This window comes from Aquarana catesbeiana, linkage group LG08 (genome assembly GCF_042186555.1).
Source record: "Aquarana catesbeiana isolate 2022-GZ linkage group LG08, ASM4218655v1, whole genome shotgun sequence".
NCBI lineage: Eukaryota > Metazoa > Chordata > Amphibia > Anura > Ranidae > Aquarana > Aquarana catesbeiana.
Genome location: NC_133331.1, coordinates 279387924 through 279495453, shown reverse-complemented (window position 1 = coordinate 279495453; position 107530 = coordinate 279387924). Strand labels below are relative to the sequence as shown.

General features: G+C 43.7%; 3 protein-coding genes across 3 annotated transcripts; 1 reads left to right on the top strand and 2 right to left on the bottom strand.

Annotated features, from left to right (window-relative positions):
- The first annotated feature begins 6724 nt into the window (after positions 1 to 6724).
- On the top strand, positions 6725 to 102689 carry LOC141104567 (uncharacterized). Its single transcript, XM_073594174.1, has 9 exons — positions 6725 to 6860; positions 10894 to 10970; positions 20535 to 20632; positions 20713 to 20818; positions 21927 to 22031; positions 25761 to 25858; positions 26887 to 26998; positions 32122 to 33123; positions 101276 to 102689. Exons 2-9 carry the CDS (start codon positions 10940 to 10942, stop codon positions 102247 to 102249), a joined length of 2526 nt encoding a protein of 841 aa, XP_073450275.1. The 5' UTR covers positions 6725 to 6860; positions 10894 to 10939; the 3' UTR covers positions 102250 to 102689.
- Positions 56201 to 58184, bottom strand: LOC141105433 (uncharacterized). The gene has a single exon (XM_073595288.1). It carries the CDS (start codon positions 58182 to 58184, stop codon positions 57522 to 57524), a length of 663 nt encoding a protein of 220 aa, XP_073451389.1. The 3' UTR covers positions 56201 to 57521.
- Positions 58251 to 84294, bottom strand: LOC141104538 (uncharacterized). The gene is made up of 6 exons (XM_073594140.1): positions 84043 to 84294; positions 81771 to 81829; positions 78739 to 78818; positions 73705 to 73819; positions 64422 to 64526; positions 58251 to 58952 (listed from the first exon to the last, which is right to left on the bottom strand). Exons 1-6 carry the CDS (start codon positions 84048 to 84050, stop codon positions 58633 to 58635), a joined length of 687 nt encoding a protein of 228 aa, XP_073450241.1. The 5' UTR covers positions 84051 to 84294; the 3' UTR covers positions 58251 to 58632.
- Positions 102690 to 107530: the final 4841 nt, after the last annotated feature.

Genomic DNA, 107530 nt, shown 5'->3' with positions numbered 1-107530 from the left:
TGATGTAGGGGAGGACACTGGTGGGGGCCCTGACATAAGGGAGGACACTGATAGCATAAATTGTGCTCAGAACTCATCCTAGAGGCAAAGGAAAATGTTCAATTTGGATAATCAACTGCTACTAACATTGTTAAACGGTATATGGATAGTGTATTCTTTAATTGTCCCATCCTCTTCATTTTTTCTTTGTATGATAAGCAGATAGTGTGTGCTCTCTTTTGGAGATGGTACACTGAAGTCGGTGCAAAAAGCTTGCAGTGGATCTGCACAGGTTCGCTACGGCACAATTTTATTGGACTTTTTTACATTAAATTTATGTTTTTTGTACATTATTTATTACACTAGCATGTTGGAATGTAGATATATAAATTGTTTTTGAGAATTATCACATTGCACTTTATTTCAGATGCACATCTATCAAACTTATGTTTTCTTTTTTTATGTTTATGTGAGATATTTTAGCTTTTTTGCATTTTTGCACAGCTGAATGAATTTTGATAGCATTGATCATTCTATAAAATGGATAGCGCACCTAATTTCCATATAGTGAAAGATTTTGGTGTTGATGTATTCTGACACTTTTTAGTGTGCTGCTTTGCCTATGCTGATGTTGGTTTTATATACACATTTATATTTTTATCTTTATTCTTTATTTTTATATGCACTGAGCGCAGGGGCACACACATATACTGTATTATAAATACACCAGTGAATGAAGACTTTTTTTTTATTTTTGCTTGGGTCACATTAATGCGTTTTTTCATGCTTTTTGCAGAAACACATATTTTTAACATGGGTTCCTATGGAACACATTCACATCAATGCATTTTGTGCCTCTGCATTTTTGGAAAGGGTCGGGGACTTGTTTAAACACAAAATGCTGCTTTTTTTGTTTCAATAGATTTCAATGGAGAAGCAGCAGAAAAGCATGTACTGTGTTTTTAGCGTCTTATTTACGTTTTTTGCATTATTTATCTGTCCGACAACAAATTGGCCAAATAAAAAGAATCAAAAACGTGTCAAAAGCACGTGTCCAAAAACACAGAAAAGCACAGCAAAAAGCACTGCTGAAATGCTCAAAAGCAACATGCGTAGGTGTGAATCGAGTCTTAGGCCGCATACACATGGGCGGACTTTTCAACCGGACTGGTCCGACGGACTTTCCGGCGGACTTTCGACTGACTTTTTAACAAACGGACTTGCCTACACACGATCACACCAAAGTCCGACGGATTTGTACGTGATGACGTACACCGGACTAAAATAAGGAAGTTCATAGCCAATAGCTGCCCTACCGTCGGTTTTCGTCCGTCGGACTAGCATACAGACGAGCAGATTTCTGGGTCCGGCGGAGTTACGACGTAAAGATTTGAAGCGTGTTCCAAATCTAAAGTCCGTCAGATTTTCGACTGGAAAAGTCCGCTGAAGGTCCGGTGAAGCCCACACACGATCGGATTGTCGCCGGACTCAGTCCGTCGGACCAGTCCAATAGAAAAGTCCGCTCGTGTGTACACTGCATGAGTGCATGATCTGGCCACAGGTTCACTTTAACCACTTGACCTCCGGAAGGTTTCACCCCCTTCGTGACCAGGACATTTTTTGCTATTCAGCACTGTGCTACTTTAAATTGGTAATAAAGGCTTATATTAGGGCTGAAATAACTAATCGATTAATCGACAACTAATCGATTATGAAATTAATCGATTACTATTTTCATAATCGATTAATCGGCCAGTAACATAATGGGGTTAAATAAAACCCTAAAATGAGCCCTTTATAGAAGAGCAAATAATCGCTACTGCAAATATTACTTTCACAGTTCTACACTAAAAAAATGAACCCCTTACAGTAGTGATTAGCTGCTTTTTTTGTACTATAAAGGGCTAGTTTTAGTTGTTTGAACCCCATTGTGTTACTAAATGTCTTAGACCTGGTTCACATCTGTGTGTTTTTTTTGGTGCTTTTTGCAGAAACGCACTACAGTTCATTTACATGTTTTCCTATGGGACATGTTCACACAAAACGGTGCTTTTTTGGTTCAATATACTTCAATTGAATAGCTGCAGAAAAGCATGTAAAGCGTTTTTGCAGCAATTTGTGTTTTTTAATCTGCCCAACAACAAATTGGCAAAAAAAAAAATGCAAAAATGCAAATCGCAGCAAAATCACGTGCGCAGAATTGAAAACGCACAGCAAAAAGCACTGCAGAAACAGATCAAAAGCAAACAGCATAGGTGTGTACCGAGCCTTATGCTGGCCACACGGATCAATTTCAGACGAGAATATTCAGACAAAAAATCTTTGTACATTCGCTGAATGAAAGAACGAACGTTCTTAAAATTACATTATTTTTGAAGGAAGACATTGTTTTTGTTTTTAATAAAAAAATTTGATCACTGAGTCTGATGATATTTACCAGATTCACCCTTTAATAGTATATACAGTATATATCCTCTAATAGTATATACAGTGTATATCCCCTCTAATAGTTTATACAGTATATCTCTTCTAATAGTATATCCAGTATATCTCTTCTGTCTGTTATGCTCAGAGTGGATTCAATGTTTTGCTCCCTAACCATATAGTTGGTTATTTATATTTACCACTGCATAGAGATATTTAAGAACAAATTACCTTTTTTTAAAAACTTTACACATTAACTAAATTATACACCACGCTTTTTTTTTTTAAGGTTATTAACCGAATAATCGATTAATCGAAACAATAATCGGCCAACTAATCGATTATGAAAATAATCGTTAGTTGCAGCCCTAGCTTATATATATATATATATATATATATACCTACAGGTAAGCCCATAATAAGGTACAGTAAATATCTCCTAAATGTGCATCTTTTAGGCGATATTTACTTTAGGTGATGTTATCGGCGCATATGCACTGCGTTCTCAGTGGACGGTGTGCTGTCCATAGGGAGCCATGCCGTGGCCATGACTCCCGCACGCTTGCTCCGCCAATCAAACGGTGGCTTTCCACGCACTCGGAAGGAAGACTGGGTGAAGATGGAAGTCCCGTCAGCGGTGGAGGACTTCATTTTCAGGTGAGTCTTTCATAATGTGCTAGTATGTGATGTATACTACCACAATATGATATTCATTTTCAGGGAGAAGATTTTTTTTTTTTTTTTTTTTAACTGGCAATTGCACAGCTGGTCATGCAACGTTGTACCAAAATAAAATTGATATCATTTTTTTCCCACATAAATAGAGCTTTCTTTTGCTGGTATTTGATCACCACTGGGTTTTGTATTATTTGAACGAAAAAAGACCAAAAAAAAAAAAAGCAATATTTTCTACTTTCTGTTATACAACATATCCAACAAAAAAAATTAATAAAAAAATTGAATTTCTTGATAAATTTAAGCCAACATGTATTCTGCTACATGTCTTTGGTAAAAAAAAAAAAAAAAATTCCAATAAGTGTATATTAATATTGGTTTGTGTGAAAGTTACAGCGTTTACAAACTATGTTGTATATACTTGAATTTGTGCAGCTATAGGCGCTATACTGTAATGGCGGAGATCAGTGACCTATAGTGGGACTGTGATAGGGTGGTGGGCAATCTGGTGCTAACAGACACTATCTGGGAGGGTCATTGACTGACATCGCTAGTGACACTAATATAGTGACCAGTTGTAATACTGTACACTGACACTGTACTAATGTCTGTGACTGGGAGAGGGTTACATCTAGTAGCAATCAAGGGGTTAACTGTGTGCCGAACAATTGTAATGTTTGTAATAAATGCTGCTTTTTCTTACTAATCTAGCTGTTTTTTTTCTCCCTGCTTTTCAGGGAGAAGAAACAGCCAGATCACTGTTCACCCTACAGAGAGTTTTCTGTGTGTTTGTAAACACAGAACTCTGTGTGTGATTGGACACAGCCTATCAGCCGGTTTCAGCCAAAATAATTGGCTGAAATCTGCTGCCAAACTTGTGCTGTGTCCAATCACAGCATAGGTCGGCAGGGAGGCACGTCGACATGCGTGCCTCAAACCCAGAAGAAGGACTGTGATGTATATATGTCCATGATTGTGCCTGTACCTGCCGTCCACTTGCAGTATATTTACTGTGAGTGGTCGGCAGGTGAGTAAATGAATCCCAGGACAATCCCACAAGATCTGGGATGGGGGTGTAAAGGAATGTTGAATGGCTGGCATGTGCTGAGACCCTTACTGCATCAGCCCTGTCAGCATTCAGGCAACATACACTATATTGTCAAAAGTATTGAGACACCTGCCTTTACACGCACATGAACTTTAATGACATCCCAGTCTTAGTCTGTGGGGTTCAATATTGAGTTGGCCCACCCTTTGCAGCTATAACAGCTTCAACTCTTCTGGGAAGGCTGTCCACAAGGTTTAGGAGTGTGTCTATGGGAATTTTTGACCATTCTTCCAGAAGCGCATTTGTGAGGTCAGGCACTGATGTGGACGAGAAGGCCTGACTCGCAGTCTCCGCTCTAATTTATCCCAAAGGTGTCCCATTAAAGTTCATGTGTGTGTAAAGGCGGGTGTCCCAATACTTTTGACAATATATTGTATACAGTGCATTTGGAAACTATTCACAGAGCTTCACTTTTTTGTTATGTTACAGCTTTTCCAAAATGAATTCTTTTCCTCAAAATTCTACAAACAATACCTCATAATAACAACGTGAAAGAAGTTTGTTTGAAATCTTTGCAAATTTATTAAAGATTTAAAAACGAAAAAATCCCATGTACATAAGTATTCACAGCCTTTGCCATGACACTCAAAATTGAGCTCAGGTGCATTCTGTTTCCACTGATCATCCTTGAGATGTTTCTACAAGTTGCTTGGAGTCCACCTGTGGTAATTTCAGTTGATTGGACATCATTTAGAAAGGCACACACCTGTCTATATAAGGTCCCACAGTTAACAGTGCATGTCAGAGCACAAACCTAGTCCAAGGAATTGTCTGTAGACCTCCGAGACAGGATTGTATGGAGGCACAGATCTGAGGAAGGGAACACAAAAATGTCTGCAGCATTGAAGGTCCCAATGAGCACAGTGGCCACCATCATCTGTAAATAAAAGAAGTTTGGAACCACCAAGACTCTTCCTAGAGCGGGCTGCCCGGCCAAACTGAGCGATCGGGGGAGAAGGGCCTTAGTCAGGAAGGTGACCAAGAACTCGATGTTCACTCTGACAGAGCTCCAGTGTTTCTCTGTGGAGAGAGGAGAACCTTCCAGAAGAACAACCATCTCTGCAGCACTCCACCAATCAGGCCTGTATTGTAGAGTGGCCAGACTGAAGCCACTTCTCAGTAAAAGGGACATGACAGCCCGCCCGGTGTTTGCCAAAAGGCATCTGAAGGACTCTCAGACCATGAGAAACAAAATTCTCTTTTCTGATGAAACAAAGATTGAACTCTTTGGCCTGCATAGCAAGTCTCATGTGTGGAGGAAACCAGGCACCGCTCATCACCTGGCCAATACCATCCCTACAGTGAAGCATGGTGGTGGCATCATCATGCTGTGGGGATGTTTTTCAGCGGCAGGAACTGGGAGACTAGTCAGGATTGAGGGAAAGATGACTGCAGCAATGTACAGAGACATCCTTGATGAATACCTGCTCCAGAGCCCTCTGGACCTCAGACTCGGGGGGAAGGATCATTTTCCAGCAGGACAACAACCCTAAGCACACAGCCAGGATAACAATGGAGTGGCTTCGGGACAACTCTGTGAATGTCCTTGAGTGGCCCAGCCAGAGCCCAGACTTGAACCCGATTGATCATCTCCTGGAGAGATCTGCAAATGACTGTGCATCCAACCTGATAGAGCTTGAGAGGTCCTGCAAAAAAGAATGGAAGAAACTGGCCAAAAATAGGCGTGCCAAGCTTGTAGCATCATACTCAAAAAGACTCGAGGCTGTAATTAGTGCCAAAGGGGCTCCAACAAAGTTTTGAGCAAAGTCTGTGAATACTTATGTACATGGGATTTTTTTTCGTTTTTTATTTTTTAATAAATTTGCAAAGATTTCAAACTTCTTTCACGTTGTCATTATGGGGTATTGTTTGTAGAAGTTTGAGGAAAATAATGCATGTACTCCATTTTGGAATAAGGCTGTAATATTAAATGTGGAAAAAGTGAAGCGCTGTGAATACTTTCCGGATACACTTTATGTACAACCTGGTGACCCTTCCCGTGCTGAACACATAATTATCAGAAACCTGATTTATACCAGGGACCAAAAGCAACCCCTCCCCCATTCAGTCCTTCTGATATCAATGGAGACTCTACATTCATGGGGGTGTCATTTTCTTGGTACTTCTTGTCTGGTCTGTGATGTGCCAAACTCCCACCCCATTCTATTTGTGGTCCCTTCCTGCGGGAAGAACGTGTCTAACTATTCACCATGTTTTGCGAAAGAAAAACAAAAAAAAAACAGGACTGCAAAAAAATGGCCATCAGCCCCCCCTGTTCTAGGAACAACAATATTGCTCCAATTGTAAATCAATGACAACATGAATAATATCATTTGGAATAAAGATATTATTCTGAAATAAGGTTATGTATACCACAAATGATTACTATTCTAATACTGTTGTGTTTTTTGTTTTCTTTTCTTTTAAATCTGCAACTATAGATATTTTGCACTACAAGAAAATGGCTGCTGAAAGGAAAAGGATTTGTCCTCTAGCGTATGAAGGCAGAAGTGGACGGGGTATTTACTATTGAAGAAGGGATTGTGCTCTAGAGCTTGGTGCCATTTTCTTGTGGCCTAACTGAGGACACCCAGAACAGTAGCTGGGATTGTCCTCTATTTATAGCAGCTGGTGGAGGTGTGAATGTGGACAATGTGTGCCCAGTGAGGAGGAGGTAATAATGTTTTCTTATTATGAGAGAAGGGGGTCCTGTCACTTCCACCAATCCTCATCTTCCTCCAGGTCCTTGGCTCCCTATATATATGTCAGGCTGTGATTTCTGTATGCTTTGTAAAATTAGCATTTTGGAAAGGAAAGCTGACTTTGCCAATAAACCCTATATGCATCTGACTGTGAATACACAGGGCGATCGATTAATTGCTGTAGATGGATCAGTGTGCAAATGTTACACTCTGCAGGTGAATCAGGATTGGCCAGCTATCTGCAAAATGTGCATCTGAATTAGGGTTGCACCGATACTAGTATCGGTGCCGATACCAAGTATTTGCACAAGTATCGGTACTCGTGCACATGCACCGATACTTTCAGGCTCGGTTCTTTGAGCTGTCAGAGGGTCTCCCCTGTTGACAGCTGAAATTTTAAAGAAGCCCGGTAATTGGAGCTGTCAAAAAAAAAAGCAGCTGGTAATGTTTACAGTGGAACCTCGGATTGCGAGTAACGCGGTTAACAAGCGTTTTCGCAATACGAGCACTGTTTTTTAAAAATCGTAACTCGGTTTGCGAGTGTTGTCTCGCAAAACGAGCACGATTCAGGCCAAAGCGGTGTGCAGTACCGCATTTGACCTGAGGTGGGGGGGGGGCGCCGGAGCCAAGTGGCGCCAATCGCAGCCGATCTGCGCTGTTCGGAAATGCACGGAAAGGCCCAAGGACAGCTCGGCAAACCTCAGGAACGGAGTCTTTCCGAGGTCAGCCGAGGTGTCCTCGGGCCTTTTCGGCCATTTCCGAGGCTTTCTGGTGCCCCACCCCCACCTCTGGCCGCATGCGGTATTGCATGCTATTGAAGTCAATGCGGAACAAATTATTTTCGTTTCCATTGACTTCAATGGGGAAACTGGCTTTGATATGCGAGTACTTTGGATTACGAGCATACTTCTGGAACGGATTATGCTCGTAATCCGAGGTTCCACTGTATTAACAACATTGCTCAGCCACTGAAACACTACAATTAAAAGAAACATTGTTTCTTTTTGTATCTTTCTGTTTCTTCATCTGCAGATCAAAGGGATGAACAAATGTTCCTCTGTTTAACCCCTTATTAACCCTTAATTTACTCTAATCAGCCTTAAACTCCCTATTCTCCTCCATTTAATTATTATTTTCCTGCTTTTTTTTTTTTTTTTTTTTTTTTTTTTTTTTTTTCACGTCTATTTTATAAACGATAAACAATGAAAACTTTTTTTTTTGTTTGCTTTGTTAGTGAATATTTTTACACATATTTATTAACATATTTTTACACATTTCACATTGAAAAAGCGCAAAATTAAAAAAAAAAAAAAAAAAAAAACGATTTAATTTGTAAATAACTTTTCAATGCTTTGTACCATTGCTAACAGCTGAAGTGAAAGCAAAACAGTTGCGGTAGGTATCGGTAATATATATCGGCGAGTACAAAAAAAAGTATCGGTATTCGTACTCTAAGGAATATGGTATCGGTGCATCCCTAATCTGAATCATCAGATTTTCTTGATTTACACTGAGAACCTCATACACCCATAACAAGCAAGGACCTTGTATTTTAGAGCACAAAAAAAAAAACAACTGTTATTTAAATATATTTCTTAACCACCAAAGATATAAATCCACCTTGTGTGCACCAACTGCCTTTGCAAACCCAGATATTGCCTTGTAAAAGTAGCAGTGACATCATTACTGTGCTGTACATGGTCTGTGCAGAGAGCAGAGCTGTAGGAGGGACACAGCACACTCCACCCACTATAGGAGGGGGGTGGAGACAAGACAAGTCACCCTACACAAGGAGAGAGAGAACAGCCGTGACCAGTCTTTATTACAGGAAGTCTAGCACTAGATTACTGCACAGATCTGGAAGAAATAAAGAAAGTACGCCAAGCTTTAGGGAAGAAAACACGTGATTCTTTAGATTGATAATTGCTTATCCTGGAGTTCAGCTTTAACAAATAATATAAGCCTTGGTGGACTTGTCCTTCACACTTTCCAATCCACCACTTGAATGCCATGAAACTTCTCGTTCTTCCTAAGATGGAGTACATAAGACCATTCATTGTTCTCCCTCCCATCTCCCACCATGCCAGGTGACATGATCCCCCGTTCCCCACTTCTTGAAGAAGCGAGTAGAAGATAAGACTTGATGCCTTATGGTGCCTACTGCACAAGGGTCTTGAGGGAGGGAGTAGAAGATAAGACTCAACATCTTATAGTGCCTGCTGCACAAGGGTCTTGAGGGAGCAAGTAGAAGATAAGAGTTGACGCCTTCTGGTGCCTTTTGCACAAGGGTCTTGAGGGAGCGAGTGGAAGATAAGATCGGATGTCATATGGTGCCAGCTGAACATGGGTCTTGAGGGAGCGAGTAGAAAATAAGACTCAATGCCTTATGGTGCTTGGTGCAAGAGGGTCTTGAGGGAGCGAGTAGAAGATAAAACTCAATGCCTTATGGTGCCTGGTGCAAGAGGGTCTTGAGGGAGCGAGTAGAAGATAAAACTCAATGCCTTATGGTGCCTGGTGCAAGAGGGTCTTGAGGGAGCGAGTAGAAGATAAGACTCAATGCCTTATGGTGCCTGGTGCAAGAGGGTCTTGAGGGAGCAAATAGAAGATAAAACTGAAATGAATAAAAAACCTAAAGAAACAAAGAATTTTTAAATTCTTTGCGAGCCACATACGGGTTAATGCCTTATAAAATCAAAATATAAAATCAATCATAGGCCAACATCAGCAGCAAACACTAAATCACGTTCCATAATCGTGTAAGTGAGATATAAAGACAAAAATGTGTCTGCGCTAGATGGAAAATAATAATAATGAAAACTAATAATATTAAAAATATATATAAACATACAATAGTAAGTGCTAAGTGCAAAAAGTGAACATACATATAAATCAACGTGCTACAATAAATCAGAGATGACTGATGGTGCATACATCCAAGGTGCAAGGTGCTATATTGAACACACAAACTAAGTGCCCAATCAGAAGAAAAACAATAACGTTCCTCATATGAATCTTTGGGGTTCAACCAGTGTAAATCCAAAATTGCATAAAGTGCCCAAAAATAGTGTCCATAATCAGTGAAGCTCATCCATCACGTTCTTCAAAAGTGCAGCACCATAAAACATGCCTTAGTGCCCTCCAGTGATCCCCATAAGCATATACGCTCACCTTCCAGCGTGTGACACAGTGTTTAAACTCTGTCAAAATGTGCTTTGGAGCCACTCCTGTGCTCAAATGGAATCAGCTGTAAGGTCTCCAATGCTCCCAATTATGATTTTATGCAAGAGAAAAGAAACTCCATAGCGCAATATAGTTTAACAATAAAGAATATTTATTAAAATGTATATAAAACTCACCCCTTGCTGGGGTACTCACATGCTACAGGTGCGTCAGTGCACCCTTCTATATAAGCATAGACCAGCCGATCGTAACGGTATGGCGTGCGGTGCGGTGTGTGCCTCCAAATCTCCTGCTCTCTCTCTCTGCTGACAGCTCCGTCCAGGCCCCTCCCCTACGCGTGTTCGGCACCGGGATCACGTGCCTTCATCAGGGGGATATGCAATATATGTTTATATTTATTTTTAATATTATTAGTTTTCATTATTATTATTTTCCATCTAGCGCAGACACATTTTTGTCTTTATATCTCACTTAGAAGATAAAACTGGATGCCTTATAGCGACTACTGCACAAGGCTCTGGAGGGAGCGAGTAGAAGATAAGACTGGATGCCTTATGGTGCCTGCAGCACAAGATCAACATGACATCCATTACATTGGCCAGCTGTGGGCAAACCATAGCTAGGGGGATAGTGATTAGAGATGAAGGCTTTCTCCTCACTACCATCACAAAACTTGCCTGGGTCACCAAGACTTTTTCACCTGAGTGTTTGCTGCCTCTCATTATTTTGATTTTACATTTTTTTTTGTTTTTAAATGTTTAATATTTTATTTAATGCAGCTTGATCTTTCTAAACCAGAAGCATTCTTTTACTATTCTAACCTAGACATTCAGAGGAGTGAGCATCATAAAGAGAGCATGAGGACGTTGTGATGGAGAACTGGGCGCCCCTCATATCATCAGGTAAGAGGAGACTTTTAATTCTTGCAAGAGCTCATTCACATGTGCAACCTTCATTGCCACCCCTCCAAAAAGTGATCTGGGGTATATCGCTTTTCAGATGGTATTGAACAGGTGGTGAGAAGGTGATATGTTTTAACCCTCAAAATGTGTCCCATTGCGGCGTGGCCCCATTCACTTGAATAGGCTGCGTTCGGCGGTGGTAACGCCCCACAAACTTGTTATGTCATGGAACTTTAACAACAAAGAATCACAGCCATGGTATGTGTACAGCCTTAAAACTGACCCAAACCCATTGATTTAACAGTTTAAAAAAAAACAGTTACATTTCACGTGACGGGAATGTAACTGTCTACTTGGTTTTGCTCTCAATCAAACTGTCAAACCATTAAATGGCTGGTGTCATAACTGATCGTGATGGCAGTTGCAGATCAAACAGAAGCCAAGATGGCAGCTTCCTTGGCTGAAAATGATAGGAGGATTTAGTTCCACTTTAGGTGGCTGCACTTCTGTGTTTCGGTGGACTCTTAAGGCTCTTTCACGCCTTACCTGTATGAAAACTGATGGGAAAACCACACAGATTTCACTCGCAGAGACAGAGTTTACATCAGTTTTCATGCACGTCAGTTATGTGTCCTATTCACACCAATGTTGATGTGATGTCGTGTTTTTTTTCTTTTTTCTGTGCAGAAAACTGCATACATGTTGCAGATTTCTTTGCAGAAAAAATATGCATGCTGTAGTGTGAACAGAGCACATAAAGAACCATTGTTATTTTGTGCCCTTGCAGAACGCGTGCATAAAAACTGACATCTCAGGGATGCGCAATTTGTATCGCCCAACGCCCCGGACGTGAGGTTAAAGGTAGTTTTTCTACATTTAGCCCTGCTGCGGGCAAGCAGCAGGGCTCTCTTGTCAGGTGGAAGCATTCAGGCGGCTCCCCTGCCAAATGATTGCTTCAACACACGCTGGCATCTGCCCCCTTCTAGCACTATGTATTCCTGGCTTCGCTTGCCCATTTGCAGGGCCCGGGACTGACCTTGCGGGTGCCGGCCGGTGGAGGGGAGGAGAGCGGACACACAACTGCTCTCCTCCCCTTCTTGTCCCTGACTTGGAAGTAGCGCATGACATCACTTCCGGATCCCCGTTGTCAATGTCCCCGGTGATCGAGTAAATCATAAAACTACTAGCAAACAAATGGGAGAAAACTCGCGATACAAATAGTCTCCAAATGACAGCAATTGGTCTAAAAAACGACAGACTCCAGATGGTAACAGAGAAGGTTTCAGGGGCTACTGACGGCTGACGTGTTTCGAACGATTACCTTCTTCCTCAGAGCCCAGCCTTAGAGGAGGTTTCAGGGGCCACTGCCGGCTGACGCGTTTTCAAAGGATTACCTTCTTCCTCAGCCTGGCTGGGCTCTGAGAAAGAAAATAATCCTTTGAAACGCGTCAGCCAGCAGTGGCCCCTGAAACCTCCTCTAAGGCTGGGCTCTGAGGAAGAAGGTAATCGTTCGAAACCCGTCAGTAGCCCCTGAAACCTCCTCTGTTACCATCTGGAGTCTGTCGTTTTTAGACCAATTGCTGTCATCTGGAGACTATTTGTATCGCACGTTTTCTCCCATTTGTTTGAGTATTTTTTTGATTTACTTTAAATAAAATATATCTGAGGATAATGCACAAGGCTGGTACGCCCCTTTTTTCTTTTTCGCTCTGACAGGAGAGTGGGCCTGGCTCTCAATGTAGCCGGTTAACACGGCTCCAGGGCGACCACGGTCCACATTTGGAAAGGGTCCTGTACATCTTTGGTTCCGATTCATGTGTGAATTCAGCCAGAAATTTGGACCTTATTTGCACCTGAACCGATGAAGAGGGACGCACCGGACCCCATGCTGTGAGCCGCGGCCGCATCATGTGTGAACCCAGTCTGAAAGTTTAAGTTGCCATAAAGCCCCTTTGGTTTTTAAAACTAAAACATTCCTAAAAGCACCTCAGATTTAAATACGAATACGATTTAAATACTTTTTTTTTTTTTAAAGGACAAGTAGATTGGGACCCCGATTTAGTCGGAAAAGTAGCTTTTTAAAAGAAAAAAAAATCCACACCCCTGCATCTCTGCACCATGGTGTGAATAAAGCCTTAGAGGACAGTAAAACCATGGCTCAACTGCCTGCTTTTACGGGCCCCTCACCGCCTGTGTGAATGAGTCCAAAGATGGAGAAGAGTATTGAGGATCCAATTAGGTCAGCCTGTCTCAACTTTTTTAACACGGATGAGCCCTTGAATAACATTCTGGTCTCAAGGAACCTCTCCTAATATCTATATCTACAGCTCCCAGTATACACTGTATTCCCAAAAGTATTAGGACACCTGCCTTTACACGCACATTAACTTTAATGACATCCCAGTCTTAGTCTGTAGGGTTCAATATTGAGTTGGCCCACCCTTTGCAGCTATAACAGCTTCAACTCTTCTGGGAATTCTGTCCACAAGGTTTAGGAGTGTGTCTATGGGAATGTTTGACCATTCTTCCAGAAGTGTATTTGTGAGGTCAGGCACTGATGTTGGATGAGAAGGCCTGGCTCACAGTCTCCACTTTAATTTATCCCAAGGGTGTTCTGTCAGGAGGAGGTTCGTCAAGTTCCTCCATCAAATTCACTGATCCATGTCTTTATGGACCTTGCTTTGTGCACTGGTCCAAATCATTTGGTGCAGGGGGGATTATGGTGTGGGGTCGTTTTTCAGGGGTTGGGCTTGGCCCCCCATAGTTCCAGTGAAGGGAACTCTTAAGACTTCAGAATACCAAGACATTTTGGACAATTTCATACTCCAAAATTTGTGGGAACAGTTTGGGGACGGCCCCTTCCTGTTCCAACATGACTGCGCACCAGTGCACAAAGCAAGGTCCATAAAGACATGAATGAGTGAGTTTGAGGTGGAGGAACTTGACTGGCCTACAAAGTCCTGACCCCCAACCCGATAAAACACCTTTGGGATGAATTAGAGTGGAGACTGCGAGCCAGGCCTTCTCGTCCAACATCAGTGCCTGACTTCACAAATGTGCTTCTTGAAGAATGGTCAAACATTCCCATAGACACACTCCTAAACCTTGTGGACGGTCATCCCAGAAGAGTTGAAGCTGTTATAGCTGCAAAGGGTGGGCCAAGTCAATATTGAACCCTACGGACTAAGCTTGGGATGCCATTAAAGTTCATGTGCATGTAAAGGCGGGTGTCCCAATACTTTTGGTAATATAGTGTATATTATTGCATAACTCCCAACTTTTGAACTTGAGAATGAGGGACACTTAAAGAAGGGGAAAATGTGGGCGTGGCCTATCAGTGGACGGGACTTAAGGTGTGTGGTTAAACAAAACCCTGACATCAGTGTCCACCACCATTAGTGTCCCCTTATCTGTCCTCCGCCATCAGTCAAAATATAGCACAAAGGTTGCACCGCTCCTGGTGAAAACTGGGATCTCCCATTGCTGTGACAAAAAGCCGGTGCCAGCCTTGGTCCGCAACAAAGACATGTACAGCAAAAAAGAAAGAAAAGTGGCAGCACCACCGGCATAGAAAATAGTAGTTTATTGAAGTTTCATAAAATCAGGACCATGATAAGCACACACTACTCCTGTGGCTTCAGCAGACGTGTTTCATACACCTGTGCTTAGTCATTGTGATTGATTGTTTAGCAATGACTAAGCACAGGTGTGTGAAATGTACCACCAGTCTCCCCCTCATCTGTCCCCTGCCATCAGTCATCCCCTCATCTGTCCCCTGCCATCAGTCATCCCCTCATCTGTCCCCTGCCATCAGTCATCCCCTTCATCTGTCCCCTGCCTTCAGTCTCCCCCTCATCTGTCCCCTGCTATCAGTCTCCCCCTCATCTGTCCCCTGCCGTCAGTCATCCCCCTCATCTGTCCCCTGCCTTCAGTCTCCCCCTCATCTGTCCCCTGCCGTCAGTCATCCCCCTCATCTGTCCCCTGCCTTCAGTCTCCCCCTCATCTGTCCCCTGCCGTCAGTCATCCCCCTCATCTGTCCCCTGCCTTCAGTCTCCCCCTCATCTGTCCCCTGCCATCAGTCTCCCCCTCATCTGTCCCCTGCCGTCAGTCATCTCCCTCATCTGTCCCCTGCTGTCAGTCATCCCCCTCATCTGTCCCCTGCCGTCAGTCATCCCCCTCATCTGTCCCCTGCCGTCAGTCATCCCCCTCATCTGTCCCCTGCCGTCAGTCATCCCCCTCATCTGTCCCCTGCCGTCAGTCATCCCCCTCATCTGTCCCCTGCCGTCAGTCATCCCCCTCATCTGTCCCCTGCCGTCATTCATCCTCCTCATCTGTCCCCTGCCGTCAGTCATCCCCCTCATCTGTCCCCTGAAATCAGTAATCCCCCTCATCTGTCCCCTTCCATCAGTCATCCCCCTCATCTGTCCCCTGCCATCAGTCATCCCCCTCATCTGTCCCCTGCCATCAGTCATCCCCTCATCTGTCCCCTGCCATCAGTCATCCCCTCATCTGTCCCCTGCCATCAGTCATCCCCCTCATCTGTCCCCTGCCATCAGTCATCCCCCTCATCTGTCTCCTGCCATCAGTCATCCCCCTCATCTGTCCCCTGCCATCAGTCATCCCCTCATCTGTCCCCTGCCATCAGTCATCCCCCTCATCTGTCCCCTGCCATCAGTCATCCCCTCATCTGTCCCCTGCCATCAGTCATCCCCTCATCTGTCCCCTGCCATCAGTCATCCCCCTCATCTGTCCCCTGCCATCAGTCATCCCCCTCATCTGTCTCCTGCCATCAGTCATCCCCCTCATCTGTCCCCTGCCATCAGTCATCCCCCTCATCTGTCTCCTGCCATCAGTCATCCCCCTCATCTGTCCCCTGCCATCAGTCATCCCCCTCATCAGTCCCCCGCCATCAGTCATCCCCCTCATCTGTCCCCTGCCATCAGTCATCCCCTTCATCTGTCCCCTGCCATCAGTCATCCCCTTCATCTGTCCCCTGCCTTCAGTCTCCCCCTCATCTGTCCCCTGCCATCAGTCATCCCCCTTATCTGTCCCCTGCTATCAGTCTCCCCCTCATCTGTCCCCTGCCGTCAGTCATCCCCCTCATCTGTCCCCTGCCTTCAGTCTCCCCCTCATCTGTCCCCTGCCGTCAGTCATCCCCCTCATCTGTCCCCTGCCTTCAGTCTCCCCCTCATCTGTCCCCTGCCATCAGTCATCCCCCTCATCTGTCCCCTGCCATCAGTCATCCCCTTCATCTGTCCCCTGCCATCAGTCATCCCCTTCATCTGTCCCCTGCCTTCAGTCTCCCCCTCATCTGTCCCCTGCCATCAGTCATCCCCCTTATCTGTCCCCTGCTATCAGTCTCCCCCTCATCTGTCCCCTGCCGTCAGTCATCCCCCTCATCTGTCCCCTGCCTTCAGTCTCCCCCTCATCTGTCCCCTGCCGTCAGTCATCCCCCTCATCTGTCCCCTGCCTTCAGTCTCCCCCTCATCTGTCCCCTGCCGTCAGTCATCCCCCTCATCTGTCCCCTGCCTTCAGTCTCCCCCTCATCTGTCCCCTGCCGTCAGTCATCCCCCTCATCTGTCCCCTGCCTTCAGTCTCCCCCTCATCTGTCCCCTGCCATCAGTCTCCCCCTCATCTGTCCCCTGCCGTCAGTCATCTCCCTCATCTGTCCCCTGCTGTCAGTCATCCCCCTCATCTGTCCCCTGCCGTCAGTCATCCCCCTCATCTGTCCCCTGCCGTCAGTCATCCCCCTCATCTGTCCCCTGCCGTCAGTCATCCCCCTCATCTGTCCCCTGCCGTCAGTCATCCCCCTCATCTGTCCCCTGCCGTCAGTCATCCCCCTCATCTGTCCCCTGCCGTCAGTCATCCTCCTCATCTGTCCCCTGCCGTCAGTCATCCCCCTCATCTGTCCCCTGAAATCAGTAATCCCCCTCATCTGTCCCCTTCCATCAGTCATCCCCCTCATCTGTCCCCTGCCATCAGTCATCCCCCTCATCTGTCCCCTGCCATCAGTCATCCCCCTCATCTGTCCCCTGCCATCAGTCATCCCCCTCATCTGTCCCCTGCCATCAGTCATCCCCTCATCTGTCCCCTGCCATCAGTCATCCCCTCATCTGCCCCCCCGCCCCCAATGCCCCCTTATCACATACCTTCATTCTGTTCCCTTCCCGCGAGGGGCCCTCTTACAGGCGCCGTGTACAGCTGATTTTCAGCTGTTCTGCTTCGGCTATTTCCGCCGATACCTACTGCGCAGGCGCAGTAGAGGGGGGAACTTATACGCCGAGCGGAACTTTCTCGGCAGAACACCGGCATCTCTCAGCGCCGGCTGCCTGTCACATTTACATAGCTGTGTTTGCGATGTGCAGAACACCAGACACCCCGCACAAGCTGCAGGGCGGGTGACACTGGTGCCTGCGGTAGTGCGTGTTTGCGGGAAAGCCACTGGAGCCAAGTGCTGGGACTTTTTCCAGCACTTGGCTCCACTCCAGGACAAAGTCTTCATTCGCCGGGATGGGCATCAATTCCCGGGACAGTCCCAGCAAATCCGGGACAGTTGGGAGGTATGCTATTGTGATGGTCATTGGGAAGAATGCTCCTTACATTTGTGGTCAGAAAGAATCCCTACCTAAAGATCATTGCTTTCAGTGGTATACTTTATTTGGTGCCAAAGATCCCTGCTTGCGAAAGGCTGACCTAGACACACACGTCCTCTGATATACAGACATGAAAACAATGGGTGGAATTCATAAAAAAATGTTGTATACACCAATAGGACAACTGTCTCCCGTTCATGTGTCAAATATTGCTGCATAGTGATGAGTGGAAGTGAGGGCAGTGTGTGCATACCAGACACGTCATCCTCCGCAGCTCGGTAACACCAAGCCTTTAGAAAAAATGGGCCAGGAGCAGCAAAGAGGGACCTGAGAAGAGGAGGATCTGGGCTGCCCTGTGCAAAACCAACTGCACAGAGGAGGTAAGTATAATAATATGTTTGTTATTTAAAAAAAAAAAAAACGAGACTGTACAATTAATCAACCCCTCCAATCCTTTACTGCCAACGAAGCTGCCATCTTGGCCTCTGTTTAATCTAAAGTTGCCAAGGTGCTGCACATGTGATCAGTTATGACACCAGCTATTCGATGGCTTGACAGATCGGTTGAGAGCACAACAGTGTGACAGTTATCACTCATGGAATGCCCTCAATGTAACTGTTTTGGGAAACTGTTAAATCACTTAGGTTTAGTTCTGCTTTAAAAGACCAGCATACCATCAGGTCCACCTCCCCTTAGAATCATAGCGGGTGAGGCCTGATGGGGAATTCTAGTTCCCCATCAGGTCCGCCTTCCCGCCTATGCACTTTTTTGGGAAAAAATAAACTTTTTTTTAAATTTTAATATATTTGCCTTTGCGTGGGGGAACAGGGTACCTGACTTAATAAAGTGCAGTGTGTGCACTAACTTGATTCATAAAATATCTATATACAGTATATATCCATAAAGATGTAAAATAATATAAATAAAGTGCAATATTCATATGATCAATAACACAAATCAATGGTGTAAAAAGTGCTGATGTAAATAAACAGATGAGCTTATTAATTAGTATATACAGTTAAGTAATAAAGTGCTTTCAGTGCCGCTGAAAAAAAATCCCTGGTGGATATTCCAATGAATAAACATTCAGTGCGTGCCTTAATCCGTGCTCTTATAGTGACTGCACTCACCAAATCCTTCACCCCCTCTTGGGGTCTCACACATCCACAGTATATGCCACTGTGTAGCAACGCAGGATAACACAGGGTAACACTGTCATTCGGTAAAAGGTAAAAAAGCCTATATTGCTGACATAAGACTCTGGAGCAGGAAGTGATTCAAGGACGTATGCTGACTCCGCCCTATGCGTTTCGTCACTCTGACGTCATCTGGAGCGTCATCTGAAGACACTCACTGAATAGGCAACATCTTCATATTTCCCGACTTCATACCTTCCTCCCACAATGGGAGTAGCACACACCTGAATCCATCAGGTCTGGAACAGCGCCATATCTACTTCTTTTCCTTTTCTCATATCATACTCCACCTAGTGGAAGTAATCGGTAGTGGCAGCAGTTCCAACAATACTATATTCCATTGCATGTATCCCATTGCGCGGGTGTTTTTTCCTTTTTTCTTTGAACAGGGGCAATTGAATTATATTTTTTTTTTTTACACTGTTGCTTTACACATTTTTTTTTCCTTTTATCGCTGTCACAAGGAATGTAAACATCCTTGTGACAGCAATAGGCAGTGACAGGTACACCTTATGAAGGAATCTGGGGTCTATAAGACCCCAAATCCCTCCTCTGCCCTTAAAAGCATTAAAAAAAAACAAGATCGGTATTTTTATATGCTTTTGATTGTTTTTTTAAATGGCTCCGTTGACATCCCAGTTAACCAGAAGTGGTGTCATGTCATCGCTTCTGGGTTGCTACAGTAGCGAAAAGCCGAGCTTGGCTTTGCTCGGCTATTCGACCAGCCGCTGGACGCGCAGTCTAGTCATTCAGGTCTTCCGGTGAGACGGGAGAGTCTGAGCAAGCTGCAGAAGGCGGCGAGAGAGGAGATATCCCCTCCCACTGCTTGTAAAAAGAATCCTGCATCTAGTTAGCCGCTAGAATTGCTTGTACAAGAGAGCCCATCACTGGCTCTAAAAAACGGTACCGGGGTAATGCCTGCGGCTGCAGGCATCATCCCGGTATGACCACTGAACGTGTAGCGACGTTGGGTACATCGATGATCGGGAAGTGGTTAAGTCCTGTGGATAATGCACCAGGCCTGGGGTCTCCAAACTTTCTAAACCCAGGGCCAGTTTACTATCCTTCAGACTTTAGGCGGGCCAGACTATGGCCAATAGGAGTAAAAATTGTCCTACGTCAGTGGGAGTAAACTGCCCATGTTTGATATTAGGGGAAGGAAATGTGCCCTGTCTTTGGAGTCATTGGAAGGGACAGTGTCCCATCATTGGTGTCAGTGGAAAGAACAGTGCCCCATTTTGGTGTTGGTGGAAGGAATCGAGCCCCATCATTGGTGTCAATGGGAGGAATTACTCCCCATTGTTGGTGTCAGTGGGAGTAATCAAGCAAATGCCACATGTTGGCCACAGTTTGGAGACCACTTCATTAGGTATTTGTGCCAGTTTTTATATGTTCTTTTAGCACAGTATATGAAGTTCAGTGGTAAAGTACCTACAGAGCATGTAAAACTCACTGCAGAGATGTGAACCAGCCCTAAGAAAATGTGGTTCTATGATGTTGTATGTTCAGCCCCACGCCATTGGTTTCTTGGGGTTGTTTGGTGATAGTAAAAAGGATCACTATGATATATTGGTCTTATTTACCTCCAGTTTTCTTAATACTGTTTTGGTGATATTTTTTAATAAATTTGTCAAAGCCAAAGTAAATATCAGAAGTGTTGCAAATATGAACCTTGTGAATTACCAGTGGGTGTTAACTGTAGTACCACCAGAAATCTGCTGCAAACGCTGTATTGAATCACCCCAATGATCAGTCAGTGTGTGTGTTTCCTACAGATGGATCCAGTAACAGAAATCCCCCAGAGAGATGTCCCCGTCCTCTGTATTCCCGGGACTCCACACAAGAACATCAGGAGATCCCTCAGGAAGATCAGGTAGATGAAGTTAAGAATAATGTTTCATTTCAGAGGTCTACTAAATCTACGAGTATGCATTATTTAAATTTGTTCTTCAGGGTGAACATGTGCTTAAAGTGGAAGTTAAAGATGATCTAGAAGGGTCTTATGTGATGGATGAGCGGTCATATAAGGAGAAGGCAATCCCTCCAGAGATCAGCACAGGTGAGTAATAAACACTAAATCCAGTGAAGAGTCCCAGATTCTCCTTGTTCAGTCACTACAACAATCTCTTCTTCTCCCCCCTCCTCTGTCAGTAGACAGTAAGGCCCCTTTCACACTGGGGCGGTTTGCAGGCGTTATTGCGCTAAAAATACCGCCTGCAGACCGTGCCAAAACAGCCTCCGCTGTTTGTTCAGTGTGAAAGCCCGAGAAGAAAAAAACTCCTGTCAGCCGCATCTTTGGAGCGGTGAAGGAGCGGTGTATTCACCGCTCCTAAACCGCTCCTGCCCATTGAAATCAATGGGACAGCGCGGCTACACCGCGGCAATACCGCGGCTATAGCCGCGCTATACGAGTGGTTTTAACCCTTTTTCGGCCGCCAGCGGGGGGTTAAAACTGCACCGCTAGAAGCTGAATACCGCGGTAAAACAGCGCTAAAAATAGCGCTGTTTTACCGTCTACGCCCCCTACCACCCCAGTGTGAAAGGGGCCTAATGGGGAGACAGTATGTGCCCAGTGGGGGAGTCAGGAGCCTTCAGACTCTATTAGGCCCCTTTCACACTGGGGCAGTTTGCAGGCGTTATTGCGCTAAAAATACCGCCTGCAAACCGCCCCAAAACAGCCTCTGCTGTTTGTTCAGTGTGAAAGCCCAAGGGCTTTCACACTGAAGCGGTGCGCTGGCAGGAGAAGAAAAAATCTCCTGTCAGCCGCATCTTTGGAGCGGTGAAGGAGCGGTGTATTCACCGCTCCTAAACCGCTCCGGCCCATTGAAATCAATGGGACAGCGCGGCTATACCGCGGCAATACCGCGGCCATAGCCGCGCTATACGAGTGGATTTAACCCTTTTTCGGCCGCCAGCGGGGGGTTAAAACTGCACCGCTAGCGGCCGAATACCGCGGTAAAACAGCGCTAAAAATAGCGCTGTTTTACCGCCGACGCCCCCTACCGCCCCAGTGTGAAAGGGGCCTTAGACTCCGGCTCTCCTCCTCACATCATGTCATTGTGTGTTACCAGCCAAGAGACGTGACCAGTCTCCCCCCCCCACACACACTCTCTGGGGTCTCTCATACATCTCAGTACAGGGGGCTTCACTACCATCTTTATTCACAGACCCCGGAGACACCAGAGACACTCAGAGAGACGTCAAAGATGAAGAGGAGGAAGAAGGACATGAAAGGATTAAAGAGGAGGAAATCCCTATAGAGAGCCACACAGGTGAGGAATAAACCAGCCCATAGGCTGCTGCTGCTGTTGATCAATGTACAGTATTCTTCTGACAGCGGAGAGTTCCTGCTCTCAGAATGCAATGTCTCATAGGCTTCCCCTATCCATCTTGATTGTGTGGATTGAGGAATCCGTTTCCTTTCTTTTGATCAGCGCACTGGCTGTCGAAAAAAAAAAAAGGAGTCCTCAATGGCAAGCCCCAAGCAGCCCATAGATTATGCAAATTCCTTTCCTTCCAGCATGTTTGGATGGAAAAAAAACTGCTTGATTCCCTCACAGCACAGTCAGCGTTGATGGGGGAATCCCTCTTGCTGCACTATTGTGTTCTGCCAGCAGGGAGCACGGAGAGACTTCCCTGCCGGCAGAACACAATGGCCACTGTTAGCAGCTTAAGACACCAGCAGTGATTGCATGCATTTGTGTCCCATTGGAGAGCTTTCCCTTCACTATTTGTCCCAAAGCCAAAGCAAGAATCGAGAGGAAATCACTCTTGTCACCAGAATTAGTGTCCCCATTGGAAGATTTCCCCTTCATTACTGTTCTGGGGTCAACTTCATACTTTCAACCAATTTTAACATTTCTCTCATACATGTAAAAATACATTATGTTTTGCTAGGAAACTACTTAGAATGACCAACATAAAAATAATAATACATATCTATCTATCTATCTATCTATCTATCTATCTATCTATCTATCTATCTATCTATCTATCTATCTATCTATCTATCTATCTATCTATCTATCTATCTATCTATCTATCTATATCTATCTATAGATAGATAGATATCTAGACCTACATATAGATCTAGATATATATATATATCTATATCTATATAGATAGATATAGATATATATATATCTATATCTATCTATATAGATATATATATATATACATTTTTTTATTTATTCATTTATTATTTCTAGCAGAAGTCCTAGAAAATAAAATGGTGGGTATTGGTCACACAATCTTTGCACAACAGTTTTTCAAATGCAAATTAATGCACAAAAATACAATATATAACCCAAGTAAATAGATACCTAACACTTCACGCTTTAAAATTGCATACATGGAATGGTACCAACTTACAGTACCCAAAAATCTCCGTAGACGACACTTTAAAAACCTTTACAGGTTACCAGTTTAGAGTTACACAGGAAGACTAGTGTTAGAATTATTGCTCTCGCTCTGACATTTCTCACGTGTGGTGCGATCGCCATTTACACATGCATGTGGGGCCTACGTGCACGAGGGAACGGGGGCGCATTAAAATAAATGTCAATTGTTATTATATTGTTCACATTTATTGTTATTTATTTTTTTACACTGTATCTTTACATTTTTTTTTGTTTTTTGTTTTTTTATGACTTTTATTGCTTGTGATAGCATGGGCAATGACCGGTCCACTTTATAGAGAGATTTGGAGTCTATTAGACCCCAGATCTCTCCTCTGGCCTCCAAAGCATCTGATTAAACCAAGATCGGTTTGATCAGATGCTCTTACAAGCCAGTAATTGCCTGTTTACATGAGAACAAAGCCGGAAGTGCCGAAATTCTCGCCACTGACGTCACACAGTGGGAGAAACAACATCAATTCCTCTCACTGTGTCCCAGGAACCGGATGCCGCCAGTCGCATCTTTACCGGGCTTTCTGATCGCATGGCAGGGCCCGGTAAAGGTGGAGGCGAGAGAGGGGTGGGAACCCACTTCCACTGCCTGTAAAAGTAATCTAGTGGCTATATTGCCGCTCGGATCACTTTTACTTTAAAGAGAATCGCTGGGAGAAAAACATGATACTTTGATCATGACTGTAGCTGCAGTCATGATCCCCTTATAACCACTTTTATAAATGGTGATGGGAAGTGGTTAACGCATTCATAACGAGCCATTAAACATTGTCCGGTACATAATTTGCTCAGTATGTGTATAAAACCACTTACAAAGCTAACTGTACACCATTGCCAGCTCCAGGTCTCAGAGCGCCACTTCCCTGAACCTCCGAATAAGGGAGCACATGCTCTGAGTATCATGCATTGTTCAGAAATGCCAGCACAGGGAGTAAGGGGAGAAGGAAGGTGGCTTACTGCCTGGATATTTCATTCTCAAACCAGCGCTTGGGAGACCATCCAATTCAGACAGATAGGAAAACTTGACCAGATCAATGTACAGTAAACTCTGTAAAGTACAGATCACAGTCCAAAAACCTCCAATGGATGAGACTTCCATATTGAAGGCATGTCTCTGCTCTCCAGCCCCAGCTCCAATTCCAAGGAGCAGGCTGTAGAAAGAGCAGCAAGTCTCTCTATAGCGCTCCAACACCAACCCCCTCCCCCCTTTCTCATCAGTTTTACGGTGCTGCAGCTGAAAGGGGTTGATTTACTAAAACCGGAGTGTGCAAAATCTGGTGCAGCTGTGCATAGAAACCAATCAGCTTCCAGGTTTTTTCAAAGCTTAACCACTTAAGGACCGGAAGGCTTTACCCCCTTAATGACCAGGCCATTTTTTGCGATACGGCACTGCGTCACTTTAACTGACAATTGTGCGGTCGTGCGACGTTGCACCCAAACAAAATTGACGTCCTTTTTTTCCACAAATAGAGCTTTCTTTTGGTGGTATTTGATCACCTCTGCGGTTTTTATTTTTTGCGCTATAAACAAAAAAAGAACGACAATTTTTTTAAAAAAAAAACAATATTTTTTACTTTTTGCTATAATAAATATCCCAAAAAAATGTATTTAAAAAAACTAATTTTTTCATCAGTTTAGGCCAATAAATTCTTCTACATATTTTTGGTAAAAAAATCGCAATAAGCGTATATTGATTGGTTTGCACAAAAGTCATAGAGTCCACAAGATAGGGGATAGATTTATAGCATTTTTTTTTACTAGTAATGGCGGTGATCTGCATTTTTTTTTTTTGTGGCGGACAGATTGGACACTTTTAACACATTTTTGGGACCATTGACATTTATACAGCGATCAGTGCTATAAAAAAGGACTGATTACTGTGTAAATGTCACTGGAAGGGAAGGGGTTAACACTAGGGGGCGATCAAGGGGTTAAATGTGTTCCCTGGGAGGTGGTTCTGTGAGGGGATAGGACTGACTAGAAGAGGAGCCAGATCGCTGTTCCTACTTAATAGGAACATATGATCTGTCTCTCCTCTCCTGAGAGAATGGGGATTTGTGTGTTTAACACACAAATCCCCGTTCTGGCTCTCGTGCCCACGATCGCGGGTGGCCGGCGCCAATCACGGGCATTGGGTCCCCCCGCTGTGCAGTGGGCAGGCGCGTGTGCCTGCTATGGCCCTTAAAGGAGCCGCCGTACGGTTACGGCATTTCGGGGGAACGAGCCACTTTGCCGATGTATATGTGCATGAAACGGTCGGCAAGTGGTTAGTTGAACAAATTGAAGTTAGAAGCTGATTGGCTACCATGCACAGCTGCACCAGATTTTGCACTCTCCAGTTTTAGTAGATCAGCCCCTGATTGCAGCGTTGTATTTGTGATGAGGACATGAGGATGTGTCTGACCTCTGGATAGAGACTGATGTTCTCATGCAGAGAGCAGCAAGTCCTTCTCTGCAAACCTGGTGCCTGTTCCTTGGGGTTTGGGCTGGTGCAGCAAATAAATACATTTCTGGATTTTGCACTCTATTAAAGGTTTCTACGTAATGTTTTTTTTAACCTCAAGTGAGCTTTAAAATGTGTGTTTCCTACAGATGGATCCAGTAACAGAAATCCCCCAGAGAGATGTCCCCGTCCTCTGTATTCCCGGGACTCCACACAGGAACATCAGGAGATCCCTCAGGAGGATCAGGTAGATGGGACTTAAAGTGATTCTAAACATTAAAGTAGAACTACAGGCAGAACTTTTTTCTTTTTTGATAGTGAGGGTTATAACTTTTGTCAGATTTCTTTTCCCCATCTGTGTCCCATTTGGGAGATTTCCCTTTATTTTCTGTCTTATAGCCAAACAGGAAGTGAGAAAATCTCTGCAAATTGAGGGAATTCTATGGGGACCCCCAGGTCACCAGAACTAGTGTCCCCATTGGAAGATTTCCCCTCTTTTACTTTTCTGGGGACAACCCAAAATTTGGGATTTTCTTTCATTGCTAATGGTAAACAGGACATATAGAGAGGATGAATCTCCTTACCAGGGGACACAGACAGCAATAAAAACTGAGAGCGGTTCTAATCCCTCTCCACTCTATCCAAAACTAAAAAAAAAAAAAAGATTTGCTTTTAGTTATACTCTAAATTATTTTTTTCTTTAAAATAACAAACATGTTATACTTACCTATAAACTATTGCACAGAGCAGCCCTGATCCTCCTCTTCTCGAGTCCCCCTGCAGTGGCTCCTCCTCCTCCCCCACGGAGTCCCCCTGCAGCAAGCCGCTTGCAATGAGGGCATTTGGGGGCACTTGTGCAGACTCACTCATGAGCCTACAGTCTGTGTCTATTGACACAGAGAGCGGGACCCGCCCTTCACTCATTCTTCACCAGCTGTGATTGATAAGTAGGAGCCAGTGCAGCTCTCGTGCACATCACTGGATCGAGATCAGGCTCAAGTAGGTATAAGGGGAGGCGGGGGTGGGGGGGGAGCTACACTCAGAATGCATTAAGGTAAAAAAAAAACTTCTGCCTTTAGAACCACTTTAAAGTCATGTACAATATCAGGGGAATTGGTGTACCTTAAACTGATCCTGTGCTTTGTTCAAACATACCCTATTCTATGTATATATTTATGTTCAATGAGTGTAACAGATTGCTGACCATCTATGTAGTCCGAACATTTATTAGTTTACTCCTTTATTAATAATTGACTGTCATTTTGCATTATTCAGGATGAAAATTTGATTGTTGTGAAAGTTGAAGTTAAAGAGGAAGCAGAAGAGGCATATATGAGGGATGACATGCTCTGTAAGAAGGAGGAAATCCCTCCAGAGATCAGCACAGGTGAGTAATAAACACTAAATCCATAAAGGGCCCCAGATTTGAATCAAAGCACACACAGACAGGAGGACCCAAAGATAAGACTCCAAATCACATAATTACATTAAATATCTAACATGTTTAAAAATTTAAATCACTAAGGGCTTAAAGAAATTGTAAAGGCAGAAGGTTTTTGTTTCTTAATGCATTCTATGCATTAAGATAAAAAGCCTTCTGTGTGTAGCAGCCCCCCTAATACTTACTTGAGCCCCATCTCTGTCCAGCGATGTCTACGAGTCTTCCTGGCCGTCCTAGACTCTCCCTACTGATTGGCTAAGACACAGCAGTGGCGCCATTGGCTCCCGTGGCTGTCGATCAAAGGAGAGAGAGGGGGTGGGGCCAAATGGCAGCTCCATGTCTGAATGGACACACGGGGCTGCAGCTCGGCTCGGGTGCCCCCATAGCAAGCTACTTGCTGTGGGGGCACTTGACAGGAGAGAGGGGCCAGGAGCTCAGAAGAGGGACCCGAGAAGAGGAAGATCCAGGCTGCTCATGTTTATTTTTTTTTTATTTTTTTAAATAAGACTTTACAATCACTTTAATTCTTTACCAATAAACGACCGCCCTATTGTAGCTTTACTGGTACAGGGCAGCCACTATGCGCAGAATCACGTATATATATATACATGATTTTGCTCTGCCAGGTAGCAGGCGCGCACCGCCGGCACGCCACTTCTACTGTGATTAGTCACAGCAGAAGCTGATCAGCGGGTGGTGGACAGTGGATGACCACCAGCACCCACTGATCAGTGAGGAGAGACACTGGACGGAACTCTGCGTGTAAACAAGGCAGAGCTCCGTTCTGTCAGCGGGGATGTGCTGGATTTTGTTTCCCTGCAAAGCAGAGAATAAAATCCATCACATCCCTTAGTAAAAGCACTCCAGAGTAAACACAAAAACACTAGCTAGGCACACATTTTAACCCTTTGATCGCCCTATATATTTAACCCTTTCCCAGCCAGCGTCATTAGTACAGTGACAATGCATATTTTTAGCATTGACTATTGTATTAATGTCACTAATAAAGTGTCAAAAGCATCAGTTAGTGTCAGATTGTCTGCTGCAATATCGCAGTCCCATTATAAAGCCTGGTACACACCCAGCAGGTTCAACAAAAAAAACTGACCGCTCCGGTTGGAGCCACTGTACTATCGATCCAACATTAGTGCAGCAATCCCCCCTGCTGTTTTATTGTGTTCTGACAGGGTGACGGCCCCCCTGCCAGAACACTCCAGTAAGTGCTCTGAGCCATTGTCTGAGATCGCTGATCGGGAGCCAGTTGGTTGCTGGTTTTCCAGCATGCTCGTCCGACAGAAGCTGGCCAAACGGCTGGCTTCTGTCAGACCAGCTGCCATACACATGGGCTGAATGTTGTTTTTTATTGTACTGTCCAATGTCGGCCGACGATTGGCCTGTGTGTACTAGGCTTTAAGTCGCTGATTGCCGCTATTACTAGTATAAAAAAAGAAATAAATAAAAATTCCACTATACAGTATATCCCATAGTTTGTAGACACTATATCTTTTGTGTAAACCAATCAATATACGCTTATTGGGATTTTGGTTAACAAAAATATATAGCAGAATACATATTAGCCTAAATTTATGAAGCATTTTTTTCCCTTTTTTAATTGGATATGTTTTATAGCAGTAAGTAAAAAAAGTTTGTTTATTTTTTAGCGCAAAAAAATAAAAACTGCAGAGGTGATCAAAAACCACCAAAAGAAAGCTTTATTTGTGGGAAAAAAATGACATAAATTTCATTTATATACAGCGTTGCATGACCGCGCAATTGTCAGTTAAAGTAACGCACAATGGCCTGGTCATTAAGTGGGGTAAATCTTCCGGAGGTCAAGTGGCTAAAGTGATTGTAAAGGTTTATTTATTTATTTATTTATTTTTTTATAAAACAACAAACATGTTATACTTACCTGCTCTGTGTAATGGCTCAGCCCAGATTCTCGTCTTCTGGAGTCCTCCGTTGACTCTTCATTTTCCATGAGTGCCCCATAGCAAGCTGCTTGCTTTGGGAGCACTTGTGGGCTTGATCTAGAGCCAGGCTTTGTGTGTCCATTGACACACACAGTGCGGCTCTGCCCTGCTCTCTGCTCATAGGATGTAAGGGTTACAAGGAATGTTAGTTTCTAGGTGACAAGTGACATGGGCTCATCCAGGGCTTGGAGTCTTAAGTACCAGTTTATCTGCAACCCACAAGGGATGATGGCCAGGAACCCCTACTGACTCCATGTTTTCAGACAAGAGAGTCGTCAGGTTCAAACAAGGATCAATACAGGAGGCAAGCAGGGTAGTCAGGCAGTCCAGGTCGACAACAAATAGGCAGTAGACAGGGCAAAAGCTGAGAGAGGAGTCAGACCATCCAGGCCAGCAAAAATCCATCAATAGCAGGTTTCAGTATTATAGCTCTCAGATAGCTGGTAAGAAGATATAGCATCAGTCTGTTTAAAGGCTGGTACTGAAACATTCTCCAGGCCGCTTCCAGGGCTTAAAGTTTTTTTACCTGTGTGCTGCCTCCTCTGCCCCCCCCCTTCAGCCCCCCTAGTACTCACCTGTGCCCCCTCTCGATCCAGCGATGTGCACAGGAGCCTCAGCTGTACCAGGTCTCTCTCACCTCATTGGCTGAGACACAGCTCCCACTGCAGTCAATCACAGCCAGTCAGCCAATGAGGAGAGAGCAGGGGGTGGGGCTGAGCTGCAACTCTATGTGTTTTATGGACACAGAGCGGGCTCAAGATTAAGCACACACCACTGCCCCCCCTAGCAAGTGACTTCCTATTGGGGACACTGGTCAAGGGGGAGGAGCCAGGAGTGCTAGCAGGGCTCTGTGCAAAACCATTGCACAGGGCAGGTAAATATGACATGTTTGTTTTTTTGTTTTTTAAACCAAACCTTTAATATCACTTTAACTTGTGCTGACCTACATTGGAAATCCAGGACTCAACTGTGAGAAGTGTCACACGGAAATATGGGGCTGTAGCAGGGCAGAGAGAGCTGGAACAAGGCTGGAAGAGAGTAATGCCTGGATAGAGTTGTAAGAAGTAAGTGCCCTAGAAATCCAGGACTCAACTGTAAGAAGAGTAACAAGGAAATCCTGAGCTCTAGCAGGGAGAGCTGGAAGTAGGCTGGAGATGAGCAATGCATGAACAGAGCTTTAAAGCAGTAGTAAAAGTCAAAACTTGGCCCCACGGGTTTATCCCTTACATTATGAAAGACTTACCTACATGCGGAGCCCTCCAGTGCAGCGCTGTCACGGCTCCCCCGGCGCTTCCATCTTCCTCCTGGGTTCGCAGGTTCCAACCGTTTAAATGGCCAGGGCTGCGATGACATCACTCCTGTGCATGCACGCAGGAGCCGCAGCACAGCAATCTGCATTCCACGGCATTCTGTGTACCTTGAATGCAGAGTGTCACTGTGAATGCGCTGGTGATGTCATCAGCTATTACCAATGTGAATATCTCCTAAACGGTGCAAGTTATGAGATATTCATTGTATGGACATGTAAGCCTGATTGCAAGCTTAACCTGTAGGTACAAGTTCAGATAGGGACTTTACCACCACTTTAACAGAGAGTTAGTGTTTGGGTTATAGGGAGGGTTAGTGTGAAGGTTACAGGGAGTGTTGGTGTTGAGGTTACATGGAGGGTTATGCTGGCCAAACACCATCCGAAAAATCGTCCGAAATTCGGTCATTTAGACAGTTTGTTCGTTTTTCAGCAAGTTAATGAGCACAAAATCGATAATCGTGAGGACGTTTTTGAGCCGAAGGAACGATAAATTGAAAGGTTAATGTGTTTCCCGTCCGAACTGTCTGCACTAGGTATATGTAAAAAAATTCACGAAAAATTGATTAACTTATGTCCACTGAACGATTTATCGGTCATTACATGATGGCACTATCGTTTGCTCTAACGGCCGAATGTTCGTTTTCCCTAAATAGGTTCGGCCGATTTTTTGTATAGTGTATGGCCAGCATTATGCCCCGTACACACGGTCCGATTTTCCGACGGAAAATGTGTGATAGGACCTTGTTGTCGGAAATTCCGACCGTGTGTAGGCTCCATCACACATTTTCCATCGGATTTTCTGACACACAAAGTTTGAGAGCAGGCTATAAAATTTTCCGACAACAAAATCCGTTGTCGGAATTTCCGATCGTGTGTACACAAATCCGACGCACAAAGTGCCACGCATGCTCAGAATAAATAAAGAGATGAAAGCTATTGGCTACTGCCCCGTTTATAGTCCCGACATACGTTTTTTACGTCACCGCGTTCAGAATGATCGGATTTTCCGACAACTTTGTGTGACCGTGTGTATGCAAGACAAGTTTGAGCCAACATCCGTCGGAAAAAATTCTAGGATTTTGTTGTCGGAATGTCCGATCAATGTCCGACCTTGTGTACGGGGCATTAGAGTTATGCCGCATACACACGACTGCATTTTACGGCATACTTGGTCCGGCGAACCGGAGTCCGTCGGACAATTCGATCGTGTGTGGGCTCCAGCAGACTTTTTTTCCCCAAAAGTTGGACGGACCTAGAAATGAAACATGTTTCAAATCTTTTTGACGGACTCGAGTCCGGTCGAAAAGTCCGCTCGTCTGTATGCTAGTCCGACGGACAAAAAAAACGACGCTAGGGCAGCTACTGGCTACTGGCCAACTTCCTTGTTTTAGTCTGGTCGTACGTCATCACATACGAATACGTCGAACTTTGGTTGATCGTGTGTAGGCAAGTCCGTTCATTCGGAAAGTCTGTCGTAAAGTCCGTCGAAAAGTCCGCAGGACAAAGTATGCCGTAAAGTCCGCTCGTGTGTACGCGGCATTAGGGTTACAGGGAATGTTGGTGTGAAATAGCCGAAAGATAGGGCAACACTCTCTGCATTGAAAACGTCAGCTTCCATTGCCTGGCTCTAATTGTCTATGAATGACAAAATTCTACGTGGTGATCGAGAACAAAGTCCATAAGAATTAAATCAAACCATTTTAAATTGATTTGCTACATATTATACAGATTGTTCCTATACATTACTTTAACCAGCTCTCTCCCCATCGGTTTGTAATTTCTTCCAGATGAGCGATACAGAATGTACAACACAAAGAAACAGATCATTATCTCTCCAGATGATGAGATAGAAGACAATGACTTCACATCCGATGATTCAGCAAACGCCCGGATAACCCCAACTCTCCATCCAGTCCTCCCCAATGCAGATCTGTCACCTGACCCCTCCACACATGGAGAGACTTTTCTTGATCGATCCCCTCCCATCACTCATCCTGCAGCTACTAGAGGTGGTGAGAACTTCCTGTGCTCTGTGTGTGGGAAATGTTTTCCCAGGAAAGCAAAACTCATAGCGCACCAGAGGACTCACACAGGGGAGAAGCCATATTCCTGTTCTGAGTGTGGGAAATGTTTCACTGAAAAATCCAACCTTGCTACGCACCAGAGGACTCACACGGCCGAGAAGCCGTTTTCCTGTCCGGAATGTGGAAAGTCCTTCAACCAGAGAGTGCACCTTATATCACACCAGAGGACTCACTCGGGAGAGAAGCCATTTTCTTGCTCTGAGTGCGGAGAATGTTTTTCGCGTAAATACACTCTCATCCGACACGAAAAAGTTCACACGGGGGAAAAGCCTTATTCCTGTTCGGAATGTGGGAAATGTTTTTCCTTGAGAGCCACTCTTCTTGCCCATGAAAGGACTCACACCGGAGAGAAGCCTTTTTCATGTTCAGAGTGCGGAAAATGTTACTCTTGGAAGGAGCTCCTTATCAAACACCAGCGAAGCCACACCGGGGAGAAGCCATATTCCTGTTCAGAATGTGGGAAGAGTTTTTCTGAAAAATCACTTCTTGCCAAACACGAAAGACTTCACACAGGAGAGAAGCCATTTTCCTGCCCCGAATGTGGGGAAAGTTTTACGCAGAGAGCCCATCTTATTCCACATCAAAGAACGCACACGGGCGATCGACCATATTTGTGTTCGGAATGCGGGAAACGGTTTTCAAAAAAATCTTCTCTCATCTCACATCTAAGTTCCCACAAGAGACAAGGGGCTCTGGGTTTAGGAGGTGACAGTTGAGTAAGCCTACACACAAACGTGGGCTGTATAATTTTGGATCCCATATCATCATTGACCTTTAGTGATGGCAGTTTACAGTTTTCCTGCGTGCAGAGGGAGCCAGGGTCGTATCTTGGAGCATGCTCATTGTTTTCATGGGTTTGCTGCTACTTAGCGGAAATAGACCTTTTACAGCTCCACAGAGCAATAATCAATGTGCGGTACAGGAGTGATTTTAAAGGAAGCATTAAGTGTTTTTGCAACTTTTTTTTTTTGTACTTTATATTGGGGACTGAAATCCACCATGTTTGAAAATATTTACGTATCTTTAGTTGGGGAATTTTTAGCACTTGCAGTAGGGATGCACCGATATACCGGCTGCTGAAAATTATCGGCTAAAAATTAGGGTTATCAGCGTTTTGCCGTTAGGAAAAGTGCCGATAATGGGATGCTGCATCCCATTGACTTCAGTGCAAAATCGCGTTTTATTGACTGCAATGCAAAAATTGCCCCCTGTTGACTGCAATACAAACACACCCCCTAATGACTTCAGTGCAAAATTGCGTCCTATTGACTAAAATACAGAATCACATCCCATTGACTTCAATGCAAAACGCACCCAAGGGAGTTCAATGCAAAATTGCGTCCCATTGACTATAATGTTAAATTGGGTCCCATTGACTTCAATGCAAAAACGCCCCCTAGTGACTTCAATGCAAAATCGCATCCTGTTGACTACAATGCAAAATCACATCCCACTGACCTCAAAGCAAAGCACCCCCTAGGGACTTAAGTGCAAAATTGCGTCCCATTGATTATAATGTAAAATCACATCCCATTGACTTCAATGCAAAAACGCCCCCTAGGGACTTCGAAGCAAAACTGCGTCCCATTGACTTGCATGCAAAATCTTGTCCCGTTGACTGCAATGCAAAAACACCCCCTATTGACTTTAATGCAAAATTGTGTCCCATTCATTTCAATGCAAAATCACATCCCATGGATTTCAAGCAAAATCGCCCCCTATTGACTTCAATGCAAAAGTGCCAACCACATTAACCACTTCAGCCCCGGAAGGATTTACACACTTCCTGACCGAGCCAATTTTTGCAATACGTCACTGCGTCGCTTTAACTGACAATTGCGCAGTCATGCGACGTTGTACACAAATAACTTTTAATGTCCTTCTTTTTCCCCAAAATCACATCCCATTGACTTCAATGCAAAATGCATCCTAGGGTCTTCAGTGCAAAATTGCGTCCCATTTACTATAATGTTAAATTGGGTCCCATTGACTTCAGTGCAAAAACACCCCCTAGTGACTCAATGCAAAATCGCGTCCCATTGACTACAATGCAAAAGCACATTCCATTGATCTCAATGCAAAGCACCCCCTAGGGACTTCAATGCAAAATTGCATCCCATTGATTTTAATGTAAAATTGCGTCCCATTGACTTCAATGCAAAAATGCCCCCTAGTGACTTCAATGCAAAATTGCATCCCATTGACTTCAAGGCAAAATTGCATTCCATTGGCTGTAATGCCAAATGCCCCCTAGGGACTTCGAAGCAAAACCGTGTCCCATTGACTTGCATGCAAAATCTTGTCCCGTTGACTGCAATGCAAAAACACCTCCTATTGACTTCAATGCAAAATTGTGTCCCATTCATTTCAATGCAAAATCACGTCCCATGGATTTCAAGCAAAATCTCCCCCTATTGACTTCAATGCAAAAGCGCCAACCACATTAACCACTTCAGCCCCGGAAGGATTTACACACTTCCTGACCAGGCCATTTTTTGCGATACGGCACTGCGTCGCTTTAACTGACAATTGTGCAGTCATGTGATGTTGTACACAAATAACATTTTATGTCCTTTTTTTCCCACAAATAGAGCTTTCTTTTAGTGGTATTTGATCATCTCTGCGGTTTTAATTTTTTGCGCTATAAACAAAAAAAGAGCGACAATTTTGAAAATAAAAACTTTTTTTTTACTTTTTGCTTTAATAAATATCCCAAATTTAAAAAAAAAAAAATCAGTTTAGGCCAATACATATTCTTCTACATAATTTTGGTTAAAAAAATCGCAATAAACGTATATTGATTGGTTTGCGCAAAAGTTATAGCATCTACAAAATAGGGGATATATTTATGGCATTTTTATTATGATTTTTTTTTACTAGTAATGGCGGTGATCAGCGATTTTTAGAGGGACTGCAACATTTCGGTGGACATATCGGACACTTTTTTGGGACCATTGACATTTATACAGCGATCAGTGTTATAAAAATGCACTGATTACTGTATAAAAGTCACTGGCAGGGAAGGGGTTAACACTAGGGGGCAATCAGGGGGTTAAATGTGTTCCCTGGGAGGTGTTTTTAACTGTGGGGGGGATGGGACTGACTGGAGGAGGAGAGAGATCTTTGTTCCTAATCACCAGAAAACAGCAGATCTCTCTCTCTCTCTCTCTCTCTCCTCCCCTGTCAGATCTGTCTGTTCACATTGACAGATCCACGTTCTGGCTCTCTGTGGAGCGATCGCGGGTGGCCGGCGGACATCGCAATCAGCTCCCACAGCTCTTGAAGCGGCCGACGTGCAGCTACGGCTTTTCACAGCGGTGCCGACGTATAACCATGGTGGCTGGTCAGCAACAGGTTAATTAAATTTTTAAAAAAACACTCTTTTTCTGTTTTTGGCCAAATGCTTCTTAAATGTTCGGTTTCAGTATCGGCACCGTAATTTTCATTTCAGTGCATCACTAATTTGAAGCCATCAGGTGGTGAGTACAAGTCAATAGAGCCATCTGATGTCTAGGCTGACTTGTATGTACTGAATAGCAAAATAAAAAGATTTTCAATAAAGGAGCATACAATGATACTCTAACCTCCAAGAATTGATTAAATGAATGCACTGGACGCCTTTGCTGCCATTGTGCTTTTGCTGGGCGTCACGTGCGTCCCTGTGCTAAAGGTGCTTTCCTGTACACCTTGCTGCAAAGTCTAGTTATAGGTTGGAGTGTTTGCCACTTTTTTTGTATATTTGATTAAATGATCCCTACATCAGGCTGCAATATATTCAAACCATCCTCTGTTGTTAAGAATGAAGAAATACTGGTAGCTGGTTGAGTCAACGACTGAAACTTCTTTGCCAGTTTTATGTCACATGACCTGAGGAAGGAACCACACCCCGAAACGCGTTGTCAGGACAACCAGCTATATCCATTCCCCTGTGAGTGCCCAACCTGTTTCTAGTCATTGCGGCAGTTTTCTTTGGTATCCCACGACGTCACTTCCTGTGACTCGGGAGCGGCCGGAACCCAGTGTCAGAAACCATGAAATCAGACCGAGACAGAAGTACAGTTAAATCACACTTGTTTAATAATAAAAGTAAAAAGAACAAACGTAGTCAAAACATAGCCAAAGTTCAGTAACCGGAACAGATAGTCAGCCAAGCCAGAAGTCAGGGATCAATGTAGTGGAACAGCAAGCAGGATCTGGAGCCAGAAGGGATGTCAGCAAAGCAAGTCTTGAACAGGATCGCAGGTGATTTTTGTGTGATGTTGACCAAGGCGAAGGCTGAACAGCTTAAGTAGGCAGGACTGACGAGCAGGATATTATCAACAGGTGAGTCACTGTGGAGAGATATGAGCTGGAAATTAGCTGACAGCTGAGCGGCCAGCTCAGAGAAGGAAGGGCCGAGCCCAGCCCTGACACCCAGATCTCTATATAGGCATTTCTCCTCCTGGAGACACAATTCCGAGTGCCCCCTTTACACCATCTGGACGGGGAGCTCGGCCACTTGAAAGCTTCAGGTTGTGGTGTTTTTACACTTGCCACCAGTGGATCCGTAGGACACGGGAGCGATGCAAGCTGATACTTTATATACAGTGTATGTTATTGTGCAAACCTACTGACTGTGCTTCATACGCGGCCTCTCAGTGGGTGGGCTTTAATTTAGAGAGGCCACTTATATGCATCTCAAATGTAAACATTTCTTTGCTGAGATCAAGCACCCTGTGAGCTCCCAGCATGGTTACCGGTGGGTACCAGAAATCTCCCGATGCCTACTTGCAATCAGCAGCTTTGCGATCATGTCAGTCACAGTGGTCACATGATCAGAATACCCGCCTCCCGGCATTTAGGACCTCATAAAGGGCCGGGAGGGGGGCGGCAGGGGTTAATAAAGTGACTTAGAGAGGAGTGGGGAATACCGCGCCAATCAGAAACATAAAATAGCAGCCAACACTCCAATACGACCAAATTGTGCAAATTACATAAACATAAATAGTGTAGCGCTAAATATAAACGACTGTGCAAAAAATTTGTGTACGAAGAAAAAGAAAAAAAGAAATAATTTTTCCACAGTGAAGTGAAAGATAATCCTATCTTATCTCCAGGTTACATATTTATGAAAAATATCAAAATGTGTGGTGTACCAACATATAAGAAAACGTTCATATATTAATGAAGATAAAAAAATTTTTTTTAAAATGAAAAAACACAAAAATAACGTGATAAACTTAAAGTGTCCACCTTCTAAAGAAATATAAATTCAATCTTAGGGGATATGAAAATGTCCCAAATTTCAGAGATGTGGCCGCAAAGTAGATCTGAAAATATTCTATTCCCAATGATCTATCATGCAAACAAGGCGGATTCCATGCAATGCAAATATTCCATAAATGTGTCCTCCATAATGATATGATCAACACAAAAGATAAGGTACTCTTACCAACTTTGGTGGACTCACGGGCCGTTGGCGGTGAGTCAAAAAGGCTTACACTGTCTCAGAATGAAGGACAGTATGGAAGCAGGTTATGTGCTGGTGAACTTCCTCCTCCAAATGGAATGCCCGGATCCTGTCCAGATGGTCTGCACGATCTCAGTTTAAGTCAGGAGTGGTAACCATGTATAAAGAAAGAAAAAAGGAGCCTCCACATGGTGTAAATCCAACAATTCAATTGGCATTTATTCGATCAATCACGACCATTAACAGTCCATAGAAAATATATAATAAAAATATAGAATCGATTCCAGTATTAAAAGACAAGCGTGGTACGGGTGGCTGGATACAGCAAGGAGACCCGACGCGTTTCGTCTGAAGAGACTTCTGCTGGGGTGTATGCCATCCTGCCACCACCACGCTTTTATACACATAATGAATTAGTAAAACATAAACAGCTGATTACAGCATCGCGCGCTCTAACTTCCTGGATACCTAGCGTGCGTTCCAATTCCAGTCATGTGTTTTACATATTAGCCAATAGAAAGGCGCATCCGCCTCTACCACTCAAGCCTCGGTCTGGATATCCTATCCGGGTACGCTCTCAGTCAACGGAAGTGTGAACTTATGTATCAGCCCATAATAAATCGTCATCGCGTATGACGCACACGTGACCGGCGTCACATGATAACGTCTGACGTATCATTGGATAAACCCAATTACGTCAATCCGGAAGTAGGGACACATTGCTAAGGCTGTTGGAGCGCGCTTGCGTTCCAAGTGGATCATCGAGAACGGAAGTAGTTTAGAAAGATAATGAATACTGCATGTTGAACCATAAGCAATATTAATAAAACTTTTAGGCCAAAAAGTCAATTACTGTATTAAAACAGTTAGAATTTATAATCGGATCAGGAAGTTAGTATGCACAGCGAGAAAACATTTTCTTTAAAAATATAAAACCTGAACCTAGTATATCTATGTTCCTAGACATAAATAAAAGATAGGAATAGATATCTAAACCCATAACCTATCATAAGGCATATCAAATCACAATAGTATTAACTAGATAATGAAGCGTGTCAGAGCACATTCAATGAAAGTATAAAACTCAAAAAAATTAATCAAAAATAGAATAAAGCAAGAAAAAGTAATGAATAAAATATACCAGGACCTAAATAGTTCTGACCAAAGTAAAAATTGTACATAGCCTGATGAAAACCACGCACTCTGTATTTACTCACAATAAAACTTGAGGTGGTTATCTATCCAAAGAAGGGGGAGGGGGAGGGGAGGGGAGACTTAGGACATTTTTAATCTAAGGCTGAAAAGGACCAATATAAGATGAGGAAGGGGGAGGGACATTTATCACGATTGATTAATAAATGAGTTAATGTCCCACTCCACATTAAGCCCATGTGGGGTAAAACATCTTAATTGGTGTATCCAGAAAGTTTCAAGCCTTGATACTCCTCTTACACATGACTCACCCCTCCAATGAGGGGTGAACTTGTCAATTATTTGGAACCTAGTACCAGTAGGGTCTCGATTATGGCATGATAGATAGTGATTGGGCACACTATGATTGGTGCGTCCTTTTTTGATGGATTTAATATGTTCATTGACCCTTATGGCAAACGTACGAATAGTCCGCCCTATGTACTGCTTCCCGCAAGGACATGTGATAAGGTATACTATGTACCTAGTCGAACATGTAACGAAATGTTTAACGGAATATTCCCTCCCGGTAACGGTTGATCTAAACGTCTCAATCTTACGGGATGTATATGTGTTATGTTTACACACCCTACAACGTCGGCAAGGAAAAAAGCCCTTCATATTCTGAAAGAATGAGGGGACGGAAGGGGGGTCAGTTATATTGGGAGCAATCTGCCCTCTCAAGGACCTAGCCCCTCTATAAATCACCCCTGCCTGTTCCGGCAGGACTGGTCCCAACACAGTGTCATTTTTTAGGACTTTCCAATGCCTATGAAAAATGTCCTTGACCTGTTTATGCTGGATCGAAAAGTTAGTAAGAAAAGACCACTTATGTTTGTTTTCTGAATTACGTTTAGGTTGTTCTGAAATAAGTATATTCCTGTCCACTAGGGAAACATTATGAATCACTTCATCAATCTCGGATGCATTATAACCCTTGTCAGTAAATCTAGATTTTAAGATATTCGCTTGATCAAAATAGTCAGTGAGTTGCGAACAGTTGCGTCTTATTCGCAACAACTGACTGCGGGGAATGGATCTCAGCCACGCTGCATGGTGGCAGCTGTCGATCGGAATGTATCCATTCCGATCGGTGGCCTTGAAGAAGGTCTTCGTGGTAAGGTGACCATCAACAACTGCAATCTCAAGGTCCAGAAAATGAATAGTCGACCGACTAGCTTCGTAGGTCAATTCTATCCCAATCTGGTTATTATTCAAAGTACCCATAAATTCATCCAGAGATTCCATATTTCCTCTCCATAGGAGGAGGATGTCGTCAATATACCTGGCCCACAAAACCAATTGTGGTGGCACCCAGTTTAAATTCTAACCCTGTTCCTTTGGGCTCACAACAACCATTTAATAGGATTGAACCCAATACACAGGAAGCACATTACCCGTCTAACAGACCCCATACACCCTTACCTCAACGGAGGAATTCATCCTCCCTTAATGGGGGAAGGGGTAGAAATAACAGAGGTAGGGCTAGAGGAAATAAAAACCAGAGACCGTACTATGACCATCAGAGACAGGATTCATCCCCTTGGAGAAGAAATAATGACTACTATGAACATTATTCAGATTACCAATATCCCCAGAGAACTCCGGTTCGTACGCAAAATAGGTTCTCTCCACTTAGAGAAAGAAGATTTAACGATGATCATGGTTCTAGATACCCCTATTCGGATGGAGATGAGGGGTATCATACCAGATCACCATTCAATTATAACCAGAATTTACCAGGCCCTTCTACACGGGGGGATTTTTACAAAGAAGGAGAAAGTTACCCCAGAAATCCAAATCCCGGCGCGGCACCAGAGGGGGGTGGCGTGCCAGTAAAAAGAAAACGTGTATAAGGGATAGTGGTATTTTTAACTTAAGTAATGTTGAACTATCCAAAGCTGAGAAATCGGTTTTGGAAAAAGGCTTAAAATTTGTACCCCCAAAAAAATTAAATAAATTTTCAACTTTCATAGATGTGCACAAATACATCAGGAAGTTGAACATCCAGAGATATATTATGTCTAATCCCATTAGACCTCAAACCACCGAAATAACATCACACGCCGTACATTCAGGGCTTGCTAACCCATCACTGTTTAACCCTCCTGGGCCGGTGGCACCATCGATTAAAGTCTTCAGAGATCTAGTTCTTAAAGACCTAGATAAGCTACCAGATAGGAGAATATACAATGACCCTAATTTAAAAACCGGACTCAAATCCCTTTGTGAGCGGAAAAATCTTGTCATCCGTCCCGCTGATAAGGGGGGCGGTATTGTCATTCTTGACAAAGCAGATTACCATACGGAGATGACTAAAATTCTCGGTGATACTGAGACATATTTAAAATTAACTAAAAATCCTACATCTGAGTTTAAGAAACGTTTGGTTGATCTGGTAGATACTGGTTCCCATCTTGGAATTCTTGATAAGAAGGAGAGACATTTTTTAGTTCCAGTTGCTCCGCGTATTCCCATAATTTATTATTTACCGAAGATTCATAAGAATGTCACACACCCTCCAGGCCGCCCAATTATCAGCGGCATCAACTCCATAACGTCCCGTATCGGAAAATATATTGATTTTTTTCTCCAACCGTTGGTGAAATCTATGCCATCTTACTTAAAGGACACTAAAGACACCATTGCCAAACTTGAATGTGTCACCTGTAGCGATGACCTCATTCTCGCTACAGCTGATGTTAAAGCGCTGTATACTTGTATACCCCACGATTTGGGATTTAAAGCAGTTAACTCTTTTCTTTCCAGAAATGGTACGATCCCAGGTACTCAGAAGAGGTTCATAATGGATCTATTGTGTTTTGCCACTAAACACAACTACTTCTGGTACAATGGAGAGTTTTATCTTCAGAAAAAAGGGGTGGCTATGGGGGCGAAGTTCGCCCCTAGCCTGGCCAATATATTTATGGCCAAATGGGAGGAGGATGTCGTCTACACCTTGGACCCACCACAATTGGTTTTGTGGGCCAGGTATATTGACGACATCCTCCTCCTATGGAGAGGAAATATGGAATCTCTGGATGAATTTATGGGTACTTTGAATAATAACCAGATTGGGATAGAATTGACCTACGAAGCTAGTCGGTCGACTATTCATTTTCTGGACCTTGAGATTGCAGTTGTTGATGGTCACCTTACCACGAAGACCTTCTTCAAGGCCACCGATCGGAATGGATACATTCCGATCGACAGCTGCCACCATGCAGCGTGGCTGAGATCCATTCCCCGCAGTCAGTTGTTGCGAATAAGACGCAACTGTTCGCAACTCACTGACTATTTTGATCAAGCGAATATCTTAAAATCTAGATTTACTGACAAGGGTTATAATGCATCCGAGATTGATGAAGTGATTCATAATGTTTCCCTAGTGGACAGGAATATACTTATTTCAGAACAACCTAAACGTAATTCAGAAAACAAACATAAGTGGTCTTTTCTTACTAACTTTTCGATCCAGCATAAACAGGTCAAGGACATTTTTCATAGGCATTGGAAAGTCCTAAAAAATGACACTGTGTTGGGACCAGTCCTGCCGGAACAGGCAGGGGTGATTTATAGAGGGGCTAGGTCCTTGAGAGGGCAGATTGCTCCCAATATAACTGACCCCCCTTCCGTCCCCTCATTCTTTCAGAATATGAAGGGCTTTTTTCCTTGCCGACGTTGTAGGGTGTGTAAACATAACACATATACATCCCGTAAGATTGAGACGTTTAGATCAACCGTTACCGGGAGGGAATATTCCGTTAAACATTTCGTTACATGTTCGACTAGGTACATAGTATACCTTATCACATGTCCTTGCGGGAAGCAGTACATAGGGCGGACTATTCGTACGTTTGCCATAAGGGTCAATGAACATATTAAATCCATCAAAAAAGGACGCACCAATCATAGTGTGCCCAATCACTATCTATCATGCCATAATCGAGACCCTACTGGTACTAGGTTCCAAATAATTGACAAGTTCACCCCTCATTGGAGGGGTGAGTCATGTGTAAGAGGAGTATCAAGGCTTGAAACTTTCTGGATACACCAATTAAGATGTTTTACCCCACATGGGCTTAATGTGGAGTGGGACATTAACTCATTTATTAATCAATCGTGATAAATGTCCCTCCCCCTTCCTCATCTTATATTGGTCCTTTTCAGCCTTAGATTAAAAATGTCCTAAGTCTCCCCTCCCCTCCCCCTCCCCCTTCTTTGGATAGATAACCACCTCAAGTTTTATTGTGAGTAAATACAGAGTGCGTGGTTTTCATCAGGCTATGTACAATTTTTACTTTGGTCAGAACTATTTAGGTCCTGGTATATTTTATTCATTACTTTTTCTTGCTTTATTCTATTTTTGATTAATTTTTTTGAGTTTTATACTTTCATTGAATGTGCTCTGACACGCTTCATTATCTAGTTAATACTATTGTGATTTGATATGCCTTATGATAGGTTATGGGTTTAGATATCTATTCCTATCTTTTATTTATGTCTAGGAACATAGATATACTAGGTTCAGGTTTTATATTTTTAAAGAAAATGTTTTCTCGCTATGCATACTAACTTCCTGATCCGATTATAAATTCTAACTGTTTTAATACAGTAATTGACTTTTTGGCCTAAAAGTTTTATTAATATTGCTTATGGTTCAACATGCAGTATTCATTATCTTTCTAAACTACTTCCGTTCTCGATGATCCACTTGGAACGCAAGCGCGCTCCAACAGCCTTAGCAATGTGTCCCTACTTCCGGATTGACGTAATTGGGTTTATCCAATGATACGTCAGACGTTATCATGTGACGCCGGTCACGTGTGCGTCATACGCGATGACGATTTATTATGGGCTGATACATAAGTTCACACTTCCGTTGACTGAATGCGTACCCGGATAGGATATCCAGACCGAGGCTTGAGTGGTAGAGGCGGATGCACCTTTCTATTGGCTAATATGTAAAACACATGACTGGAATTGGAACGCACGCTAGGTATCCAGGAAGTTAGAGCGCGCGATGCTGTAATCAGCTGTTTATGTTTTACTAATTCATTATGTGTATAAAAGCGTGGTGGTGGCAGGATGGCATACACCCCAGCAGAAGTCTCTTCAGACGAAACGCGTCGGGTCTCCTTGCTGTATCCAGCCACCCATACCACGCTTGTCTTTTAATACTGGAATCGATTCTATATTTTTATTATATATTTTCTATGGACTGTTAATGGTCGTGATTGATCGAATAAATGCCAATTGAATTGTTGGATTTACACCATGTGGAGGCTCCTTTTTTCTTTCTTTATACATGGTTACCACTCCTGACTTAAACTGAGATCGTGCAGACCATCTGGACAGGATCCGGGCATTCCATTTGGAGGAGGAAGTTCACCAGCACATAACCTGCTTCCATACTGTCCTTCATTCTGAGACAGTGTAAGCCTTTTTGACTCACCGCCAACGGCCCGTGAGTCCACCAAAGTTGGTAAGAGTACCTTATCTTTTGTGTTGATCATATCATTATGGAGGACACATTTATGGAATATTTGCATTGCATGGAATCCGCCTTGTTAGCATGATAGATCATTGGGAATAGAATATTTTCAGATCTACTTTGCGGCCACATCTCTGAAATTTGGGACATTTTCATATCCCCTAAGATTGAATTTATATTTCTTTAGAAGGTGGACACTTTAAGTTTATCACGTTATTTTTGTGTTTTTTCATTTTAAAAAAAAATTTTTTATCTTCATTAATATATGAACGTTTTCTTATATGTTGGTACACCACACATTTTGATATTTTTCATAAATATGTAACCTGGAGATAAGATAGGATTATCTTTCACTTCACTGTGGAAAAATTATTTCTTTTTTTCTTTTTCTTCGTACACGAATTTTTTGCACAGTCGTTTATATTTAGCGCTACACTATTTATGTTTATGTAATAAAGTGACTTAATTACCAGTACAGCGGAACCTTGGATTGCGAGTAGCGCGGTAAACAAGCGTTTCCCAATACGAGCACTGTATTTTTAAAAATCGTAACTTGGTTTACGAGTGTTGTCTCGCAAAACCAGCATGTTTCAGGCCAAAGCGTCTGCAGTACCGCGTTTGGCCTGAGGTGGGGGGGGGGCGCCGGCGTCAATCGCAGCCAATCGGCGCCATTTGGAAATGCACGGAAAGGCCTGGGGACAGCTCGGCAAACCTCGGGAACGGAGTCTTTCTGAGGTCAGCCAAGGTGTCCTTGGGCCTTTCCGGGGCTCTCCGGCGCCCCCCCCCCCACCTCTGGTCTCATGCGGTATTGCATGCCATTGAAGTCAATGCGGAACAAATTATTTTCGTTTCCATTGACTTCAATGGGGAAACTCGATTTGATATACAAGTACTTTGGATTACGAGCATTCTGCTGGAACGGATTATACTCGTAATCTGAGGTTCCACTGTATTTCTTAATCATTAACAACAGAGGATGATTTGAACATATTGTAGCCTGATGTAGGGATCATGAGATCAATTCCTGGAGGTTAGAGTATCCTTGTGCGATCCTTTTAGCAATATTTTAGTATTGTTCAGAACATTGCCAACCGCCTGTGCGCCAGATTTTCTTTGAGATTATATTTTGAATAGCAAAATATCAAGACGTACAGCCAAAAAAGTTAGAAGGGTAGCATGTCTCTATAGGAAACCATCTGTATTTTCACTCTGCAGGAGCAACAATTAAGTGCGTACCGTAGCTAGTGCTGGACTTTCTTATTAAAAAGTCAACATGTTATGTAGGCAGATACACTATATTGTCAAAAGTATTGGGACGCCTGCCTTTACACGCACATGAACTTTAATGGCATCCCAGTCTTAGTCTGTATGGTTCAATATTGAGTTGGCCCACTCTTTGCAGCTATAACAGCTTCAACTCTTCTGGGTAGTTAGGAGTGTGTCTATGGGAATGTTTGACCATTCTTCCAGAAGCGCATTTGTGAGGTCAGGCACTGATGTTGGACGAGAAGGCCTGGCTCACAGTCTCCGCTCTAATTCATCCCAAAGGTGTTCTATCGGGTTGAGGTCAGGACTCTGTGCAGGCCAGTCAAGTTCCTCCACCCCAAACTCGCTCATTCATATCTAAAGCTGGAGAAGAAGCTAGTGTGACTAGTATATGGGATGGGATGTAGCATTAGACGCTCAGAATTGCATTATTTTGTTCCTCTCAATGCTGGAGATATATAGATTTTGGTTGCAAATAATATTTAAAAACATTATATACCGTATTTATCGGCGTATAACACGCACTTTTTTCCCCTTAAAATCAGGGGAAAGTCGCAGGAGCGTGTTATACGCCGATCCCCGCCGATCCCGAGCTGTCACATTTTCAAAATCGCGGACCTACTCGGCTAGCTCCGCTCGGGACTACGAGTGGAGCCGAAAGTAAACGAGAGCCGCCAGAAAGAGCCGAGGACCGGCTCTGTGTACTTCGGCGCCGGCGGCGCCATTTTCAAATCGCGGACCGTGATTTTGAAGCCCTGGAAGCAGGGACAGGGGATCCCAGGCTGCACTGGGGCAAGGCTGCACTGGGGCAAGGCTGCACTGACAAGGCTGCACTGGGGAAGGCTGCACTGGGGCAAGGCTGCACTGACAAGGCTGCACTGGGGAAGGCTGCACTGGGGAAGGCTGCACTGACAAGGCTGCACTGGGGAAGGCTGCACTGGGGAAGGCTGCACTGGGGAAGGCTGCACTGACAAGGCTGCACTGGGGAAGGCTGCACTGGGGAAGGCTGCACTGGGGAAGGCTGCACTGGGGAAGGCTGCACTGACAAGGCTGCACTGGGGAAGGCTGCACTGGGCAAGGCTGCACTGACAAGGCTGCACTGGGGAAGGCTGCACTGGGCAAGGCTGCACTGACAAGGCTGCACTGACAAGGCTGCACTGGGGAAGGCTGCACTGACATAGCTGCACTGACATAGCTGCACTGACAAGGCTGCACTGACAAGGCTGCACTGACAAGGCTGCACTGACAAGGCTGCACTGGGGAAGGCTGCACTGACATGGCTGCACTGACAAGGCTGCAATGAAGGGCATTTAAATGTAAGTTTTTTTCCCTTCAACTTCCCTCCTAAAAGTTTTTTTTCCTTAAAATTCCCTCCTAAATTGGGGTGCGTGTTATACGCCGATAAATACGGTAATTTGCATTCATCATGTCCATAAATAAATCCTTCATCATTTTATATATACATTGTAACACGGTTTACCTCCTGATTTCCCTTGCCATTCCCATCAGTATTTGTGCTTTCAGATCTCTGTATAATATTTTTTAAGACAAAGCAAAATCATTCAGTCTGAATAGTCATCTGCTATCAGTATTGATATACAGTATATGGATATATGCCCTGTCAATTCCAAATAAACAGGATATTTCTTGATTGTCCCTTTCTTGTCTTTTATTTATTTTCTTCTAACACTGAAAGGGGGTGTAAACCCTCATGTTTTTTCACCTTAATACATCCTATGCATTAAGGTGAAAAACCTTCTGTCGTGCAGCAGCCCCCCAGCCCCCCCGTTTTACTTACCTGAACCCGTTCTTTCTCTCCTCGGGGACAAGCACACCAGCTCTAGCCAGTGTCTCATGTCCTGATTGGATAGATTGATAGCAGCCATTGGCTCCAGCTGCTGTCAATCAAATCCAATGACGCGGGGGGCAGGGCCGAGTCCTGCTGTCTGTGTCAATAGACGCAGCAGCAGGACACGGGAGCGCGCCCGCACGGGTGTCCCGAAGAAGAGCGCTTCTCCGACGGGGCACTCAAGAAGAGGAGCCACGAGCGCTGCTGAGGGACCCCAGAAGAGGAGGATTGGGGCCACTCTGTGCAAAACCAACTGCACAGAGGAGGTAAGTATGACATGTTTGTTATTTAAAAAAAATAATAAAAAAACAAGGGTTTAGTAACCCTTTAAGGTGATAAAACAACCAGTGCCCTTATAACACACCTATGCTTATAGTGCAAATTCTGTGAATACACATTTTGAGCTATTGTCATGTTTACCTTTAACCCTTTCGCTGCCGGTGCTGTTTTTGCATTTTCTGAAAGCAGAAACCCTAGAGAATAAAATAGTGGTAGTTCCAGTTTTTTATTTCACACAATAGTACCACAAAAGTCAGTAAAAAATACACTAAAGTTAAGGTTGGGGCACACAAACGAAATAAATTACCCAATTTTTTGGTAAAATATCAAAGACGAGGTTATATCAAGTAAATAGATACTCAACATGTCAAATGTTACATTTGCGTGCGTCCGTGAAATAGGGACAAACTTCAGTACCCTATATTTTCCATAGGCACCAATTGAAAAGCATTAGGTATCAGTCTAGTGTTATAGAGGAGGTCTGGTGCTAGAAATATTGCTCTCACTCTGGCGTGTGACCCAATATGTAATGTGTATCTCAATCCACTTTTTTCATGTGTAGGCGCCTCCGATGCATGCTTTTGTTTCTATGTGTGTAAATTGGGGGGGGGGGGGGGGGTGCCCTAAACAAAAAATTGGGGGGGATTTTATGTGCTTGGGTGTAACATTCATTTTTTACGATGTATACGATTTAATAAAAGCATTTTTTACTTAAAGTGGTAGTAAACTCTTATACTCTTAAAACTCTTATGCCCCGTACACAAGGTCGGATTTTCCGACGGAAAATGTGTGATAGGACCTTGTTGTCGGAAATTCCGACCGTGTGTGGGCTCCATCACACATTTTCCATCAGATTTTCCGACACACAAAGTTTGAGAGCAGGATATAAAATTTTCCGACAACAAAATCCGTTGTCGGAAATTCCGATCGTGTGTACACAAATCCGACGGACAAAGTGCCACGCATGCTCAGAATAAATAAAGAGATGAAAGCTATTGGCCACTGCCCCATTTATAGTCCCGACGTACGTGTTTTACGTCACTGCGTTCAGAACGATCGGATTTTCCGACAACTTTGTGTGACCGTGTGTATGCAAGACAAGTTTGAGCCAACATCCGTCGGAAAAAATCCTAGGATTTTGTTGTCGGAATGTCCGAACAAAGTCCGACCGTGTGTACGGGGCATTAAACTTATAAGCTTACCTCTAGGTAAAATTAATATCTTTAAACATGCACGGTTTAGAGAATATTCCAGTGAGCGGAAGTCGGTGACATCACCACGCATGTGCTCTGAAGGAATACCACCCACATGTGGCCATTCAAGCAGTTGCAGCCCGCAATCTCAGAAGGAAGACCAGGTGTAGATGGAAGCCTCTGTAGCGTTGACAGTGCGCTGCTGAAGGGCTTTATTTCCATTTTCATCTTTCATAATGTGCTAGTATGTGATGCATACTAGCACATTATGCCTTTACCTTGTAGCGAAAAAAGTGTTTTTTTGTTATTTTTTAAGTTTACTACCGCTTTAACTTTTTTTCATCATATAGGGGACAGAAAGTCCCCAATGTGATGATTTTTTTGGTGAATGGTTTTCTTTAAGGAAATTTCTAAAAGACCCTGTATGTCACTGCTGAATGTAATGAGATGCAGATAGCATTGCATTACATTCATTCCCGTCCATGCTGGCCGAGGACACCGAGAGGTGGACCTGGAAGTGACGTCAAACATGTTGCTTTTCAAGACAGCAACAAAGAAGGGAGGAGAGCGAATGTGATTCCACTCCGCTCCCTTCCCCCTACCTGGGGGCACCCAGGCCTACAGATGGGCAAGTGGAGCCTGAGATACGTTGTGTTAGGGGGGTGCACGTTATGGGGGGGCAGTGCAGCTGCCAGAATGCTTCCACCTCACAGGCAGCAGTCTGCTTATCAGTTTTACACACAATCCCGGCGGTGTACAACGTACAGACCTGGCAGTAAAAGGGTTAAAGTAACTTGTGCTTTGACCATACAAGTATAAGAGGATACTTATAGCCCTGGTCTTCAGAACTGCCTATGCTTAAGCTGACTACACAAGAGTTGATAAAACGTCCAAAATTCGCTCAGTGGTTCACTCTTTCGGCCACCTCCTGGCCAAAATCCTTTAACTGAAAAATCCAAATCATTTCAAACGAAGTAGGCAGATCTGACAACACATGCTTAGGATTTCAGAGAGGACAGTAGAAGCACGCTATCTCTAAAATGCATGCACTCTTTATAAATCTCTCACGCCTCTGCATCACAATTGTCAGTGCTTCTGTCAGGAACATGATTTAGTCAAAAGAGGCAGTTGGCACCCCACTTAGCCAATGTGTGTGTTGTGAGGTGGGCAGAGCCTGATAAGGAACTTTGAGAGACTAGCTCCCCATGAGGTCCAGCTCCCATCTGATTGGCAGCAGATGGCAGTGAGCAGATTCTATAGCCATTAGCCTTAAAGTGGTTATGGAATCCCTCCACTGCCATCCATGGTCTATCACAAGCGAGATAGATCTGATGGGAGCCTACGGAAGACTAGTTCCCCATCAGGTCTGGCTTCCTTGAGATTAGCAGTGGTTGGTTTCCATAGTGTCCAGGCACCTTGCAGAGCCATGGCAGGCATGTGCTAAGAAGAAGACTTCATAATAAAAATGAGCATGTGCTAAAAACCTGGCATAGTTACCAATACTATACATGGCTCTGCTTGTTTGCACAGAAATGTGCATGTTTGTGTGGGTGCACGCACTGGTGTCAAACAACCTATATAAGGACGGTAGTTTGCTGGATGATCTTCAGCTACCAGTACTCCTTGCTCCTGTGTTCCTTGGACATCCTGTTACCGACATGGCTTGTCTCTGTACCTAACTACTGAGTGATTCCTGGTTTGACCCCGGCTTGTTCTAAAGACACTGCCTCTCTGGACAACCGTGCATGACTCTGGCCTGTCACCTGAATACTCTTCTGTCTGCTCCCTTGGATTCCTGTGTATGACCTTGGCTATTGTTCCTGACCATGGTCCTGCCCACTCTCTGGATCGCCCCTCTGTGTATGACCTAACTATTCTTCTTCAGTCTGGTCCTGCCAGTCTGACCAACCCACCACCTCAGGTGCCATCTTGCTTATGGCTGCTTCCTTGGTCCTGCTGCATCTCCAAGGCAAACAGAGGTCCTGACAGAACAGCTGACTGGACTTCGCTGCCAGCAACCACCTACAGAGCTACCTGAAAGGCACGCATGCTTCTTTGGGCTTTAGTCTCCCTGTTCTCACCTTCTGGGGTGCTTGGCGCTCAGCCGCAAGGGAAGCTGTCTCACCAAGTCGGCCTTCAACCAGGTATGTGACACATAGCCGCTATTGTGTTCACTAACAGTTTTGGAATTTGCCCACTGCCGTCCTCTGTCAATCCCAAGGGAGGTGGCCTTATGGAGTACTAGTCTATAAGCAGCCCCATCAGACTCAACCTACTAAGCATTTTTAAACCCCATATCATTGGTTACTAGGATGCTGGTGGTCTGCGTCCTAGCAACCAATGGAAGCTACATGGCCATAGCCAACAGCATCCTAACAAACATGCTCTGCTCTTTGCTCTGAGCCCCGCTATAAGCATTGGCAATGCACTTTATGGTACGTGAGGGTGCCTAGATACTCCTGTAGCTACAGCCTCATAGCTGTGTATCTGCAGTGTACATGTAAGGTTCTTCTTCCTCTATTCTACCTATTCTTCTATACCTGCATCCTGTACAGCATCCATGCTCTTCATGGATGAAGACAGAAACAGTGCTTACAAATATTGACTGGGCCCTCTTTCGGAGACACCTCTCTTCTCCCAAAGTACTACATCCTTGGCCGCGTTTGGACGCCCGCAGGCTGCGTCCTCCACACAAGCTTCTGTAACAGGTACACCAGACTGTCCCATTCCTACAAGTAGGACTCCTTGCGCACACACTCTTGCTGCTATAGAGCGCTCAGATGTGGACCTGCATGGAGTTAAGGAGAAGCAACCTTTCTACACGTGTTAAATCTCCCCACTAGCCACTCCTTCCCATATGCATATGTGTGGGTCCATGTGTCTACACAGACTGGTTTTCACCTTTAAAGGCTATGATAAAGAGGTCTTTTCCTCGAAATGCGTCAGCCAATATTTTAGTATGTGCCCCTGTTCTGGCATGTTCCCCTTGTAACACTACAAGCGTGCGTATTTATATATATATTGTGTAACCCCTTTTTTTACAAAACGTAGTATGTTTATATTCCCTACATGTATGCATTTTATCACTTATGAATAAACTGTAGAATTTTATACTAGTGTTGGATCACGCGCCTTCCACCCCTTCCTCCCACACTATCTTCTTCAGACCACCCCGGGTCAGTCCAGACAGCAGGACACACTTGATCATCTTCTCCAGTCCGGCCATTATAACAGTACTACGTACCCATACCAACTACACCCTCATGAGCGCAGGAATTTATCTTTTTCTTTGTTATCATAAGTATTTTTAAAGATTAGGAGCTGGGACATCACAGGCAATACTGGAGATTAATCCCTTGCCCTCGGCCTGCTTTTTATCGGGTTGCAGAGTTCATAGCCACTTTAACTCCCCACAGCTCTGTTCACCCTTGGGGCATCGAGAGGAAGAACAGTGTGAAGTTCACATCCTAAATTGGAGCTAAAACAGGACCAAGTATGCTCTGCCTACCCCCATGTGAAAACACTGGGTACCTGAGTGGGCAGTCACAAAGCTCCAGCACTGGTAAGAAGACACTGATTTAGGGGGACTCTGATGTAAGATGGGGACATTGACATAAGAGGGAACTCTGATGTAAAAGGGGACACTGATGTAAGGGGGGCATTGATGTAGGAGGGGACACTGATTTAAGAGGGACTCTGATGTAAGATGGGACATTGACGTAAAGGGGGAACTCTGATGTAAGGGGGGCTCTGTGTGAATGGAGGACCTCTTATGTAAGAGAGGATAAGGGGGACTATTGATGTGAAGGGAGGGGGGCTCCTAATGTAAAGGTGGACTCCTGAAGAGAAGGGGGGCTCTGATATGAAGCTTACTAAGTAGTCTATGAAGTTCTTCTGTAAAGTTTGCTGAAAAGCATTTAATGGGAAGAGTTTCATTATTTTTTATTTTTTTATGATAGTTCTGAGTGTTATACATGTCTGTTAAAACTAGTTTTATTTAATTACTTCCCTTTAAGACCCTCCTAAGTTTCCTGTCACTATAAGCACTTGCCAACCACAATAAGTATATATACGTTGCGGCTTGCATGTAGTTTACCAGGGTTATGGCTATGGCTATGGTCAGCCATAGCCCCGGTATTATTTTTTTTTTTCAGCCAGCGATTGACTTTCAGAAGCAACACCAGTGTTTCTCGTGCATACCTCTTTCACTGGAGAACCCGGGAAATGATCTGCCAGTTTGCACGGCTAGCCATAGAGGTGAACAGAGACCAGATCATCTCTCATCACCTCTATTATCTTGGAGGACCAGAGTGACGTCATGATGCGGAAGAAAACAATTTTTTTTTTTACCTTTTGCTTTTAAGGGTAGAGGAGAGATTTGGGGTATACTAGACCCCAGATCTCTCCATAAAGAGGACCTGTCATCCCTTATTTCTATTATAAGGGATGTTTACACTCCTTGTAATAGGAATAAAAGTAATAATTAAAAAAAAATAATTCTCTCCCTGGGCACTGGATGGCTTTGTCCCGACACTGGTCCCCTGGGCCCCCCCCCCTTTAATGCTGGCTGCTGCAGGGGATGCTTTTAGGCTGGAGAACGGGGGAGGGTGCCGGTAAATATGTAATTGACTGGCCTCTTCCTTTTCTGCATGGACACAGTGAGTGATCAGTACCAATCGCTTCTGTGTCCATTAATTACGGAAGTATAGTAAACTCTGTTCATCCGATGACCACGCCCCCTTATGACGTCACAGTCCCAGCATGCCCTGGGACTGTGACGTCATAAGGGGGCGGGGTCACCGCCTATATAAGTCATTGCGGAGCGCTCAGACAGCATTACAGCGGGAGAGTGTCAACATCGGAAGAAAAGAAGAGGGAAGAAGACGACGCAGAAGTCCGGGCCACCGCTAGCAAAAGAGCGGCAGAAGATAGTGGAGGAGCCGGCAGAAGAACCGGACACGAACCGGACACCGGGAGAAGAGGTCGAACACCGGGAGAAGAGGCCGGAGAGCGGGAGAAGAACCGGACACCGGGAGAAGAGGCCGGAGAGAGCAGCGAAGTCGGAAGAAGACCCCTGAAGTCGGAAGAAGACCCCAGGAGCTGTCTAATAAATTACTATAAAAACCTGTGGTGTTTTTTTAATTGACTACAATGTACCCCATACTCATTCACATAGGGTGGGGGGCTGGGATCTGGGGGCCCCCTTATTAAAGGGGGCTCCCGGATTCCAATAAGCTCCCGCCCGCAGACACGGACAACCAACCGCCAGGGTTGTCGGGAAGAGGCCCTTGTCCTCATCAACATGGGGACAAGGTGCTTTGGGGTGGGGGGGCCGCAGGGTGCCCCCCTCCCCCAAAGCACCCACCCCCCCATGTTGAGGGCATGCGGCCTGGTACAGCTCAGGAGGGGGGGTGCTCGTTCGTCCCACCCCCTTTCCTGACCGGCTGGGCTGCATGCTCGGATAAGGGTCTGATATGGATTTTGGGGGGACACACAAGCCGTTTTTTCGGCGTATGGGGTTCCCCTTAAAATCCATACCAGACCTAAGGGCCTGGTATGCCCCTGGAGGGGAACCCATGCCGTTTTTTTTTTTTTAAATTTGGCGTGGAGTTCCCCCTCAAGATTCATACCAAACACAGTGCCTGGGATTGGCGGGGATCCAAGTCGGATCCCCGCACCAGTGTGAACCCGGCTCGCAAGGTATCAATCTCGCCGATAAAAGTGGCGAGATTGACACAATATCAGGCAACAATACAGAAGTTGACCAAAGGGTCAACCACGTGATTTGGTGAAAGTTGGCTGAAAAAGTTCTGCCGTGTGTATGCAATACAAACTTATGGCCAACGCCCTTTGTACAAAAATCCAAGGGAAAGTTTGTACAAAGTCCTATCATGTGTATGAGGCTTTAGGCCCCTTTCACATTGGGGCAGGAGGTACGTCGGTGGTAAAGCACCGCTATTAACCGTCCTTTTATTCGAGAAAGGGGTTAAAAACCACCGCAAAGCGCCTCTGCAATGGGCAGGAGCGGTGTATATGGGCCAACTCAATATTGAACCCTACGGACTAATGCCCCGTATCACAAGGTCGGATTTTCCGACGGAAAATGTGTGATAGGACCTTGTTGTCGGAAATTCCGACCGTGTGTAGGCCCCATGACACATTTTCCATCGGATTTTCCGACACACAAAGTTGGAGAGCAGGCTATAAAATTTTCCAACAACAAAATCCGTTGTCGGAATTTCCGATCGTGTGTACACAAATCCGACGCACAAAGTGCCACGCATGCTCAGAATAAATAAAGAGATGAAAGCTATTGGCCACTGCCCCGTTTATAGTCCCGACGTACGTGTTTTACGTCACCGCATTCAGAACTTTGTGTGACCGTGTGTATGTAAGACAAGTTTGAGCCAACATCCGTCGAAAAAAATCCTAGGATTTTGTTGTCGGAATGTCCGAACAAAGTCCGACCGCGTGTACGGGACATAAGACTGGGATGCCATTTAAGATCATGTGCGTGTAAAGGTAAGTGTCCCAATACTTTTGGTAATATAGTGCATTTTAAAAAGTTAAAGCAGTTGTAAAGGGCTGAAGGTTTTGTAACCTTCATGCATGAAGGTAAAAAAACTTTCTGTGTGCTGCTCCCTCCACAGCCCCTCCAAATACCTACCCGAGTCCAATCTCGATCCAGCGATGTGCATGGGAGCCTCAGCTCTCATGGGTCCCGCTCTCCTCATTGGCTGAGACACAGCAGCAAGAGCCATTGGCTCCCACTACTCTCAATCATAGCCAGTGAGGAGCGAGCACGCACAAGTGCCCCCTGAGCAAGCAGCTAAACCTGGCAGCACTGAGCAGGGGGGAGGGACCAAGAACGCTGGCAGGGGACCCAAGAAGAGGAGGAACAGGGCTGCTCTGTGTAAAACCATTACACAGAGCAGGTATGACGTTATATATATATATATATATATATATATATATATATATATATATATATATATATATATATATATATAAAAAAAAAAGAGCCTTTAATATCACTTTAAAAACATGTACTCTTCAGAAAAATAAATACGATCGACCAAAGACCATTATAATTTTTCTTTTCTTTAAAAATAATCAGAATGTAGGCGCGTTCCTGTCTACATCCCATAGTGCAATGCTAGGATCTCAGCAACATTGACATATCTGTCTATCAAGTGGTCCAGTCATTACCGCATTGGGTTGGGGGTATATGTATTCTTTCTCTTTCAAAAAGTTATGTCTTTCATATGTAGTTTGAGATGCTCATGATCACTCTGGAGAGAAAGTCATTAAACTGAAGGTATTAAGAGCAACAATACAGGCTCTGCAGTGCATATGGTGGTTTCTAGCACTTTTCTCCTTAAAGTGGTTGTAAACCTCAGACATGAAATATGAACAAAGCATATGCCTCTATAGAGTGTACTTGTCTCAGTTCAGAGTACTTATGCCGCATACACACGATCGCACATTCCGACAACAAAATCCATGTTTTTTTTCCGACGGATGTTGGCTCAAACTTGTCTTGCATACACACGGTCACACAGAGTTGGTCGGAATTTGCGAACGTGAGAACGCGGTGATACACAACACGTACTACGAGCCGAGAAAAATGAAGTTCAATAGCCAGTGCGGCTCTTCTGCTTGATTCCGAGCATGCGTGGAACTTTGTGCGTCGGAACTGTGTACACACGATCGAAATTTCCGACAATTAATTTTGTTGTCGGAAAATTTGAGATCCAGATCTCAAATTTTGTGCGACAGAAATTCCGATGGAAAATGTCCAATGGAGCCTACACACGGTCGGAATTTCCGACAAAAAGCTCCCATCGAACATTTTCAGTCAGAAAATCTGACCGTGTGTACGGGGCATAAGTGTCATTTCTGTCTGCTGGTTCATTGCTCTGCTATCAGCATGAATTACTTCTTACAAGTTTTCGAGACACCAAGAGAAAAAAAAAAATTAAAAGGGAGGGAGCTCCAGCACACAGCCTGTGATTAACAGCCTTGGCTCTGTTCCTGTGAGCTGTGTGGAAGGCTGTGTGTCCCTTCCCTCCAATCAGCTGTCAGAACACTCCTCACTGTGATCTGCAGAGTGTAACCTCATCTCTCCGCCCCCTGTTTTCTGACAGCTCAGAGAAGCTTTAAAATTTCTGGACTTTGAACAGAAGTAGAGAAAAGAAGAAGGCAGGTAAACAGGTACAACTTATGTAGGAGGATTTGTTTCATCTCGGTGTATCACCTGAGGCCAGTCACTTCACTGGGTATAAGTGAGGGTTTACAACAACTTTAAGCTTTCCCTTTATCTTTTCAGTGTATAAAAAAATATATATATCTAAAAAGGCAACCACATGCCCATACTTTTCCTCATTTTATGCAAGTGGGCACAAAAACTCGTACTCCCCTGTGGGAACTGAGATGCGAGCTGATCGCAGGTTTAGATTTAGCATGGACCCGCTGATGCTGAAGCAGATGTGACTTTCTCTTAAACCCTCTTCCGCACTCAGAACACGAATATGGTTGGACACCAGTGTGGACTCTCTGATGCTGAACCAGATTTGATTTGTTGATGAAGCCTCTCCCACATTCAGAGCACAAAAACGGGCGCTTGCCGGTATGAATCCTGTGATGGGTGACAAGATCCTTCCTACCACCCAAACATTTCCCACATTCAGAGCATGAGTATGGCTTCTCCCCCGTGTGGGATCTCTGATGAGCGTTAAGGTGCCCTCTCCGTGTAAAATACTTCCCGCATTCTGAACATGAATATGGCTTCTCACCCATGTGAGTTCTCAGATGAACAATAAGATTTTCTTTCTGGGTAAAACAATCTCCACACTGAGGACAAGTCATTTTGTCATCCGTGTGGGTCCGTTCGTGTGAAAGAAGGTTTCCACACTCAGCACAAGATGAATGAATGAAAGATGAAAATGGTTTTTCTCCCGTGTGAACCCTTTGGTGTCTAACAAGAACCGACTTGGCCGAAAAACATTTCCCACATTCCAAACACGAATACGGCTTCAGCCCCATGTGAGATCTTCAATGGGAAGTCAGTTGACCGATCTGAGTAAAACCTTTCCCACACTCGGAGCAAGAAAATTGTTTCTCCGGCTTGTGAATCCATTCATGGGCGTCCAGAACGGACTTCTGCCTGAAACATTTCCCACAGTCAGAACATGAATACGGTCTCTCTCCTGTGTGAACCCTTTCATGGACAATCAGATACCTCCTCTGCGAAAAGCACTTTTCACACGCCGAACACGAAAACAGCTCCCCGTTGTGTCATTTCTCATGCGTGATCAAAGATGACTTTTGGGAAAAACATTTCCCACATACGGAACATGAAAACGGCTTCTCGCCCGAGGGGGTTGACTGATGTCTGATGAGGGACGTTTTCTGGAGGAAGCATTTCCCGCATTCGGGGCAAGAAAATGGTCTTTCACCAGCGTGGCTTTTCTGATGTCTCTGGAGAGCAAATTTATGGGAGAAACATTTCTGGACAGGAGTGTGGCTTCTCCATTGTGTGGCATCTCTGGTGGGAGATGAGATTAGCTTTCTGGGTAAAGTGTTTACTGCATTCAGAATGTGGAAAAGTTTCCATGATAGAATCATCTATAGGATGGCTCATGGAGTGTGGGTGATCAGAAAAATAGCCCTCATGTGTAGAGGGATCCGAAATTAGATCTGAGCGGCAAAGTTGATTAGGGCTAATGGGGTGTTCTAGAATGCCATCTTCTATTTCACCAGCTGGGGCGATAGAGAGACATTTTTCAAGATTGTACTGTCTGTATTGTCCATCTGAAAAAAAATAAATGGAAAGGAAACATGAATAGTTAAAGTGGAACTTTACCTATACCAACCTGATAAAAATAATGTTCTTTGGCAAGAAACATACATTCCACATGAAGATCTGAAGATATTGCAAACACCCTTTTACTATGGGCTACTATAAAAAAATATTCAAAAAGTAAATTAGAGGGTTTGCAGACAGGAATAGATCAATAAAATAGAACAATATGTTCTATCCTTCCATATCAGACTTTTCAGAAACCTGGTTGTTGCAGGCCAGCATAGCAAATGTCTGTTTCCCTCACCGACGACTCATCTGTGTAGCGGAGGAGGAGACGTTTGCTTACATCTACAGGATGATCTGCTGGAAAATAAGCACTAATAAATAAATCAGCAATTTTTTTTAAGCTGGTAGTTAACTGTTTGATGACTGCCCCAGGTGCTTTTACTGCGGCAGGGCAGCCGCACTGCTATGGATCACGTACCTAGTACATGATCCAGCACTTCTGGGTAGGGGGCGCACACTGCTAGGGTCGCAGCTGTGCTGTGATTATATGCAGCACAAGCCGATCAGTGGGTGTCAGCCAATGGATGTTCGCCGGCAACCACTGATTGGCGAGCAGAGACACAGAACAGAGCTCTGCCTATGTAAACAAGGCAGAGCTCCATTCTGACAGGGGGGGAAGTAATACATTTTGTGTCCCTGCAAAGCAGGGAATAAAATCCATCACTTCCCTTAATAAAAACAGCACACATAGTAAACACAAACACTGGCTAGGCACACAGTTAACCCTTTGATCGCCCCGTGATGTTTAACCCCTTCCCATCCAGTGTCATTTGTACAGTGACAGTGCATATTTTTAGCACTAATCACTGTATTGGTGTCACTGGTTCCCACAAAGTGTCAGTTAGTGTCAGACTGACCGCCGTAAGTTACTGATTGCCGCCATTACTAGTAAAAAAGAAATAAATACATAAAAATTCTAGTATATATCCCATAGTTTGTAGACTGTATAAATTTTGAGCAAGCCAATCAGTATACACTTATTGGGATTTTTTTTACCAAAAACATGTAGCAGAATACATGTTGGCCTAAATTGATGAAGAAATTTGATTTTTTTTAATTTCTTTATTGGATGTGTTTTATAGCTGTAAGTAAAAAAATTTACAGTATCTCACAAAAGTGAGTACACCCCTCACATTTTTGTAAATATTTTATTCTATCTTTTCATGTGATAACTCTGAAGAAATGACACTTTGCTACAATGTAAAGCAGTGAGTGTACAGCTTGTATAACAGTGTGAATTTGCTGTCCCCTCAAAATAACTCAACACACAGCCATTAATGTCTAAACCGCTGGCAACAAAAGTGAGTACACCCCCAAGTGAAAATGTCCAAATTGGGCCCAATTAGCCATTTACCCTCCCCGGTGTCATGTGACTTGTTAGTGTTACAAGGTCTCAGGTGTGTTAAATTTGGTGTTATCGCTCTCACTCTCTCATACTGGTCACTGGAAGTTCAACATGGCACCTCATGACAAAGAACTCTCCGAGGATCTTGCAAAAAGAATTGTTGCTCTACATAAAGATGGCCTAGGCTTTAAGAAGATTGCCAAGACCCTGAAACTGAGCTGCAGCACGGTGGCCAAGACCATACAGCAGTTTAACAGGACAGGTTCCACTCAGAACAAGCCTCATCGTGGTCGACCAAAGAAGTTGAGTGCAAGTGTTCAGCATCATATCCAGAGGTTGTCTTTGGGAAATAGACGTATGAGTGCTGCCAGCATTGCTGCAGAGGTTGAAGGGGTGGGGGGTCCAGCCTGTCAGTGCTCAGACCATATGCCGCACACTGCATCAAATTTGTTCTGCATAGCTGTTGTCCCAGAAGGAAGCCTCTTCTAAAGATGATGCACAAGAAAGCCCACAAACAATTTGCTGAAGACAAGCAGACTAAGGACATGGATTACTGGAACCATGTCCTGTGGTCTGATGAGACCAAGATAAACTTATTTGGTTCAGATGGTGTCAAACGTGTGTGGTGGCAACCAGGTGAGGAGTACAAAGACAAGTGTGTCTTTCCTACAATCAAGCATGGTGGTGGGAGTGTCATGGGCTGGGGCTGCATGAGTGCTGCCGGCACTGGGGAGCTACAGTTCATTGAGGGAACCATGAATGCCAACATGTACTGTGACATACTGAAGCAGAGCATGATCCCCTCCCTTCGGAGACTGGGCCGCAGGGCAGTATTCCAACATGATAACGACCCCAAACACACCTCCAAGATGAGCACTGCCTTGCTAAAGAAGCTGAGGGTAAAGTTGATGGACTGGCCAAGCATGTCTCCAGACCTAAACCCTATTGAGTATCTGTGGGGCATCCTCAAACGGAAGGTGGAGGAGCGCAAGGTCTCTAACATCCACCAGCTCCGTGATGTCGTCATGGAGGAGTGGAAGAGGACTCCAGTGGCAACCTGTGAAGCTCTGGTGAACTCCATGCCCAAGAGGGTTAAGGCAGTGCTGGAAAATAATGGTGAACACAAAATATTGACACTTTGGGTCCAATTTGGACATTTTCACTTAGGGGTGTACTCACTTTTGTTGCCAGCAGTTTAGACATTAATGGCTGTGTGTTGAGTTATTTTGAGGGGGCAGCAAATTTACACTGTTATACAAGCTGTACACTCACTACTTTACATTGTAGCAAAGTGTCATTTCTTCAGTGTTGTCACATGAAAAGATAGAATAAAATATTTACAAAAATGTGAGGGGTGTACTCACTTTTGTCGGTCTTTTTTTTTGTTTATAGCACAAAAAATAAAATAACGCAGTGCTGATCAATTACCTTTAAAAGAAAGATCTATTTGTGGGCAAACAAAATTACATAATCTTTTATTTGGCTACAAATAAATTTGGCTACAAAAGTTTTACTGCGGCAGGTTGGCTCCCCTGCGTGAAATCACGTTACTGTGCGTGATCTCGCAGGGTTCAGATAGAAAGCGTGCGTGCGCGCGCTGCACAGCGAGGGTGCCGATGTTCGTGGCCGACGGTCGCGATGACAGCCGGCCACGAGCGATCATGACCAGGAGACACAAAACAGGGATGAGTTTGTGTAAACACAGACTTCCCTGCTCTGTTCTGACAGGAGTGACAGATCGTGTTCCTATTAGCTAGGAACCACGATCTGTCACTTCCTGTAGTTAGTCCCTCCCTCTTCAGTTAGAATCACCGCCCAGGGAACAGAGTTAACCCCTTCACCGCCCCCCTAGTGTTAACCCCTTCACTGCCAGTGACATTTTTACAGTAATCGATGCATTTTTACATTTTTAATGCGCACTGATCGCTGTATTAATGCCAATGGTTTCAAAAATGTGTCAAAATTGTCTGATGTGTCCGCCATAATGTTGCAGTCATGATAAAAATCGCAGATCGCCGCCATTACTAGTAAAAAAAAAAAAAAATAATAATAAAAATGCTATAAATATATCCCCTATTTTGTAGACGCTATAACTTTTGCGCAAACCAATCAATATACGCTTATTGCAAATTTTTTTTTTTTTTTTTTTACCAAAAATATCTAGAAGAATATATATCGGCCTAAACTGAGGGAAAAAAAGTTTTTTTTTATATATTTTTGGGGGATATTTATTATAACAAAAAGTAAAAAATAATGTTTTTTTTTTTTTAAATTGTTGCTCTTTTTTTGTTTATAGAGCAAAAAATAAAAACAGCAGAGGCGATCAAATACCACCAAAAGAAAGCTCTGTTTGTGGGAAAAAAAGGACGTCAATTTTGTTTGGGTACAGCGTCACACGACCACGCAATCGTCAGTTAAAGCGTCGCAGTGCCGAATCGCAAAACGTGCTCTGGGTCAGGAAGGGGGTAAATTCTTCCGGGGCTGAAGTGGTTAAAGTAACTTAGTGCTGCATCGCAAAAAATGGCCTGGTCATGAAGGGGGATAAGTCTTCTGGAGGTCAAGTGGTTAAAGCAGTTCTTCAAGCAGAGTTCCACCCAAAAATGGAACTTCCGCTTTTCCGGTTCCTCCCCCCCTCCGGTGTCACGTTTGGCACCTTTCAGAGGGGAACAGATACCTGTCTAATCTAGGTATTTGCTCCCACTTCCGGCAAAAGATCGCCACAGATTCCGCAGTGATCTACGCCATGTTCAGCCCCTTCTCTGCCCCCCCCCCCCCCCGCTGTCTTCTGGGAGACACACAGGTTCCAGAAGACAGCATGCGCATGTGCAGTAGGGAACCAGGCTGTGAAGCTGCAAGGCTTCACTTCCTGATTCCCTTACTGAAGATGCCGATGCCTGTACCCGGGAGCCGAGGGACAGATCGGCTCCAGGTGAGGACATCGCAGGCACCCTGGACAGGCAAGTGTCCTAATATTAAAAGTCAGTAGCTGCAGTATTTGTTAGCTGCTGGCTTTTAATTTTTTTTTTTTTTTGGCGGAACTCCAGTCTGAAACAAATCCTGTAGCCGTTGACTGTTAATAAAAGGACACTTATGCCGCATACACACGAGCGGACTTTCCGGCAGACTTGGTCCTGCGGACCGGACTCCGTCGGACAATTCGATCGTGTGTGGGCTCGAGCTGACTTTTTTTTCCCAAAAGTCCGACGGACCTAGAAATAAAACATGTTTCAAATCTTTCCGACGGACTCGAGTCCGGTCGAAAAATCCGCTCGTCTGTATGCTAGTCCGACGGACAAAAACCAACGCTAGGGCAGCTATTGGCTACTGGCTATGAACTTCCTTATTTTAGTCCGGTCGTACGTCATCACGTACGAATCCATCGGACTTTGGTTGATCGTGTGTAGGCAAATTCGTCCTTTCGAAAGTCCGTCGGAAGTCCGTCGAAAAGACTGTCGGAACAGTCCGGTCGAAAAGTCCGCCACCTGTCCAGGGATCCAGCGCTGTCCTCACCCAAGCCGGATTTTTGGCTGTCTTTGGGTCCAGGTGCCGGCATGTTTACTTTGGGAAGATGGCTGTGACTGCTTGCGGCTTTACAGCCGCATTCCCACTGCGCCTGAGCGAGCCCCGCTGTGCTTTGTGAATGGTCCCGCAGCCTTCTGGGACCCATGACACGTCTCAGAAGGCTGCAGGGGAAGGAGGGGGGGCCAACTTCCACTCAGATCGCCGCAGTAAACTGACCGGTAGTGGGAGCAGGTACCTGCTCCCCCAAAATAAATTAAGGTGCCAAACGTTGAAGAGGGGAGGGGAAGAAGGCAGAAAAGCAGAACTTAGTTATAATTCTCTGTATGTTTTGGCCCAAAAAGGAGTTCCAAATGAAAATGAGTTTTCAGGGTAAGCATGTTAACTAAAAAAAGACATTCCAAAAAAAAAATTCAAATAACTACACTAAAGCCCTACTGAAACCAAACTTTTTTTGATACTTGGGTCTAACAAACTTTTATTTCCAGAAATATACATTATAAGGAGAATCTGGGGCTCTTTTCTGCAATTAGTATTTAATACGCACCTGTGCTGATCTCTATAGGAATTTTAACATTTTTAATTTTCACAGGTCCTTCTTCCTCCTTTTCAGCTTTTACCTCTGTCTGAGTCTCTCTGGTGTCTCCGGGGTCTGTGAATAAAGATGAGAGTTAAGCCCCCTGTACTGAGATGTATGAGAGACCCCAGAGAGTGTGTGTGGGGGGGAGACTGGTCACGTCTCTTGGCTGGTAACACACAATGACATGATGTGAGGAGGAGAGTCTAATAGAGGCTGATGGCTCCTGACTCCCCCACTGGGCACATACTGTCTCCTCATTACTGTCTACTGACAGAGGAGGGGGGAGAAGAAGAGATTGTTGTAGTGACTGAACAAGGAGAATCTGGGACTCTTCTCCGGATTTAGGCTCCATTCACACTTGTGTGACTCATGCAATTTCCATTGCGAATTTGATATGGCTTTGGCTGTTAACTTTGGCTTTGACTCTTGCACAACTGTCACATTGATAACATTAACCACTTGCCGACCGTATAACCTACATATACTGTGCCAAGGTGGCTCTCCTGTGCAGGATCACATACCTAGTATGTGATCCTGCACTACCGGGTCTGAGGCGCACATGCGCGCCACCGGTGATCCGCTTCCACTGTGATTATACACAGTGGGAGGTTACCTACGGGTACCACAGGCTCAATGTCCGCCGACACCCGCCGATCATTAGGCAGAGAGCCAGAAAGGGGATCTGCCTGTGTAAACAAGGCAGGTCGCTGTTCTGTGAGTAGGAAAGGCATTGATCCTGTGTTCCTGCAAAGCAAGGACATGGATCAATGCCTTCCCCTAGTACAAGCACCTCCCACACTGTACACAAGCACTGGCTAGGCACACAGGTAACCCTTTGATCGCCCCTGATGTTAACCCCTTCCCAGCAAGTGTTATTAGTACAGTGACAGTGCATACTTTTTAGCACTGATCACTGTAATAGTGTCACTGGTTTCAAAAAGGTGTCAAAAAAGTGTATTTTAGGTGTTCAATTTGTCTGCGGCAATATCGCAGTCGCGCTAGAAGTCGCTGATCGCTGCCATTACTAGTAGAAATAAATAAATACAAATTCCATAAATATATCTCAGTTTTTAGTAGCTATAACTTTTTTTGCACAAACCAATCAATATAAGCTTATTGGGAAGCAGAAATTAAAAAATAGTTTTTTTTTTTGTTTTGTTTTTTGGAGGGGGGGGGGGGTGGCTAGCCCTTGTGGTGGATGGCAGCCTGAGCCCGGAGCAGCGAGACAACGGCCAACAGCGGGTTTTTCCCGAGTGACCTTACTGCTACTAAACAAAGGCCCTGAGTCCCTACAACTCTCCACTCACCCTTGGGCAAGACATGGAAGAGAAATGAGGACATCCGCCCAAAGAAACTAACCGCATACTTCCACGGGCCCGCAAGTGGATGTGTCAAAGATGGTGTTGGCTCTCTGTCCCCCACCTCCACACTCAACACTCATCACTACACAGAGCTTCCTGATGCAGCAACATGGCCTGATGGATGTCCCGGGGGGCTCCTCTCCCCGCAGTCCTTCCCCTTCACAAAGCCCTCCATGTGCAAGTCCTGCCAAGGCCAGGATGAGGCTGGACAACAGATCGGCAGACACAGGGGTGAGTTCTGGGGATTCTCCAGTGATAACACATGCTGCGCTCCATTCCTCTATTGCCAGCTTCCCCACTTCTAATCAACCTGTCATGGACACCCTGCTGAAGGATGTGCACCTGTCCCTACATGATGACTTCACTGCCCTTACTCAAAAATTCTTTGCTGAAGTCTCTATGCTAGGAGATAGGGTCCATCAAGTTGAAAATGCGATTGCTGACATTACCACTACGGTCAACGGTTTGGTGGACGCTAATGATGAGAAAATAGAGGAGAGAAATTGGCTTTGTGTAAAAATAGCTGACCTGGAGGACCACTTCAGACAAAACAATCTGAAACTAAGAGGTGTACCTGAATTTGTGTTCAAATTCTCATGACCTCATGCAATACGCTAAAGATCTGTTTCACGCTATCTTACTAGAACTTTCTCCACTTGATCTCACCATAGATCATATACATCGCATACCAAAACCCTCAATTCTTCCTGATTCGGTCCCCAGGGATGTGCTTATGAGAGTGCATTTCTTCTCCCCAAAAGATCACATTTTGAAAAAAAGTGTTCCCTGGGTAAACCCCCGGAATCATATGTGAACATACAGATCTATGTTGACTTATCAAAATTCACCTTAGATCTCCGAAGACAGCTCAACACTATCACCAAAACGCTCTGCAACAATAACATAGTGTACAAATGGAGTCACCCTACCAATCTAAGTGTGGATCACAATGGAGCAACCTTCACCATTACCTCACTGAATAAATCCTTTCCTTGCTCAGGGAATGGGGCATCATTCCAGACCAATCTCCACATTCTGGAGCTCACAACCCTTCTGACAAGATTCCTCCCTCTTGGCTCAAAACTCAATATGGGCCCAGCTTTAGAAATCGTTGAATCCATAGCGACTTGTGGTAACTATAACCACTGCTACGCAAATTCTCCCTCCGCAGCTCTCTTGCCGCCACGCTAGTTTCATTTGAACTGTTTCCCCTGATCCGTATGATGCAGCTCCTTCTTTACCATCGTGGCTGAGTGGTTCTATTTGTTTGGTTTCACTATTATGTTAATTTTCTTTTTGTGTTTTCCCAATTGCACATTATGGATTCTACTCCTAATATGGGACTTCCTTACCACGAAAGCCTTGGCAGCAGCCAGCAGACTGAATGACTCACATCGCCTTTGAATACTACCTGCTCGCCTCGCCACAACCTGTCTCTGCTTAACTGTGAGTACTTTTGTTATCCAACTTCTATATTTACCCCAATGGCAAAAAACATTCTAGCGCTAAATGAGGAGGGATTGAACCACCCTGCAAAACGATCATCTCTTTGGCATACGGCACGACAATCACATTGCGACATCCTATTTATTCAAGAAACTCACTTTAAGGAGTCTGCAGTGCCCCCTGCACTCACAAGGACTTCCCACACATTTTCCTGACCTGCAGTACCGAGAAAAAGCGAGGAGTCCTAGTGGCTATTAAAGTGTAAGTAAACCCCCCTATTGTTTTCAGCTAAGGAAGCTGCCATCTTTGCCTCTGTTTCATCTACAACTGCAATGATGCTGCACATGTGATCAGTTATGACACCAGCCATTGGATGGTTTGACAGTTTGGTTGAGAGCACAACCAATGGGAGTGTTACATTTCCGGCACATGCCGGAAATGAAACTGTTTTATTGATGGGTTTACCTCCGCTTTAAGAAGATGACAGACTTCCTACTACACAAGAAAATCCCTAGACCCCAATGGTTCCTATATAATCTTGATCTGCTCCATTGAAGGAATCAAATATACATTGACATGTATTTATGCCCCAAATTCATGCCAAATTTACTTCAACAAGCTTATGAAGGAACTTTGCAAAGTTACACAAGGGTTACTGATTGTCTGCAGGGAATTTACCATAGCACCTGACCAGAACTTTGATAGTTTCAACCCAGCTCCCAGACGCTCCTCGCCTATGTTAAAATTCCTCCAAACCAACGATCTTCACGATTTATGGAGGTGTAACCACACAAAGGAAAGAGACTGCACCTTTTTTTCCCTCTCCTCATAACTCATATTCCCGTATTGACTACTTTCTAGTCGACAAGTGGCTCCTGCAGTGAATTTCTAACTATTCCATAGATGCCATCATTTGGTCCGATCCCGCACTTACGAGCATCATTATCGCTCCCCACCTCCCCTTTCATGCCGGCCAAACTCTAGGCTATGCATGTTGGCTCTCCATAATCCTCTACTTATGCTGAGATGATCCATCAAAACCCTACTGACTTTTTTCTTCACAACTCAGGTTCAATACAGAAATCATCTACCCTCTGGATGGCCCACAAGGCATTCATCAGAGGAGTCCTGATACAGATGACTTCCTTGGCTAAAAATAGGAGGACGCAACAACTTGATGAGCTCACCACTGAAATTACTAAAATTGAATCCTTTAATAAATCCAACCCCAACCACGCCCTTAAAAGTAAAACTACTAGCTCTCGGACTAGAGCTGAGAGCGCTACTTCTGGACACCTTTGAGAAAGCCCACCGTAGACTCAAAGCCACATCCTATTCCACCTACAACAAAGCAGGTAAAGCTATGGCCCTTCGTCTGTAAGGTCATCACAGCAAGGCCTCCATTCCCTTCATCCTTCACCCCACCACTAAAGAAATGTTTTTAAAACCCCAGGACATATGAATCCTTCTATAATCTAAAAAAAGACCAATCTACACCCCCCCCCCCCTCAGGAATTAATTCAAAACTTTTTATCCTCCATACATCTCCCCTCACTAACCGAAGCTCAACTTCAACACCTGAATTCCCTATTTTCTTCACATGAAGTTACTCAATATATCCAATCTCTGCCGGCAAGTCCCCTGGTCCAGACAGATTACCGGGAGAATATTACATACAAATTTAAATCCATACTTGTCCCCTACCTTAGCGATCTCTGCAATGACGCTGCCTCTTCCTCTTCGTTTCCTGATGAAATGTTAAATGTTGCAGTAGTTGCTCTACCTAAACCAGGGAAAGACCCTACTACCCCACAAATCTTTAGGCCTATCTCCCTCCTTAATGTTGACCTGAAATTGTATGCCAAGATTCTGGCCACTAGATTGACAGACCTACTCCCCTTCTTATAAATGTAGACCAGGCAGGCTTCATCAAAGGAAGACAATCTTCTGATGCCACCAGATGATTAATTAACAATCTATTACGCTAGACACACTAGAATGCCTTCTCTGCTCCTATCTCTGAATGCAGAGAAGGCATTCAACAGAGTACATTGGACATATTTTTGAGGGAAATACTTATTAAATTTGGCTTTGGAGGCATCATCCTCTCAGCTATTTTGGCTCTATACTCTGCCCCATCAGCCCAGGTATATGATTTCTAATTTTCCAGATTTCTAATGGAACCCGACAAGGGTGTCCCCTTTCCACCCTTATTGTAAATCTGGCCATAGAACCCTTAGCAGGAAAGCATTCAAACTTCTAAGCCTATTTGCTTACGATGCAATATTAATGCTTACCAATCCTCATTCTTCTCTACCAGCTGTACAATTTATACTGCAGAACTTTGATGATGTCTCTTACTACAAAATGAATGCCACTAAATCACATATCCTTGACCTTGGAGTCTATGGCACTACTCATAACCTATTGTCCCTACAATACCAATTTCATTGGATGGACTCAGGCATATAATATCTAAGGATCACCCTAACGAAAAACCCGAACAGCCTATTTAAAGAAAACTTTACACAGTTTAAACTGAAATTTCTCCAATCCCTCCAACAAATAGCATAAATTCTCTTGGGCAGGCAGATTAGCAGCCTTCAAGATGAACACACTCCTCCAACTTATTTACCTCTTCCGCACTCTGCCTATCCTGGTTCTTAAGGCGCATATTAAATCACTCAAAGCATCACTTCATAGATTTATCTGGGCAGGTAAAAAACTGTTAGTGTCCAAAAACAGACTCATTAAACACAGGTTAGTAGGAGTTAGTCTGAGATGTCTACTAGTCCGGATTAGTAGACATCTCCGACTACTCCACTGCCAACATCTTACCGCAACTCAGAGAATGGTTCTTCCAGACGGCTTCTACCCATAGGGGAGAACTTGAAATTCTGGCTCTGTAGTCTTAATCCTACAGTAAAACTCCCCTCTCATCTCCCTCCTACCATATTAGTAGCAGTAAAAGTATGACAAGTTTACCTCCACGGGAAAACATCCCAACCTCCCCATTAAAATACTTCTCTCGACCCTCAACCTGATAATCCCGGATCTTCATATTTATAAATGGCCTAATCACGACTCACTATTACTAGACGCCTTGACTCGAGGTCAACGGGTCAAACCTTTCCCTCAATAGAAATCAGAACTAAGCCTCGGGCGGGAAACCTATTATCAATATCTACAAATCGCCCACTGCCTTAGACATCTTAGACTCACCTTCTGATTTCCATACCTACATCTGCATTGACTTAATATTTCTTAGCCTTCCTCCAGTGGGAGTAAAACATGGGGAACTACTATTCAGCAAGACAATGGCAAAAAGCACTGCAGTCTACCTATACAGCCACAAAGTGCACAGCACTTTGGGAACTTACACAAAACATAGTACAACGTAGATACCTGGCCCCTGCCAGGATATCGAAATTTAACGACCAACTGTCCTCCGACTGCTGGAGAAACTGTGGTGATCACATTCATATAAAGCAGGGATATGCAATTAGCGGACCTCCAGCTGTTGCAAAACTACAAGTCCCATCATGCCTCTGCCTCTGGGTCTCATGCTTGTGGCTGTCAGTCTTGCTATGCCTCATGGGAGTTGTAGTTCTGCAAAAGCTGGAGGTCCGCTAATTGCATATCCCTGATATAAAGTGACAAGCGCGCATCCAAACAAAGTATATAATAATACAATGTATGTGAACCCCAAAAACGTGTTATAACACTGTTATGCCCCGTACACACGGTCGGATTTTCCGATGGAAAATGTCCGATCGGAGCGTGTTGTCGGAAATTCCGACCGTGTGTGGGCTCCATTGGACATTTTCCATCGGATTTTCCGACACACAAAGTTGGAGAGCAGGAGATAAAATTTTCCGACAACAAAATCCGTTGTCGGAAATTCCGATCGTGTGTACACAAATCCGACGGACAAAGTGCCACGCATGCTCAGAATAAATAAAGAGATGAAAGCTATTGGCCACTGCCCCGTTTATAGTCCCGACGTACGTGTTTTACGTCACTGCGTTTAGAACGATCGGATTTTCCGACAACTTTGTGTGACCGTGTGTATGCAAGACAAGTTTGAGCCAACATCCTTTAGGAAAAAATCCTAGGATTTTGTTGTCGGAATGTCCGAACAAAGTCCGACCGTGTGTACGGGGCATTAATGTGACAATAATTTATATGTAGAAAATTAATGAAAAATTGTGTGAAAAATTGATGTATCCAATCTTAAAACTATACCAACATGCTTCAAACACCGTTGTAAAAACAAGAATATACAAATATATCCCTATATATACTAAAAATACCACCTAAAATTGTGCTAATGTGATACAAACCACAATGTTGCTATAAATAGTGACCAGCAACAATGTAGCATCCACTCAACACATCAAACTCATGCTGAAAAAAACAGTCTATCAGTGAGAATTTTCCTTATTGATTAGCTTGTGATCTTCCCACTCACAGATATGGTCAAATTAATTTGACCATATCTGTGAGCGGGAAGATCATCTGTTTATTCCAATTAGAAGATGTGTGATCCATCATCAACATAATATGTTTCTATGTGGACGTGTTTAAGTTTTACACAGGCTAATCAATAAGGAAAATTCTCACTAATAGACTGTTTTTTCAGCATGAGTTTGATGTGTTGAGTGGATGCTACATTGTTGCCGGTCACTATTTATAGCAACATTGTTGTTTGTATCACATTAGCACAATTTTAGGTGGTATTTTTAGTATATATAGGGATATATTTGTATATTCTTGTTTTTACAACGGTGTTTGAAGCATGTTGGTATAGTTTTAAGATTGGATACATCAATTTTTCACACAATTTTTCATTAATCTTCTACATATAAATTATTGTCACATTAACAGTGTTATAACACGTTTTTTGGGTTCACATACATTGTATTATTATATATTGTGTTTGGATGCGCGCTTGTCACTTTATATAAATTGTTTTGGGTCTTTTTTGTATTTTTGACTTACACAAGCAGCTGCACCGATTATTGAATTTTGGTTAGCGCAAGATTTTTCTTCTTTTTATTTTTGGCCCCCCGATCACTACTCCACATTCTATGGAATTGCCTACGCATAACACACTACTGGCAGGAAATATTCTCCATGATTTCGCAGGTTACTGAAATAAACAAAACTCGATCCCCTGATTTAGCCTTACTAAATCTCTCTATTGATTCCTTATCAAATATCCACTATAAAATGATCACACACATACTGCTAGCAGCAAGATCCAATATCACCAAACTTTGGAAGAATGCCAAAGTCCCAACCATATTTGATGTCATAAACATGTTTCAAACCCACCATATCTATGAATTACTCTTAGCGAAAGATAGACACTCATATCTTTAACAGAGACTAGCATGGAACTCCTGGTTTAATTGGTACCAATCCTATGTTAACAAACATTGTTCCTAATAACTCCATGTGCAGTAGAAATGGATCCACTATACCCATCCCTTATCTCTCCTACTTCTCTCCCTCCTTCCTCCTCTCCCCCCCTAGCATTAGTTCCTTTTATGGTTTTGTTTGTTGCGCTATCATGACTCCTCTGCATGATAGTAGTATTGTTAATGTTTCCATGTGCCCTTACGAACCTGATATGGTTTCCTGCTCTCAATGGTTCACCATGTTATTTGTAATATAATCGATCTATTGACACATTGTTCTGTTTGTGTATACGGGCATTGCTTGTTTATTTGTATTAATTTGCACAATAAAATATATTGAAAAGAAAACATTTTTTTTTTTTTTTTTAAATATTGGTCTCTTTTTCTTTATAGCGCAAAAAAATAAAAAAAACGCAGAGGTGATCAAATACCACCCCTTTGTGGGGAAAAAGGGACATAAATTTTATGATAAGGGGTAAATCTTCAGGAGGTCAAGTGGTTAAGATGTGACTTTTGAGAGTTTACATTGCGGTCTATGGCACTCGCGTCGCATGAAAGTAGTGCAGGAACATTTTTAAAGTTGCTGCAACTTTAAGTCGCATAGAATGTTTTTTTTATTATTTTTATCGATTTTAAATAAATGTAAGAGTAGCCGGCTCAAGGTAATACAGTAATAATTACATAAAACGAAAACAGTGAACAAGGAAAACTACAATTAAACCTGTCCCTGCTACTCATAGAGCGCAATGAAGGCTAATTAAAATGGAGGAGTAGTTTGTCCTGAAATACCTTATCTCCTCTCCACCACCCAAGAACACGGTCAGCAAAGTACCATGAACCATGGAACAATACAGTGCATGAGGAACCTATACAAGGCTATCATAGAAAGTACTAAGTCACATCAATTTGAACGGCTTCCATTGAAATACATCGGCTGCGACTTGTCATGTGACTTTATGTGTCCAAATTCGCATGACAAGCCGCATAAGCGTGAATGAAGCCTTAGTGTTTATTACTCACCTGTGCTGATCTCTGGAGGGATTTCCTCCTCCTTACACAGATCATCACCCATCACATATGGATCTTCTGCTTCTTCTTCTTTCACTTCAACTTTAACAACAATCAGACTTTCATCCTGAATAATACAACATGATCAGATCCGCAGTAATTATAGCAAGATTAAATCTGTTATTAATTATTATTAAGTTACTGTTAATGAATGTGACCTGTACATTATTATAATAAAAGACCAAGCCCTTTTTTCTGACATTTGTTGTTTACAAGTAAAAATCTGTATTTTTTTTGCTAGAAAATTACTTAGAACCCCCAAACACACACACATTATATATATATATATATAATTTTAGCAGAGACCCCAGAGAATAAAATGGCAATTGTTGCAATATTTTATGTCATTTTATGTCACACTGCATAGTGGTCTTTCATACGCAATTTTTTGGGAAAAAAAAAAACTTTAATGAATAAAAAAAAACAGTAAAGTTAGCCCAATTTTATACAATGTGAAAGATGATGTTATGCCGAGTAAATAGGTACATAACATGTCATGCTTCAAAATTCCGCATGCTCGTGGAATGGCGACAAACTACGGTACTTAACTATCTCCATAGGCGATGCTTTAACATTTTTTACAGGTTACCGGTTTAGAGTTACATTTGTTTTTTAATTATTTATTTTACTTTTTTTTATCACTTTTATTTGTATTAAAAGGAATGTAAACATCCCTAGTAATAGGAATAAGCATGACAGGACCTCTTTAGATCTGGGGTAAAAAAAAACACATTTTTGCCTTAAACCACTTCAGCCCCGGAAGGATTTACCCCCTTTCTGACCAAGACCTTTTTTGCGATACGGCACTGCGTCGCTTTAACTGACAATTGCGTGGTCCTGCAACGTTGTACCCAAACAAAATTTTTTCCCACAAATAGAGCTTTCTTTTGGTGGTATTTGATCATTTGATCACCTCTGCGGTTTTTATTTTTTGCACTTTAAACAAAAAAAGAGCGACAATTTTGAAAAAAAAAGCAATATTTTTTTACTTTTTGCTATAATAAATATCCCCAAAAAATATATAAAATAAAAAAAAAATCTTCCTCAGTTTAGGCCAATATGTATTCTTCTACACATTTTTGGTAAAAATAAATAAATAAAAATCACAATAAGCGTATATTGATTGGTTTGCGCAAAAGTTATCGCATATACAAAATAGGGGATAGATTTATGGCATTTTTATTATTGATTTTTTTTTTTTTTTTAGCAATGGCGGCGATCTGCAATTTTTATCGTGACTGCGATATTGCGGCGGACAGATCAGACACTTTTGACACTATTTTGGGATCATTGACATTTTTTTTTTTTTTTGATAAAAAGTTTTTATTGGAGAGTAGAAAAAGACAGTACAAAACAAAAATAACAGGTGAGGGATGCAACCCAGAATGGTAGACATTATACATAGTCAGAATGGAACCCTGTTGATATGTACAATTAAGTATTATTACCGGAAATTGGTGCCATATTAGGGTGCGTCTCATTACCACTCATACATAAGAAAATAACAAGAGAATATAACGTGAAAAAAAAACAGAATAGATAAAAACTAATAGGGATGTCTGTGGTATGTTGAGTCAAGTGCTAAAATTGTATATAATTAATAATATCTGAAGTGCCCTCAGTTATGCAAAGCCAGTCACAGAGGCAGTAGTATGTGCACCGGGGAAGGATCACATATAGCCGGGGGGAAAAAAGACTAGAACTCGTGAAAATGGCCCCAGTTTACTATAAAATGCCATATGGGCCAGCCTGACCACTTCCTATGGAAAACCTGCATAGTGTCCATTATTGTATGTTGAATTTGCTCCATAGGTTTAATGGTTTCCATGCGTTGGAGTATTTGAGCCCAGGGCACTGAGTGTGCACGCCAGTTTAAGGCTATAGCCCATAGGGTAGCACCTAATAGGGTGTTAATTAATTTTTGGCTTGTTGGGGGGGGGATATTTGGTATGGGGGTAAAGAGTAGGCACATTAGAGCCGTTAGAGTAATCAGGGAAGGACCACTGACATTTATACAGCGATCAGTGCTATAAAAATGTGCTGATTACTGTGTAAATGTCACTGGCAGGGAAGAGGTTAAACACGAGGGGGCGCTCAAGGGGTTAAGTGTGTTCTAACTGTGGGGGGGGGTGGGCTCAATAGAACATGACAGAGATCACTGCTCTCGATCACTGGGAGCAGTAGATCCCTGTCATGTTGCTAGGCAGAACAGAGAAATGCCTTGTTTACATAGGCATCTCCCCGTTCTGCCTCTCCGTGCCATGATCACAGGCCACCGGCGGACATAGAGCTAGCCGCCGATGACGGAGTGACGTACAGGTACGTCATTTTGCGCACCCGTTCCACTCTGCCGACAAAAAACAAAAAAGAAAAACCTGTCTGCCCGAGAACAGGAAGTGACGTCCGACGTTGCTCCGATCCTCCAAGGGAGGACAGAAGTGATGGAATCTGCTGCTGACAAACAGATCGGTGAAGTTCACTGTATTCTCTCAGTGCTGCCGGGCAGTCACATGAGCGCCGAGGAACAGTCTAAAATATGCTTTATATGTTTTTTAAAAGGCATGTACACTTGAACAGTGGGGCACTTAATGTATTATAAGAGGGGATTAGTTAAGACACAGTTATTTTAAAACTTGTAGAGTATGATGGTGGCGCTTCTCCCAGGAGGGGAGGGACAAGTCGGAATGACGTCACCCCCCCCCAGTCGATTATGCCAGTCATAGCATCAATGCCGCATTGTGGACACCCGAATCGCGATGCATCGATGCTACGATTTCATTCAACACCCCTATTTAAGACCGCCCGCCATCGTTTGGCGGCGACAGAATGGCACTGCTGCGCGAATCGCCGCAGCTGTGCGGTGCGCGAGCGCTCCCCCACAGTGCCCGCCGTGATCAGTTTCGTTACAGAACCGATCAGTCTTCTGATCGGTTCTGGCGAATGAAATGCCTCCCCTGCCTGTGTAATGTAAACACAGGCAGTGAAAGTGATGTCATCTCCCCTCGTGGAACTCTTTTCGGTTCCAGAGAGAGGACGCCTAATGCCCAATACACGCGGTCGGATTTTCCGATGGAAAATGTTCGATGAGAGCTTTTTGTCGGAAATTCCGACCGTGTGTAGGCTCCATCGGACATTTTCTATCGGAATTTCCGTCACACAAAATTTGAGAGCTGGTTCTCAAATTTTCCGACAACAAAATTCGTTGTTGTAAATTCCGATCGTGTGTACACAATTCCGACGCACAAAGTTCCACGCATGCTCAGAATCAATCAGAAGAGCCGCACTAGCTATTGTACTTAATTTTTCTCGGCTCGTCGTACGTTTTGTACGTCACCGCGTTCTTGATGTTCGGAATTTCCGACAAGATTTGTGTGACCGTGTGTATGCAAGACAAGTTTGAGCCAACATCCGTCGGAAAAAATCAATGTAGGAATCTCCGATCGTGTGTACAGGACATAACAGTGAGTTGCACATCACTACACTAGCACCAGTACACATAGGCATACCTGTCACACCCCCCCGATCGCCCCCCCAGTTAACCCCTTCACTCCCTGTCACTGTGTCACCAAGTGCAGTTTTCAGATTTTTCACTGATCACTGTACTGTGTCATTAGTGACACTAATCAGCATTAGTGCAGTTAGTGGTAGGCCCAGGTAGGTTTAGGGTACCCCCCTAAACCCCCCCTAATAAAGGTTTAACCCCTTGATCGCCCCCCAGTTAACCCTTTCACCCCCTGTCACCAGTGTCACTAATATAGTGTACAGATCTATTTTCTGATCACTGTATTTAGTGTCAAGGGTGACGCTAGTTAGCTAGTTACTATCACCATCAGGTTTTTATAGCGTCAGGGTACCTGCCATATATTGCCGAATAAAGGTTTAAATTTACACCCTTGGAAAGCCTGAAGGTGGTGATTGGTTTTTGGGGTCCTGTACGCGGCTAGACTGTCAAAAAGTCCCACACATGTGGTATCCCCGTACTCAGGAGAAGCAGCAGAATGTATTTTGGGGAGTAATTCCACATATGCCCATAGCATGTCTGAACAATATATAATTTCAGTGACAACTTTGTGTAAATTTTTTTTTTTTTTTTGTCATTTTTCAATCGCTTGTGACAAAAAAATGTAATATTCAATGGGCTCAACATGCCTCTCAGCAAATTCCTTGGGGTGTCTACTTTCCAAAATGGGGTCATTTGGGGGGGTTTGTACTGCCCTGCCATTTTAGCACCTCAATAAATGAGATAGGCAGTCATAAACTAAAAGCTGTGTAAATTCCAGAAAATGTACCCTAGTTTGTAGATGCTATAACTTTTGTGCAAACCAATAAACATACGCTTATTGACTTTTTTTTACCCGAGACATGTGGCTGAATGCTTTTTGGCCTAAATGTATGACTAAAATTGAGTTTATTGTATTTTTTTTATAACAAAAAGTAGAAAATGTAATTTTTCTTCAAAATTTTCAGTCTTTTCTTGTTTATATCGCAAAAAATAAAAAAACCACAGGAGGTGATCAAATACCACCAAAAGAAAGCTCTATTTGTGGAAAAAAAAGGACGCAAATTTGGTTTGGGTACAGCATTGCATGACCGCGCAATTACCAGTTAAAGCACCACAGTGCCAAATTGTAAAAAGTGCTCTGGTCAGGAAGGGGGTAAAACCTTCCGGGGCTGAAGTGGTTAAACAGACCACCTGAAGGAAAAAAAACAGATACCGGGCTTATGACAGCTAGCTGCAGCCGTAACCCCGGTATTTACCTGTAAAGTCATGACGTACATTTACAGTTAGGTGGTTGGCAAGTGGTTAAATATATAATATAATATTTAATAATGATATTAATATTAAATATGTTTAATAATATATAATATACATAATTGTAAATATTAAATAACCTCATACAGAAAGTCCAATTTGCTGAGATAACAAAAGAAGCAGTTGTACCATGACCACAAAAGCCGGCAGAGTCAATGACTGTACATTGGTACCTTGCAATCCTCCCGTGTGGAGTCCCGGGAATACAGAGGACGGGGACATCTCTCTGGTGTATTCCTGTTACTGGATCTATCTGTAGGAAACAACTGTAAGTGTAGTACTTGTCATTTCTAAAGTTAACAGTTTAAGCAACAGTAATTGATAGGCTAGTTGCTTTGTAGTGTAGTGTGATACCAGATACCCAATAATTCAGAGCTTGGCTTGTTTACAAAAGCCACATACATTCCCTAAATACCAATGTAAATTAGATCATCTGTATTGGCTAATAAGAGGTGGGAGATTACTAATGGCATTACATTTTTAGCCCGACCCCAGCTTAACAAAAGAACAAAAAAAATTCTCCATGAGAAGTTAAAACAAAAAAGCAGATCTTGCTGCAATACTTATCCTATATTCAGTGTGGTCCCCCGCAGTAAGTCCTCTCCACCATTAGATGGCGATGCTGTTGTAGGATGAATGATGCTGGGCACTGGTTGTTTCCAAAGGTACATGCTGGAAGTGAGATCTCACTGGGCAAAGAGTGACGTGGGGGTGGGAGGAGGTATTTAAAGCGGAATTAAACCCTCCTATTGTTTTCAGCCAAGGAAGCTGCCATTTTAGCCACAGTTTTATCTGCAGTTGCCATGATGCTGCACATGTGATCAGTGATGACATCAGACATTTGTTAGTTTGACCGTATGGTTGAGGACACAACCAATGTGACAGTTATATTCCTGGCATGTGCCGGTTATGTAACCATTTTTTGAAACTTAAATTGATGAGTTTAGTTCTGCCCTAACTGGGGGAAAGACCAACATGTGTGCACTAGAGGTGAGAAAAAAAAGGACTCTGATAGGGATCCAGATCTAAGGGGAAACTCGGACGGGGATCTGGAAGTAAGGAGGGGCTCTGATGGTGACTCACATGTAAGGGTGGACTCCGATGGGGTTCTAAATGTGAGGATGGGCTCTGATGGAGACACAGATTTAAGGGGGCGATCTGGGGGGGGGGGGGTCTGGATGTAAGGGGGGACTTGCATGGGGACCAGATGTAACGAGGGACTCCGATGGGGACTCCGATGTAAGGGGGAGCTTGGATTAGGGATCAAATGTAAGGGGGAACTGGGATGGGGACCAGATGTAAGGGGGAACTGGGATGGGGACCAGATGTCAGGGGGAACTGGGATGGGGACCAGATGTAAGGGGGAGCTCGGCTGGGGACCAGATGTAAGAGGGAACTGGGATGGGGACCAGATGTAAGGGGGAGCTCGGCTGGGGATCAGATGTAAGGGGGAACTGGGATGGGGACCAGATGTAAGGGGGAACTGGGATGGGGACCAGATGTAAGGGGGAACTGGGATGGGGATCAGGTGTAAGGGGGAACTGGGATGGGGACCAGATGTAAGGGAGAACTGGGATGGGGACCAGATGTAAGGGGGAACTGGGATGGGGACCAGATGTAAGGGGGAACTGGGATGGGGACCAGATGTAAGGGGGAACTGGGATGGGGACCAGATGTAAGGGGGAACTGGGATGGGGACCAGATGTAAGGGGGAACTGGGATGGGGACCAGATGTAAGGGGGAACTGGGATGGGGACCAGATGTAAGGGAGAACTGGGATGGGGATCAGATGTAAGGGGGAACTGGGATGGGGACCAGATGTAAGGAAGAACTGGGATGGGGATCAGATGTAAGGGGGAACTGGGATGGGGACCAGATATAAGGGGGAACTCTGATGGGGACCAGATGTAAGGGGAAATTTGGATGGGGACCAGATGTAAGGAGGAAGCTCGGATGGGGACCAGATGTAAGGGGAAGCTCGGATGGGGACCAGATGTAAGGGGGAACTCGGATGGGGACCAGATGTAAGGGGAAGCTCGGATGGGGACCAGATGTAAGGAGGAAGCTCGGATGGGGACCAGATGTAAGGGGAAGCTTGGATGGGGACCAGATGTAAGGGGGAGCTCAGATGGGGACCAGATGTAAGGGGGAACTGGAATGGGGACCAGATTTAAGAGGGAGCTCGAATGGGGACCAGATGTAAGGGGGAACTCGGATGGGGACCAGATGTAAGGGGAAGCTCGGATGGGGACCAGATGTAAGGGGAAGCTCGGATGGGGACCAGATGTAAGGGGAAGCTCGGATGGGGACCAGATGTAAGGGGAAGCTCAGATAGGGACCAGATGTAAGGAGAAGCTTGGATGGGGACCAGATGTAAGAGGGAGCTCGGATGGGGACCAGATGTAAGGGGGAGCTCGGATGGGGACCAGATGTAAGGGGAAACTCGGATGGGGACCAGATAAAAGGGGAAGCTCGGATGGGGATCAGATGTAAGGGAGAACTGGGATGGGGACCAGATGTAAGGGGGAACTGGGATGGGGACCAGATGTAAGGGGAAGCTCGGATGGGGACCAGATGTAAGGGGGAACTGGGATGGGGACCAGATGTAAGGGGAAGCTCGGATGGGGACCAGATGTAAGGGGAAGCTCGGATGGGGACCAGATGTAAGGGGAAGCTTGGATGGGAACCAGATGTAAGGGGAAGCTTGGATGGGGACCAGATGTAAGGGGGAACTCGGATGGGGGACCTGGATGTAAAGGGAGACTAATGGGGGCTTGGCTGTAAGGGGAGACTCTGATGGGGACCCAGATATAAGGAGGGACTGTATATTATACAGACCGAAAAATGTAATAAAAACATTTTCCATTTTGTAAAATAACAGTAAGTGAAATTGACCTACCAACTTGCTGGTTGACAATAGACAGAAATAGTCAATATTGTCATGTTGATTGAAACTTGACATAAGAAGAACAGATTTTTTTGGCTAATCAGATCATGTCCTCTTTGGGATGATGGTGGAGGTAGAAGGAAAGGGGGAGGGAAAAAAGGGGATTTAAGCATGGACTCTGATGGGGTTTTTTGTCCCATGCATATTTGCAGAATTTACAATGTGGCCCTCATATTGGAAAGTTTGGAGACCCCTGTACTAGATGATGAGAGGTGAACATTCAATAGTCTTCTCTCTGACACATAAAAATCTTCTTACCCAGCGAAGTAGGTGACGGCTGATCTTCCATCATGATGGTGTCTTTATCCTGATACAAACTGCAATAAATAAATAAAAAGAAGAGAAAAGTAGATAGTTAAATCTGAACTCCGGCCACTATGTAGTGTAGTTATTCAAACGCCCTCACATGCTCTTCCTCTTCCCCGATGCACTAGCTCTGAGTTTAGGGATTGACACCTCACTCCTGTCATGGTGGAGGTGAACAGTAACAGCTGGGAGCAGGGCCAGGACAAGGGAGGGGCGTGAGGGATGGCTGCCCCGGGCCCAATGGTTTACTGTAGGGATAGAGGCGCCTTTGTTCTGGTGCAAGGCTGACAGGAGTAGTGACAGTGGCAGTGATTTTAACAAGGGAGTGACCTCTGGGTATAGGATGCCCTAAGCTTGCACATCACGAACGGGGGGAGTTTGGCATCTTTGGACGCTGGATGACCTTGTCCCAGCACTGGCTAGGAGTGTCTTAGCAACATCCTAGGAACAAGGCAGGACAGGAGCTCTTTCTCTGATTCAAACCTCCTCCCATGCTCTTCCTCTCCCCTGATGTAGTAGCTCTGAGCTCAGAATTTGAGAGCTCACTCCTGTGATGGTGGGGGTGAACAGCAACAGCTGGGAGAGTCTTAGCAACGTCCTAGCAACAAGGCAGGAGTGAGCTCTTTCTCTGAGTCATACCCTCACATACTCTTTTTCTCCCCTGATGCAATAACTCTGAGCTCAGCATTTGAAAGCTCGCTCCTGACTGTGATGGTGGAGATGAGCAGTAACAGCTGGAAGTGTCTTAGCAACATCCTTAGCAACGTCAGTCAGACTTCAGGAGGTGCGTAAATGGCTTACACCTATAAAAAGGGCTTTATTCAACTTTGGCCAAAGCTGCACAGTTTGTTTTCCCCTATAGACGCCCCTTACCTGCATAGGTGGATTTGTTGGTAAAGGTGAACTAACCCTTTAACCATAGCTCCCAACTGTCCCTGATTTCAAGGGACTGTCCCTGATTCGGAGCAATGTCCCTCTGTCCCTCTTTCCTCCTCATTTGTCCCTCATTTTGGTCTGATCTATATAGTTGTATATAAAATGTACTTTTTATCTTTCAAAAAGTGTTTCCCAGTGCTAAACCTTTCATCCAAATTCTAAATTGCTGCATTTGTAAATTTTAAAAGCCAATATAAATGAATAGTAGTGGTAAAAAAAAATACCTTGTGGGTTTAATTAACCTTTTTTTTGGGTAATTCTCCTTTAAGGGGGTGTGGCAGGGGGCGTGCCCTATGCTTAGATACGTTTGCTAGTAGATGTCCCTCATTCCCATCTCAAAATGTTGGGAGGTATGATTTAACTAGTGTACAGCAGCTGACTTAGTGTCAGCCTCTTGTAATCCTTGTATTGCAGAGGGAGGGGGCAGAACCAGGAGCCAACTGATCTGCATGCACATATACTGACAGGAGGAGAGAGCAGAGTGATGAGACCATTGGTTTCTTAATTGGCCAACCACAAGCCGAGGGCAGGGAGGCGACCAAGCTGTAATGCTAAACTGAACAGTGGAAAGGTAAGGTCACTGGGCTGGCTGCGTGGCAGAGCTGTACAAAACTCAGGACTGGATGGACAGAAATATACATCGTTTAGGAGGTAATGGAAATATACATCGTTTAGGAGGTAATGGAGTTCTCCTACACGTGTTTCATTTATTTAGACATTTCCTAGAGTTTAGTTTTAACGCAGCAGCCCAAATAAAAAGTAAGCTCAGGGCCATAAATGCACTGGAGGGGGTCAGGGAGCCCATCTTAAACCGAGGCTTATGGAATGTTGCAGGAAGATGAGGATTAGTGGAGGTTACCTGATCCATACTTCCCAACATTTTGAGATGGAAATGAGGGACACCTACCAGCAAACGTATGTAGACATGGGACACGCCCCCTGCCACACCCCCTTAAAGGAGAATTAACCCTAGAAAAGTTAATTAAATCCACAAGGGTATTTTTTTACCACTACTATTCCTTTATATTGGCTTTTAAAATGTATAAATGCAGGAATTTAGAATTTGGAAAAAAAGTTTAGCACTGGGAAACACTTTTTGAAAGATAAAATGTGCATTTTATATACAGCTATATGGATCAGACCAAAATGAGGGACAAATGAGGGGGGGAGAGGGACAGAGGGACATTGCTCCAAATCAGGGACAGTTGGGAGCTATGTCTGATCCCCTCCATCCAGTCCACACAGAGTGCTGAGACCACTTTTTCTCTCATAATAACATTATTATTACCAGCTCATTACTGGACTCTCCAGCCTCACATCCCCAGCAACAGCAGAATAGAGAGAAAAAAAAAGTTTTCAATGGGGAGGGGGTCTCCACTGAGGCTACAAGAAAATGGCCGCCACACTACAGTCATAGCTAGGCGCAAGCGCACAGGAGCCGCATTGCCAAGAGAGCTGACGGCGTTTCGTCAAATATGGCGACCCGTCAGAATTGGTAACGGAAGTGACGTTTCGTTGCCGCCATCTTGCTACACCCCGCACTCTTCTACAGTAACAATACACCGAGGGCAAGCAGACATCTTGTTACACCCACAGGAGTTTTGCAATACAGTTATTTTTAACAGAAAACGGAACTTATAAGGTAAAATACAGTATGTAGAAATCCGACGGGCTGTTTATATGTTGAATTTTAAAAGTAGCGGCAAACCTGCTAATCTCACAGGTTTGCTAATATGACAGAAGAGCGCTGCTTTTATAATTCAACATGTAAACAGTCTGATGTATTTCCACTGTATTTCATATATGATCCGTTTCTTGTGAGATGCAAAATTCCGGTGGGTGTGACTAGATGTCCGCTTGCCCCAATCTCGGTGTATTGTTACTGTAGGAAGTGCGGGGAGTAGCAAGATGGCGGCAAAGAAACGTCACTTCCGTTACCGATTCTAACGTAACACTAGCGCTGCCTTATAAGGAAAACCCCGCCCACTGGGCTTTTCAGAGCAACCACTAGAGGACCAAAGTAAACACATTCACTCTGAGAAAGCGTCAAGAGTGAGATAGGCGGCCATTGTCTCGTAGTTTAATTTATTGTTATCATCATTTTTTTTTGTTATTAACAATAATAACAATAAAGATATATTTTTTCTACATCAGCCTTTATTTATTCTTTTAAGTACAGCACGACAGAAAGTAGCATTTCTTGAAACAGGATAAGCTGTCCTCAGAACAGTCCAGGTGGGTGGCCATATTGTTGTAGCCCAAAATTAAAGGGAGGCGCTCCAGCAGTGTCAGAATCCTCCTGGTGGGGATGTGAGACTGGAGTGTGTGTTCCCAAGGAGGAGGAGGTAATATTGTCTTCTTAATATGAGAGAAGACTGAAGAGGGTCCCAGCACTCTGTGTAGATTGAATGGGGATAATGTCACCTACACAAATTATGTTCTTGCAGGTCCTTTGAGCATTGGATGGTAAACTCCGCTGGGGCTGATGGCGCTGGAAGCGTATTCTCCGATAATACGAATATGGATGAAGATTAGAATGCAGCTGCTGGGACGAAGAAAAGGGGTCTGGTGATAAAAAGCCTCCATAGGGTCCATAGATCATTTAGTGCATCATGTGATCAGGTATGTTGCGGGGGCTTACTAAGCCGTCCCCAAGACTGGGTTCATGGTGATCTATTTTATTTTTAAATCTTGTGTTCAGTTAATAGTATTTGGGATTCTTAAAGAGGAGTTTTTTTCCCATTTTTTTGGGGCTCCCCTAAAAAAATTTAAAGTCAGCAGCTACAAATCTGTGGCTGCAAATACTGTGGCTGCTGGCTTTTAATATAAGGACACTTACCTGTCCAGGGACGAAGCAAAAACCCGCCTGAACCGATTGTTCAGGTGGCTTTGGGTGCAGGTGCCGGCATAGCAAATAAGGGAAATAGGAAGTGAAACCTTGCAGCTTCACAGCCAAGTTCCTACTGTGCATGCACGAGCCACACTGCACCTTGTTAATGGTCCCGTAGTCTTCTGGGACCTGTGATGTGTCCCAGAAGACTGCAGGGGAAGGGGGGGGAGGCGAACCACTGGCTCAGATCGCTGCGACAATCTGAGCCGGAGGTGGGAGCGGGTTCCTGTCAAAACCAGGTACCTGCTCCCCTCCCAAAAAAGTGCCAAGTGTGGCAGTGGAAGGGTGCAAACAAGCACCCTTTTGGGTGGAGTTCCGTTTTAACATGAGGTGGAGATGCCTCAATTAAACCATTGATTAGATTATTTTGTAGGACTGTATCCAATATTCCAATCCTAGTGTCCCCAGAGAAGGCCAGTCTTATTGCCCTGCCACATCGGACGAGGTGCAGGGGTAGGCAACCCACTCCGGCTGTGGTAAAGACTACCAATTTCATTATGCCTCTGACCCGAGAGTCATGCCTGTAGATGTCAGAGTCTTAGAATGCATCAGGGGACTTGTATTTCCACAAAAAATTACCAAGGTTGCCTACCCCTGGACTAGTTGGAAAGGTTCTAAGGTTTCCTATTATTATTATTATTATTATTCTAAGGTTCCCTACAGAGATCTCTTCTCGCTTTATGTCTTGGTGACAACATTGAAGGATTTCTCTCTGTTGGGGCCCCAGACAGGAAGTAAGGGGAGTTCTCCAACAGACACAGAGAGTAATAAAACAATCTAATGGGGGTTCCAGCCTTTTCATACTCTTTTAAAAATAGTATTTTTATTGCTGTTTCGACTGGTTTACACTTGCTTCAAAATGTGGCATTGGACATGCTTTGCACTCTGAGTGCCAATCAAAGCTCCTGTCACTAAATAAAATGGTTACCTTACAGTCCCGGTCACATATTGTATTTGCTTCGCTTCAAAAATTATACCCCATGTCACTTTTTTGGTGCTTCAAAGTGTCTCCAAAGCCTCCATAGAAGTCCATGACATTGCTCGCTAACACACCTGCAGCTTTTGAGAGGCTTTTATTGAGAGTTAGCTATGCCTTGTTTTGGAGGTATTGCAGGTATGGCATATCCCAGGATGCACTGGGAAACCAACAAGCGAACCAGAAGGACATTATCAGAAGTCACTTCTGGTTCAGGTGTATATATTCTGGGAGTGTCTGGTGCAGACTTCACATCTGGTGTGCAGCGTGGAGCAGCAGGAAGGTAAGTGTGGTCCGGACTGGAGCAACTAGCAGATGGCACACGTGGTGCGCAACATGGAAACACTATAGCAGAAGATGAGCGGGGACCGGAGAGAGAGGTGACTCACCAAACCAGAGGACCAGCAGAGCTTGAGGTTACTATTGAGTGGAGGATTATCAGAGCTGGGGGTTACTACTCAGCGGGGATCATAGAGAGAGGGGAGAATCGCCAAACCAGAGGATCATCAGAGCTTATGGTTACTACTGAGTGCGAGATCAGCAGAGCTGGGGGTTACTATTTAGTGTGGGATCAGCAGAGCTGGGGTTACTATTGAGTGGTGGATCAGCAGAGCTGGGGGTTACTACTGAGTGGGGACCACAGAGAGAGGAGGATCATCAGAGCTTGGGGCTACTACTGAGTGGGGGATCAGCAGAGCTGGGGGTTACTATTGAGTGGGGGATCAGCAGAACTATGGGTTACTACTGATCGGGGATGGAAGAGAGAGGAGGATCACCAAACCAGAGGATCAGTAGAGCTTTGGGTTACTACTGTGTGGGGGATCAGCAAAGCAGGGGGTTACTACTGAGCGAGGGATCATCAGAGCTGGGGGTTACTATTAATTGAGGGATAAGTAAAGCTGGGGGTTACTACTGAGCGGGGATCAGCAGATCTGGGGGTAATACTAAGTGAGGCATCAGTGTCAGAAACCATAAAATCAGACCAAGACAGAAGTACAGTTAAATCACACTTGTTTAATAATAAAAGCAAAAAGAACAAACTTAGTCAAAACATAGCCAAAGTTCAGTAACCGGAACAAATAGTCAGCCAAGCCAGAAGTCGGGGATCAACGTAGTGAAACAGCAAGCAGGATCTGGAGCCAGAAAGGATGTCAGCAATGCAAGTCTTTAAACAGGAACGCAGGAGATCGTCTTTGTAATGTTGACCAAGGCGAAGGCAGAGATCCTCTGCACTGCACGGCTTAAGTAGGCAGGACTGACTAGCAGGATATTATCAACAGCTGAGTAACTGTGGAGAGATAAGAACTGGCAATTAGCAGACAGCTCAGAGAAGGAAGGGCTGAGCTCAGCCCTGACAATCAGAAGAGCTGGGGGTACTCCTGAGCCAGGGATCTGCTGAACAAAGGTACTAATGAGCTGGGAATCTGCTGAGCGGGGATACCAATGAGCTGGAGGTATTACTGAATTGGGAGTACTACTGAGCTTGGGTTCTACTGAGACCCTTTAAAACAAATAGAAAATCAACACACACAGGGCATTTGTCAAACTTCATTAAAGCTTCAAAAAAAGCATAATCAAAGCATCAAAAACACATAAAAAAGCATGTTGAAGTGGTAGGGGCTTTAATGTGTGTTAAAGTCGAAGCAAGTGTTAATGAGCTCTTTGTGTGTTTCTGATAGAGATGTTCCCTCACTTGTGGCAATGTTGTCACAGAACATGAAGTGAGGGAACAGCTGGCCAGTGGTGTCACTAAATGTCACAGGTTTTACTCCTCCCATGTACCATTTCACTGCCGTTGTTTTATCCATGATGTCCAGGAAGATCTTCTGATCCTTCAGAAGATAGAAACCTGCAATTCACTCCGAGATACATTTTACAATAGTATTATTTGAAGGCGTGCTTAAAATGCGTTGTATAAGCATTTCTATTTCCTGCTTAATTGCAGTGCGAGAATCTTCCCCAACACGGACAGACAGAGAAGTCTTTAGAAAAACACAAGGATCTCCATAAGGACTTCACTATGGAGGATCTTCAGTCTGATATATCATCAGGTAAGAGATAGCATTGGGTTTGAGACCAACTTTGTCCCTCATGGGGGCTGAGATGTCCCTTTAGTCTCCTGAGATGAAGGTCGAAGAAATTGACTTAAACTGATGATGACAATGGAAATAAAACCATTCGGACCATTGGACACTATAAACTAGGCCTGATTACCCAACATCATTGTCCAACCACAGGAGCGGTAACCATGCTTCGCTGACTGAACAAAAGCAAACCCAACCAACAAGGATACAGCATGCAATGGAGCCTCTCCAAAAGAGTAGAGGCAGCTATAGCAACAACAGGAGACCCAATTTCACAATAAAGCTTATTTCCAGGTATGGCAGTTTTGACATAGTTACATTGGTCCTGTGCTTAGACCAATGTAAGTATGTATGTGCCATACCTGTGGGACCACCTGAAAGCTGGGAATCACTGTAATAGTCACCACTACTACAGTGATTTCCCCTAGCTTCTGGGTCCTGTGCCGAGCAGCATGAGCACCATTCAGAAAACATTGCATTCTCTTAATGAATGCAGAGCGTTCTCTGATTGGATGAGGTAGAGAAACAGGATGGTGACGTCGCAATCTCCACATTATCCAGTCAGAGAACACTTTGTATTCACTGAGAAAATGCAAAGTGTTCTCTGAGTGGCCCCTGTGGTGAGAAGGCAACCTCCTGTGTTCAGTAAGCAGTGGGGCACAGGACCGCTAAGCTAGTGGAGATCGCTGTAGTAGCAGTGATTTCCAGCTTCCACGGGGATCCCACAGGTATGGCACATACATACTGTGACAAGTTGGGGAATTTGTAGCTCATTGGTAGCTCCAAACGTTACACATTTGCCATGCCACAAACACGAACGTAGTGACGTATTACGAGGAATTTCAGCTCTTGAGCACCACCCTTTGGGCCCCTTCTGCTAATTTCCGTGTTTGGTGAGCATTGATTCCGAGCATGCGGGTTTGTACTTTTGACTTTTGTTTGACAGAGTTGTGTACTGACCATACGAAAGTCTGACGTCAAACCGCTGTCCGCCGAAAATTTACTAGCTTGTCATCCAACATTTGTTGGTCGAAAGTTGGACAACAGTTGTCAAAAGGAGCGTACTAACGATAAGATTTTAGGACAACAGTCTGTCAACAGACAATCCCCTGCCAACAATCGTACCTTGTGTAGGGGGCTTTAGGTTTGTGCCTCAATCTGTCCTGTCCCGGACAATATAGTGCAACGTGCACCTCTCACAGCTTCTTCCCCATCCCTGGCCCCCTTGGGAGGGTGGGGCCCTGAGCTCTAACCCTGGCTCTAAGATGAATGCAGTACTCGCGTGCATCATTAGTGTGCTTACTTCCCAGAAAACCTGGCCCAGACCGCCATATTAAACAGTGACGTGGGATCACCCTGCCACAATACTTACATCTGTTCAAGCTGGACCAATGTACCTATGTAAAAATTGCCATATCTAAACTTCAGCTTTATGAACTTTGGTTTCAGAATGATGGAAAGTCTAGATATCTTTGGCCAGATAGTGTGCTGGAACCCTGGTCAGATGGGACTTTCAAAAGCAACTTAACAGCAAATTTAATCAGTCTACTAAATGGTCTTTTGGAAGCATGGAAACATTGTTGGGGATCCATCTAGATAAACTCATCTTCTGATTTAGTCATAAACAGAAACAATACAGTGCATCCGGAAAGTATTCACTTCGCTTCACTTTTTCCACATTTTGTTATGTTACAGCCTTATTCCAAAATTGATTAAATTCATTATTTTCCTCAAAATTCTACAAACAATAACCCATAATGACAACGTGAAAGAAGTTTGTTTGAAATCTTAGCAAATTTATTAAAAATAAAAAATCCCATGTACATAAGTATTCACAGCCTTTGCCATGATACTCAAAATTGAGCTCAGGCGCATCCTGTTCCACTGATCATCATTGAGATGTTTCTGCAACTTGAATGGAGTCCACCTGTGGTAAATTCAGTTGACTGGACATGATTTGGAAAGGGACACACCTGTCTATATAAGGTCCCACAGTTAATCATGCATGTCAGAGCACAAACCAAGCCATGAAGTCTAAGTAAGACTGAGACAGAATTTTATCGAGGCACAGATCTGGGGAGGGGTACAGACACATTTCTTCAGCATTAAAGGTCCCGATGAGCACTGTGGCCTCCATCATCTGTAAATGGAAGAAGTTTGGAACCACCAAGACTCTTCCAAGAGCAGGTTGCCTGGCCAAACTTAGCAATCAGGGGAGAAGGACCTTAGCCAGGGAGGTGATCAACAACCCGATGGTCAGTCTGACAGAGCCCCAGCTTTTCTCTGTGGAGAGAGGAGAACCTTTCAGAAGAACAACCATCTCTGCAGCACTCCACCAATCAGGCCTGTATGGTAGAGTGGCCAGACGGAAGCCACTCTTCAGTAAAAGGGACATGACAGCCCACATGGAGTTTGCCGAAAGGCACCTGAAGGACTCTCAGACCACAAGAAACAAAATTCTCTGGTCTGATGAAACAAAGATTGAACTCTTAGGCCTGAATGGCAAGTGTCATGTCTGGAGGAAACCAGGCACCACTCATCACCTGGCCAATACCATCCCTACAGTGAAGCATGGTGGTGGCAGCATCATGCTGTGGGGATGTTTTTCAGCGGCAGGAACTGGGACACTAGTTAGGATCAAGGGGAAAGAAGAATGCAGCAATGTACAGAGACATCCTTGATGAAAACCTGCTCCAGAGTGCTCTGCACCTCAGACTGGGGTGAAGGTTCATCTTCCAACAGGACAACGACCCTAAGCACACAGCCAAGAACTCTGTAATTGTCCTTGAGTGGCCCAGACTGGAACCTGATTGAACATCTCTGGAGAGATCTGAAAATGGCTGTTCACCGAAGCTCCCCATCCAACCCGATGGAGCTTGAGAGGTTCCGCAAGGAAGAATGGGAGAAACTGCCCAAAAATAGGTGTGCCAAGCTTGTAGCATCATACTCAAAAAGACTTGAGGCTGTGATTGGTGCCAAAGGTACTTCAACAAAGTATTGACCAAATGCTGTGAGTACTTGTGTACATGGGATTTGTTTTTGTTTTTTTTGGGTTTTTTTTAACAAATTTGTAAAGATTTCAAACACACTTCTTTCATGTTGTCATTATGGGGTATTGTTTGTAGAATTTTGAGAAAAATAATGCATTTAGTCCATTTTTGGAATAAGGCTGTAACATCACAAAATGTGTAAAAAGGGAAGCGATGTGAATACTTTCCGGATGCAATGTATATTCATTAACCACTTGAACTCTAGAAGGTTTTACCCCCTTCATGACCAGGGCATTTTTTTCTATTCAGCACTGTTCTACTTTACCCGGCAACTGCTCAGTCGTGCAAGACTGTACCCAAATGAAATTTTATATTCTATCTATCTATCTATCTATCTATCTATCTATCTATCTATCTATCTATCTATCTATCTATCTATCTATCTATCTATCTATCTATCTATCTATCTATCTATCTATATCTATCTATATATATTTATATATTTATAGATATATATATAGATAGATATAGATATATATAATTATTATTGTTTTAACCCAAATTGAGCTTTCTTTTGGTTGTATTTGGTCACCACTGGATTTTTTATTTTTTATTATATGATATGATATGATTTATTATATGTTATAAAACATATCCTATAAAATCAAATTTCTTTATACATTTAGGACAAAATGTATTCTGCTTCATGTCTTTGGTAAAAAAAAATCCCAATAAGTGTATATTGATTGGTTTGTGTAAAGGTTATAGCGTCTACAAATTATGGTATGTTTACTGGAATGACTCAGCTATAGACGCTGGCGATGATCAGTGACTTATAGTGGGACTGTGATAGGGTGGCAGGCAATCTTGTGCTCACTGACACTATATTGGAAGGTACAGTAACTGACAATGAAACGGTATAGATATTTGCCAGCACGCCACGGATCTTCAGGTTGAGTCTCAACTTTTTTTTTTTACTGAAATATGATCACATCACAAACAAGAGAGTGTGACCTTTCAGAGTCACACAGGATCTCTTCGTCAGGCATGTGATGAAGTGATCCTGAAGATCTGTAGTGTTCTGGCAAATATCTACACATGTATGATCCAGTCTCCAGCTGGTGGTTGCTGCAGCACCCAGTATTTTAAAGCCTTTTCCAGGAAGTGTGCTATGGGAATATTGCCAACGAGGTCGCTAGTGACACTAACACAGTGATCGGTAATAATACTGTACACCGACACTGTTCTAATGACACTGATTGGGAAGGGGTTAAATGTGTGCCTAACAATGTGTAATGAGTGCTGCCTTTACTTTACTAACTGGCTGTTTTTTCTCCCTGCTTTTTAGGGAGAAGAAACAGCCAGATCTCTGGTCTCTGAGTTCTGTGTTTACAAACACATAGAACTCTGTGTGTGATTGGACTCAGCAGATCAGCAGGTTTTAGCCGAAATCATTGGCTGAAATCTGCTGCCAAACACGTGCCATGTCCAATCACAGCAGGTCAGCAGGGGGCACCAAACCCGAAGGCAAGCCGGTAAGGTACATGTACGTTGCCGAGCCTGCACCTGCCACCCACTCGCAGTATATTCACTGTGAGTGGTTGGCAGAAGGTTACAGTATGTGTTTCCTACAGATGGTTCCAGTGGCAGAAGTACACCAGAGAGATGTCCCCGTCCTCTGTATTCTCCGGATTCCTCAGAGGAAGATGTGAACATCCTAGAAGATAATCAGGTAGATGAGCAGGTAAAAAAAAAACAGTAGTGCTCTAAAATTAAAATTTTCAATGTTCTGCACTTGCTAGACATCTCCAAGAGATACTGTTCTCTTTAATATGAGATAACATGTATGCAATTTTTATTTTGTGTCATTTAGGATGAAAATCTGGTTTATGTCAAAGTTGAGGTTAAAGAGGAAGCAGACGAGGTGGATGGGAGGGATGATAAGGTGGAGGAAATTCCTGTAGAGATTGGCACAGGTGAGTAGAAAATCTTAAAGTGGTTGTAAACCTCCGACATGAAATATGAACAAAGCCTATCCCTCTATAGTGTGTACTTGTCTCAATTAAGAGCACTAATGCCGCGTACACACGATCGTTTTTCTCGTCGGAAAAAGATATGATGGGTTTTCCAACGGGATTCCGCTCAAGTTTGCCTTGCATGCACACAGTCACACAAGTTTGCTGAAATTACAACCGTCAAGAACGCGGTGACGTACAACACTACGACGAGCCGAGAAAATGAAGTTCAATGCTTCCGAGCATGCGTCAAATTGTTTCCGAGCATGCGTAGGAATTTTGCGCGTCGGAATTGCTGCAGACTATCGCATTTTCGGATAGGAACTTTTCCCAACCGAAAAATTGAGAGCAAGCAAAAAATGATGGAGCATACACACGGTCACATTTTCCAATGAAAAACTCTCATCGGTCTTTTTTTTTTTTTTTTTTTAAACCATAGATTTTTATTATAGATTTTCAGTTTATACATAAAGTACAGAGCATTGTTTACAGTATATGACATAAATAGGGTGAGTGTTGACTGACGGAATTCCACAGAGAGATAAATCTACGTGAGCCACCCATAACCACGTAGCTAACGACCTCAACAGGAGGTAGGCCCTGTCACCCTGACTGGGTACAGACTGTGAGCAGGAACCTCTAGTAGTGTTAAACAAGGCAGCCCTCTAATGACCTTAGTGAGGGTCAATAGTGAGGAAATACTGTATATGTTCATTTCGAACTTTGTAGACAGCTATCTTATGAACTTCAAACGTAGATATATCCTTAATACATTAATAACAGAAAACACGTACCTTTCAGAGCAGTTACTAAATAATACAGTCTGGGTTGGATCTTCTGGTGTGACTACTTCTAGTAATGTCAATTGTTTATTGATATTCTGATTGCTTTATCTAATTATTTAAATACTTTTACCACTATAAGCCTAGTTGTTTAGCCTAAATATCATGAAACATAACACTAATTTTCACAAGTGAGAGGGAGCATACTGAGAAGATCTCCAGACCTCCCAGTGTTTGTGGAAGGCCGGGACTCTTCTTTCCTTATACGCTAGCATTTTTTCCATTGTGTAGTCTCTACTCTGGAAATTACTTCTTCGATTTTTGTGGGTGATTGAGAGCGCCATTCCCTTGCTAAGGATATGCGTGCTGCAAATAGAATATTTATAACAACCTTTCTCGTCAAATGAGGAAAGTTGTCTATGCCCAGACTAAGGAGGTAAAGTTCAGGATTTAGCGGGCTTGTGGTATTTGTAATCGTTTGAATGATGGAAGCTACTTTCTGCCAGAAAGGTTTCATTACCTTGCAGCTCCACAATATGTGTAGAAGGTTACCAGTATTGTCACATTTTCGCCAGCATATTGGGGAGGAACTCTGGTTCATTTTGTGAATACGTAGGGGAGTAAGATACCACCTATGTAGTATCTTCTGTGCATTATCCCAGTGGTCTATGCACTCTGAAGATTTACTATTACTCTTCACCGCTAGATGCCACTGGTGTAATGGGAATTCCTTTTTGAGGTCCTGTTCCCACTTTCTCATGTTGGGCAATTTAGCCTGTAAGTATAGAGGGGTAGCGAATTTGTAGAATAATGATATTCCCTTGTGTTTCCCCGGGCTTTTGTTTAATAGATAGTGCCACAGTATTTGGGGTAATTTAAGTGGTCTAGATTTGTTATGTTTGAGGTAGTGCTTTATTTGAAACAGTTGATAACTTTCCATTGTTTCCTGTCCTTGTAGGTCAGGTGTGAGGAAATGTTCCCCTCTGTTTTTCAAAGTTTGGGTCGATATGTTTGGGATCAAGTATACATATGTTGCTAATGGGATTTGTATTTCCTGCATAGTAGTATCCTTAAATGGTTGTCTTAGCAATGAGGACCAGGCTGTTATAGAAGCTTGTACCGTAGGGTATAGTGGAGTGATTGGTCTATGGTGCATACCAGCAGCTATCACCAGGGCTGGTAGATTATGGCCGGGAGTGATTTCTTGTTCTAATTCAGACCATTTATTGTCAGTTTGGCATGCGAACCAATATCGAGTTCGTTCCAATATAGCTGCTTGGTAATAAGTGTGTGCGTTTGGGAGACCTACTCCGCCTAAATGTTTGGGTTTATACAAATGAGTCAGTGCGATTCTAGTTTTTTTTCCTGCCCAAATAAATTTATTTAAATTTTTCGCTAGTTGTGAGAAGAATGTTTGAGGAAGAGGTATGGGCAGAGTTCTGAAATGGTATAGAAGTTTAGGTAATATTTGCATTTGATATGCAGCTATTCTCCCCATCCATGATAAATGCAGTTTACCAATTTGGACCATTTCTTCTTCAACACTTGCAAGTAGAGGAGTGTAATTGCTGGAATATATGGTAGTTTAGCGCAAGAGGAGGTGAGCTGCACACCAAGATACGTAATTGAGGGGGGGTCCCAATTACAGGGAAACAAATGTTTAATCGTGCTTTGTTCTTCTATGGGTATATTGAGTGTTAAAGCGAAACACTTGTTTGTGTTGATTTTGTAAAAGGAGATTTTACTAAAATTATGCAATAGTTTTTTAAGTTCTTGTATAGAGGTTGCTGGCTCGGATAAGGTTACCATTATATCGTCGGCAAAGAGTCCTATTTTATGACCGTCTTTACCTATATTTATGCCTTTGATGGAAGCATTGGACCTAATGCTTTGTGCCAGAGGTTCTATAATGAGTGAAAAGATTATTGGGGATAAGGGGCAACCTTGTCGTGTACCATTAGATAGTAGGAAAGGATCAGATAGGAGACTAGAGGTATAGACTTGGGCGGATGGGTTTGAGTATAGGGACATAATTGCCGAGTGTATCATTCCTGATATTCCAAATTTTTGTAAAGTTTTTGATAGGTAACCCCAATGCACCCTATCGAACACCTTTTTCGGCGTCTAATGCAAGAAAAATACTTGGTAATTGATTAAGTTCTGCAAATCGTAGTAGATCTAACATCCTTCTAGTTCCATCCGGTGCTTGTCTGCCCTTAACAAAACCCACCTGATCCAGTCCTATTAGGGAAGGGGTAATTTCTAATAACCTGTTGGCCAGTACTTTCGCATAGATCTTTAGGTCGCAGTTGAGTAGGGATATTGGCCTATAATTTTGGGGGTTGGAGTTGTCTTTGTCGGGTTTGGGTAGTGTTACTATTATTGCTTGGAGCATTTCTCTTGGGAAGGATCCCCCTGTGGCTACTTTATTGAAAACATCTACTAGTTTTGGTGCAAGCAGGGAGCTGAATGCTTTGTAGTACTCAGCGGAAAAACCGTCCGCTCCTGGGGATTTATGCATGGGGAGAGTTTTAATAACTGTCTCAATTTCTGCATTATTGATTGGAGAGTTTAAGGTTTGAAGAATTGTTGAGTCTACTGAGGGGAGTTGGATTCCTTGAAGGAACTCATCTATCTCTTTATCTGTAGGTTGGTAGGTGGATGGATCTTTATTGAGATTGTAAAGGGTTTTGTAATAGTCCCCAAAAGTATTAGCTATGTCCTTAGGGTTGTGGAGTGTGGTATTGGAGCTATGATGTTGAATATGAGTGATGTTGGATTTCGCATGTCTTTTTTTAATTTGCGAGGCCAGAAGGTTGCTTGCCCTATTGTTTTGGGAGTAAAATGATAGTTTCAGCCTTTTGAAATATAGATCGTAGTCTGCCCTAAGTTCCTGTCGCAGTTCTTCGCAACAAGAATTAAGGCGTTTTAAGATGCTGGGGGATGCGGTGCTGGGGTCCTTGTGTTGGGCCTCTAGATCTGCAATATCTTTATGGAGTTTCGCTAAGTGATGTGATTTCTTTTTCTTTTCTCTTGAAGCAATCTGAATAAGAATACCCCTAGCGTATGCTTTGTGAGCACACTAGATCATTGTTGGGGAACATTCCCCATTGGAATTGATACTAAAGTATTCTTTAAGTTTCTTCTCTATTTCCTCTTTAATGTGAGGACAAGACAGGAGGTAGGTATTGTTGCACCATAGTGGTTTGTGGGATGTTTTATTGCTAGTTTCAACCTCAAAGGCCACAGGCGCATGATCAGACCACGTAATGTTGAGGATATCAGCCTTAATCACTTTCTGCAGGGTATACATATCTGTTAGGAAAAAGTCAATTCTAGAGTAGCTATTATGTCTCATCGGTCTTTTGCGGGCCGAAATTCCGATCGTGTGTACACGGCATACGCGTAATTTCTGTCTGCTCTCTCCTTCCTCTGCTATCAGCATGAGTCACTTGTGACAAGTTTTCCTGACACCGACACCAAGAGAAAAATGGTGACAGAGGAGGGACCTCCAGCTGATTGACAGCCTCAGCTCTGTTCGTGTGCTGTGTAAAGGGGGGTGTGTCTCTTCCCTCCAATCAGATCTCAGAGCTTTCCTCACTGAGCTCTGCAGAGTGTAACTTCAGCTCTCTGCCCCCTTTTTTCTGAACTCTCAGAAAAGGTTAATAATTCTGGACTTTGAACAGATGTAGAGAAAACTGCAGATAAACAGATACAACTTATGTAGGAGGATTTGTTTCATCTCTGTGTAGCACCTGAGGATAGGAAGGGTTTACAACCACTTTAAAGCCTACATTTTGAAAACAATAAAAAATCAGCACAAGGGACGTTGCTTACTATTATTGTGATTTGGCCCTTGTGCTTCTTGCGCTTGGTTTAGTAGAAATCTTCCTCCTCTATTCGTCCAGTCCCTGTAATCTTTTGGTGTGGTGGAGGTTGATTGGGGCTGAGGGAGCTGTGACAGGCACTCGTCAAGAGTGCCCGGCTATGCCCGCCCTTTCTGCCCAGCTTCTCCATTCATAGAAGCTGTACTATGGCTTTTTTGAATGAAACACAATCTATGGATGGAGGAGGCAAACCTTTCAATCATCCACCCATCGCTTTTCATTCATAGATACTATAGTACAACTTCTGTGAATGTAGGAGGTGGGCAGAAAGGGCAGGCATAGTCAGACACACTTGATGAAAGCCTATCACAGCTCACTCAGCTCTGTTAACCCCTGCTACACTGAAAGGTTATGGCTGGGGGCTAGGAAGGGGGATCAGAGGAGGAAGATTTCTACTAAACCAGGAGCCAATAACACAAGGAACATATCTCAATGATATTATTTAACATCCCTTGTGCTGATTTTATTTTTATTTTTTTTCTAAACTTAGGCTTTAAACTACCCAACAGGTTTTTACTGTGTCTCCGAGAGATCTGTAAGAAAAGTATAAGACGCCACTCAACCAACCCGATCCATGTTAAGTGTGAATGATGACCTCAGCCAGCGTTGCTCCATTGACCACGCCCCCGGTGAATTTCACCCTGCCTACTGGGGCTTAGTCATAGAGACCTATGTCAAAGACCGGTGGTCAGGGCGAAACGCGTCAGTAGGCAGTGCTGGTTGAGGCCATCATTCACACCTAACATTGGGTTGGTTGAGCACCATCTAATTCCTTTCTTACTGACACTCTGGATGTGTAAAACCAGATTCCAGCTCCCTCTTTCTTGAAGACAAGCGGGGAACAACACCATATTATGCTTTTGCTTAGAGGTACGCTGAAAGTTTTGACAGGTCTCAGAGAGATCTGTGCCTTATGTTCCCACCTGATGTGGCCATCTCACCATCCATGCTGGAACTGGATGGAGAAGCTGGAGCACATAAAGTTGATTAGAGACACGCAACACCCATGTGGATGGACACAGAGTCTCAAAGTACTACAGGGAGGTCTTGCTGTTGCAGTATCCAACACATATAAGAAGCCAGGGACTGACTTGGCCAACCGGGTTCTATTTATATCTAAAAAATCACTTTTGGCTGGTTGGCCCTTTAACTATACATTAGAACTCAGACTTTTTTTTTTTTTTTACAGAAAGCTCTGTACTCTTAAAATTTCCAACCTGAAATGACATAAAGCAGGGGTATTCCACGGTGGCCTCAGGCTCTGGGATGGTGGGTCGGCAAGCCCAGATTGCGTTCTGCCATCCCAGTGCATCAGAGTGCATGGAGCCAGCATCAGAGGGAGCAGATGGCTGTGTGGGGAGCAGGAGCCCCAGAAGCTGGGAAAACCTCAGCACATCAGAGTGAAAGCAGCCTTATAGGGGCTCAGGGCAGTAGGGGCTCATTTACATTTGTGGTTTGGTTGTGGGGGGGGGGGGAGAAAACCTCATAGTTCACTTGTGGCCAGTAGTCCGTTACCAAATCACTTAAATGGCCCTCGCTCTTCAAAAGGTTGAGCACCCCTGGCAAAGAACATGATTTAGAGCACTCCTCCTTTTAACCACTTAACGCCAGGCAACGTACCGGTACATCACTGACTTTGAGTGGTAATAGCTGCAGGCATCATCCCAGGATTGTTTTTAAGAGCTCTTACTTGTAAAACCAATTCTAGTGGCTAAATAGCAACTGGAATGCTTTTACAAGTGGGGAGAGCCGAATTCCCGGGTTCTCCCATCTCTTTGGGGAACCCAGGATTGCAACCTGGAATGGCCTTGATCATCTCCATGATCTAAGAAACCAGAAGCGATGAGTGTTTTGGCACTTTTGGTTTCGCCAGTTGTAAACAAACCATTAGTGGTTTGTAAAAAGCATCGGATCATACCGATGTTAGTATGACCCGAAGCTTTTAAGGGCAGATGCTGAGGAGATATCTGGGGTCTAATAGACCCCAGATGTCTCAGTAAAGAGGACATATCACTGCCTATTTCTATCTTAAGAGATTGTACATTCCTTATGATAACAATAAAAGTGATTGTAAAAAAGGTACATTGTAAAACATTTTTTTTAAATTAAAAGAAAATTAACCCCCCCGTGCTCATGAGCAAAGGCGAACGCATGGAATCTCACCACACATGTGATGTGACACATCACCGTAAATTTCAGATCAAGAACAATAATTCTAGCACCAGACCTCCTGTGTAAATTTAAAGTGCTAACTTGTAAAGGCTTTTCAATTTTGCCTATGGATAATATAATTTACGTAGTTTGTCGCCGTTCCACAGGTGCGTACAATTTTAAAGTGTGACATGTTTGGTATCTATTTACTCGGCGTAATATCACCTTTATATTTCAACAAACAATTGGGTATTATATTGTGTTTTTGTGCATTAAAACTCATTAAAGTGTATTCTTTCCAAAAGTATTGCATTTAAATAACTATTGTGTAAATACTGTGTGACATAAAAAATTGCAACAGAGAAAAAAAATATACCTGTGCTCAGATCTCAATAGCTTGTACATGTATTTTACATACCAGGTGCTAAAAATTGCAACAGACACCATTTTATTCTCCCGGGCTTCTGCCTTAAAAAAAAAATATATATATATATTGTTTGGGGGTTCTGAGTAATTTTCAAGCAAAACAATACTGATTTTTGCATGAAAAGTGTCAAAATAGACCTGGTCTTCAAGTAGTTAAAGAACACCCCTTAAAATTCATCTCTTATTTCCCCCAGATGGACGATACAGAAAGTGCAATATGGAGAAACATCACATTATCACTCCAGATGGTGAAACAGAAGATGACGAGATCCCAGAAGATTATGCAGAGGAAAACCCCATTACGCCAAACCACTCTGCAGAGAAGCCATATTCATGCAACAAATGCAGAAAGCGTTTCACTCAAAAATCTTTTCTCCAGAGACATCAGAAATGGCACAGCGGTGATAAGCCCCATTCCTGCCCTGTGTGTGGGAAATGCTTTACTCAAAAATCTGACGTTATCAGGCATCAGAGGACTCACACGGGAGAGAAGCCATACCCTTGTTTCAAGTGCGGAAAATGTTTTTCTCAAAAGTCATTTCTCATAAGACATGAAAAAGTTCACACAGGGGAGAAGCCGTATGCCTGTTCTGAATGTGGGAAGTGTTTTACGGAAAAGTCAACTCTGGTCATCCATGAAAGAAGCCACACCGCCGAGAAGCCTTTTTCCTGCTCCGAGTGTGGTGAATGTTTCCCTAGGAAAGACAGCCTTTTGACGCACCAGAGATCTCACACAGGTGAGAAGCCCTTTTCATGCTCTGTGTGCGGGAAATGTGTCTCTTCAAAATCACAGCTCATTAGGCACCACAGAATTCACACCGGAGAGAAACCCTTTTCTTGTCCGATCTGCGGGAAATGTTTCACCCACAAGTCGAACCTTGTTTATCATGAGAGGACTCACACAGCCGAAAAGCCACACTCCTGTCCTGAATGTGGAAAATGTTTCACCCAGATAGGGAACCTTATTTCGCACCAGAGGTCCCATTCGGGAGAGAAGCCATTTTTCTGCGCTGAGTGCGGCGAATGTTTTTCCAGGAAGTCATCCCTTAGCAGGCATAGAAAAGTTCACACAGGGGAGAAGCCCTATACATGTCTCAAGTGCGGGAAATGTTTTGCCGAAAAGTCACACCTGGTCACACATGAAAGAATTCACACCGGTGACCGGCCATTTTCGTGTTCCCATTGTGGGAAAAGCTTTACGGATAAGTCAGATCTAGTTAAACACATTAAACGCGTTCACGTTCTGGCCATGGAAAATGGGTCTCAGCAGGATCCTTCCATAGCTGATATCTAAGGTCTCACAGAAGACAAGAGGTCCTTGGGTTGTGACAGGACAGCTCACTTTCAGATGGATGGTTTACATTTGAAATCCCTATAAACAAAACTACACCGGACCTTTAAGATACCACACCATTCATAGAAAAATTGTAACAAACTTTATTGCATCATAGAAATGTTAAAAAAACATCAATAATGTGCATAAGACATTCCAGAGTTACATTACACATGATTTGTACATAACAGAGCAGATGTACATCAAGTGTTCAAGACTCCCATCTAGATATCCAAATGGAGTCATCTTGCTTGTTCAACCATTTTCATCAGAAACATTAACACTTTAAAAACATTAATGTAAGGGAACAATTAACAATCCATATCCAAAATACAAGTTATTCCGTTACATACCCTTGACATTTACCAGAAAATATTTATCTGCATCAAACATGAAAACGATATGTGCAACCAATTTAAAAACAAGCAGTGGATGGACCACTCCTCAAATGAAGAAGAGCCAAGCATGTGTGGTTTACATTGCGTCACAGTTAACAAAAACTGAAAGTAAACTCAAAATCCAGGTGCACTTTAAGCAGCAAGGATGGCATTACAATCAGCATGGGCTTGGGCATAGAAAGTTTAAAGCCTTGCCAATGGAACCACTTGGAGCTTGCACAGGGCTTGAGGATAATCCCATGGGATAGGAATGAGGGAGGAGAGTGAATACACATGCTCCCCCATACCAAAAATCACCAGTTATTTTTTTCTCCCTCCTGGCAGCTAAACGAAACATTGAGAAAGTGCGGGGGCAGGCGTGTATGCTGGAGCTGCCATTTAAATTGAACCGTTGCTTTAAATTAAAACTCTTATTGGAATTCCTCTGATTCATTTGACTGCACCTTAAAAAAAAAAAGCTCTTGTATTCAGACTTCATTTTTGTTTCCTCATTCCTTGTTGTTGTAAAAATTTATAGTAAAAATAGTAAAAATTACAAATATAATTAAAAGGGAAAAATTGTCAATGAACACATTGCTCGAATATGAAGGCTGATAATATTCTTAGATGGAGTTTAACCCAAACTGCCGACTGCAGGCTCCGCCGTTTGACAGTTCTTATTTAGGTAAGGGGCGGGGCCATCTGGGGACCAATCTAGCATGCACCAATCGGTGACTTCACATGGGGTTGTGACACCAGGTGATGTCGCCAGGTGGCCCTTCCCCTTGCCTATGTAAGAACTGTCAAATGGCGGAGCCTGCGGGCAAACCTTTTTTTTCCCAGGTGTCATTATTGACAATGGATCTACATCGGGGGACATTGTTTTTTTTATTATTTTTAAAAAAACTACATTTTTAAAAAAAAACTGTCTGTGTTTTTTTTTTATTTTTGACACTTTTTTGATGAATGGGTAGGGGTACTGGCCTCCAGATTCTGAAAAGCCCCCCGCCTGCAGACCCCCACAGCCACAGTCCAGGTTTGTTGGGAAGAGGCCCTTGCGGGCATGTGGCTTGGTATGGGCTGCATGCCCGGATAAGGGTATGATATAGATTTTGGGGGGAACCCAAGTCTTTTTTTTTTTGGCATAGGGTTCCCCTTAAAATCTATACCAGACCCAAAGGGTCTATTTCTATTGCCGGAAATGGTATTGTATTGCCGGCAATTTAAATGTAATTTTTTCTTTATAAATGTCAGTTTTGCTGCAGCAGGTTCTATACATGGTACAGATGTGCCACTTTACAGGCAGACTAAGGGGACCCCCTCGCACTATATTCAAAGGAATTTTAAGCATCATTAACCACTTGCTTACTGGCCACTTAAACCCCCCTCCTGCCCAGACCTATCTTCAACTTTCAGTGCTCTCAAACTTTGAATAACAATTAGTCATGCAACACTGTACCCAAATTATTTTTTTGTCATTTTTTTCATACAAATAGAGCTTTTTTTTGATGGTATTTGATCACCTCTGGGTTTTTTATTTTTTGCGCTATAAATGAAAAAAGACCGAAAAATGTCTTAGATTCAGTGATAAAATTTTGCAAATTAGTAATTTTTCTTCATAAATTTTGGCCACAATTTATACTGCTACATATCTTTGGTAAAAAATAACCCACATTAGTGGATATTATGTGGTCTGTGTGAAAGTTATAGAATCTACAAGCTATGGTGCAAATCATAAAAAAATGATAACATCTGATGTGCTGGCGGCCTATCTCATTTCTTAAGACCCTAACAAGCCAGTCTCTGCTCTAATTCATCCCAAAGGTGTTCTGTTGGGTTGAGGTCAGGACTCTGTGCAGGCCAGTCAGGTTCCTCCACCCCAAACTAGCTCATCCATGTCTTAATGGACCTTACTTTGTGCACTGGTCAAAATAATTTGGTGGAGGGGGGATTATGGTGTGGGGGTGTTTTTCAGGGGTTGGGCTTGGCCCCTTAGTTCCAGTGAAAGGAACTTTTAAGGCGTCAGCATGGCAAGACATTTTGGACAATTTCATGCTCCTAACTTTGTGGGAACAATTTGGGGATGGCCAAATTGACAGTTTCACACACTGAGCGACTGTCGCTTCACGATCTGCTGAATGTTACACAATGCCTGGATGTAACATTTCAGAGCAGTTCTCGGGAGACAGCACCGGGTGATTAGGGTGTGCCCAGGCACACCCGGCACACCCCGTGTGCACGCCTATGCACCCGGACATCTCTACACTAGTGTTCATTTTCTTCTCCCCTTCATCCCTTTTCTACAGATGGACTAGATAACGGGAGTCTCATGGAGAGGTTGCCCATGACCTCTCCAGGTGAAGCAGAAGATGATGACATGACATGCGACTCGTCAAAAGACTTCATTACTATAAATGTTCATCCAGCACTTCCCAGTGTAGATCCATTTCTGATCCCCCTACACATCTTGAGGGTTTTCCTGATCACTCCATACTCATTTCACACCAGAGAAGCCACACTGAGCATAAGCCATATTTATGTTCTGAATGTGGAAAGTGTTTTAACCAAAAAAGCCAACTTATTTCTCACGGGGTAACTCATACAGGGAAGATGCCGTTTTCGTGTTTCTTGTGCGGAGAGCAATTTGCTCAAAAGTCTTCTCTAATCAATCATCAAAATATACACATCAGGGAGAATTGGTATTTATGTTCCGAATGTAGTAATTTTTTTACAACAAAATATTTACTCACTGTCCACCATAGGGCTCACACTGGAGAGAAGCCATTTTCCTGTTCGGAATGCAGAAAATGTTTTTCTCAAAGATCACATCTTAGGTCACATTAGCAGATTCACAGTGGCGAGAAACCATACCCATGTTCAGAATGTGGGAAGTTTTTTGCTGTAAGGTCTTATCTTATTAGGCACCAAACGACTCAAATGGGGAAGAAGCTGTTTTCCTGTTTGGAATGCGGTGAATATTTTTCCTGGAAAGCGTCTCTGATAAGACACAAAAAAGCCCACAGTGGAGAGAAGCTGTATTCATGTGACAAACATTTTTCTCATAAATCAACGCAGCTCACTCACAAAAGAATTCATACAAGAGAGAAGCCCTACTCCTGCTTGTAATGCGGGAAATGTTTTTATAAGAAGCATTTACTTCTTATTCATCAGAAAAGTCACACAAGCAAGAAGCCATATCCCTGCTCAGAGTTCGGGAAAAGAGGCTATCTTCACGCCCACCAGAGAACCCATATGGGTTTGAAACCCTTTCCTGTTCAGAATACTGTAAATGTTTTCCTGCAGATCCTCCTTCGTCATTTATAAAAGAGTTCACACAGGGGAGAAGCCCTTTTCATGTTCTGAGAGCGGGAAATGTTTCTCTTGAAAGTCAGCTCTCATCACACATAAAATAATTCACATGGGAAGGAAGCCATATTCATGCTCGAAGTGTGGGAAGTGTTTTACTGATGGAGGAAATTTAGCCACCCATCAAATCATTTATACGGGGGATATTCACTACAGCTGTTCTGAGTGCGGGAAAGGCTTTACCAGGACAGGAAGTCAAGCTTTGTTGCACATCATGGGGTTCACACCGGTGTTAAACTTTGTTCATGTTCAGAATGAGGGAAACAATTCTCAAAGGAATTCTCTCTTGTATCTCATGTCAATTCCCATGGGAGGCAAGAGGTCCCCATCTCAGAATGTGGTAGCTGAAACAGATATATAGGCACACAGGCTTCTTTTATAAAATAAACATCTCTTGCAGGATTCAGATTGTTATGCCCCGTAAACACGGTCGGAAATTCCGACAGAAAAAGTCAGATGGGAGCTTTTCATCATATATTCCGACCGTGTGTATGCCCCATTGGACTTTTTACGTCCAAAATTCAGACGGACTTAGATAGAGAACATGTTCTGTATTTTTCAGACGGAACAAATTCCTATCGGGAAAACCGCTCATCTGTATGCTGTTCCGACATACCAACAATTACACATGCTCTGAAGCAAGTACGCGAGGTTGTACGTGTTGTCCCATCGTACGTGTTGTACATCACCGCGTTCTTGGCGGTCTGAATTTGGTGTGACCGTGTGTATGCAAGACAGCTTGAGCGGAATTCCGTTGGAAAAACCTTCAGAGTTTATTCCGACGGCAAAACCGGTCGTGTGTACAGGGCATTACTCAAGCTAAATGAGCCTTTGTGTTTTTCTTTCCTTGGGTGCTGGTGGACATGTGGATTGTTTTCTGTATGCTTCAGGTTGTCAAAAGTCAATGAACTGCTACTGGGAGGTGTGTTTTTCAGTGAATGCAAAGCTTTCTCTAAATGGAGGGGGTGGAGATTGTGATATTACCGCAACACCTCTCCACCTCATTCAGTCAAAGAATGCCTTGGGTAATTTTTGAAACTGAAGTTTAGGTATGCTTTTTTTTACTTAGTTCCAACTTGGACCAAAGAAAATACAGTGGGGACGGAAATTATTCAGACCCCCTTAAATTTTTCACTCTTTGTTATATTGTAGCCATTTGCTAAAATCATTTAAGTTAATTTTTTTCCTCATTAATGTACACACAGCACCCCATATTGACAGAAAAACACAGAATTGTTGACATTTTTGCTGGTTTATTAAAAAAGAAAAACTGAAATATCACATGGTCCTAAATATTCAGACCCTTTGCTGTGAGACTCATATATTTAACTCAGGTGCTGTCCATGTCTTCTGATCATCCTTGAGATGGTTCTACACCTTCATTTGAGTCCAGCTGTGTTTGATTATACTGATATGAGCGCTCACTCATCCCCACCCCCTTTCCTGACCGGCCGGGCTGCATGCTCGGATAAGGGTCTGGTATGGATTTTGGGGGACCC

Excerpts from the sequence above, each read along its gene's own strand:
- LOC141104567 (XM_073594174.1), top strand. The coding sequence starts at position 10,940 with ATGGAGAACTGGGCGCCCCTCATATCATCAG. Across the intron at positions 20,819-21,926 it reads CCCTCCAGAGATCAGCACAG|ACCCCGGAGACACCAGAGAC; the intron begins GTGAGTAATAAA and ends CTTTATTCACAG. Across the intron at positions 25,859-26,886 it reads AGATCCCTCAGGAGGATCAG|GATGAAAATTTGATTGTTGT; the intron begins GTAGATGGGACT and ends TGCATTATTCAG.
- LOC141105433 (XM_073595288.1), bottom strand. The coding sequence starts at position 58,184 with ATGGGGCTGAAGCCGTATTCGTGTTTGGAATGTGGGAAATGTTTTTCG.
- LOC141104538 (XM_073594140.1), bottom strand. Across the intron at positions 73,820-78,738 it reads CCACACGGGAGGATTGCAAG|GATGAAAGTCTGATTGTTGT; the intron begins GTACCAATGTAC and ends TGTATTATTCAG. Across the intron at positions 64,527-73,704 it reads CCCTCCAGAGATCAGCACAG|ACCCCGGAGACACCAGAGAG; the intron begins GTGAGTAATAAA and ends CTTTATTCACAG.